This window comes from Cervus canadensis, chromosome 7 (assembly GCF_019320065.1).
Source record: "Cervus canadensis isolate Bull #8, Minnesota chromosome 7, ASM1932006v1, whole genome shotgun sequence".
NCBI lineage: Eukaryota > Metazoa > Chordata > Mammalia > Artiodactyla > Cervidae > Cervus > Cervus canadensis.
Genome location: NC_057392.1, coordinates 86,207,642 through 86,334,411, shown reverse-complemented (window position 1 = coordinate 86,334,411; position 126,770 = coordinate 86,207,642). Strand labels below are relative to the sequence as shown.

At 37.6% G+C, this 126,770-nt stretch overlaps 1 protein-coding gene across 1 annotated transcript; it reads right to left on the bottom strand.

The window, feature by feature from the left end:
• Positions 1-5,199: 5,199 nt before the first annotated feature.
• On the bottom strand, positions 5,200-87,943 carry GPR149 (G protein-coupled receptor 149). The gene is made up of 4 exons (XM_043473396.1): positions 86,924-87,943; positions 85,804-85,996; positions 79,685-80,139; positions 5,200-5,772 (listed from the first exon to the last, which is right to left on the bottom strand). The coding sequence occupies exons 1-4, from the start codon at positions 87,941-87,943 to the stop codon at positions 5,200-5,202; spliced, it is 2,241 nt and encodes a 746-aa protein (XP_043329331.1).
• Between the last annotated feature and the right edge of the window lie 38,827 nt (positions 87,944-126,770).

Genomic DNA, 126,770 nt, shown 5'->3' with positions numbered 1-126,770 from the left:
CACCAGGCTCCTATGTCCATGGGATTTTCCAGACAAGAATACTGGAGTGGATTTTCATTTCCTTCATTTGCTAATCCATCTTTTGTCAATTTAGTATGCCAAGTCCCAGAGAACTAAACATAGGAGGGTAAAGGGAAAAGTTTTCCCCCCACCCACCAATAGCCATGAGATGTTATAGCAAAAGAATATAATTTTGGAATCAAGTTAGTTCTTTCTAAAGAATGAGAGGGTAAGCAGTAAATTATTACAGGGGGATGGAATGTTGTACATGAAGAAAGATGATGAAAATGTTGGAGAGTGAGAAAATTCCACACTGAAACTTAAGAAATTGATGGTTAAGGCCAAAGTGATGGAAAGGAGCCTGGCCATAAAAGACCTTACATGTCACAGAAAGAATAATACATTTTAAGTCAGCAAAATATTTTGACTGCTTTGAGTAGAAAGGAATGGAGAAGGCAAGAATGGATGTAGAGAGACTTAGGCTGTGATTTTGGGGAGACAGAATGGGATGACAGAGCAAGATGGAAGATGGGAAGGACTGGAATTAAGAAATACTAATGGGGAAAAGATGGTCAAGATTTGGTAATTCACTGGATGTGGAGAATTAGAGGAAAGGGTCAGGTGACTCCCAAGTTGAAGATTTGAAAGATGATCCAATGGGGAGGTACTGTATCCTAAAATATAAAGAACATTGGATGAGGAAGATTTTGGTGGGGGGAAGTTAGAGGGGGAGGCTTGAGTTAATATATATAAGTAATAATAGAGTTTGAGGCACTATGAAACATATAAATTGATGTCTAGAAAGCAGTTGGTTATATGAGTTAAAAGTGAAGAGAGAGAAGACTAAGAGTATGTTTTGGGAGTTCTTAGCTAATATTAAAATTATAGGAATGAATAGTTCAAATAAATGTACCCATTGGGCACAGTTGATGTACACACCCATTGATGTACAAGTATGGGAATTTTTCAGTATAGGGCTAGATAGTCATTGGAGATGATAGGAACAAAAGAAGAAGGAAATAGTGTGGATTGTTTGAGATAGTGTTTCAAATGACACCAGAGTGCTTGCTCTCTCTTTCCTCAGAAGGAAGGCCGTGTGAGGACAGAGGCTGTCTACAGCCAAGAAGAGAGCTCTTACCAAGAACCAAATCAGTTAACACCTTGATCTTTGACTTGCGTCTCTGATGAAATGTTACCTTAATCAGTGAATGCTTTCCTCACTAAAATATTTGAAAACAACACTTCTTCTGTCATTATTCCTTTATTTTATTCTAATTTTTAAAATTACATCTGGTGCCTATTTTATGTCAAAATACTTAGCATTACCTGAGATATATCATATGCATATATACATATATATGTGAAGCGCTGTATATGACCTATATAAGAGCTGTATATGACCAGTGTACGTATATGTAGTGAAGAGCTTAATCCTATCCAAAGAGAGCCCTGACCTTTGCTCTTTTTAGAGGTAACTAAACACTTGGAATGTTATATGTGATAGAAGTGACTTTGTTTGAGTTCCTTAGATCAGCCAGGTAGTAAAAATGTGATTTAGTGTAGTAACTTTGGGTTATTCATTCCATATAAGCTTGACCTCCTGAGGAGCTGGAAGCTGAGATCAGTCTTGTGAGCAGTCACCCATATCTGCCCTACTCCTACCATGATGAAGCCCCATGAAAGTCTGCACGGCAAGATTCATTCCTTATTGGCAATATTCCAGTGTGTGGTCACACGTCGATGCTAGGGAAGTAACGCTGTTCGTGACTCCTCAGGGAAAGGAAAACAGAGGCTCCACACTTAGGCCTTTTTTCTGGATTCTGCTGTATGTGCTTCTTCTCTTGGCTGGTTGTGATCTGTACCCTTTCCTTGTAACATACCATAACTGTGACTACACAACTTTCAAGGAGGTCTGTGAGTTCTTTTAGTGAATTATTAAAATTGATAGTGGTTTTGGGAACACCAGAACTCACACATGATGTCAGATGTTAGGAAAGTCTTTACAGCCGAAACTAACACAACATTGTAAAGCAACTGTATTCCCCAAGAAAAAAAGTCAAAGAAGTCTGTGTACTCACAGTCTAGTCACAGTATATATGTGTATACACACACACATATATTTCTTTTGGTTTTGTTTGCAGTTATAATCCTATGTACCTAGAATAATTTTTAGCATGAAATAGGCATTCACTAAATATTATGATGAATACATGAATGAAAGTGGCTGAATAGTGTAAGAAATTAAGAGAAAATCTATTTATCTATTCAGTACTACAGAACTACCTTGAGAAAAAACTTCCAAATAAGGCATTACCAAGCCTTTTAAAAATTATGTTCTAACTAGTACTGTGATATTTGCTATCTTCAAAATGGTTGCCTCTGTCAGTCATAACTCTTGGAAGTCTTTGGGATTATGTAATAGGCTTTTATATTATTGGGAAATCTTAGGGATTATGTCTTTTCAGTTTATAGGAGTCACCACCAGGTGGTGATATTTTTATTAAGTAAACAGTTTTTGTCTTCAGTTATATCAATCTGTGGAGAAAAGAGATAAACTATATGAAATAGAGCATTTATTAATAATAAGAACAATATAACAATGCAAAGGTAAGATATTTAAACATAGCACAAAATATCTGTAAGGATATGTCCTATACCAGAACACATTTTTACAATCACAATCACATTAAAGAGTAAGCAGATTTTATATTGTTGTAGTCGAACTTTCCCCTCTCTTAACAGGGATTGATAGGAGCCGTTCATGCTTTGGCATAGGCACCTGTAGATTTCTCTTGAGATCCACTCCTGTTGCCTTGGAGTTTGAAGTGTTACAGGTTACCAACGTGATGCTGATTACTCTATGGCTTGAGGGTAAATAATCCTGGTATTGTATCAATACAACAGAGCTTTTAAGTGTATCCATCATATTGTTAATTCAACAACCAAAGACAATTAAATGGGAATATCCTACTGTTTTTTTGTTTTGTTTTCAGTTCCCCCAGCAGAGGCCCAAGTCCCGTGAAAAGAAAATGGCACACAGGAGAGAAAAGGACTGTTACTGTCTTACAACCAAGTCCTTATGTTCTTTAAACCGTGATTTTCATCATCTCCTTTCCACTCAAAGTGCTGCAGTTATTAAGGAGCTGCCTTTACTATTTTCTTCATTTTTATTATGATTCTGTTTGTAATTTCCTTGCTGGTAGAAATTATACTGTAAGCAGCAAAATCACTTTTCTGTTTTATAAAGTTATACATCTAAATTTAATATATCAAAACCCATCTTTTACAAAGCATTATTAGAATATTCAACTTCTGCTTTCATAACAGGCATTTAACTCTGTTGATTTATACTGTCGGATTAATCTGGCCATTTGTCATATATTAAATTAACCCTCAAGTTTGATCTTAAAAAATATTATCTTAAATTAACTATATTTGTAATGAGAATACATCTGAATTTGAATTTATATGATATGTATTATTTTAAGCTTTGTTTACAAACATTACTAGTGGCATTACATTTGCTTCCCAAGTTTAAATAAGGATATATTGAGAAGTTAATGAAAGATAGGGAAAATCCATTGAGATAATTATTTTGAAAATGATTTCTTGGTAGCAAAAAAAATAATCTAAAGATAAAACAATCTGAAGGATTATGTCAAGTAATTTAGAATTCTGATTCAACATAATGAAACGGAAGTCAAAATAAATCATTTAAAAAAATAATTCTGTAAGTAATAACAAAGATATATGAGTAAAGTGAGAGTGTACAAAGTTTAAAACTATAGAATGTCAATCTTAATAACTTTGAAAATAAACATTTAAGTAATACATTTAATATGTTTACACAAAGATCAGAATAAAGCAATTTAAAAAAAATCTCTTCTTAATTTTTGATATGTACATTACTATTATTCTAACAAGGTGATATCTGCATTTTTGTAGTGTAACACACTTAAAAATTAATCTTGAAATATATACCTCACAATCAATAAATTATATTGAATTGTTTCTTTGCTTGAGGCACACACATCTTTGGGAAGGAAATGAAAAAGCACCTAAACTTGGAATATAGGTGAACTAAATTTTCTATGCTTCAAGAGTGGCTAAGGAGGTTTGCCAAATCTGCAGCTTTAGAAACAGACCCTTTAATTTGGACTTAGAGGATTTTTTCCTCTGCTCTACCCAGAATTTTGTTACTCTGCTTGGGTGTACCTCACAGAACTTAATCTTGGAGTGTTTTTTTCCTAGTTTCTGTTCAAATAAACAAAACACTTCTAGAAATGATAAGTATATATTTACAACCTTTTCCAATATGTTTAAGAGCTACTTCCAATTCTACTTCTAACATACAATATATTTATATTAAGAGCAGTCAACATACTGAAAAGATGAAAGGAGAACACTCATATTTAAGAGAGAGATTAAAAAATCAGTAAACAATTTGTACTTTATAGAAATGAAGGGAACAGCTAGGTACAGACTAGGGACATGCATGTTTCAGAGTTGGAAGCTTATTTGCTATTTTATGCAGGAATGTAGTTCCTAGAAATCAGTATGAAGCTAAAGCAGTAACTGTAATAAGCTTGCTTTGCTAGCCACATATAGGCGAGCCTCTTCACATACAACCCACTCCAGTACTCTTGCCTGGAAAATCCCATGGACGGAGGAGCCTGGTAGGCTACAGTCTACGGGGTCACAAAGAGTCGGACACGATGGAGCGACTTCTTTTTCTTTCTTTCTTCACATACAACTCAGAGTTTTGCTACATTCCTTCCATTCCCAAAGTGTCATTTCCCCCTTGCAGTAAGGGCCAACATTATGTGTCAAAACACGCGCATGAGAACAATATTTTCAATGACTTTATACAATTTTCTGTTTACTCTGAGGTTGACAGATATAGGTGAAAACATTAGTAAACTAGACCAAGGTTTTTATTTAGAAAAGATTTTTAGAAATCGGATAAGAAACAGAACCTTTTAATTGCCACAGTGAGTGATCGATAAGGAACACACCAAAAGCACTTCAGTGTTTGCACTAGTTTCAGCTGTTTGTGCTAAAAATAATTAACTATTAAGTCTGTTAAGCTTATGTAAACCAACGAATAAAAAAGAAAATCAATAAGCCTCAGAACAAAGGTGTTAGTTTAGTCACTTGAAGTTGCAGAGCCATTCTTGCCTTTGTCAGGCGAAAAGATCACTAGTCACCCTTGCTTTCTGCTTCTCTTTTCCGGTAAGCTTTATTTAACAGCTGGATTTCCTCCTGGTAGCCAACAGTCTCGTGGCTCTGCCTTTTACTGTTCTGCCTATGCGCCTCCACAGTGTCTGGAATGGAGATGTTGATATCACCATCGGGATTGGCGGTGGGTAAAAAGAGAGAATATGAGGCTGTTTCCCCTAACTCGCAGGAAACGAACCTGTTCTCCTTCCGCGAGTAGCGTAGGGAGGGCGATCTGACCCGCGTGGAGGACTGACTGATGTTGCTGACGATTGACACCGTGTCCAGGGCCTCTTCGTTATCACAGATTTCAAGAACCTCCAAGTGTATTTTCACGCTGGTGTCCGCAAACGTGGAGGCAGAATCCTCTGAGTTTGGTTCATGGCCAACACTTTTGGATCGGTAGACTTCTATTTTCTTGGAGGCTGGGGTTATTTTTTGCCCTTCTGCGCTCACCTCATAGGTAGACAGAGATAGGGTTTTCCCGGTTGGAGCTTGGAGAGACACGGTCCCCTGGAATGCGCACAAGGGGATGGCCAGAGCACCTCCGGAACGCTGGGGACACAGACAAAAATGGTTATTATTGGAAACTAGTGTCTGAGAGGGGGCCATTTCATTTTTCCATCATTTTTTTTTTTTTTTTTCATGATAATGGTAACGTTTTTTCTGTTTCAGACTCATTTCCATAGAAACCTTTTACAGATACGGGATTGAAATTCTGTCCTCAAAGCTCTGCAGTTTAGTTTCCTCTAGGTCAAATATGACAGCTAAATGAGGGCAGTCAGAAACCTATCTTTGAGGATAAGGGATCTATTTCTACAGTTGAAAGCAAAGTGTGTATATTGTGGCCAGCAGGAGTTGGGCAGAATAGAAAGATAAAGTCAAATGTATGTATACACGTCGGAATTGCTTTTATATTTTTGTTACATGTTCAATTACATTAAAAACTTTTCATAGGTTGAGAGAAGTGCAGACTGTTATCTGAATGCACTTTCCCCCACTTTGTACACCAGAGACAGTGACAATTGTGAAACTGTGGTTCAGATTAAATATAAAAGAGTATTTCAACTGCAGATCTGAGCACACGGTCGAGGAACCAAATGTCACCAGAACAGTGTGGTACAGTGTGCTTGCTTTTCCACAGAAAAATCACAGTTGTTAAAGTAAACCCAGTAACAGAGAACTGCCCCACACCCCTACAAAACTTTACATTACATTTTAAAGTATTAACATTTTGGTTTTAAACTGTACTCACCACTGAGAACTGCATAAGAAATAAAGATTAATTCTTCCAATAATGTGTACTTTATATTGTTGATTCATGCCTTCATACTTTCAACTGACTTTTTTGATTACGAGTTCATTTCAGACAGTGACAGTGTCAATCACGCAGTCGTGTCCAACTCTTTGCAACCCTAAGGACTGTAGCCCACCAGGCTCTTCTGTCCATGGAATTCTCCTGGCAAGAATACTGAACTGGGTTGTCATTCCCTACTCCAGGGATCTTCCCAACCCAAACTTGGTCTCCTGCAGATTCTTGACCATCTGAGCCACCAGGGAAGCCCAGTTAGTTTCAGAAGAACAGTAATATGCAAACTTCTAGAGCACTGGTTCTAAAAGCTAGATCTCCAGACCAGCATTATCAGCATCAGCTCATCACTTACAAGAAATGCTATTTTTGAGTCCGACTCCAGGCCTACTGAAATAAAAACTCTAGGGGTGAGTTTCAGTAATCTGTATTTAGCAAGCCCTCCAGGCGATTCTGTCACATGGGTAAGAGTCACAACCCATGGCTGTAACTAAAAAGATGTTGTTAGTCCAGAAGAAGGTGGGGTAAGGGGATGGTTAGCAGACACTTTATACATATATATGTCTCCACCTATAGAGACTGGAATTACTCACTGGACTGGCTTAAATGTTTCTTTCACCAGGGGAATGGGCAAGAGGGCTCATAGCATTTTGTCAACTTAGGGTGATTGCCCTTCCCAGTTTGTCTGTGGCTGTCTCAGTTCCAGCACTGAAATTCCTGCATCTAGGAAGCCTCTCAGTCCCAGGGAAACCAGGACAGTTGGTCACCCTATTTGCCATAGACCTATGAGTGGCTAGGTGAAGCCTAAGACCAGGGTGCTCTATTAAGACACTGTGTAGATTCTTATGGTAAAATTTTTAAGGGAGGATGCATCATGAGCTTCATTCAGGGTGCCTTCATGTCACACCCATTGAATTTAGGGACCAAGAAAAATACAGTCTAGGACACGTGAGACACATCACTAGTCTTTCCCAGTTAAATACTAAGGAGAAGGCTTCAATTCTGTTTATCCATAAGGGAACCTGGGGACCTAAATTTAAGGCCTTGCACCCTAAAGAGCCATAAACTTTGAAAATTTACACCATAAAGTTAAGTTTGCCCTTCTACTGAGGCAAAGAAACAGCTTTACCAACTTTACTTGTATGACTGAAACAGGAGAGACAGAGAGACGATACCTAAGTTCCGTACTGCGGCAGAGCATCGTTAGAGTGGTGGCAACTTTGGGTAAACTTTACTTATTATGTGTCCATCATTCACTAAACATTTCTGAATACTGTCTGTAAGATTCTGAATTTTCACTACATGCATCCAAAGACCTCACATATGACTGAGTGAGAAAGATGTGTAAAAAATAAAAATTTCAGCTCTATCTATCCTAATAGAGCAAGGAGGCGGTGATCAAGACCATCCCCAAGAAAAAGAAATGCAAAAAGGCAAAATGGTTGTCTGAGGAGGCCTTACAAATAGCCGAGAAAAGAGAAGAAGCTAAAGGCAAAGGAGAAAAGCAAAGATATACCCATCTGATTGCAGAGTTTCAGCGAATAGCAGGAAGAGAAAAGAAAGCCTTCCTCAGTGATCAATACAAAGAAATAGAGGAAAACAATAGAATGGGAAAGACTCAAGATCTCTTCAAGAAAATTAGAGATACCAAGGGAACATTTCTTGCAAAGATGGGCACAATAATGGGCAGGAACAGTATCAACCTAACAGAAGCAGAAGATATTAAGAAAAGGTGGCAACAATACACAGAAGGACTATACAAAAAAAGATCCTAATGACCCAGATAACCACGATGGTGTGATCATGGTCACCCACCTAGTGCCAGAGATCTTGGAGTGCAAAGTCAAATGGGCCTTAGGAAGTATCACTATGAACAAAACTCCTGGAGGTAATGGAATTCGAGCTGAGCTATTTAAAAATCCCAAAAGATGATGCTGTTAAAGTGCTGCACTCAATATGCCAGCAAATTTGGAACACTCAGCAGTGACCACAGGACTGGAAATGGTCAGTTTTCATTCCAATCCCAAAAAAAGGCAATGCCAAAGAATATTCAAACCACCACACAATTGCACTCACCTCACAGGCTAGAAAAGTAATGCTAAAAATACTCCAAGCCAGGCTTCAACAGTACATGAACCGTGAACTTCCAGATGTTTAAGCTGGATTTAGAAAAGGTAAAGGAGGCAGAGATCAAGTTGCCAACATCTGTTAGATCATCGGAAAAGAAAGAGAATTCCAGATAAACATCTACTTCTGCTTCATTGACTACGCTAAAGCTTTTGACTGTGTGGATCACAACAAACGAGAAAATTCTGAAAAAGATGGGAATACCAAACCATCTTATTTGCCTCCTAAGAAATCTGCATGCACGTCAAGAAACAACAGTTAGAACTGGACATGGAACAACGGACTGATTCAAATTGGGAAAGGAATACATCAAGGCTGTATATTGTCACCCTGCTTATTTAACTTGTATGCAGAGTACATCATGTGAAATGCTGGGCTGCATGAAGCACAAGCTGGAATCAAGATTTCTGGGAGAAATATCAATAACCTCAGATAAGCAGGTGACACCACTCTAATGGCAGAAAGCAAAGAAGAACTAAAGAGCCTCTTGATGAAAGTGAAAGAGGAGAGTGAAAAAGCTGGCTTAAAACTCAACATTCAAAAAACAAAGATCATGGACCATGGGATCACTGGTCCCATCACTTCATGGCAAATAGATGCAGAAACAATGGAAACAATGACAGACTCTATTTTCTTGGGCTCCAAAATCACTGCACGTGGTGACTGCAGCAATGAAATTAAATGACGATTGCTTCTTGGAAGGAAAGTTACGACAAACCTAGACGGCATAATAAAAAGCAGAGACATTACCTTGCCAACAAAGGTCTGTCTAGTCAAAGCTATGGTTTTTCCAGTAGTCGTGTATGGATGTGAGAGTTGGATCATAAAGAAGGCTGAAGGCTGAAGAATTGATGCTTCCGAACCGTGGTGTTGAAGAAGACTCTTGAGAGTCCCTTGGACTGCAAGGAGATCAAACCAGTCAATTCTAAAGGAAATCAATCCTGAATACTCATTGGAAGGACTGATGCTGAAGCTGAAGCTCCAATACCTTGGCCACCTGATGCAAAGAGCTGACTCATTAGAAAAAGGCCGTGATGCTGGGAAAGATTGAAAGCAGGAGAAGGGGATCACAGAGGATGAGATGGTTGGATGGCATCACTGACTCGATGGACATGAGTTTGAGCAAACTCCAGGAGATGGTGAAGGACAGGGAGGCCTGGCGTACTTCATTCCATGGGGTTGCAAAGAGTCGGACATGACTGAGTGACTGAACAATAGAGCTAGGACCTCTGATAGATTTTATGTAGGGTGTCATTTGAAATTTATCTTAAGAATCAAGAAAAGATTGAAAGTTTTTAAAGCCTTGCTTTCTGAGTAGTAAGTTGTGAGTTTAAGGGCCAACCTAAAAACTTTCCATCCTGAGAAAAATCCAGAAACTTCTGTTTCTTTTCTAAATCAAAATTGACCAACACATTATTTAATCAGAAAATTTGGCTGTCATTTAATAATGTGAATTATATGTACAACCTTCTTTCTTCTGAGAGCTAGTTAACTTGGAAGCAACCCTTCTTACCTTATACTTTATCTCAAGGAAAAAAATCCCTACATCAGTACTCTAAAAATTGTTCCTAAGTTTTCTCATTAGCATGGTACATTCTATAAACAAACTCCTATGGAGTATGCTAGTTTAAAAAAGATGAGATGGGAAAACTAAGTTGTCAGTGCCCAGAAGTATTGGCATGTCTCTTAAAAAGAATTTTCACTGTGGAATCAACAGTATAACTGTATTTTTATATGTACCGATTTGCATCACTGATGAGCAGTTAATATCAAAGCAAAAGCAAATATGGTATTTTTTTGCATCTGATTTTGTACATCTAAATACTGCAGATTTCAATAGCTCCTCCATGCTAACCTTATTTTCAAATGAGAAAACAAGCTTTACTGAGTTATCAAATGACAACTCATTATCACTGGCATTTGAGAGCTGCATAGTGCCAGTTTAGCTAAGTATGAGGACTGGTTATTCTGAAATAGTTCAGAGTCCCCAGTTATCAAAATTATTTTGTGAAATATCCCAAAGACTATGATTGAGAGTCACAGAAGTAAAAACACAGAGACAGATTATAAAGTAATATATCTGAGCATACCTTATACTCATAATTCAAAATTGGAAGGTTAGTTTCAGGAAAATCATACTGTTACTTTAAGCTAATTCAGTAATTTAAATTTTACTGGTTATGAAAGTAATGTATAAGTTGTTTAGAGTTGTACATGAAGTACAAGGGTAAGGAGTTTACACTAAATTTTGTTTGCATGTCTTTAAGCAAAATCATAAAAATTTGAGTTGATAATGAGGTTTATATAATTTTTTTCTTTTGTCTCATTTAAGTTAGAGAAACATTGCTCTAAGTGAGGGAAAAATGGAACTTGAACTAATGGAGCAATAATAGAGATTCAAGGAGGGAGCTGAAATAATTTGAATACAACAGCAGGATTTTCCACCTTTTTTAGGATATGGAAAGTGAAAAGTGAAAGTGAAAGTTGCTCAGTCGTGTGGACTCTTTTTGCAACCCCATGGACTAAACAGTCCATGAAATTCTCCAGGCCAGAATACTGAAGTGGGTAGCCTTTCCCTTCTCCAGGGGATCGCCTCAACCCAGGGATTGGACCCAGGTCTCCTGCATTGCAGGCAGATTCTTTACCAGCTGAGCCACAAGGGAAGCCCAAGGAGGACTATGGAAGAAGGACTCAAATGGAGAGAGATTCAAAGTAGGAGAACAGACTGACTTGCATACTAGGACTGGACTAGCTGGCAGGTCTATAGCAATGGAATGAAGAGACTCTCTTAAGAGCCCAGAGAATGCAGAGTACTGAAGCTTATAAACAATTGCATTTCCCTGTGATTAGCTCTACAATAGACCCAGGCTGGAGTATTATGAAAATATGGGAAAAAAGCACCTAACCAGGTGAAGTGAGGGAAAAGGAGGCCTGAAAAAAAAGTTCAAAATAAATAGGAGACAAAAGAAACAGTGTTTCCATATGGGAAAACTCTGTTTAAATGTGACAATTTTCTTTTACTTTATTGATTTAATACAATTTAATAAAAATTCCAATGGAATACCAATGGACTTTTATTTTAGAGCATGAACAATTTCTTCTAAGCTCCAAAAAGCAGGAATAGAAGGAACATAGCTCAACATAATAAAAGCTATATATGACAAACCCACAGCAAGCATCACCCTCAATGGTGAAAAATTGAAGGCATTTCCCCTGAAATCAGGAACAAGACAAGGGTGCCCACTCTCACCACTACTGTTCAACATAATGTTGGAAGTTTTGGCCACAGCAATCAGAGCAGAAAAAGAAGTAAAAGGAATCCAGATAGGAAAAGAAGAAGTGAAACTCTCACTGTTTGCAGATGACATGATCCTCTACATAGAAAACCCTAAAGACTCTACCAGAAAATTACTAGAACTAATCAATGAATATAGTAAAGTTGCAGGATATAAAATTAACACACAGAAATCCCTTGCATTCCTCTATACTAACAATGAAAAAACAGAAAGAGAAATTAAGGAAACAATACCATTCACCATTGCAACAAAAAGAATAAAAGACTTAGGAGTATATCTACCTAAAGAAACAAAAGACCTATACATAGAAAACTATAAAACACTGATGAAAGAAATCAGAGGACACAAACAGATGGAGAAACATACCGTGTTCATGGATTGGAAGAATCAATATTGTCAAAATGGCTATTCTACCCAAAGCAATCTATAGATTCAATGCAATCCCTATCAAGCTACCAACGGTATTTTTCACAGAACTAGACCAAAGAATTTCACAATTTGTATGGAAATACAAAAAACCTCGAATAGCCAAAGTAATCTTGAGAAAGAAGAATGGAACTGGAGGAATCAACCTGCCTGACTTCAGACTCTACTACAAAGCCACAGTCATCAAGACAGTATGGTACTGGCACAAAGACAGAAATATAGATCAATGGAACAGAATAGAAAGCCCAGAGATAAATCCATGAACCTATGGACACCTTATCTTTGACAAAGGAGGCAAGGATATACAATGAAAAAAGACAACCTCTTTAACAAGTGGTGCTGGGAAAACTGGTCAACCACTTATAAAAGAATGAAACTAGAACACTTTCTAACACCATACACAAAAATAAACTCAAAATGGATTAAAGATCTAAATGTAAGACCAGAAACTATAAAACTCCTAGAGGAGAACATAGGCAAAACACTCTCCGACATAAATCACAGCAGATCCTCTATGACCCACCTCCCAGAATATTGGAAATAAAAGCAAAAATAAACAAATGGGACCTAATGAAACTTAAAAGCTTTTGCACTACAAAGGAAACTATAAGTAAGGTGAAAAGACAGCCCTCAGATTGGGAGAAAATAATAGCAAATGAAGAAACAGACAAAGGATTAATCTCAAAAATATACAAGCAACTCCTGCAGCTCAATTCCAGAAAAATAAATGACCCAATCAAAAAATGGGCCAAAGAACTAAACAGACATTTCTCCAAAGAAGACATACAGATGGCTAACAAACACATGAAAAGATGCTCAACATCACTCATTATCAGAGAAATGCAAATCAAAACCACAATGAGGTACCATTACACGCCAGTCAGGATGGCTGCTATCCAAAAGTCTACAAGCAATAAATGCTGGAGAGGGTGTGGAGAAAAAGGAACCCTCTTACACTGTTGGTGGGAATGCAACTAGTACAGCCCTATGGAAACAGTGTGGAGATTCCTTAAAAAACTGGAAATAGAACTGCCATATGACCCAGCAATCCCACTTCTGGGCATACACACTGAGGAAACCAGATCTGAAAGAGACACGTGCACCCCAATGTTCATCGCAGCACTGTTTATAATAGCCAGGTCATGGAAGCAACCTAGATGCCCATCAGCAGATGAATGGATAAGGAAGCTGTGGTACATATACACCATGGAATATTACTCAGCCATTAAAAAGAATTCATTTGAACCAGTCCTAATGAGATGGATGAAACTGGAGCCCCTTATACAGAGTGAAGTAAGCCAGAAAGATAAAGAACATTACAGCATACTAACACATATATATGGAATTTAGAAAGATGGTAACGATAACCCTATATGCAAAACAGAAAAAGAGACACAGAAATACAAAACAGACTTTTGAACTCTGTGGGAGAATGTGAGGGTGGGATATTTCAAAAGAACAGCATGTATACTATCTATGGTGAAAGAGATCACCAGCCCAGGTGGGATGCATGAGACAAGTGCTCGAGCCTGGTGCACTGGGAAGACCCAGAGGAATCGGATGGAGAGGGAGGTGGGAGGGGGGATCGGGATGGGGAATACGTGTAAATCTATGGCTGATTCATATCAATGTATGACAAAACCCACTGAAATGTTGTGAAGTAATTAGCCTCCAATTAATAAAAAAAAATAAAATAAAATAAAAAAAATAAGATTTATCTCAAAGAGTAAATGCTTATGGATAACCAAGAAATTTGAAAGCAGACTAATGAGGGGACTTTGCAAACATAATATGAAGCTATGTAATTAACATAAGGTGTTAATGGCAAGATTTGATCAAGCAAGTCTGAGTCAAGAAACCAGGCATAGTATGTCATGAAGATGGCATTTCAAAATAAGGATTCAAGTGGGCCTTTACATATTATTGGCTATTTACTACAAAGTGAAATCAGACTCCCTTTTCAATATGCAAAAATTATTTCTTGAATCTTAGTAATTCTTTAAAAATCTGAGTGAAGAAGATCTTTCCAAATCTGGAATGAAAATTAGAAATGACAAAGTCCAAGATGGACAGATTTGATTGCAGAATAATTAAAAATGTGTAGGGGGCCTCCCTGGTGGTCCAAGTCACTAAGACTCCAGACTCCCAATGCAGGGGGCTGAGGTTTGATCCCTGGTCAGATAACTAGATCCCACATGCTGCAACTAGAACCCAGTGCAACCAAATAAATAGTAAATATATATATATATCAAAATGTCTGTGTAGAAGTATATGCTGAAAGCAATGGTAAAGACAATTGGTAGTCTTGGAGATAATATTTTTGTAGCACACATAAGATAAAATTTGATAGTCATAAATATGACCTTATTTGGAAATAGAGTATTTGTTGTTGTTGTTTAGTTGCGAAGTCCTGTCTGACTCTTTTGTGACCCGGCAATGGCACCCCACTCCAGTACTCTTGCCTGGAAAATCCCATGGACGGAGGAGCCTGGTAGGCTGCAGTCCATCAGGTGGCTACGAGTCAGACACGACTGAGCGACTTCACTTCCACTTTTCACTTTCACACATTGGAGAAGGAAATGGCAACCCACTCCAGGGTTCTTGCCTTGAGAATCCCAGGGACGGGGGAGCCTGGTGGGCTGCCGTCTGTGGGGTCGCACAGGGTCGGACACGACTGAAGTGACTGAGCAGCAGCAGCAGACTGTAGCCAGCCAAACTCCTCTGTCTGGATTCCCCAGGCAAGAATACTGGGGTGGGTGGCCATTACCGTCTCCAGGGCATCTTCCCCACCCAGCAATTGAACCTATGTCTCCCGCATCGCAGGCGCATCCTTTACCACTGAGCCACTAGGGAAGCCTAGCATCATTGTAGATGTTCTCAAATTAGGATGAAGTCATACTGGATTAGAGCAAGCCTCAATCCTAAGATTTTGGATATAGACTCACATAGACAAGGTGAACATGTAAAGAATACAGCATTTGGAGTTATGCTGTCATAAACCAAGACAGAATCCTCCTCTAGAGCCTCAGAGGAGCATAGAAATCTGAGTCAATAGATTTCTGTTGTTTTAAGCTATCTAAGTTTGTGATAACTTGTTACAGCTGCCCTAGAAAACTAATACAATATTTTATGCAAAGAAGCACAAAAATGAATATGCATATAAACATTTTGCAAAGTTGTACAACGGCCTATTTTCCGGTGGAGACTGGAACTATAACATGTCTGTCAAATCCACATAGAATGTAATCTCCTCAAGGGAAAGGAACATTTCCTTGTTGATCTTGATTTTCTCTGCTATCTCTAACAGTGGCTAGCACATGACAACCCCTCAAAAAATATTTGTTGAGTGAATAAATGTTTCCATGAATGAATGAATCTGCAGCATTGACTTTGTAGGGTTTTTAGATTCCATATCTTTTCTTTCTTTTTATTAAATTAAGTATAGTTGATTTACAATGTTGTGTTAATTTCTGCTGTGCAGCAAAGTGGTTCAGATATATATACATAACATTCTTTTAAAAATTCTTTCCTACTATGGCTTATCACAGCATATTGAATATAGTTCCCTGTCCTATACAGTACTGCGTTGTTTATCTTGACTTTCTAAAGCACAAAACATAAGATCACCTTTTAAAAATTCAGGTTTCCTTTGCTACCTGAAAGCAGAGCATTCCTATGAACCCTTTCATAAGCTGAAGTGGTGTAAAGTGAAGAAGCAATTCCTCTAGGACACATCTTCCCAATAGCTACTGAGATAAAATAAAAAAATAAACTGAGATAAAGCACAGATGCTCACAGACACGGTTCAAAGCCATGGCAGCTCGATGCTGAGATGCTGAGTATGTTTTCCAGAGAAGGAGCTGAGTGGTGCCAATCTCGCAGCTCTGGGTGTGTGCTGCTCCTATAAAGGCTTGTTGCCAACAAACACTGAATGTTATTTTCATCTCTTGCCTTTCTTATTAAAATAAAAAATCCTCTTCGGATTTCTTTCAGTTAGTGAAAAAAGGTACTAGTGTAGGTCTCTCATAAAAGTGAAGTGGTATACACTGAATTTTCGAAAAGCAGGGGATACCTGCATTACCATTTAAAATGTATCTATTTTTATTTTAACAGTCTTATACAATAAATAATGATAGTTACAAGTGCATCAGAAGGTCGTGTTAGAACATACTCTTTTTAAAAATCAAAGAGAATATTGAGGGACTGAATTTGTATGTGAAAGTTTATTGCATGATAAAAAATGATAGATTCAGAGAACATAAACCTACTCATTTCGCAGTCTCTGCTTTCTTTTCATTTAAAAGTCTATGAATTAGCATATGCTGTCAGGATTAATGATAATCCATTATTTCTGTATTCCTGAGCGTAGGTGGCTGGGAGCTCTTTTATCTGAAAATGAAAAGCAGCCTCCTCAGAAATGCTTCAGGAGGAGTCATCATGTCATGTAAACACATTGGCATAGATAATCTGCTGTGATAATTGATTCAGACTAACTGACCTTGAGCATAATGAACTTTTTATGTCTTCACTGTAAGCCTCTAGGTGAATCCAGGGTGAAATTATAATATAAAAGAGTTGCTCTAAAACACCTCTCCTAACAGGTGAGGTTTCTGTTGATTATCTGAGTCGTTCAATTTATGAAAGCTGTATCACAACACATAGGATCACAGGGCTCCTAAGAGACCGTTTTGTAAAAGGAGAACTGCCAGCCGGAGCGGTGAGCTATCTGCCCAGCGCCACGCAGGTAACGGCAGCAGGGCCGGCAGCAGGACTCGGGCGGCTTGGCTTTGAGTTTAATGCTCTTCCCACCGCACCAGGTTGCCACTGGAAAGAAATCTGCTTTAGCCGAAGTGGCGGATCATGGATTTTCTGCCCTAGAAGCTAGAATTCTATCACAAACTCACACATAATCCAAGTGGCTGACAATTTTAATCCAAATTAAAATTATACAGATGATCCTGAGGTGATTTACGTGGATTTTAGGCATTTCAAAGTACAGACACTGAGGAATTGAGCAGTGTATCAAAGAGAGCTTGGAGGAGAAGATACAGGGGCACTTAAGTAAATAGCAGGGAGAGTGAAACTTTGTAAGAAGAATAACAAACTATACTTTTAATAATTTACATTTGTAAATTTATTTAAAACTATTTGATTGATATATTTTCATATATTCAAGTTCCCAAATATTCCTTGTGTCATCCCGTCACCTTCATTTAAGTCTTTAATAAACTGAAATGAAGAAGACACGTGAATTGCTCAAAGGAAAGAGTAAGAGTGAGAAAACAGGGCCTCTATTCTCCTACTATGTGGCACAGAAAGTGTTAGGTATTTTAGCATATTCCACCTTCAATTCTCACAGGCCTTTGAGCTATAAATTAAGTTTGTCTTTATAGTGATGAAGAGTCTCACAACTGAGTAACAGATTTGGCATTGATAATCACCATAACAAATATTTACTGATCTGCCGAGCACAGCCCATATATTAGACTTCTTATTAAAGCATTTTATATATATTTTCTTATTTAATGTTCACATCAACCTTTTAAAATAGAGACACTCATCATCCTAATTTTATAGATGACATAACTGAATCATGGGGCAATAACTCCAGTTAGGAAATGTGTGTGTGCGTGAATCACTCAGTTGTGTCTGACTCTTTGTGACCCCATAGACTGCAGCCCACCAGGCTCCTCTGTCCTGGGATTCTCCAGGCAAGAATACTGGAGCAGTTTGCCCTGTCCTTCTCCAATGGGTCTTCTCTGACCCAGGGATCGAACCTGGGTCTCCTGCATTGCAGGCAGATTCTTTACTGTCTAAACCAGCAGAGAAGCGCCTGTTAGGAAATGGCACAGTCAAATCCAGACCCAGGACTGTCTGTCTCAAACACTCTGTTTTTAGCCCTTTTGCCACTTCGAGGTGTAGAGTTAGGGAATAAAATATGAGTAACACCTTACTCTCCTGATCCAGCTGGAACCTGCGATGTCTTGTGGGAACAAGGGAGAGGGAGGGATTTACGCACTCTAGGAAGTGAAGGGAGTATTTAGAGATCTTTCAGAAAAGCGTTCCTACACTTGACTGTAAAAGTCCACAAAACTTTATAAACATTTTCTAAATAGAAGCTATGCTACAGTAAAAGAATTAGCATTTTTTAAAATGGAAATTCCCTGGTGGTCCAGTGGTTAGGACTTGGTGCTTTCACTACCATCGTCCAGGTTCAATCTCTGGTCAGGGAACTGAGATCCTGCAAGCCACACGGTGTGGCAAATAAATAATAAAACCCCACAATTATCTACATGCAATATTGACAAATTTTGGCACTTATTGAAAAGAAACATACAAAACACTTGGTTTAAAAAGAAATTTAAACCTAGAAAACTCAGACCATCACTATCATGCACTTTGAACATATCTCACAAGCACTTATGGCATAGCTAGTGAAGAGCACCAGATTCCCTGGTAATCTTTATGTAATTTTTAATGTGCTTCCATAAGTTTATTGTAAACCTACCCAAACATTGTCAAGTATAAAGTCAAATGCCATTTTCCAAACTGGGGAAGAAAAAAAAAAGAGAGAGAGAATGATTTCTAAGTAGGACAAGTTGGCAGGAAAATAGGAAAAATGTACTCCAGGATGAGGGAAGGCAAATTGGAATTTGGAGGAAATGACACAGCAGAGGGAAATAAGACTGAAAACAGAGGATGGGCTTAGGGTCAAGAGCCCTTGTCCACCAGGATAACAAGTTCTGACTGCATCCCATAACCAAGAGGGACGACTCATTTCTGTTTACCAAAAGGAAGGAAATTAAAATATATGAAGGGCCTACCATGTACAGGCCCTGCATTTTATACAGGCATTTTACATGGGAAACATAATTTAATATAATAATCCATAAGGAAGGTAAAATTATTTTCATTTTATAGATAAATGAAGTGAGAAGAAGTTAATTGACTTAGATTAGATAGAAGGTTAAGTTTTGAGTTGTGATTTAAACTCAGAGTGCATATGCTTTCTGCCAAGCTTCTTCTGGTCTAATATGATAACTGGGTAGCCTGTGAAAGACAGATTGGAGGAAGAAAAGTGTGGTTTTAGGGAAACCAATTAGGAAGTTTTTTAACTCATTGTGACTGAGCATGCAGACGTACGAAAGAAAAGGAGATCTGAACTTCAGCACAGGTAGTAGAAGATGCATATGTGGGATGGACTATAGGGGAATTGCAGAGGCAAAACTCTTGTGATTGTGGACAGTCCTGGGGAAATACAGCTGTGGAGTCAAGTATACCTGTCTTTGAAATCAGCTGTCTCATTTGCCAAGTATGAAGAATAAATGAGTTAATGAATGTAAAATGATTAGCTGAGTGCCTCACACACACTAAGTGCTCCATAACTATTAGCTGTTTTGGGAGGCAAGGAAAAGAGAGGAAACCAAGATGTTTTTGAGTGCTAGTGTTGAGTACTAGTAGTTGAGATAAGGGGCTTAGGAGGATGTTGGTAATTTAATGCTATTTTAACAATCTTTATTTCCTAATCATTTCATAAAGGCTAGTTTTGCCCTGAAACTAAAACTAAACAGAGACAATCCAAAAAAAAGAAAACTCCAGAAGATATAACATCAATATAAATGCAAACATTCTTAACAAATATTAGTAAATGGAATTAAGCAATCAATAAAAAGAATTAAACTTCATGACTAAATGAGGTTTATTCCAAATGCAAAGCTAGTTTCGCTACTCAGGAATAGGTTAATGTGACCCACCATATTAATAGGTTAAAGAAGAAAAGTCATATAATTATGTGAGTTGATGCAGAAAAACTGTTTTGTTTAGGCAGAAAATCCCAAGGAATCTACAAAAACTCCTAGAACTAATAAATGAGCTAATCAAAGTTGCCTGCAGGTTAAACATGCAAAATCATTTTATTTCTATTTACAAGCAAATGACTGTATGGACATCAAAATTGGAAATTACGATTGCTCAAAAAATGAAATACTTAACTGTTAGTCTAACAAAGCCTGTATAGAATTTATATGCTGGAAAACTATATGATGCATAAAAAAAAATCAAAGAAGCTCCAAAATAAATGGAGAGACATATCATGTACATGGGTTGAAAGACTCATTACATTAAAAATTTCAGTTTTCCACAAATATATAGATTTAATGTAATTCCTAATAAAATGTCAAGTTTTTTGCAGGTACAGACATGTTTATTCTAAAATCAATATGAAAAGACAAATGAACAGGATCATTAACTTATTTTGAAAAAAAGTTAATATAGTGAGAGCAGTCAGTCTACCTAATTTCAATATAGCTGCAAAAATCAAGACTGTGTTATTGGTGCAGGGATAAACATGCAGATCAATGGAACAGAATAGAGAACCCAGAAATGGGACCCACACAAAGATGCCCAACTGCTTTTTGACAAAGGTACAAAACCAATTCCATAGCTTTTTAAGCAAGTGATAAAGAAACAACTGACATCCATAGGTAAAAAAATTAACCTAGAACCAAGTTTCATATTTTATTCAAAAATTGAATCAAAATGGATCACAGACTTAAATGTAAAATGTAAAACTATAAACATTTGAATACAAACATAGGTGAAAATCTTTGAGACCTAAGGCTAGGCAAGGAGATCTTAGATGTGGTACCAAAAGCACAATTCATAATAGGAAAATTAAAAAAATTAGACTTCATCAAAATTAAAAACTTTTGTTCTGTGCAAATGCAGATTCTGATTCAGTAGGTCTGTGGAGGTCCAAGATTCTGTACTTAGAAAGATTTCTCAGATGATGCTGAGGCTGCTGGTCCATGGGCCACAATTTAAGTAGCAAAGGACGTATACCTGTAAGCCTTATGGTTCTAAAATTATATGATTTCACAAGTGAACAGATTTTGTTATTTTCTAGTATTAGCAGTTAAGAGAAGTAGAGGAGAGAATTCAATTTCAGTTGAAAGGATAATAGAAAGGCCCCAAGAGCCAATTTATAGCTGAATGGGATGAGAAACAAACTTTTATCTTTTCACATGCCTTTCATCTATTCTAATATTTTATTCAGATGGCATCTATTATAAGTGAGTAACCATCTGATGAAAAATGATCATGTTTTGGCATGAATCTTAATTTTACATTGATCTTATGACCAAAACATAAGCTTCTGAAATGAATCTATCTTTGCATCTAACTGCTTTATTTTTTATTTATGGTAATTGTTATTCTCATATTTTCAGTTCATACTTTGGGACTTTATCTGAACCCATGAGCACAATTACCATAGGCTATAAGAAATTCTGTGGGTATTCTGAGTTTAACTGTGTTGTAGCTCTTGGGATTGTTGGATAGGTTTTCCATTCTCTGGTCTAATAGAAACTGAATCTCTTGTTGTATCTCTAATAATGACATTTCAGTTTAGACATGGTATGTATCTAAATTTATTCCCATGTGCTACCAACTCTTTCTGTTCTTCTAACAAACAGAGAATAGATTGTAATTTGAAAGAAAACATCATGATTCTAAAAGAATCAACATGCATTGATTCTATTTAGAATATACATTTTTATTTATAAGAAATGAAATGGTTTTTCTCATCTAAATGATAAACACCATTCAATTGGGTATTGTATCACTTAAGGATATCCTACTAAAAACTGTTGTACAAATTTTTTTTCTCATACTTCATGAACCTGAATTAGGTCAAGAATGAATGTATATTTTCATTCATAAGACAGTTTCAAAGGATAAATACAATTTTTTTAGTAAGACTACTATACTTTAGAAAATGTGTTAAAATTCATGTTGATGGTATTCATAAAAATATAGTAGACAAAATATTTTTTTCAGACTGCATAATATAGGAAAAAGAACCAAGAAACACATGGTTTTCTTGATAGTAAATTAGGGGTATCCTGGGACAGGGATGGTGATAGGTTAAGCATAAATGGACACAGGGGATCTAACCAGTGCGATGAAAATGTTCTAAAACAGATGTGCTAGAAATCATTGAATTGTATACTTGAGAGAATTATATATTATATAAAATGTTCCTCAATACAAGTTATTTAATTAAACTATTTTCATTGGAGTATAATTGCTTTACAAAGTTGAGTTAGTTTCTCCTATACAACAAAGTGAATCAGCTGCATGTGTACATATATCCCTTCCCTCAAAAGCCTTCCTCTTACCACCTCCCCATCCCACCCCTCAAGGTTATCACAGAGCACCAAGCTGAGTCCCCTGTGCTATATAGTAGGTTCCCTGTGTCTATTTTACTCATATATGTCAATGCTATTCTCTCAATTCGTCCCACCCTCACGTTCCTCCCCCACTCAAGACACAGAGATGGCCAACAAACACTTGAAAAATTGGTCAACATCAATCATCATCAAAGAAATGCAAATCAGCCCTACAATGAGGTACCATTTCACACGGTCAGAATGGCCATCAACAAAAAAATCTATGAACAGTAAATGCTGGAGAGGGTGTGGAGAAAAGGGAACCCTCCTGCACTGTTGGTAGGAATGTAAATTGATACAGCCAATATGGAGAACAGTATGGAAGTTCCTTAAAAAACCAAAGTATTTTTAAAAGAGCATTTTCAGGAGACCCTGAAATAAACCACTGTTTTCCACTAAGTAATAACTATGTAACTCTAGACAAGTAGCATATTCACTCTAGGCCTTTACTTCATTATCCATATAAAGAGGGGGTCAAGCATATGACCCCCAAAGTATCTCTTGGTTCTTGGATTTCAGTATTCTTTGATTCTACTTTGGCAAAGCTAGCCTCACAGAAAGCATTTTGTTCCTTGAAAAATATCTAAGCAGGGATGTTCTTCTGAAAGGAATTGAACATAAAAATTTCCTTTAAAAATGTGCTCCCCAAACTATGGATCAAAGACCCTTCAAAGACACACCCCCCTCCTTTATCAATAGGACATTGTTGTTGATGGAACACTTTTTATGTTTTCAAAGTATATTAAACCTAGGCTGCCATGCTTTCTCTTCAATGAAAATGCCCGTGGTGGGAAAATAAATCAGCAAGGAAGAAAATGAAGCAGATTATAAGCCATTGTTTAGAAATAAACCTGTAAGGAGAGTTACATGATGCTTATATAGTTCTAATTTAAATCTTCAATCATAGGAAATATCTATTGAACACTAGATATAATTAAAAGACCATGTAGAATCCTACATATATGAGTACATATGTGTTTGTGTATGTGTGTATTATATATATATGTATAATAATTTATAGTTAACTTTTTCTGATGATAAAAATAATACACTACTGTAAATTTTTACAATTACAAAACTATCTTAAGAATATGCATAAAATAGCCCTCAGGTCATAGAAACTAAGGATGACTTCCATGTGACTATAGTTTTAAGAATTTTAATTCTTTTGAATAAAAAGATCATTCAACTCTACAGCCTATGTAGATACTATGAGTTACCTAAATTAATGGGAATTTCTCCTAATTTTTTGCAAACTTATTTTTTGTAAAACAGTGGCAAAATTCCCTGGAAAGTTTTCTATACATTTTTATCTAGAAAATCATCTGATAAATCTAATATTTATACCTTAAAAAAAGACAGTGTATGTCATCAGACGCTGCTCTATCTGTGTAGCTGACTTGAAAATGACCTTTTCTATGTCTTCCTTGTATGTTTCCAGGTTAGAACTAGCCAAGACAGGGCTTGCTCAATATTTGGAAGGCAGAGAAAAGGTAGTGGCCACAACCATCTGGAACTCCTTTCACAAGGAGGCACAGAGACGGACAGAAACAGAGATACATGGCATAGGCCACCGTGTCCTCTGACTCCCTTGCTCCACATCTAACTTTGCTTCCTGACTCCTGGCAGTGGCTTCTGACACCACCAGTGGCTCGGATACACCCTTGGATACTTGGCTGTGGACCCACAGAGGCTGCGACTTATTCATAGGAACAGGTTTCCTTAGTGAAAAGTGAAAAAGTTTAGTTGCTCAGTCATGTCTGACTCTCTGGGGAGCCATGGACTCCTGGCCCTGCCAGGCTCCTCTGTCCATGGGATTCTCCAGGCAAGAATACTGGAGTGGGTGGCCATTTCCTCCTCCAAGGAGTCTTCCTGAGACAGGGATTGAACCTGGATCTCCTGCATTGCAGGCAAATTCTTTACAGTCTGACCCAGATCTTTCACAGGCAACAGTTTTTCATAGAACTCTACACAAATTCCCCCTTCCTGTTCCTCCTTTGGGGACAAGACATACGTGGCTTATTAAACTGACTGATTGTTAACTCCAGATCTGAGCCTCCAACTTCTCTTGTAAACTCTTCTCTTCCCCAGATTTCCCACAATTCTAAATAAGTCTTTTATCCCATAACTGTTGTGCTTCTGCTCCCCTGACTAAACCTTATCTAATCAAAATCCCATTCAAAGGAAGAGAAACCCCAACCTTAATAGTTTAAAAAAATGCAATTATTTGTAATTAACTCAAAAGACAAAATATATTTATGGATGAAGGTGGTGGAATGCAGTCCAATCACAGAATCTCTCTCATCCAGTAATAAAATGAGGGAAAAAAATAACAGCCATGAGTTCAAGCAACAACCAAATAAAGGGCTTGGCCTCAGGCAGAGTAGTGACCCCCAAAAAGAAACAAAGGAGATACCCACTTCCAAAAGCAGCTGTACAGAAAGAAGATGACTTGAAAATATCCTGAGAATTCTGGCTGTAAATTTTATTTTGGCAAGAAGTGTTTCTCAAAATGAGGGAGGTCTGTATAGTCAAAACTAATTTTTATAATAATATGAAAGCTTTGTTTGCTATTTTTATTGTGCTGACATGTTCATTCCCGGTACAAAAGCAATGATCAGTAAAACTGCTTGCACTTTAACAAGTTTCATGGCAGTTGGCCCCAAATCTACTAGTAGGCATTATGCCTTCCACCACCATACATGTGTGTACATGCACACACACACATACACACACACAATCCAGTATCACTTAAGAATGTCATTGATTAATGTGAATAGTATTATTAGCCCCACTTTACAGATGAATTAACTGAGTCACAGAGATATTAAGTGTCCTTTTCAAGGCCAAACTATGTTAAGTGATAGAAGTGAGATTCTAATTTGGGCAGTATGGTTCCAGAAAAAAGCTAATTTATTTTATTCCATTATTCAATTCATTCATTTACTGTGTTTTTACTAAGTATCTACTATAAGCCAGACAGTATTCCATGGAGGGTATGAAATGATTTTCCACCCACCCATCTATCCATCCATCCATCTTTCTCTCTGTATATGTGCATAGAAAACTATGGTTCTTCCTTGGTTGCATAATTTAAGGTTAGTTGTCTTTCTCTTTTTGGTACTTTTCTGTATTGCTTGAATTTCTAAAATAGAATCATATGTTATTTTTATTAAAACAATAAGGTCATTATTCTTAAGAGAAAACCTAATGTGACTCATTTCTCTTTTGAAGAAAACACAAAGAAAATTTTCAAATCTTAAACTCAAAGGAGTATGAAAAGACTGCTTCATTCTTTCTTATCACTACATGCAAAGCAATAGAATATGACATGTGGAAATTGTTTTCTCAGACTGATTTAGAAGTCAAGGTCTCCAAAACCTTTCCATTCCACACAGAAAATGCTAAAGCAATTCTTTTTAGAAATATTATTACAAAGGATCTTTAGAAAATATTAACTAAAAAGTCTTAGCGATATTATTAGATCTCAAAGAGGAGAATGCTAATGATGCAGTTATGCATCACCCATTTGAACACTTATCAGAAATTAACCACTTGCTTTCAGAGGAAATGAGTCTTGTGAAAGTGGAAAGGGCATATCTGACATAGTTTTTATTTCTGGCAGAGAATAACATACACATATGTAACAACATCAGGAATAGATTAAAGTCTTTGCGCTAATAAAATCTACATGTTTTAGCCAGACACTATTCCAGGGAGGGTATAAAATGATGGAATTACTCAGATACTTAAGTTTAAACTTTTCCTGGATTTTTGTTTTATGTAAGTTATTTGTGTAGTGGGTGATAGGACAACCATATGCATTAATGCATGTTTTTGACTTCACAGGGTGAAAATTGGTGATGCTCCAAAGTCTTTAAAAAAAATTTTAGGCCAATTCATAGTGTTTTTTCTCTCTTCCCAATCAATTAAGGTTTCAGAATAAGTTGGCTATCCTAATGTGGCAGTCCCAGAAATTTGCATTGGAGCATCTAGGTTCTGAGAACCGATGATTCTCTGTTATTATGAAAGTGTTTGAAGAAAATTTAATTTACTGATTGGCACTATTTGTTCTTCAATGAGTCAGGCCTTCAACCTACCCTCTTCAGGTCTTTAGACCAGTTGTTTTCAACTGCCAATCTTAGATTGGTGCTGAACTGACTCCACAAGAATTGCCAGCATATTTTGTTAAAAATACAGATTTTTGGTCTCACTGTGGTAGAATCTAACTTAGTAGGTTTACAATTGGAACCAAGAATTTAATTTGTAAAGAGCTCTCCCAGCTCTCTTTAATATATAAAGAGCTCTTTATATATTCCTATATAAAGCCTGATTCGGGAACCACTGACTTAGAAGATCCAAGAAAATGAAGATAAAGCTATGATGTCACACAAAGTAAATAATTCCTGGTTAAGTTACTGAACACTTCAGAAGAGGACATTAAGAAATATCTTGCTACAAGCCCCTAGTCTCTGATTTCAAAGCTTTGGTCAGAATTACAAATTTAAAAAAAAAAACAAACGAGCATGTGCATTGGTTAGGATGTGTAAAAATCTATTAAAGATATCAAAACTTCAAGGAGGAGACAAATCTATCATAAACTTAATGTTCCAGAGCCACTCACAAGAAATAGGCTACTCTGAGAACTGATTATTGTTGGAAGCACCCTGAGTGGGGATGAGAAATGTTACAATTAGAAAGCATTTCTAGGTAAGTGTGCCTGGGAAATGGCCTAAAGAGATCTCAGGAAAAAAGATGCCTGAATCTCCAGGGTACTGATACATTTGCTGTGATTTCTTCTCTTATTCTAAATAAATGTTAATTTTCATACCTTATTTTTATTCATTATTTGTATACCTAAAAAAGGTATCTCCACAAAATATGTAATATTCAAGTCCCACATAACCTGTATACATGTCTTAAGTGACAGTAGTAAGAAATCATAGCATGAATATCAGGCTTATTTAGAGACACACTATTGGTGGGCTTCCCTGCTGGCTCAGTGGTAAAGAATTTGCCTGCAGTGCAGGAGATGCATGTTAGATCTCTGGGTCGGGAAGATCCCCTGGGGAAGGAAATGGCATCCCACTCAAGTATTCTTGCCTGGGGAAGTCCCATGGACAAAGAAGTCTGGCAGGCTAGAGCCCATGGGGTGGCAAGAGTTGCACATGACTTAGTGACTAAACCACCACCGCTGGTGAAGTATTAGACATGAGATCACATAATAGTATGCAGTACTATATCATCTTTGAAGGATCCTCTAAAAATGCTTCTTAGAGGGAACATTTGACTAGAGGGTTCAAAGGTCTGCTGGAAAGAAAAAGCATGGACACGTTCAAGAAGTAAAATTATTAATAGTCAGAAAAACTGGAGCAAGTAGTTTGAGAGAGGATTGAGGAGAGATGAAAACACAGGAACCAATCACTTGAGCCACATTAAGGACTTTCAACCCTGTCCTGAATGATAAAGGAACCACAAAGTGTTCTAAACAAAGGGTTGATACAAAGAAAATTGCATTTTCACAAATTTATTCTGGACCGTGGTCAGTAAAATATCTTGGAAGGGTTCAGACTTTGTAGGAGGACCAGCAAAGAGGCCATCGAAGGAGAGAGAATAGTGATTTAAATCAGGGGAGAAACAATGGCTATGGTAAGACATGGGAATAGCAAGATATATTTATGATGAAGGACTTAGAGACTGCTTTCATGGGAGCTGTGACAGAGAAATAGGAATCAAGAAGGTTGACCAGGTATCTGGCTTTGTCAACTAGATGGATGGTGGTTTTATTTCCAGAGAAGGAACACAGAGGAGAAGCAAGTTTGGAGGGATTGGATGGAGGGGTCAGGAGAAAATTAAGAATTCAGTGTTGGAAAGCTGGAATTGAAGTGCTTGATGAGTGTCCAACTGGGGAAATTCAGCAGGAAGTTGGATATTGGGGCTTGGGGTTCAGAAGAGATTTGACCTGAAATATACATTTGTTTGGGCTTCCCTTGTGGCTCAGCTGGTAAAGAATCTGCCTGTTCATATATTTCAGATGAGACTGAATCAGGAAAGTATGTGAAATGAGAAGAGGAACCTGAAGAACACAAACATTTAAGGAATGGGCAGAGATAAGAGAGATCATAAAGGACTCCATGAAGGAGAAAGCAAAAGAGCAAGGAGAATAATCAGAAATGTAGAAGGTAATGGGAACCAAGGAAAAAGTTCAGTTCAGTTCAGTTGATCAGTCGTGTCCAACTCTTTGTGACCCCATGGACTGCAGCATGCCAGGAATCCCTGTCCATCACCAACTCCCGGAGTCTACCCAGACTCGTGTCCATTGAGTCGGTGATGCCATCCAACCATCTCATTCTCTGTCATCCCCTTCTCCTCCTGCCTTCAATCTTTCCCAGCATCAGGGTCTTTTCCAAAGAGTCAGATTTTCACATCAGGTGGCCAAAGTATTGGAGTTTCAGCTTCAGCATCAGTCTTTCCAATGAATACTCAGAACTGCTATTCTTTAGGATGGACTTGTTGAATCTCCTTGCAGTCCAAGAGACTCTCAAAAGTCTTCTCCAACACCGCAGTTCAAAAGCATCAATTCTTCAATGCTCAGTTTTCTTTATAGTCCAACTCTCACATCCATACATGAATACTGGAAAAACCATAGCCTTGACTGGACGGACCTTTGTTGGCAAAGTAATGTCTCTGCTTTTTAATATGCTATCTAGGTTGGTCATAACTTTTCTTCCAAGGAGCAAGCGTCTCAATTTCATGGCTGCAGTCACCATCTACAGTGATTTTGGAGGCCCCAAAAATAAAGTCTGCCACTGTTTCCCCATCCATTTGCCATGAAGTGATGTGACTGGATGCCATGATCTTAGTTTTCTGAATGTTGAGCTTTAAGTCAACTTTTTCACTCTCCTCTTTCACTTTCATCAAGAGGCTCTTTAGTTCTTCTTCACTTTCTAGAATAGAGATATAATAATGCCAAATGCTATTGAGATGTCAGGTACGATAAAGACCCAAAAGTCCATTCATCCCTGGACAGGTAAGAAATGAGATGGGGAATCTGGTTAATCCAAATGGAGTCAATGCAAAGAGGCACACATATACTCTTTTCACTCAGGGCCCAAGGTAGGGACAGCAGCTTATGAAATCCATTTTGAGAAGCCCTTGAGAAATTCTGCCTCTTGAGAAATCTGTATGCAGGTCAGGAAGCAACAGTTAGAACTGGATATGGAACAACAGACTGGTTCCAAATAGGAAAAGGAGCACGTCAAGGCTGTATATTGTCACCCTGCTTATTTAACTTACATGCAGAGTACATCATGAGAAATGCTGGGCTGGAAGAAGCACAAGCTGGAATCAAGACTGCCGGGAGAAAAAATAACCTCAGATATGCAGATGACACCACCCATATGGCAGAAAGTGAAGAGGAACTAAAGAGCCTCTTGATGAAAGTGAAAGAGGAGAGTGAAAAAGTTGACTTAAAGTTCAACATTCAGAAAACAAAGATCATGGCATCTGGTCCCATCACTTCATGGCAAATAGATGGAGAAATAGTGGAAACAGTGGCAGACTTTATTTTTTGAGCTCCAAAATCACTGTAGATGGTGACTGCAGCCATGAAATTAAAAGGTGTTTGCTCCTTGGAAGAAAAGTTATGACCAACCTAGGCAGCATAATAAAAAGCAGAGACATTACTTTGCCAACAAAGGTCTGTCTAGTCAAGGCTATGGTTTTTCCAGTAGTCATGTATGGATGTGAGAGTTGGACTGTATAGAAAGCTGAGCATCGAAGAATTGATGCTTTTGAACTGTGGTGTTGGAGAAGACTCTTGAGAGTCCCTTGGACTGCAAGGAGATCCAACCAGTCAATTCTAAAGGGAATCAGTCCTGAATATTCATTGGAAAGACTGATGCTGAAGCTGAAACTCCAATACTTTGGCCACCTGATGTGAAGAACTGACTCTTTGGAAAAGACCCTGATGCTGGGAAAGATTGAAGGTGAGAGGAGAAGGGGACGTCAGAGGATGAGATGGTTAGATGGCATCACTGACTTGATGGACATAAGTTTGAACCAGCTTGGGAGTTGGTGATGGACAGGGAGTCCTGGCGTGCTGCCGTCCATGGGGTCGGGAAGAGTCAGACACAACTAAGAGAGTGAACTGAACTGAAGTAGGAAACGTTCCCTTAAAATTTTTAAGTGGTTTGAGAACACTTTGTCCTCAATAGTTGCATGCCAAAATATTACATCTGTAAATATTGTATCTTTTCAAGTAACTTTCATCTCTTTGAAAAGTTTTTTTCTCCCCAGTGAAGTCTCTTCAATACTATCATCAAAGCTTACCACAGGGCATCTTTGTCGGTATTAAACATGTATAAATTTCTGTCCAAAACACCTTTAGACTATTTTGTCAACTTGAAACTAGGACATTATTTTCACCAGAGGACAAGATGTGCCAGAATGTTAATTTTTTAACATGCTGAACAGATCCTAGTAGTGAAAATTATCATGAACCAAATTATATTTTGTCATAGCTCATAACCCATAGTGGCAGTCAATCTTAAAAAAGTTGTAAAAGATGAAGTATGCTGGAACTGGGTGTATGTACACATCTCTGATTAACAGTATAAAACAATTCCCTTGTTTTCATCATTATTTCCTTAATTATTCAAATTTTAGTTGCTAGAAGAGGCTTTTTTTTTTTTTTAACAATACCCATCTCATTGTGTAAAAAGACTTAGAGTTAGGGCTTTGATTTTCTTAAAGATACTCATTTCTTCTGCTACAACTAAAGTTTCTAAAACTGCATCTATAGTAGCCTTGCTCTTTCATAAGCCAATTCTCTCTGTTCAAGTTATTCCTTGTTATATACATTATACATGTCAGAATGAAGCAATGTGCATAAAGAGATTAGTTAACTGGGATTAAATTCAAAGTTCTACCAGAGAGTCAAATAACATGTGTATATTCACAACATACATATGCATATGTATACTTTTTCGCAGTTACTAACACGAGATAAATGCTATTTTGGCGGTGTGTGTGCGTGCTAGCTGCTCAGTCATGTCCAACTCTTTGCAACCCCGCGGACTATAGCCTTTGCAACTCCTCTATACATGGAATTCTCCAGGCAAGAACACTGGAGTGGGTTGCCATTTCCTTCTCCAGTGCATGAAAGCGAAAACTGAAAGTGAAGTCGCTCAGTCGTGTCTGACTCATAGCAACCCCAAGGAGTGCAGCCTACCAGGCTCCTCCATCCATGGGATTTTCCAGGCGAGAGTACTGGAGTGGGGTGCCATTGCCTTCTCCACATTTTGGAGGAGTGGATAACAAATTCATATAATATACTCACACACTGTTTGTCTTAGGGAAACAGGAAGAAAGAAGCAGTATACACTTAGGGCATTCCTGTCTTAGAGAGTTTTATATAAAAATATTCAAGTCAACAAGGTCATTGTAACAGAGATGCATGCGTGAGCTGCTGCTCAGTCATGGCCCACTCTTTGTGATCCCATGAACTATGGTCTGCCAGGCTCCTCCGTCCATGAAGTCTTTCAGATGAGAACACTGAGTAGGCTGCCGTTTCCTGCTCCAGGGTATCTTCCTGACCCAGGGATCAACCTTGTGCCTCTTGTGTCTCCTGCACTGGTAGGGGGATTCTTTACCACTGTGCTATCTGGGAAGTCCATTGCAGCAGAAATGGAGATAACTGTAAAACATTCCCTACCTGGCAACGCTCTTGAGAGACATTCAGCTCAGTAGTTAACAGGCTGGACTCTGGAGTCATATCTGGCTCTATCACTTTAGACAGGGGTAACACTGGGTGATTTCCCTGTGCTTCCCTCTCCTTTAACAAATTAAAAAGGGATTACAATAATTCCTGTTTCATAGGAATACTTTGAGAATTAAATGAAGTAAGGTGAGACGTCCGACTCTTTGTGACCCCATGGACTATTCAGTCCATGGAATTCTCCAGGCCAGAATGCTGGAGTGGGTAGTGGAATACTGGATAGTGGGTTTATGGGTAGGCCAGAATGCTGGAGTGGATCCCTTCTCCAGGGGATCTTCCCAACCCAGAGATTGAACCCAGGTCTCCCACATTGCAGGCAGATTCTTTACCAGCTAAGCCACAAGGGGAGCCCAAGAATACTGGAGTGGGTAGCCTATTGCTTCTCCAGGGGATCTTCCCAACCCAGGAATCGAACTAGGGTCTCCTGCATTGCAGGTGGATTCTTTACCAACTGAGCTATCAGGGAAGCCATAAAGTATGTAGAAGAGGCTATGTTTCTAAAAATGTTAATTATTATTGTAAGCACCAGATGTACAAGCTAGATTTAGAAAAGGCAGAGGAACCCAAATATCAAATTGCCAACATCTGTTGGATCATGAAAAAGTGACACAATTCCAGAAAAACATTTACTTCTGCTTCATTGACTACACTAAAGCCGGCCAGGTTCCTCTGTCCATGGGACTTCCTAGGCAAGAATACTGGAATAGGCTGCTATATGTTTCTCCAATGTTGTATCATTACTTAGTGAATATTTGATAGTATGGTCCTTAAGCGATAATAAACACTCCAGTGTTCTTAGTCTTCCCTTTCGGAACACATGGTTGTCTATTTACTTTCTTTTATAAATTTCAGTTCAGTTCAGTCATTTAGACATGTCTGACTCTTTGCGACACCATGGACTGCAGCATGCCAGGCTTCCCTGTCCATCACCAATTCCTGGGCTGATTCAAACTCATGTCCATTGAGTTGGTGATGCCATCCAACCATCTCATCCTCTGTCATCCCCTTCTCCTCCCGCCTTCAATCTTTCCCAGCATCAGGGTCTTTTCAAATGTGTCAGTTCTTCACATCAGGTGGCCAACATATTGGAGTTTCAGCTTCAGCATCAGTACTTCCGATGAGTATTTCGGACTGATCTCCTTTAGGATCGACTGGTTAGATCTCCTTGTAGTCCAAGGGACTCTCAAGAGTCTTCTCCAACACCACAGTTCAAAAGCATCAATTCTTCGACACTCAGCTTTCTATATAGTCCAACTCTCACATCCATACATGACTACTGGAAAAACCATAGCTTTGACTAGATGGAAAAGTACTTTGTTGGCAAAGTAATGTCTCTGCTTTTTAATATGCTGCCTAGGTTGGTCATGGCTTTTCTTCCAAGGAGCAAGTGTATTCTAATTTCAAACCTATTTAATTATTTATTTTCATATTCAACTTGATCAATTTTTTCTTCTATGAATTATGCTTTTGATGTCATATCTAAGAATTCATTGTCTAATCCAAGGTTATAAAGATTTTTTTCCTATGTTTTCCTTTACAAGTTTTGTAGTTTAAGTTCATTTATATCTTTGACCTGTTTTGAGTTAACTTGTGTATATGGTTTAAGTAAGGGTGTAAGTTTTTTTTTTTTTTTTTTTTTTTAACATATTGATAGCCAACTCTCAGCACCATTTGGTGAAAAGTCTACCTTTTCCCTATTGAATTGTTTGGTTTCTTTGTCAAGAATCAATTGTCCATTAATGTAAAGATTTTTTTCCTGGATTCAACTCTGCTTCATTTATCTATATTTTTATCCTTATCTAGCACCACGCTGTATTGACTACTGTGCCTTTATAGTAAGTTTTGAAATCAGGGAGTGTATGACTTACGACTCTGTTGTTCATCATTTCATACTATCATAGCATTCTTTACATTTAAAAACCCAAGATGTAAATGTTGGGGTGTGTGTTTTCTATTCATCTTTTTGGTTGAAACACTCAAACAAAAAAAACCCAACAAAATACTCTCAACCCTCACATATATTCTATAAAATCAAAGGTTTAGGATTGTAAGGTAACTGAACACAAATATTTTTGTTGTGGCACACAGTTTTTACATTAGCTAGCCCTTGTTCATTAACTCCTCTGATAAAGTAGGAGTGTGTTTTCCTATTGGTTAAACTTGTAAGCATCAATGATATACCATTCCTTCTGGGGCTGAACTTTTATTCTGAAAGCCTACTGCCAGGGAGTTAATTGCATGCGTTATTTTGTACCAGAAAAACCCAAATAATTATTGCTTGGCAGAAAGATTTTTTCCCTACTATTTGAACTGATGCTCATTTCCCAAACCCCCACTGTTGTCACTGAACACAAATATGGCACAGTACAAAATGAAGTAAGCTGGAAAACTCTCCTTCTGCAAGAGAATTGTTTCTACACTATTTATTCCTACATTTATGTAACTACATTACATTATTATTCACATAATTTATAGGAATGAATCAGCATTATTCCATGTAATGCCCCGTTTAAATTTCCTTTTACATGAAGAATAACTGAGATTATCATGACACATTCCTTGACTTAGCCGTTGTCCTCTCCTCCACCCCTCACCCCAGAGCTCCATCTGCATACAAGATGCCAGGCTCAGTTTACAGTTACAGGATCACACCAGCCTGGTGCTGACTGCTCTCACAGAATGGAAATATTATAAAGATAACTCACAGAGGTAGTGATTTTTATTATCTAGATGTCTGATTTCATTAATATCAAGTGTGTTCAAGGAACCATGACAAATCTGTTTGCTGAATCTTCTTAAAGCATTTCGTGATTCTCTTTGTACCTAATCTCACTAAATGTAGAGACAATTGCTCATTAATGATTAACCTTTATACTGATGAGAATTATGTGAGTCTTACTAGGACTAAGAAAAATGGAGATCATTCCTTCATCAGGTGCTTCATCAAATAGGCTCTTTTACTCTGCAAATAGCCCTTTAATACAGATTAATCTCTCTCTTTCTCATCTTTCTTTTAGAAATTACAATGCTTCAAATTTAATATTTAACTTAATAATTAACACTAAATTTTAACTATTTCACGGTCAAAACTGTTGTGCCTAAGTAAATTAAATCCAAACTGTCAATATCCAATTCTGTAAAAGCACTTAAGGCTAAGATTATTCATATAGAGTAAAAAAGAAAAAAACACTTGTTAGCTTAACTGCATGCTATTAGGCCATGTGTCCAAATAAATTCTGAGCAAACCGAAGCACCCCACCTATTGAGCTACTCTAATGTCATATGCAAGATTTTAAAAGTAGGACCTTGAAAGCTAACAATGAAGCTCAAGGGCTGAAAAAGCAGGTGGAAAAATCCTGTAACTATTTTACTTTTTGCATTTATCAGATATTATACTCTAAACCAGTGGTTCCCAAATCTAGATAGGCACCAGTAGTTCTTAAGGAAAATTTTAAAAAATATAAATGCCAGGATATCACACTCAGAAAATTTTAATTAATTAGTCTAGGTGGGGACCGAGCATTATTAGGTAATTCTAATGGTCAGTCAGGCTTAACAATCACTGTTCTAGGCAAAACCTCAAAGAGGCAGTTAAGTGCAACAACATAATAGATGCAAGAGAGATTTTTTCCTCCTGGTTAAAATATATTGAAAACAACATGGATGCCCTTGGGTAAAGGTCACTGCAGACTATCAAGGTGCATTCACTAGACCTCAAGGCCTGTTGCTATTCACGTGAGTTTGTCTCTTCCATTCATGTGCCACAGTCTGACAGATAATACTCCAAAGAACTGGTGTTCTTGTTGCTCAATGTATACTTGCTTTTCAGATAACTGTACATTATAAATGTTACAGATCAACAATCACTACACAATTTTGATTTGTTTTAAAAGATGTGATTACTTCCTAGCACAAGTTTCTTAGAAATACACATTTGTCTGTAGAAGAGAGTAAGGAGTAATTCTCAACCTAAATGAGTCCATTTGATGTTACAATTACCTATTTTCCTGCCCAACTACTTCCATCATACTCCAAACAATAAGACATCTTCCAACAGAGTTTATTCTGCTAAAAGCCGGAAATTTTTTTTCAACGCAGGAAGCTGATATTTCCCTGTGGGTTTCAAGATTTCTTAGAACTCTGGCATTACTATGAGAGACAAGGAAACATCTAAAAACTGCATTTGAAAGAAAAAGAGGACAGGCCTTTGGCTCTGTTATATCTTGAAATTTGCCAGTGAGGCTGAGCAGGAGGGAGTGAGGTGAGGGGCAGCTGAGTACGTTGATGATATAAGATAGCCAGCAAAGGCATTTCAGTCACATGAGTACATCTCAGCTATTCAGGAAGTGGCATCCATTCTCCCATCAACACCTGGGACCAGATGTAGCTGAGTTCAGCCACAGGTGGGTGGTGAAGGAAATAGAAATCCAGGAAGGTTAGCCATCAGTATGTCCATGGAAACACAGACATAGCACCGTGGTGAATCTAGATTCTTTCACCAAAATTTATTTTGCAGAAAGTCGGTTTACTAAAAGATCAATTTGTCAAATTTAACCATTTAATCAAGCTACTGATTATCAAAAGCGCAGACAGATCAACAGTTTTCTTAAATTTATTAATGTTTCACTCTAGCTTTATTTTAAATAATGCTCAATTTATTAAATGCTGGGGGTCATAAGGGTCATTCATTTTTCTTATGAATATTTTTATGAAGAATAAATTTATAAGAAATATATTCCATGGGGTCACAAAAAATGTCGGACATGACTTAGCAACTAAACAACAACATATGCTTGATCATATTCAACTAAAATATATTTTCAAATATATACTCAAAAAGAATATATCCAAATTCATTTAATATACTCAAAAAGAAATTTCTCTAAAAAAAACTGTTGGTATGTTGATAAATGTATTAAATTTAGTGAATTAGTCATTCAGAAAATTGCTTCTTCAGAGAACTGATTTTTGATAAATTGCTGTTAGCTGGAATTGGGGGTAGGATTAAGGCTGAGATAAGGAAGTCAAGATCTGGAAAGAGTAGAAAATGGCTCTGGTTTAGACTGTAGCAAGGGTAGTCCAGGACACACTGCCTATGCCCCATATCTGAAAAGGGCTGTTATGATAATCCTGGATGAATGGAGGCATTGGGCCAGAGGCCACTTATTTATAGCCTCTAAAACTCAAATTGCTCTGAAAATAAATAGACTGGATCTGCAGAAGATGAAATTAGTTGACCCAGCTGTGGGAGAACTGGGGGAAGAGGAAACTCAGAAAAGAGGCTTGGGGCTGAGAATCTTTACTGAGCAGGCCACAGTTAAACCATCTCAGAGCACACACTCATCTCTTCTTCCTTTAAGTCATGGGTGGTCCCAAGATAGGAGATAATTTAAATAGGGTTGGCTGAGGCTGTAGGCACCTACTTCTATGTGGATTTCTCTCCTTAAAAAGAAGCAATATTTGGAAAAAAAAAAATTTGTTGTTGAATGATGATGTTGAGACTTTAAAAAATAATAATTTATTTATTTATTTTATTATTGGCTATGCTGGGTCTTCTTTGTTGTTCAGGGGCTTTCTCTAGTTGTGGTGAGTGGGGGCTGTTCTCTTTTGGAGCGTGGGCTCTAGAGTACAGGCTTCTGTAGTTGTGGTGCATAGGCCAAGTTGTCCCACAGAGTGTGGACTCCTCCCCGACAAGGAACCAAACCTATGTCCCCTGCACTGGCAAGTGATTCTCAATCACCGGGTCACCAGGGAAGTCCAGGAATCAGTATTTTCAGTTCTTATTTTGTTTCTGTCCCCAGCAGTGAACAGGAAACACAGTATTGGGAGCACTGAAATGGGTTAAAAAAAAAAAGGCTTGTTGACTTGATATAGTTATATGTAGACTCTCGAAAACTTGAGTCAAATCATTCATAGGTTTTCTCCCGACAAAGTTCTAATTTATGCTTTGTTTGGCAAATTTCCCAGTAGTAAGAGTCCCATATTTCACAGGCATATGCTTGAGACACAGAGATGCTACAGTTTTACCTTGACCTTTGAGGAAGAAAGTTACATTCAGATGCTGAATTGAAACCAAGCCCTCTGCACTTGAAAGTTCAGAGGAGATTTAGAAAACTGTGAAGATTTTAAAGCTCCAGGCATTTTCCTGAAGCCTCAGGTGAGACTTTATTTCCAGTAAATTAAACTCAAAAGAATAAAAGTTATAAATAGCTATCCTAGTAAAGCAAAGGTCTAGTCATTTTCCCATGTAGAAACATTTCCATAATTCACATAAAGTAATTAGGAGCCGCTCAAACATGTAAAGATTTATTCAAAACGGAAGTCTGTGTGCTTCACCAATCACTGCCTTACGGTACACAGCTCAGTAGTATTAATAGATATAAACATCTTCAATAAGAAATATCAAGGCAATAATTCAGTTGCCATGTGTGTGTGTACTATGTTGTGTCCAACTCTTTGTGACCTCATGAACTTGTAGCCTGCCAGGCTCCTTTGTCCACAGGATTCTCTAGGCAAGTATACTGGAGTGGGTTGCCATTTCCTTCTTCAGGGGATCTTCCTGACCCAGGGATTGAACCTGTGTCTCTTATGTCTCCTGCATTGGTAGGTGGGTTCTTTACCATTACTGCCACCTAGCCTAGTGGTACCTTCCATAGTAAGCTGGGAGAGCTTAAAGTAAGAGAGCCTAAAATTCGAGCTTAAATAGCTGGGATACAGAAGCCCTACTACCTTGGGGAGAAGCTTTTTGAAGTGAAATCTGGGGACAGTGCAATGTGTGAAGGAATTATATACCATAGCATTCTAGGGCTGGGAGAGACCTGAGTTTACCTAGTTCCAGTCTTTTCATTTTCTCAAATATCTCCTTTTTCAGGTGTGATAAAAAGGCAAAGAGTCTGCCCCATGTCCCACAGTCATCCCCAAGCCAGAGACAGAATCCAAATTCTGCCTAGCAACAAGAAAGCCAACCAAGATTCTGGAGCTTATGTGACTTTATGTGTAATTACTTGGTGTCAGGGTGTCACCGACTCAATGGACATGAGTTTAGTCACATTCTGGGAGATAGTAGTGAAGGACAGGGAAGCCTGGAGTGCTGCAGTCCATGGGGTAGCAAAGAGTCAGACATGAGTCAGCGACCAAACAACAGCAACAGGGCTAACCGGGGGATCATGGTTGAAATTCCATCATTAGGATGACTACTCCTTTTTGGTCATTGAATAACTATAGAATATCTATTAGTACTTCTCCTATGCAAAAGAGGATGATGTATGAGTCACTGCTGATTCTTCTTCACCTTCTCTTCTACCACTTATCTGATGGACTTCCCTCAAAGGGATATGTAAGTAAGCTACAGAGGTCAATGTGTATTATTTGCTTTGTGAGTATGGTTGCGTGTATGCCTGTGTTTTAAGAAATACTATTTCTTTAATTATATGAGTTTATAGTGCATCTCGGAGCTTATGGATTGTATATGAATCAGTGTTTGAGGTCTTGACTTTTAGATGTTAGGCGAAGAACTTGTTCACTGCAAAGACACTTGAAGTATGCCTGCTATAGGGCAGGCAAGGACAATGAGTTTGGAGGTTATTTGACCTGGTTATCATCCCCAAACCCTGTGTACCCTTTGGAGTTGGAAAATCCAGAGTAGACACTCAGGTATTTTTTTGGACTGGTGGTAAGTGCAATGTGTGAAAGAATTATATACCATAGCATTTTAGGGCTGGAAGACACCTGAGTTTACCTAGTTAAACTTAAGAAGCTTAAACTCAGAAGAGGAACTCTTACCATAGGCATGACAGCCCTGGGTACAAATTTCTTGTAAAATTCCAATAAACCAATCACTGTCCTCATTTTGAGCAACTGTCTAGTCTTCTCATAGTTACTTATGGAGCAGAGTAGGACAAGAAGAGAGACAAAAGAGAACCCTGGAGTCTGACACTATGATTACAATCTTGTCCAGGTACTTACCAGCTATGTGACTTTAAGGGACCTCCTTTTGGTCTGTTTACCATCAAGTCCACAGATGGACTATATACCCTTAAGAACTGGTTGAGAGGCAGGCATAAATCCAAAGATCTCCAATGTGATAACTTGCAAATTTCTGTAACCTTCTGAATCTTTGGTGTACAGATAAGGGGAATGGCTAACGGCTCAAAACAAATATTAGTTAGGTGAATACATGAATAAATAGATAGTTAATTAACAATAAACACCTAGTATTTGAAAGATGCATCACACCTTTAGCTTATTTCACATCAATACCCTGTGAGGTGAATGTCTTTATCTCCCTTCACAGTTAGAGGAATTGAGTGTCAAGTCAAGTTGAAAAATGGTCATAAATCAGAACTAGAAAGTGTCAGCTTTTGTGCTTCTGAGACCACAATTACAACTTACACAACTGCAAAGAGGTAGACATTGTTCCTTAAGACTAAGAGTTCCTCTCTACCTTTGTCTGCACCAGTATAGAATCAGCCTCACAGGTGACTTTCCCACCCCCAAATTTAAGTGAGTGAAAGTTGCTCAGTCAGGTCTGACTCTTTACGACCCCATGGACAATACAGTCCATGCAGTTCTCTAGTCCAGAATACTGGAGTAGGTAGCCTTTCCCTTCTTCAGAGGATCTTCCCAACCCAGGGATCGAACCCAGGTCTCTGGCATTGCAGGCAGATTCTTTATCAGCTGAGCCACAAGGGAAGCCCAAATTCAAACCTGACCTCAACAGAATAATCTATTGAGGTAGAAGGATGACGGTGTCTCATGGTGTGACTCTGTGATCATAGGAAAGGGCTGTTTGTGCAGATGTTTTAAAAGAGATCATATTTCTGCAGTGGAGCCTGTATCCATCTCCCTGACTGAATAGGAAGTCCTTTGTAGTATAAACCAGTTCCTTAAAGCCACATTCATCATATCTTCAGAAAAGACCACCTCTCACTATTTGAGTCCACCTGGGCATTTGCCTTAGAGAGACTGTTCGTTCTCTGTAGGCAAGATGCTGCTGTGAAAGATGCTGCTGAAAAAAACACAGGACTGGGGCAAAAAAGAAACATAGCCACTGCAGATTTAATCCTTGCAGAGCTGACACTAAGATTTGGTCATCTGAAAACATCTTTTTCTTGTAAAGACATACTAATTAATAAAGTTCAGTCAGTTCAGTTCAGTCGCTCAGTCGTGTCCAACTCTTTCCGACCCCATGAATCACAGCATGCCAGGCCTCCCTGTCCATCACCAACTCCCAGAGTTTACTCAAACTCATGCCCATCGAGTCGGTGATGCCATCCAGCCATCTCATCCTCTGTCGTCCCCTTCTCCTCCTGCCCCCAATTAGGAATGTCTAAATAGGAGAGTCAATATTCTTAAAATATTTAAATATTTTAAAATATTGCATTATTTAATATGTTAAATAATATATTAAACATCTATTTCCTTTCTATTCATCTGTGGTAAATTCAACTTTTCTCTTCTGGAAGAAGGGTTGAAGTGTATTTTTCTTCTCTTTTCCCCTTTAAAAGAAATATACAAGAAAATCTCAGAATTATGCTCACCACATGCTCAATTTTAAAATGCATAATTGAATATATATAAACAATACCTATCAGTGCAATTTTTTAATAGAAATTTTGTACTAAAACAAAAATGTGGAAAGTTCCTGGACTTTTCATGCCTCTATGTGCTCTCTTCCTCCCACTCTTTCTTCAGGATGAACTATTATTCCTTTCAAAGCTGACAGAGAAAGCTGTCAGTAGAATTAAGTTCTCTCTTCAGTAGAATTAAGTGTGCCTGTAGTATTTTTGCCCAAACCATAGTAATCAATTATCTTGAGATATTGTCATTATCTGTGCCCTCCTCCCTTCCTGATCCCTTTTGAGAGCAACGGCTCTATTTTATTGCCTTTGAATAATAATACCTAAGTCCTGGACTCAATGAATTCTTTTTGAGTGAGTAATATAGTCCCAGCCAAATGTATCTTGATATTCTCCCCATAAAGTCAAGATGCGGTGACCTGAGATAAACTCAAACCTGACTGGACCCAGGCACACACCAGGGTTCATTGTCTTCTTTAATTTTGGTAGAGCAGCAGTCAGTGAGCCTAAACGATTTCCCTGGTTCAATTATATTCTATATCTGGATGTCTTGCTAAACTTCAGAAAGCTGTACCTTCTCCTGCCTCACAGGAATGGTGGGAAATGAATAAAACCACATTTAGAGAACCAGGATTTCTTATTACAGAGTCTATTATTGTCACATCAAGCAAGCTCCTGGCACTCTCCAGAGTGCTGAAAACTTTACCCTGAGAAGAGAAAAGAACCTGGAAACGTTTTCAGTATACTTGTTCTTTCTATAATTAAACAGTACGCATCCTGGGAACCCCTACGGTACGACTCTAGAAATGTGAAGCAAAAAATAAAACAGTGAGAAAAATAAGCCTGAGCATTATTTTCGTGGAGGACCAGTGATTATTGATAATTTGCCTCAAGAGGCGGAGGCTTTTAAAAGAAAGAAATAATATTCTTTTGCCTACTTTGATTGGAGGAAAGCACACTGATGTGTGAACCATACACAGTTTCTAATAACATGTACTTTGAAAAAATACCACTGTTTTGGAAAATTTAATTAATAACTTATTTGGAACATCCCAATGATTCCGTTACCTTACATTTTAAGTACATTTACACTTAGCTTTTCTCATCTATAAAGTGAACGTGGAAAATAGCAGCATTTCAAAATCTATGGACTGTTATGAACCGTAATTTGTAGGAAAAGTACCAATTTGGAATTTAATTTTCCTTTTGTTTTTCCTGTGTGTGTTAGGAGAATTTCAAACGTCTGTCTGTCTTTGTCCCTGTATCTCTTCCCTCCCCCTCCCCCATTATTCCAGGCATCTAATCTTGAGAGTCCCCTGGACTGCAAGGAGATCCAACCAGTCCATCCTAAAGGAGATAACTCCTGGGTGTTCATTGGAAGGACTGATGCTGAAGCTGAAACTCCAATACTTTGGCCACCTCATGTGAAGAGTTGACTCATTGGAAAAGACCCTAATGCTGGGAGGAATTGGGGGCAGGAGGAGAAGGGGACGACAGAGGATGAGATGGCTGGCTGGCATCACCGACTCGATGGGCATGAGTTTGAGTAAACCCCGGGAGTTTGTGATGGACAGGGAGGCCTGGCGTGCTGCGATTCATGGGGTCACAGAGAGTCAGGCACGACCGAGTGACTGAACTGAACTGAACTGAACTGAATCTCTTATTTCTGAGTCTATAAATACTTGAAAGTGAAACTGAAAGTCGCTGAGTCATGTCCAACTTTTTGCGACCCCAAGAATTCTCCAGGCCAGAATACTGGAGTAGGTAGTCTTTCCCTTCTCCAGGGGATATTCCCAACCCAGGGTTCAAACCAAGGTCCCCTGCATTGCAGGTGGATTTTTAACCAGCTAAGCCACAAGGGAAACCCAATACTTCTGCTTTTAACTATATACTCTTGCCTGAGGACTGCCTAAGCAATGACTTTTTCGTCCCTTGAAAGCAGTGTTCAGAAAATATATGGGACTCCCCTCATGGTCCAGTGGTTAGGACTCTGTGCTTCCAAAGAAAACACGACTATAGCAAGGTCTGTAGAGCTGAAACGCAGGAAGAGGGGCAGGCAGGCTATAATTACTTAACCATCCTCTGACTCTATTTCATTCAACTCTATTGCTCTGAAGACTCCAATCCACAAGATCTGCAGGTGGACTACAGGGCCCCAGAATCATATGAGGTACCATTACTCGCCAGTCAGGATGGCTGCTATCCAAAAGTCTACAAGCAATAAATGCTGGAGAGGGTGTGGAGAAAAGGGAACCCTCTTACACTGTTGGTGGGAATGCAAACTAGTACAGCCACTATGGAAAACAGTGTGGAGATTTCTTAAAAAACTGGAAATAGAACTGCCATATGACCCAGCAATCCCACTTCTGGGCATACACACTGAGGAAACCAGATCTGAAAGAGACACGTGCACCCCAATGTTCATCGCAGCACTGTTTATAATAGCCAGGACATGGAAGCAACCTAGATGCCCATTAGCAGACGAATGGATAAGGAAGCTGTGGTACATATACACCATGGAATATTACTCAGCCATTAAAAAGAATTCATTTGAATCAGTTCTAATGAGATGGATGAAACTGGAGCCCATTATACAGAGTGAAGTAAGCCAGAAAGATAAAGACCAATACAGCATACTAACACATATATATGGAATTTAGAAAGATGGTAATGATAACCCTATATGAAAAACAGAAAAAGAGACACAGATGTACAGAACAGACTTTTGGACTCTGTGGGAGAAGGTGAGGGTGGGATGTTTCGAGAGAACAGCATGTATATTATCTATAGTGAAACAGATCACCAGCCCAGGTTGGATGCAGGAGACAAGTGCTCAGGGCTGGTGCACTGGGAAGACCCAGAGGGATGGGATGGGGAGGGAGGTGGGAAGGGGATTGGGATGGGGAACACATGTAAATCCATGGCTGATTCATGTCAATGTATGGCAAAAACCACTACAATTGTAAAGTAATTAGCCTCCAACTAATAAAAATAAATGAAAAAAAAAGAACAGGAAAAAAAAAAAAAACAAATAAAGTGTCCATACCTCACACTTTGTGTGAGGACACTTCCTAGTGACTGTGAGTGGGAACTAACATAGGAGAGGAGAAGGAACGAATGGATTACCTCAGGGTTTTGAGAAAAGGTAACCACTTGTAGAAAATCTGGGAGTGGTTGAGTCCCAGATAATTTATTCTTCATATTTTTCATCATTATGGAATTCATGCCAGGCTTGTGCCAGGTACCATATAAAGACTCTAGGAGGCACAGATTCAATCACAATCTGGTGGAGGTGGCAGACACACAAATACATAATTACAAAAGCACATGTTTAAAGACAGGTTAGATGCACCTGGGCTTTATAATTGGCGCTGGTGGTAAAGAACGTGCCTGCCAATGCAGGAGACAGAGATGCGGGTTTGATCCTTGGCTCAGGAAGATCCCCTGGAGTAGGAAATGGCAACCAACTCCAGTATTCTTGCCTGGAAAATCCCATGGACAGAGGAGCCTGGTGGGCTGCAGTTCATGGGATCGAAAAAGAGTCGGACCCAACTTAGCCACTGAACACAAGCACAAGATGCATTTACAAAGCCACAGAGCAAAGAACCATCGCTTAGGCTGGGGCAGAGTCCATCCAAATTCCTGAAGCCACCGGGAGATAGGTCCAAATCATCGCTGGAAATGACCTTATCTCCTATACTTCCAGACCAGAGATGAGCAAGAGAAACATGTGTCTCCCGGGACTAGTATTGTTGTTGTTCAGTTGGTAAGTTGTGTTCGACTGTTTGCGATTAGTATATACAAGATCAAATGTCCTGTAGGTGTTTTAGCACAGGCTGAAGCCTCCCGAGTTTGGGCTGGCACTGTTGGGTTGGGAATGGGTAGGATGAAATTTGAGTTCTGAGTCTCCCTGATTTCTTCCTTTTAATAACCTGATTTGGGCAGTAACAGATTAGGAAAAAAATGCACTTCAGCTATTTAAATAAGGTTTAAAACATGGAAGTTATAGAGGAGTTCCATCCAGTAGAACTTTCTGCAATAATAGAAATGTTCTGACTTCACTCTCCTCCAATGAAGTAGCCATAGACACATGAAGTACTGAGCACTTGGAATGTGACTAGTGATACTGAGAAAATGACTTTTTAAATTTTATCTAATTTTAATTAATGTAAGCTAAGCTACATTTGGTTAGTGCCTAAATTATTAGACAGTGCATCTTTAGAGCATAAAAGATCTGGTCCCAGATGAAAAGTCCCATTTAGATTAACAGCTATGTTAACAAGAATAGTTACACTAGAATACATCCGGAAGAAAGTTTTAGATACTATAGGCTTCTACCCATATCTAAATGTTTTAACCATTCCAGTTATATAGATATGCAGATGTTCATTGATTAGCACTAACCAGTCAGGTGCCAGAGGCCTTATGATAATTATCTTCTAAGGAGCTTGCATTCCAGCTCTCCAGTAAGTAGTTTCTGTCTCCTCGTATCATTCAAGCTGACCCTCCCTTTTGGCTTTGTAAAAAGAGTAAATACTTTCTTACATATTGCATGTCTGAATTATATTGTCTTAGATCAGCAAGGCTATAATTCATATACGTGAAAAGCTGTCATGGGGAAGAAATTTTAAAAGTTGGCATATTTTAGAGGAAATGTGAGTGTTGGGATACTAACCTTCTGGGAAGTAAAATCAGACTTGAAGATACTGCCCTAAAAAAGCAAATAAGTAATACTCTTAAAGAACTTATTTATTCTTAGGATGTGAATAGAAAAGTCAGAAGGTAGATTTGGGGAAATCTACTATATTTAAAATCAGGTTGTTCAGTAATTTCTAGAGCAAGACTAAAACCATGGATACCTAATAAGTCATACACTCTGTCAAGTAATGTTTTCCTAACCTTGATGAATATAGCCAATGCTGCTGCTGCTGCTGAGTCGCTTCAGTCGTGTCCGACTCTGTGCGACCCCATAGACGGCAGCCCGCCAGCCTCCCCCGTCCCTGGGATTCTCCAGGCAAGAACACTGGAGTAGGCTGCCATTTCCTTCTCCAAGGCATGAAAGTGAAAAGTGAAAGTGAAGTTGTTCAGTCATGTTCAACTCTTAGCGACCCCATGGACTGCAGCCCACCAGGCTCCTCCATCCATGGGATTTTCCAGGCAAGAGTACTGGAGTGGGATGCCATTGCCTTCTCCGGAATATAGCCAATAGCAACAACAAAACCAAACCATACGTGGGAAAGCAGGAAATCATGTAAAAGTAATTTAAATTTATTGATATGAAAACACAATCAGAGCCTTCAAAATATTTATGTAATATCTGAAAGTTGTGTGCGTCTTGACTATTGACTATTAATAGTTTTCCTGATCCTTTAGACTCATATAGTCCAGCTCAGTTGCTAAGTCGCATACGGCTCTTTTGCAACCCCAAGGACCGTAGCCCACCAGGCTCTTCTGTCCTTGGGATTTCCCAGGCAAGAATACTGGAGTGGGTAGCCATTTCCTTCTCCAGGGAGTCTTATATATAGGAACAACAGCAGCTATTAAGAATTATAAATGCACTAGTGTGTGTCCAGTTTTGAATCTAAATCTAGAGTACTGAGGTGGTTGGAGACATGTAAGATTCTCACTGGATCATTTACTTCCAAGCAGATAGATTTTTTAAAATGTTGCTTAGACAAGCTTGAACTTATAAATTATATTTAAATTGCTTATACAGATCGACTTCCATTTCTTATTAAGGAACCTTTGTTTAGTGTGAGACCAATGTAGCTACTGCCATTTTTATGTCAGGTAAATTAAACACTAAGAAATAAAGCCAAGAAATAAAGTTGTCAAGACAGGGGAGGTCACAGGTTGAAAGTGTTAGTCACTCAGTTGTGTCTGACTCTTTGTGACCCCACGGACTGAGGCCTGCCAGGATCCTCTATCCAAGGAATTCTCCAGGCAAGAATACTGGAGTGGGTTGCCATTCCCTTCTCCAAGGGCTCTTTCTGACCAAGGATCGAACCTGGGTCTCCCGCATTGGCAGGCAAATTTTTTACAGTCTGAGCCACCGGGGAAGCCAACTTTAGGTAGGGTAGTCATATGAAATCTTGTTTTAATCATCATAAAAGTCTGTTTTATTTATTCCATTTTAAATAACCACCCAAAGAATTTTTAAAAATTCATTTGTGGTAACTCCTTTTTTTAAAAAGAAAAAAATTTTTTACCTCATTGAAATAATAGCTAGATTTTTTTTTTCCCCAAGTTTTTTTGCTGATATTCTTAATTGCTCTTATTAGTATCTGTAACACCCACTGAGAAGGCCTCAATGAAGGCTCCTAAACTGGTTTTTCTCATTCAGAAAAGTTCTTAAGTTAATTTGACTTTTGTTTTACAGGTTACCAACAAAGTATCTGTTTACAATAAGAGCACTCTAGATTTAATAATTTGTTAGTTTCTCTAATTTTAAAAGGGTCATCGTTTGGCCACCAATTAAGAATGCAAAAAGACCTCTTATAGCCTAATATAAACGAACAAAAAAAAACACACAATAGAACAACCTAGGAAGATCAGATAGGATATTTACATCTCAAAGACACAGAAATCTGAGCTTCTCTCTATAAGGCCTTGCTTAAGATTTTACCAGGCCAGCTTTTAATTTTTAACTGCCCATGCATTAAAGAGCACCCCCCCTCAATATTTAAGGTGAGAATTAATTTCTCCAGTTAACTAGGTATTTTCAAGTATGAGCTCCATTTCTTAGATTTTTCTATAACAGAGCCACCTCGGTTTCTTTCAACCGAGCCCCAGGTTTTTCTCAGTAAAAACCAAACCTGCCCCAACCCATGCCTTTCCACAGGTAGGTGTTTTCTTGGTATGTTTCAACCAAGCCCTGGGTGTCCTTAACTGACTTCCTCCCACTTTCAGCATCTTACAACTGGGTGGGAATTCTCTTGGTATCTTCCAACCAGGCCTGGGTGGGTATTTCCCTGTGTCTTCCCACCGGCCACCCCCTAGTACCTCACTGAGAGGGGCCAGGTAGCTGCTATACCCCCACCAAATAAAAAATCAGGATCTCAACCAGAGATCTGAGGACCAGGAGAGACTTATTCAAATCCCGAACTCCCCAGGAAGTGGATGAGCATCAGGGGCCTCTGCTGGTACCACGGCTCTGGTTTCTCACAGAGTTCAGGTGGAGAAGAGAATTCTGCTCTGGGTCCCTTCGTGTTGGTCACCAAAACTGTCAACTAAAAAATATAATCAACCTGAAAGTAGAGAGTTATTTTATTTGGTGGGAATGTTTAGGACTCTGAGCCTGGGAGACAGCATCTCAGTATCTCTTAGAAAACTGCTCACAGGTCACAGGTTATTTCTATTAAGGAATTTATATTTTATGATATAACTAAAGAAACAGTATTCTTAACTATAAATATATATGCTTGAATATATATACATATTTCTTTTCTTTTGTGACTTTTAACTTACTATAATGAGAGTCTTAAAAACTTTTTGCTTTGTTATGAGTTGATATTACTACTCTTCTTTTGCGTCAAAGTTTCCCTAAATCTAAAACTTCTTGTGATTGAATATAGGGGCTATCCATCTAAGTTAAATGTTACATAATTTGAAAGGGTATCAACTCAGTTCAGTTCAGTCTCTCAGTCATGTGCGACTCTTTGTGACCCCATGGACGGCAGCTCCCGAAGCTTGCTCAAACTCATGTTCATCACATTGGTGATGCCATCCAACCATCTCATCCTCTGTTGTCCCCTTCTCCTCCTGACTTCAATCTTTCCCAGCATCACAATATTTTCTAGTGAGTCAGCTCTTTGCATCAGGTGGCCGAAGTATTGGAGCTTCCGCTCAGCATCAGTCATTCCAATGAACATTCAGGACTGATTCCCTTTAGGATGGACTGGTTGGATCTCCTTATAGTACAAGCAACTCTCAAGAGTCTTCTCCAACACCACAGTTCAAAAGCACAAGTTCTTCGGCGCTCAGCTTTCTTTATGGTTCAACTCTCACATCCAGACATAACTACTGAGTCATACTCAAAGGGTTTAAAAATATAAATTATATCTCAAGGTGAACAAAATATCATGATTCTGAAACTAGAATTTCAAATAAAACTTGACATCAATGAAATATTTTTAGGAATATATGATAATACTATATATAAAATATATTACCAGATTTATATTATGCATAACAATGTAGACTATGTATATAAAGACTTAGTAGGAGATAGAGATCTTTTCTCTCTTTATCTCTTGTTAATCGTTAATCCTTTTACAATCATTTCCACTAGCCTGGGATAGGGAGAGTGACAGGTTAAAAAGTGAGAATTGTTTCTTCTGTCAATTAGTTTCTTCTTATTTTAAAAAATGGTGCGTAAACACTGTACTAGGAGATATGGCCTTAACTTTAAAGTTTCTAATGTTAACTACGTAAATTGGGTGCTTGAATCCTTCCCACTGTTCTGTATATCCACTGGGAGTGGTGGGGGCAGGGAGGGAAGTAAGGGTTTATGAGTTAGAGAGCACGTTTGAAATGGAAGCAAATCCAATTCCTATTATTTAGGAAAAGTTGAGAGTCATGCTAGGAAGACCAAATGCCTAAATCAGTTCTGGGTGAGGTGCCTGGTCAAAGACAGACTCATGGGAAAACAGAGAAAGAATCAGAGTCTAAGAAGAGACAGAGTCAAATGTTTATGCCAAGAGAAGGCAGGCAGGGAAGACGGGGTTTGAGACAGTCAGCCTGGAGGGACTATGACTCATGTGATCAGACACTGGGTGTTATTAACGTGTTTTATGTTGAGTCTTCTTAATGGAGTATGCCAACTGTGTGCTGCAGCTGGTTTCATACCAACACATGAAATTTTCAGCAATCCTGAATGCCAGTTGTTAAAAATTAAATTATATAAATTATATATTATATATTAAATTATTGTGTATTATATACTATATTATATAACAAATATTATTTATATACTAAATGTAACAGTAAGCTAAAATTATGTTAAACACAAAGATAATGAATGCTCAAGATTTATCATTTCCTATTTATCTTATTACATTTTGTTATTCATGTGCTCTTGATGTTATTCACATCTATTGTATCTGTACATTGGAAATACTATATAAATTGCTACTTTACATTTCTTCCTAACTCTGCATTCAATGATACTACTTTGATAACTTGAAATCAGTCAGGGAGGGAGTATTTGTACCATGGAACTTAGCAAATGCTATAAATTGGTGCTTGATTTTGATTTTTTTTTTTTATTAGTTGCCTAAACTTAAGAAAGTAATGGAGAAAATATTAATAATACTATTAAATTAAAGTTTGTCTTGTCTATAGCCAATTACATTATGAAAAGCACAGAAAATGAAAAAGTGTTATCTGATTCAATGAAGCTTTTCTTATATCATTGACAAAGGAAAACACACCTTTGTTGTTTTACTTTAATCTTACTCATTAACATATGAGAATGCTAACCAACATTCCTATTAAAAATACATCTGTTTGACAATTACGACTTAAGTATGAATTCAAAATTTTGGCAGAAATCAATGAAAGTATTCTGTGAGAATCAAGTGGCTATATGGAATTTACAATTAAGAGTAACATCTGTTTTATTTGTAAAAGAATTGTTTGTCATATATCCTTTATAACAACAAAATTCATAATCTCATGTACTTATAGCGGAATCTTTACCATCTGAGTCACAAGGGAAGCCCACTTATATCCCTAGGTATATATTTATACCACTGAAATATTAATCTCACTCCAATTTATTTATCCCTCAAACAGATGAAAACATCTTCTGTAACTATCTAGGGGAAAGATAAAATTAGGTAACATATTTGAAAGTTCTTTATATACCTGAAGTGCTATACAAATTCCCCTTAAGATTATGATTAAGGAAGTTAAAGCACCCTTTTTCCTTTTCATCCAGATTTTCTCAGCTTTAAAAGGAAAGAACCTTTATGAAATAAAGAGTCACTGGGGAAGAAAATTGCTTTAAGGGATTAGGTAAAGTATCAATTTCATCCATCTCTGATATTTCTCTTGCTTATTTTTATAGCCTTTTATCCTAACTTAAAAATTAGACCATTTAGAATGATTATTTCTAGCTGAATTGAAACCATTATAGAATCTCAATATATACAACTGAAAATAGGAAGCTTTGGGTGTAATTTTAAAAAGAAAAGACAGGAAGAAAGAAGAAAGAAAGAAACAATAGCCTTGAAAAATCATGGGGAAATGAGGTAGGCAGAATATAGTTACTATAATTGAAATTTGGTTGAAATGACAAGTTCAAAGACCCAACTATTTCCATGTATGCTCTTGGATCTTAAAATAATTCAAAGTGGCCATGATTCACCTCATCAATGTAGGAACTGACTCAGAGGAAGCAATGTCATTTGTTCAGTGACATAGTTATTAACACCTGATGGACTTGGTCGACTGAAGAATGACTGGATCAAGTCAACCTTGTTTAGTTTTCACCACTGAAGTATGATGTCTCATCCCACTCATAGAACTGAACATGATTCCAGTAAGAGTAAGAAGCAGAGGAAAGGGTTAATTACAACTGAGGCAGTTTTTCTCATGACTTTGTAACTTTGGTTTATAAAGTACAGACTAATAGTACTAAACCTAAGCTGTTCATTGAAATCAACAGCCTAAAAACCATTGAACACTAGAGCTAACCAGTTGATATCCTCACTTGGTTGGTTTGAAGTGGGGACTGAGTATTGGTATTTCTTGAAGACACCTCATATAATTTATCAGCTCAGACAGAGTTGAGAACCACTGGATGGATTTAGGGTGCTTTTCTTTATTAAATATTTCTCCAGAGATTAGGCTCATTAAACATAAATCAAAGCTTGTATTCACAACATGAATATCTTGTCAAATATTCAGACTGCAATGATTTTTTCTCACTTTTGTATAAAACTATAATTTTCATGTAAAAGTTGAGCTTAAACAACATTAAAAAGTGAATAAATGCTACTAAAAAGTTAATATTTTGAAGAAAAGCAAGTTGTAACCTATATTTTTCCATAAATGTTTAAAAATTGTCAATTATTATTTTGTGTAATAAATATCACCTTTATCCTTTGACTGGTTTTGGACTCCTCCCTTCTATTCACTCCTATCTTTAAAACCCAAATCCATCTCAGAACTTGAAACAAAAATTCCCATAGAGTGTTTCCAGAGTTGTTTGCAGCTTTCCTCTGGCCCAAAGACAGATGGTCCGTTTACCTGGACAGGACTATTAGAAGTATCTGAAGACATTACCTGAGGTATATTTGTGGTGCTATTATTAAAAAGTCTTTGTCATTTGACATCCTGAGTTCTCCTTATCAGAGAGCAGGAAAATAACTCTTTAACAAACACCTAAGTCATCTCCACCATCCAGCTTGAAATACATAATTACTTTCACTGACATTTATCCATTAATTCAATATCATAATATACTATTATTATCATATCTATATTATATCTATGAAATTATAAATATAATTGTCTATATTATCATATAGCGTCCCTATATGACATACATATATATCCAAAAGTTTCTCTGATTGATATGTTTATGTTATCACAACCATTGTTGTTATTGTGCAGTTGTTAAGTCCTGTTCATCTGTTTGTGATCCCAAGGATTGCAGCATACCAGGCTTCCCTGTCCTTCACTGTCTCCCAGAGTTTGCTCAAATTCACATCCACTGACTTGGTGATGCTATCTAATCATCTCATCTTCTGCTGCCTCCTTCTCCTCTTACCTTCCATCTTTCCCAACATCAGGGTCAGGATGTCAAATGACAAAGACTTCTTAATAATAGCATCACAAATATACCTCAGGTAATGTCTTCAGATACTTCTAACAGTCCTGTCCAGGTAAATGGACCATCTGTCTTTGGGCTCTTTAGTTCCTCTTTGCTTTCTGCCATTTGAGTGGTATCATCTGCATATCTGAGGCTGTTGATATTTCCCTCAGCAATCTTGATTCCAGCTTGTGCTTCATCCAGCCAGCATTTTGCATGGCGTCCTCTGCATAGAAGTTAAACACAATACACAGCCTTGTCACACTCCTTTCCCAGTTTTGAACCAGTCAGATGTTCCATGTCCAGTTCTAACTGTTCCTTGTTGCTGTGCATACAGGTTTCTCAGGAGACAAGTAAGGTGGTCTGGTGTTCCCATCCTTTTAAGAATTTTCCACAGTTTGTTGGGATCCACACAGTCAAAGACTCTAGTATAGTCAAAGAACCACAAGTAGATATTTTGCTGGAATTCCCTTGCTTTCTCCATGATCCAGTGAATGTTGGCAATTTGATCTCTGATTACTCTGCCTCTTCGAAACCCAGCTTGTACATTTGGAAGTTCTCGGTTCACGTACTGCTGAAGCCTAGCTTGAAGGATTTTGAAGCATAACTTTGCTAGCGTGTGAAATAAGCGCGATTGTATGGTAGTTTGAACATTGTCTGGCATTGCCCTTCTTTGGGAAGGCATATATATGTCATATCATAATCATATACATGTGTAAAAGGTTTCATGTATTTGAAATCATTTTATAATACAATAGTAAATCCTCATAGCGGGAACTTCCTTGGTGGTCCAGTGGCTAAAAGTCCATGCTCCCAATGCAGGGGGCGAGGGTTTGATCACTGGTAGAACTGAGATCCCACATGCTGTGGAGCAACTAAGACCATGTGTACGCACGCACGCTGCTAGTAAAGCCTGCAGACCACAATTACCACAGTCCACACGCTGCAACAACTAAGACCCAATGCAACTAACTAACTAAATAAATGTTTTAAAAAAATCTTTGTAGTAGTCCTATGAGCTTACTAATGGCCAGAGATTACATTACTTGTCTTATACAATACTTCTTATAGCATATAGTAGTTGTGCCAATGGACAATCTGGAAGTTCTTCCTATCCTTCTCAATATTCTTCAATGATGCTCCCAAAGTTACTTCAATATATTTGCTCTCCAATGGAAAACAGTGAGCTTACTACCACTTAACATAATCAGTGAGTTAAATACCACTTTAACATAAGTCCCTTCTACAAAGAGATTGTCATTTTGATGCTCTGCTTATATGAAAACCCCAAAGCCTCCCCTCGTGATACAATAATATATTCTATTGAATTAGGTGACATCATTTCTGGAGTGATTCCTGCTTCATTTTTACTGCAATGAAACAGAAGTTGTAAAACTACCTTCCTCAGTTCTTGGAATTAAGTTGATAAGCATTTTATACGTAACCTTGAATATCTTCATAGGAAATTTAAAACTACTCAGTAGATCTGGGGAAATGGATCTAGAATGTATATCTTCCATCCATTTGTTATGAAGTGAAGTTGCTTTGTCATGTCCAACTCTTTGCGACCCCATGGACTGTAGCCTACCAGGCTTCTCTGTCCATGATATTTTCCAGGCAAGAATACTGGAGTGGGTTGCCATTTCCTTCTCCAGGAGATCTTCCCGTCCCAGGGATTGAACCCGGGTCTCCAGCATTGTAGGCAGATGCTTTACTATTTGAGCCACTAGGGAAGTCTTTCATTTGTTAGAGGATTGTAGAAATGAGGGAATTCTACAAAGAAGATAAGCTTTCATACACAAAAATTAACTCAAAATGGATTAAAGATGTAAATGTAAGACCAGAAACTATAAAACTCCTAGAGGAGAACATAGGCAAAACACTCTCCGACATAAATCACAGCAAGATCCTCTGTGACCCACCTCCCAGAATATTGGAAATAAAAGCAAAACTAAACAAATGGGACCTAATGAAACTTAAAAGCTTTTGCACTACAAAGGAAACTATAAGCAAGGTGAAAAGACAGCCCTCAGATTGGGAGAAAATAATAGCAAATGAAGAAACAGACAAAGGATTAATCTCAAAAATATACAAGCAACTCCTGCAGCTCAATTCCAGAAAAATAATGACCCAATCAAAAAATGGGCCAAAGAACTAAACAGACATTTCTCCAAAGAAGACATACAGATGGCTAACAAACACATGAAAAGATGCTCAACATCACTCATTATTAGAGAAATGCAAATCAAAACCACAATGAGGTACCATTACACGCCAGTCAGGATGGCTGCTATCCAAAAGTCTACAAGCAATAAATGCTGGAGAGGGTGTGGAGAAAAGGGAACCCTCTTACACTGTTGGTGGGAATGCAAACTAGTACAGCCGCTATGGAAAACAGTGTGGAGATTTCTTAAAAAACTGGAAATAGAACTGCCATATGACCCAGCAATCCCACTTCTGGGCATACACACTGAGGAAACCAGATCTGAAAGAGACACGTGCACCCCAATGTTCATCGCAGCACTGTTTATAATAGCCAGGACATGGAAGCAACCTAGATGCCCATCAGCAGATGAATGGATAAGGAAGCTGTGGTACATATACACCATGGAATATTACTCAGCCATTAAAAAGAATTCATTTGAACCAGTCCTAATGAGATGGATGAAGCTGGAGCCCATTATACAGAGTGAAGTAAGCCAGAAAGATAAAGAACATTACAGCATACTAACACATATATATGGAATTTAGAAAGGTGATAACGATAACCCTATATGCAAAACAGAAAAAGAGACACAGAAATACAGAACAGACTTTTGAACTCTGTGGGAGAATGTGAGGGTGGGATATTTCAAAAGAACAGCATGTATACTATCTATGGTGAAACAGATCACCAGCCCAGGTGGGATGCATGAGACAAGTGCTCCGGCCTGGTGCACTGGGAAGACCCAGAGGAATCGGGTGGAGAGGGAGGTGGGAGGGGGGATCGGGATTGGGAATACATGTAAATCCATGGCTGATTCATATCAATGTATGACAAAACCCACTGGAAAAAAAAATTAAAAAAAAAAAAAAAAAAAGAAGATAAGCTTTCAATTCTGACAGATCTTATTCTGGATGTGTTCTTTCCCATTTTGTATGGCTAAATCCTACTTGTCATTGGGTTTCTGTTTAAATAAGAGCCTTATATTTTGGCAAGTCTTTCCTAGGTTTTCAGTTAGACACTCTTATTATGCCCTCTACTTATTAAATACTCATTAATTTAATTTTTCTCTTGTCTATTAAGAATTAACCCCACAGTGAAAGAGAGGATGTCTGTTTTGTTAATTATTCTACCGTCAGCACCAAGCATAGTGCCTGGCACCTAGTCTGCATTCATTGACCAGCTGCTGAATGAAAGAATGGATAATATAATAGCATCAAACATTCTTATTATATTATTATGCATTAAGCACTGAAATAAATATTTGATATGATTATCTTATCTAACTTTTTCATCATCTGTTTTATTATTTGCCTGTATTATCTATGAAGATACAGGAGAACAGGGAGGTGGAGGCAAGACAACTCAGGCCTGCCTATTTTCAAAGCTCATGCTCTATCTGCAATATTCCATCAAAGACAAGTCATTACTAGAGTGAAAATATATTACAATCCATGATTACAACCTAGTATTAAATTTCATTTTGCTTAAGAGTAATGTTTGCTCCAAAATGAATGGATGTTGATAAGATACTTGCTGGATTTTTACACTAAAATATGATTGAATTGTTGTTTCACAGGATGACCCATGTGTATGAGCCTTTGTTTTACCACTTCTCGCTATAGGATTCATGGAAGGAGGGGATTGGTTCAGAAGTTATCTTTCTTTGAAAGATGAAAGGCAAAACACAATTAGCTATTTTCTTAAATTCTTAAAAGTCTTTCCCCCCTTTTATTCCTGTAGCTGCTTAAAATCACTTACTATCATGAGTTGGTCATAAGTGGAATTAGTTTAGTGGTTGTTTCAAAACTGTTCTGGCTTTGCAGATAGTGTCCGTGAACTGAATTTAGATTTCTAGATCATAGCTAAAGATACAGGAAAGATGGCTCTTGAACAGAGATATGTTCATGAAGGCAGAGTGTATATGTTTGCCTGGAGGCAAGGCAATGTTTTCCAAAGATTTGGCTTGAAGGTATTTTTAAACATAAAGCAGGTCATCTAGCTTGCTTTTGCCTTGATTTGCTCATAGTTTCACCTCAAAGAGAGTACAGGCAGTAATAGGGTACAGTATCTTTGACTCTAATTCTGACCAATAAGGGAAATGATTGGCAAATTGGAAGAGTTGGACATATAAGGAGAAAAATGTTTATTTCTAGAATACATGATAACTGGGAGGGAAAGCTTGGATGTAGCTTGTACGTTGGATGTAGCTTTAAACTTTCATAAGCCAACTTTGCAAAAAAAACTGAGACACAAACATAGATATGAGCATCAAGATTACAATTCTGGCTATGTAGTCATAAGTGAGCCAGTTGAGGAAGAATAGAAGATTGTATATTAAAAATTCAGCGCAGCTCAGGTCAGGCTTAAGGGGACATCTAGAAAAAATGATTCATCACCAAAGATGGGAAGATTGGTCTTTGGAAGGATAAATGAAGAAAATTATCTGTGGCTTGTGAAAATACTGAGGGCGACAAACTATGGAAATACGGTCAGATCAGAGGATCAAAGAAAGGGGTAGGCCACTGCTTGCAGTCAATGTCATCAAGTGAAGGATGATACAAGAAAAGCAGATATCCTCAGATCCTAATTTGCTTATGTGTCCTTTGAAAAGGAATTTGAAAACATAAAGAAAACACCTGTGAGAATAAAGTAAGTACAACTTGAAACAAGAAATAATAGGGGAGAATCTTGCAACTGCAAGGGTGTAAGATATATCCCTCAAAATAATCATATTCAAAGTTACCAGGAAAAGTTGCTGTATAAACATGGTTGATGACCTTTAAGCAAATGGGAATTTGAACACTGGAAATGTGCAAATGTTTCTCCTTTGTTAAATGGAAAAAAGTGAAATTAACAAACTAGACCAGTGATATTCAATTAACTCCATGGAAATTTCAAAGATTTACTTGATGAAAAGGTACAGTTTGAAAGTCAAGAAAAAAGATTTAAGATGAGTATGAATTTACCAACACTATGTCTTACTAGACCAATTCATTTCTTCTTCAGCATTACTGGACCTAATCATGTCATCCTCTATGGTTTAAAAATGCATTGCCTGTGTTCTGTCCATTCTTATCTCACTGAGGTGCAGTTATTTGCTTGAAAGTCTATTTCTTAACTTGAAGGCAAGTTTACATGTTTATATCCATGTTTGTGTGCGTGCTCAGTCGTTTCCAACTCTTTGTGACCCCTTGCACTGACTGTATGGACTGTAGCCCACCAGGCGCCTCTGTCCATGGAATTTTCCAGGCAAGAATATTGGAGTGGGTTGCCATTTCCTACTCCAGAGGATCTTCCCAACCCAGGGATTGAACCCATGTCTCCTGAGTCTCCTGCATTGGCAGGCAAATTCGTTATCACTGCACAACCTGGGAAGCTCTTTTATATCCATAGTGTTTCTCTTAATAATATTTATTGAATAAACAAACTAACTAATGGCAGATAAAAGAGATGCGATAGAAAATTTTATATTAGTATTTCATTAAAGCATCATACAATATCCTAATGACACTCATGTGAAAAAGAGGGAGTAAAAATATGTTGATTGCAAGGGTAACGAAGGAGATACATAACTATTAGAACCCCAGTACCAAAGGTGTTTTTAAACAAACCAGACCAAAGGAGGGACTTGTTTCTGGTAGTACTCATTAGGTCTCTTTCTTTAGCCCTGCCTTGCTCCACATTTTTAATCAACAGTTTAATGAAAAATATGAAGGGTGATTTATTAAATTCATGGGTGGTACAAATTGTGTAGTTATAGTACAGAAGGAAGTTCCTAGAATCAAAAGCATTTTGATAGCATTAGAAAAGATTGCTGAAAAAGTGGAAGAGTGAACTAACTGGAACTAGATGAACTTGAACAGATAAGATATGAGTCTAAATAATAGACTACAAAGGTACAAGATGGCTAAGCAGCAGCACGGGGGCTTAATGGTGTCAGCTGACGTTAAACATACCAGCGGTGTGATGTGGCTGCCGAGTAACCAAATGTGACCTTAAGATGCATTAAGAGAGGTATAGCTCATGGAGTGAAGAAGACCGCCTGAACATTCTGTTTGATTCTATATGCTTAGTCACCTAGTTGGCTATGGGCTAATTTAAGTGAATTTGTCACAAAAAAGGATTGAGCAAAGTAATGATATTTAGATGAGAAAGGACAGCAATGTGAAGAATTAGGTAACCATAATTCGTTAACATAACAGCAAGGCAGAGAGGTAGCAGAGTGGTTCTGGGTGGCCCAAGCAGCAGAAGCAAAGGCCTAGGGCAACGGGTGCTCATCAGAATCATTTAGACAATCGGTATTTATTTTTAACTTTAAAATTGTGAAAGGTAACACATGGTCTAGAGAGCATTAGCGGTAAATGCACAGAATAAAATAGTATAATCACTCTCCAAGATTAGAAATAGAGCCTTTTCAGCACCCATGGGGACCCCACGTGTACTGTCCAGCTGATTTTCTTTCTCATGAAAAACAGTGCTCAGATTTCTGTGATAACTGCTTCCAAACTCTTCTCTATGGTTTTACCATTATGTAAATATCGCTACATCACTTCATTTAGATGTGTCTGCTTTCAATATTATTAAATACAATCATAAATTACATGCTCCTGAAATTGAAACTATGATCAAAAATCTCCCCCCAACTCCTAAAAAAGCCCAGGGCCAGATGGATTCACAGGTGAATTCTATCAAACATTTAGAGACGAGCTAATGCCTATCCTTCTAAAACTCTTTCAAAAAATTGCAGAGGAAAGAACACTTCCAAACTCATTCTAGGAGGCCACCATCACCCTGATACGAAAACCAGACAAAGACAACACAAAAAAAGAAAATTACTGGCCAATATCACTAATGAACATAGATGCAAAAATCCTTAACAAAATTCTAGGAAACAGAATTCAACAACACTTTAAGAAGATCATAAATCATGATCAAGTCAGGTTTATACCAGGGATGCAAAGATTTTTCAATATATGCAAATTAATTAATGTGATATACCATATTAACAGACTGAAAGATAAAAGCTATATGAAAATCTCAATAGATGCAGAAAAAGCCTTTGATAAAATTCAGCACCCATTTATGATAAAAATTCTTCAAAAAATGGGCATAGAAGGAATCTAACTCAACATGATAAAGGCCACATATTATAAACCCACAGCAAACATTATTCTCAATGGTGTAAAACTGAAAGCATTCCCTCTAAGATCAGGAATAAGACAAGGGTGCCCACTCTCACCACTATTATTCAACATAGTTTTGGAAGTCCTAACTATGGCAATCAGAGAAGAAAAAGAAATAAAAGGAATCCAGATCAGAAAAGAAGTAGTAAAACTCACTGTTCACAGATGACATGATATTATACATAGAAAACCTCAAAGATACTATCAGAAAACCAGTAGAGCTAATCACTGAATTTAGCAAAGTCACAGGACACAAAATCAATACACAGAAATCACTTACATTCCTATATATTAACCATGAAAATTCAGAAAAAGTAATTAAGGAATCAATCCCATTCACCATTGCAACAAAAAGAATAAAATATCTAGGAATAAACCTACCTAAGGAGACAAAAGAGCTGTATACAGAAAACTATAAGACACGATGAAATAAATCAGAGACGGCATAATCAGATGGAGAGATATTCCATGTTTCTGTGTTGGAAGAATCAATATTGTGAAAATGACTAAACTACCAAATGCAATGTACAGATTCAATGCAATCCCTATCAAATTACCAATGGCATTTTTCACAGAACTAGAACAAAAATGTTCACAATTCATATGGAAACACAAAAGACCCTGAATAGCCAAAGCAATCTTGAGAAAGAAGAATGGAGCTGGAGGAATCACCCTTCCTGACTTCAGATTATCCTACAAAGCTACAGTCCTGAAGACAGTGTGGTGCTGGCACAAAAACAGAAATATAGACCAAAGAAACAAGACTGAAAGCCCAGAAATAAACCCAGGCACCTATGGGTACCTTATCTTTGACAAAGGAGGCAAGAATACACAATGAGGCAAAGACAGCCTCTTCAATAAGTGGTGTGGCAAAACTGGACAGCTACATGTAAAAGAACAAAATTAGAACACTTCGTAACATCATACACAAAGATAAACTCAAAATGGATTGAAGACCTAAATGTAATACCGGAAACCATAAAACTCTTAGAGGAAAACACAGGCATACTACCCATTGACAAAAATCAAGTGAGATCCTCTACAACTCACCTCCTAGAGTAATGGCAATAAAAACAGAAATAAATAAGTGGTACCAAATTCAACTTAGAAGTTTTTGCACAGCAAAGGAAACTGTAAAGAAGGTGAAAAGACAACTCTCAGAATGGGAGAAAATAATAGCAAGTGAAACAACTGACAAACGATTAATTTCCAAAACATACAAGCAACTCATATAAGTCAATATCAGAAAAACAAATAACCCAATCAGAAAGTGGGAGAGACCTAAACTGGCATTTGTCCAAAGAAGACATACAGATGGCTAATAAACACATGAAAAGATGCTCAACAACTCTCATTATCAGAGAAATGCAAATCAAAACTACAATGAGATATCACCTCACACCAGTCAGAAAGGCTATCATCAAAACATCTACAAACAATAAGTGCTGGAGGGGGTGTGGAGAAAAGGGAACCCTCTTCACTGTTGGTGGGAATGTAGATTGATACAGACGCTATGGAAGACAGTATGGAGATTCCTTAAAAAACTAGGAATAAAACCACCATATGACCCTGCAATCCCACTCCTCAGCATATACCTTGAGGAAACCAAAGCTGAAAAAGACACATGTACCCCAATGTTCACTGCAGCACTATTTACAACAGCTAGAACATGGAAGCAACCTAGATATCCATTGACAGATGAATGGATAAAGAAGCTGTGGTACATATATACAATGGAATATTACTCAGCCACAAGAAGGAATGCATTTGAGTCAGTTCTCATGAGGTGGATGAACCTACAGCTTATCATACAGGGTAAGTCAGAAAGAGAAAAACAAATATTGTATACTAACACATATATATGGAATGTAGAAAGATGGTACTGATGAAACTATTTGCAGGGCAACCATGGAGACTCAGACATAGAGAACAGACTTATGAAGATGGAGGAGGAGGAGAAGGAGAGGGTAGGATATACAGAGAGAGTAACATGGAAACATTCATTATTACCATATGTAAAATAGATAGCCAATGGGAGTTTGTTGTATGACTCAGGGAACTCAAACCAGGGCTCTGAAACAACCTAGAGAGGTGGGATGTGAGGGAGGTGGGAGGGAGGTTCAACAGGGAAGGGACATATGTATAGCTATGGCTGATTCATGATGATGCTTTGAAGAAACCAACACAATACTGTAAAACAATTATCTTTCAATCAAAAATAAATAAATACAAATAAATTGCATGCTCCTTTTCTGTTATGTTTCTTTCATTATATCTGCAAAATTCACTCATATTATGTGTTAGTTCAGTTCAGTACAGTTGCTCAGTTGTGTCCGACTCTTTGCGACCTCATGGACTGCAACATGCCAGGTTTCGCTGTCCATCACCAACTCCTGTAGCTTACTCAAATTCAAGTCCATTAGGTCAGTGATGCCATCCAACCATCTCATTCTCTCTCATCCCCTTCTCCTCCTGCCTTCAATCATTCCCAGCATAAGGGTCTTTTTAAATGAGTTGGTTCTTCACATCAGGTGGCCAAATCATCGGAGTTGCAGCTTCAGCATCAGTACTGCCAGCGAATATTCAGGACTCATTTCCTTTAGGATGGACTGGTTGGATCTCCTTGCAGTCCAAGGGATTCTCAAGAGTCTTCTCCAATACCACAGTTTAAAAGTACCAATTCTTTGGGACTCAGCTTTCTTTATAGTCAAACTCTCACATCCATACATGACTAAGGGAAAAACCATAGCTTTGATTAGATGGACCTTTGTTAGCATAGTAATGTCTCTGCTTTTTAATATGCTATCTAGGTTGGTCATAACTTTTCTTACAAGAAGTAAGTGTCTCAACTTCATGGCTGCAGTCACCATCTGCAGTGATTTTGGAGCCCCCCAAAATAAAGTCTCTCACTGTTTCCATTGTTTCCCCATCTATTTGCCATGAAGTGATGTGACTGGATGCCATGATCTTAGTTTTCTGAATGTTGAGCTTTAAGCCAACTTTTTCACTCTCCTCTTTCACTTTCATCAAGAGGCTCTCTAGTTCTTCTTCGCTTTCTGCCATAAGGGTGGTGTCATCTGCATATCTGAGGTTATTGATATTTCTCCCAGAAATCCTGATTCCAGCTTGTGCTTCATCCAGCCCAGCATTTCACATGATGTACTCTGCATATAAGTTAAATAAGCAGGGTGACAATATACAGCCTTGACGTACTCCTTTCCTGACTTGGAACCAGTCTCTTGTTCCATGTCCAGTTCTAACTGTTGCTTCTTGACCTGCATACTGATTTCTCAGGAGGCAGGTCAGGTGGTCTGGTATTCCCATCTCTTGAAGAATTCTCCACAGTTTATTTTGATCAAGACAGTCAAAGGCTTTGGCATGGTCAATAAAGCAGAAATAGATGTTTTTCTGGAACTCTCTTGTTTTTTTGATGATCCAACAGATGTTGGCAATTTGATCTCTTGTTCCTTTGAATTTTCTAAACCCAGCTTGAACATCTGGAAGTTCATGGTTCATATACTGTTGAAGCCCGGCTTGGAGAATTTTGAGCATTACTTTGCTAGCATGTGACATGAGTACAGTCGTGCGGTAGTTTGAGCATTCTTTGGCATTGCCTTTCTTTGGGAGACATTATGTGGAACTCTAGCTTATTAAACTGCATGCTTTTTTGGTTAGGGGTTGAAACAGATTTTGAGGGACTTGAAGCTAGTATTGGTGTTCATACAACAATATGGTGTTCATACCAAGAGAAAAGATAAGAAAAGTTGTTTTTCTTAATTTAATAAAAATGTATGTCCATATATGAACACATTGCTATGCCTACTGCCAGCCTAGGAAGAGATCAGGGCAAGCCAAGGACTTAAAGTTTAGCTACTTTGGCTTTATGAAAAATACACTCTGGTTGTGGTATTTTATTGTAAAGATATTCAACAATTTATTTACCTATTCTGATGTTGATGGACTTTTGGTCTATCCCTAAATGCTGTGGTTATTATGAACTGATCTTCCAAAAACATAAATGTGTTCTAAGGTAGCATTTGAATGCAGAGTTCCAAAGAATAGCAAAGAGAGATAAGAAAGTCTTCCTCCATGACCAGTGCAAAGTAATAGAGGGAAACAATAGAATGGGAAAGACGAGAGATCTCGTCAAGAAAATTACAGATACCAAGGGAACATTTCATGCAAAGATGGGCTCAATAAAGGACAGAAATGGTATGGACCTAAAGGAAGCAGAATATATTAAAAGAGGTGGCAAAAATACACAGAAGAACTGTACAAAAAAAAATCTTCATGACCCAGATAATCACGATGGTGTGATCACTCACCTACAGCCAGACATCCTGGAAGGTGAAGTCAAGTGGGCCTTAGGAAGCATCACTACGAACAAAGCTAGTGGAGGTGATGGAATTCCAGTTGAGCTATTTCAAATCCTAAAAGATGATGCTGTGAAAGCGCTGCACTCAATATGCCAGCAAATTTGGAAAACTCAGCAATGGCCACATGACTAGAATAGGTCAGTTTTCATTCCAATCCCAAAGAAAGGCAGTGCCAAAGAATGCTCAAACTACTGCACAATTGCACTCATTTCACACAGGAAAGGAAATGGCAACCCACTCCAGTATTCTTGTCAAGAGAGTCCCGTGGACAGGGGAGCCTGGTTGGCTGCCATCTATGGGGTAGCACAGAGTCGGACACCACTGAAGTGACTGAGCAGCAGCAGGAGCACATGCTAGCAAAGTAATGCTCAAAATTCTCCAAGCTAGGCTTCAGCAATACGTGAACCTTGAACTTCCAGACTTCAAGCTGGATTTAGAAAAGGCAGAGGAACCAGAGAACAAATGCCAACATCCATTGTATCATTGAAAAAGTAAAAGAGTTCCAGAAAAACATCTACTTCTGCTTTATTGACTATGCCAAAGCCTTTGTCTGTCTGGATCACAACAAACTGTGGAAAATTCTTCAAGAGATGGGAATACCAGACCACCTGACCTGCCTCCTGAGAAATCAGTATGCAGGTCAAGAAGCAACAGTTAGAAAAAAAAAAAAAAGAAGCAACAGTTAGAACTGGACACGGAACAATGGACTGGTTCTAAATTGGGAAAGGAGTGTGTCAAGGCTGTATATTGTCACCCTGCTTATTTAACTTATATGCAGAGTACATCATGTGAAATGCTGGGCTGGATGAAGCACAAGCTGGAATCAAGATTTCTGGGAGAAATATCAATAACCTCAGATATGCAGATGACACCACCCTTATGGCAGAAAGCGAAGAAGAACTAGAGAGCCTCTTGATGAAAGTGAAAGAGGAGAGTGAAAAAGTTGGCTTAAAGCTCAACATTCAGAAAACTAAGATCATGGCATCTGGTCCCATCACTTCATGGCAAATAGATGGGGAAATAGTAGAAACAGTGACAGATTTATTTTTTTGGTCTCCAAAATCACTACAGATGGTGACTGCAGCAATGAAATTAAAAGACACTTACTCCTTGAAAGAAAAGTTATGACCAACCTAGGCAACATATTAAAAAGCAGAGACATTACTTTGCCAACAAAGGTCCATCTAATCAAAGCTATGGTTTTTCCCTTAGTCATGTATGGATGTGAGAGTTTGGAGTATTAAAAAAGCTGAGCACCGAAGAATTGATGCTTTTGAACTGTGGTGTTGGAGAAGACTCTTGAGAATCCCTTGGACTGCAAGGAGATCCAACCATTCCATCCTAAAGGAGATCAGTCCTAAATATTCATTGGAAGGACTGAGGTTGAAGCTGAAGCTCCAATACTTTTGCCACCTGATGTGAAGAACTGACTCATTTGAAAAGACCCCGATGCTGAGACAGATTGAAGGGTGGAGAAGAAGGGGATGACAGAGAATGAGATGGTTGGATGGCATCACTCACTCAGTGGACATGAGTTTGAGAAAACTCCGGGAGTTGGTGATGGACATTGAGGCCTGGTGTGCTGCCATCCATGTGGTCTCAAAGAGTTGGACACAACTGATTGTCTGAACTAAGCTGAAGCTAGAATTGTCCAATATAACTGCAGTCAAGGAAATGTTTTATATTTGTGCTGTTTAATACAGTAGCCACTAGTCACGTTTAGACACTGAGCACTTTGAATGATGGTTAGTACAAATGGGCAACTGAATTTTAAATAAAAAAAAAAATTATATCAATTTAGATTTAAATGGTTACATGTGGCTAGTGACCACTGTATGGGACAGTGCAATTCTAGAGTGTATATCCAAGTGTGGAATTGCTGGGGCATAAGGCCTGTACATACTTAACTTTTGTAGCTATCATCTGTTTTCTAAAGTGATTTTAACAATTTACTCTGCAGGCAGTTTATATGATTTACTGTTTTTCTACATTCCCAAATTCTTGGCATTGTCAGATTGTTTAATTTCAGCTATTCTTATGGGTGTGCAGTGGTCTCTCATTGCTTTTTTAAATGAGATTTCCATATTATTCATGATGTGGTATACCTTTGTATATGCATATGGCTATTTGAATTTCCTCTTATGAGAAGTAACAGTTTAAATCTTTGGCTTATGTGCTACTGTGTTATCTATCATGTTCTTATTGATTTATTGGTGTTCTTTGTGAATTATATAATCTAAATACAAGTTCTTTGTTGATTATATATTTTTCAAATATCCAACCACAGAAAGGTTTACACAATACTGATATCCAAATCTTTTTCCAGGTCAGTTAAAGCAAAATTTCTGTGGGTAGGGTCAAGACACTTTTAAAAGTTTCCCAGGTGATATTAATCTGACTATGTGAGAGGAACAGATTAGAATTTAGTGTAAAAAATGATGTGTTAAATATCAAATCGATCTCTCTGGAGCAGTTATGTTAGTGGATATGTGGACCATCTCTGGAGTCACATGGCCTGAGTTTGTACCCAGGCTCTGATAGACTTTAGACTTAACTTACTTCAGTTTTTTTCATTTATAAAATTGGGTAATGATATCTACCAGATACCACCCTTATGACACCACCCTTATGGCAGAAGGTGAAGAAGAACTAAAGAACCTCTTGATGAAAGTGAAAGAGAAGAGTGAAGAAGTTGGCTTAAAGCTCAACATTCAGAAAACTAAGATCAAGGCATCTTGTCCCATCACTTAATGGCAAATAGATGGGGAAACAGTGACAGACTTTATTTTTCTGGGCTCCAAAATCACTGCAGATGGTGATTGCAGCCATGAAATTAAAAGACACTTACTCCTTGGAAGGAAAGCTATTATCAACCTAGACAGCATATTAAAAAGTAGAGACATCGCTTTGCCAAACAAAGTCTGTCTAGTCAAGGCTATTGCTTTTCCAGTAGTCATGTATGGATATGAGAGTTGGACTATAAAGAAAGCTGAGCACTGAAGAATTGATGCTTTTGAACTGTGGTGTTGGAGAAGACTCTTGAGAGTCGCTTGGACTGCAAGGAGATCCAACCAGTCCATCCTAAAGGAAATCAGTCCTAAATATTCATTGGAAGGACTGATGGTGAAGCTGAAACTCTAATACTTTGGCCACCTCATGCAAAGAGTTGACTCATTTGAAAAGACCCTCATGCTGGGAAAGATTGAAGGTCAGAGAAGAAGGGAACAACACAGGATGAGATGGTTGGATGGCATCACCAACTCAATGGACATGAGTTTGAGAAAACTCTAGGAGCTGGTGATGGAGGTCTGGTGTGCTGCGATTCATGGGGTTACAAAGAATCAGACAAGACTGAGTGACTGAACTGAATTGAACTGATGTACCAGATCCCTTATGAATTCCAAGTAATTATATGTACTGTGTACGACACATAGCAAGTGCTCCATAAGTATTAATCATAGTCATCGTCATCATCACCATAGATTAAATTAACTGCCTTAGAAAGTATCAAGAGGCAGTATTTTCCTCAATGGGACAACATCAGTAACCTTTCACTAAGATCAGGAACAAGGCAAGATTGATTTCCCTGTCTCTTTCCCTATTTGATATTATTCTAGAGGGATCAATGAATACAACTAGAGAGAAGAAATTAAACAGAAGCATAAGTATTGATAAAGAAGAAGTAAAACTACTCTATATGTTGATGGTATGATGATACACTGAGAAAATCCTAGGTAATTAATGGTAACCAATGATTTTATTTAAAAAATAAAATAATGTAGTAGTATAACAGATATATTACTAAGAGGCAGAAATCTATATCTTTAATACACACAAACAGTAACCATTTAGAGTACCTGACATTAGAGAAAAACCTCATTTACAATTAAAAAAAAAGAAGATCAAATATTCAGGAATAAACCTAACTAAAATGTGTAAAGCTTATAGGAAGAACATTTTTAAATCTTTTATAAGAAAGATACAAGTGTGCACTAGAACAAATGAAAAGGATAGGACAACTTAACGTGATAACATTGTCTTTGGACCAACTTATAAACTTAACAATATCCTGATAAAGCTTTTTTAAAGGAAGTAAACAAGTTGAAAAAAAGTTGTTATGGAAAAGCAAGCATGAGAGTAGCAAGAAAAATACTGAGAAAGAAAAAAATAAGGGGGATGGGGAGGTCAGGACTACTAAACATTAAAATTTATTGTACTCTAAGAGTCTCTCTAATTGAAACAGTGAGATACCAGTGCATGAATAGACAAATAGTGGACTAGAATAGAAAGACCATAGGTGGAGCCAACTAAATGTGGAAATTAAGTATTAGATAAAGATAATGTCTCAAAACACTGTGGATAATATTTAAGTTTTAAATAAATGACTTCTTTTAGTAAATAGTGGGTAAACCTTTGGAAAAAAGATAAAATTATATTCATATGTTATACCAAACACAAAAATAAATTCCAAACGGATTGGAGATATAAGTGTAAAAACTGAAACCATACAAGTAAGAAAACTCGAGTGAACTCCATTTAAAATTGGCTTTCTACTCTGGTCATCATGGTCATCATCAAAAAGTCTACAAACAACAAATGCTGAAGAGGGTGTAGAGAAAAAGGAACCCTCCTACACTGTTGGTGGGAAGGTATATTGAAGCCACTGTATACAGCCATTATGGAGGATAGTATGGAGATCACCTAAAAACTAAAAATCTACTGTACAGTCCTGCAATCCCACTCCTAGGCATATGTCCAGAGATAACTGTAATTTGAAAATATGCACCCCAATGTTCACTGCAGCACTATTCTCAATAGTCAAGACAAGGAAGCAACTTAAATGTCCATTGACAGATGAAATGAATAAAGATGTGAGATATACATGTATACACACACACACACACATATACATACACACAATGGAACATTACTTAGCTATAAAAAGAATGAAATTATGCTATTTATAGCAACATGGATGGACCTGGAGATTATCATACTAAATGAAGTAAGGCAGACAGAGAAAGACAAATATCACATGACATTACCAATATGTGGAATCTAACAAAATGACACAAATCAACTTATTTATAAAGCAGAAATAGACACACAGACATAGAAATCACATTTATGTTACCAAAGTGGAAAGTCAGGGAGGGATAAATTAGGAGGTTGGGATTCACATATTTATATTATATAAAACAGATAACCAACAAGCACCTACTGTATAGCACAGGGAATTAAACTCAACATACGCTAATAACATAAAGAAAAGAATCTGAAAAAGAACGTATAACTGAACCACTGAGCTGTGCGTCTGAAACTGACACAACATCGTAAAATAACTGTACTTCAATAAATAAAATTAAATTAAAAAATCTGACTTCTAAATCCAGAGACAAGTAAATAAAAAATTGATATTTTTACTATAAAAATATTTAAAATTGTACATACTAAACACAGCATAAGTAAAGTTAAAAGACAAATGGAAAACTTGGGGAAATATTTACAATATATGTCACAGAGAACTAATATCCCCAATATGTAAGGAACTTTTAAAAATTAAAGGCTAAAGGGACAAAAATCCAATAGAAAAATGGGAAAAGATAAAAACAGACAGTTTACAAAAAACAAAAAAGATAAAAAAGGCTCTTAAATGAAAACAATTTAAACTCATTTATATTTATGTAACTATAATTTGAAACAACCCTGAGATAGCATTTCTCTACTATCAAACTGGCAAGAACTAAAAAGCATGATAATACATTCTATTGTTGAGGAGGTGGTGGAAAGGGTCTTCTGTTACACACTGCTGGTGGCAGTGCAAACTTGTATGACCATTTCTAACAAAATGACACTTAATTTCTGACCTAGAAATTCTAATTCTCGGCATTTATCCTAAAGGTACGCTTCCAACAATATGAAAATGCATTTGCAGAAGGTTACTCACTGCAATATTATTTTTAATTGCAAAGTATCAGAAATAATCTAAGGCCCATATTAGAGAGTAGTGGAATTAACTATAGTGTATCTACACTATAGATTATTATGCAGCTATATAAAGAATGAGGAATATCTCTATGACTGATATACAGAAACTTCTAGGACATAATGAAAAAAGCAAAGTACAAAAGAATATATGTAAAGAAGAACAAGATAAAAGAAGATATGCATGTGTCTGCTCTTTGTGCAAAAAGAAATACAGGATGATTAAACTAGAAAGTATGATATTGATTATTTACGGGGGATAGGTGGGAACAGGTGCTAAGAATGGGAAAACAAGAATGGGAAAGAGGAGTGAGGGCGGATGGTCTCCCTTTTCAACAGTTCTGACTCTTGGAAACAGTAATTATTTCACATGCTGCTGCTGTTTAGTTGCTGAGACATATCGAACTCTTCGCGACCCCATGGACCATAGTCTGCCAGGCTCCTTTCTCTGTGGGATTTCCCAGGCAAGAATACTGGAGTGGGTTGCCATTTCCTCTTTCATGGGATCATCCTGATCCAGGGACTGAACCTTCATCTCTTATGTCTCCTGCATTGGCAGGCAGGTTCTTTACTACTGAGTGACCTGGGAAACCCAGTAATTTCACATACTTAAGCATAAATAATCAAAATCAAAAAGAATGTGAGAGAAACTCGACATGTAATACAAAATGAAGGGAATGGAAATGAAAATAACCTAACTAAAAGTGGACAACTGTGTCAACTCTAAGGTTAAAAATAAAAAGAAATATACACAACTATTATATTCTAGTTAATGTTCTTTCCCACACTAGTATGGGTTAGTAGTTCTTTCTTAAATATTTGTTTATTTAGTTTGTTTGCCGTACTGATCTTAGTTGCAGCACATAGGATCTTCGGTCTTCACTGCAGCATGGGTTTTCTTTTAGTTGCAACAGGGGGTTCTTCAGTTGAGGCATGTGAACCCTCAGTTGCAGCACGTGGGAGTCTAGTTCCCTGACCAGGGATCAAACATGGACCCCCTGCATTGGGAGCCCTGGATCTCAGTCACTGGGCCACTAGGGTTAGCATTTCTAAAACTACTTTATGTGTATATCAGGATTGAGCAGATAAGTAAATAAATTTGTGGAGAATGAAAACCAGTGGATGGGGAATACGTGTAAATCTATTGCTGATTCATGTCAATGTATGACAAAACCCACTGAAAAAATAAAAAAATAAAATTAAAAAAAAAAAAAGAAAAGAAAAAGAAAAAGGAAGGGTTTGAATGAATGCTGTGGTATTCGATTGGACTTGGAGCTATCAGTTTAAACTTATGGCTTTAAATGATTTTTAAAGAGAAATTGATATGGAAATATATATATATATATACACACACACACACATAAGCATACATACATATATTCCTAGATCTGTCCAATGATAGGGTCTAGAAGCAAGACATCTCAGTAACAATAACAATAACTAGTAACAATAACTAGAACCCAGAAGTTGGTTTCTAAATCCCATTCTTTAAAAAAAGGAACTAGAACTCCTTAGGAAAATGATCGATTCTAGGGATGGGTCAGGAAAAATACAAGATGATACTAATACCTTGTACTGCTAGAAAGTAAGGAAGTGCTAAAAAGAGATGAGAATGGCATGTTGAATGGATAAAGGCATCAACCTGAATAAGTCAAAATAGCCCAATGGCCAAATGTAGGCTAACTAGAGTAATAAAATAAATAATAGTATTGCTAATAACATGTAGATTAAAATAAGTATCTATGATCTCATACTAACACAAATAACAGAAGAAGAGATCTTTTTTTTTTTTGCAGGATAATTCCAATAATAAATATAGAAGAAATTATAGAAATAGAAAATCACTTCCACATAATAATTGTTAAAACATTCATGTTGCAACATTCATCAACAAAATTAGTGGGCAAAAGTATGATAGGAAACAGAATATTTGCATAGCATGGCCTCAAAAATATCTCCCTACAAAATAGTTATAATTTACAAAGGGAAAAATAGTAACTTTACATAAAGAAATCTGGCAGGCACCACTAAGTGATCAAAGTTTATATCATTGTCATAAGACATATCAACATCATGAACCTCTTGATATGGTGTACTGGGGAGGGAAAACATCACTTCTGTGTTATTCTTGTCAAAAATTTGTAACTTCAATTTGATTAATAGAAAACATGTGTTAATTACAAACTCAAGGATATCCGAGAAACAAAGCAAAGTGAAACAAACTGGCTGGTTGTCTTTGGAAGTGTCAAAGTCGTCTGTAATAAGACACAGAAAGACTGGGATTGTTAGAGACTGAAGAATCTGAGGAGGCATGACCGCAACTGCAGTAATGAATTGAGGAACAGGTTCTGGACTGGAAAAGAGGACATCAGCAGGATGCTAGTAAAACTGAAATAAGGTCTATAAATTAGTTATTAATTCCCTAATAATTAATTATCATCATGTAACATGCTAACATTAATAGAACTGGATGAAGGATATATTAGAACTCTCATAATATTTTTAAAACTGTTTTGTAACTCTAAAGTGAATTCATAATAAAAAAGGTTTAAAAATGTAGTGTTTCCAGCTACTTGAGTTCAAATAAGGGATAACAATTGGAGCTGTAGAAGAGATTTAAGCCATAACTGGGCGGTTCCAACACAAAGCCTTTAAGGTTTAAACCATGAGGATTTTTTGAGGATATTAACACAATCCTTAGCTTAAAAAGTGAATAAGATTCTACATAAGCTTTGACCCAATGCTAATCCTCTTGAATCCATAGAAATTGAACAGTTAGCTCAATTTTACTTCATTTCAGCAAATGGTACATGCTGTGAGGATCACAAAATGTGTCATGAAATATTCAAATTAGTTTACAATGAAATTTCCTTAGTTTCAACTTTCAAGACTTTAAATACTTAAGAACAAATTTACATTTGTCAACAGATTTTAAACCACACTCTAAACAGCCATTCTAAACTATACCAGATAATCACACAAATGGCTCAAACAATTTAAATCAGGTGAAAATTATACTCTTAAGTAGAAAAAAGCAGATTTCAAAACAGTACACTACAATCCCATTTCTGTCAAAAGTGAAAAAATACATTCTTAGGCAAGAGCCTAAAGCTTTATATGATAAAATGTAAATAGTGATTAACCCTGAGTGGTTAAAAGTGGGTGTTTTTCTTCACTTAGCAGCAATCTCTAAACTTTTTCTACAATAATTATATTACCTTGTAATCATAAAACAAAAAAGATTATAAATGTTTTGAAAAAAGAAAGCAGTGTAACAATTTTGAGATCTCTGACCAGTGAGTGGAATTAACCACTCCAAACTAACAGATGTAGCTAAATATAAAGAATCTATATTCCAAACACTCATTTTGTGTTAAGATGAGGCTACATCTTTGCCTTGAGGCTACAAACAGGAGTTGATATGTGAGTTTTCCCCTTATGTCACTTCAGTTTAAAATGTCAAAAATTACTCAGAGAACAGGTTTAAGCATTTGCAATTATCAAGGTGACAGTGTCAGAGGAAACACTAACATCTTACGCTTGATTTAAATTTTTAATAGTTTATTTTTTAAAATGAAAAGAGAAGATGCACTTTTTTAGGGAGAGGAAAGAGATATGTATACTGGGGTATTCAAGTCTTATTTCACTTTGGGGGCATATATTAGGTGAAAAGGATTGATTTTGCCCCATTCTTTTTTTTTTTAGTGTGTTTCTTTATTAGAGTTTCGATGTTACAGTAACTCAAATGTCTTATCCCCACATTCTCTTTTTACTTTTAAAAAATTAATTTATTTATTTTAACTGGAGGCTAATTACTTTACAACATTGTGATAGCTCTTAACATACACTGATATGAATGACTTTGCCCCATTCTTTAATATCCATCTCTTGGTGATTAGATGTTAAAACTGTACTTAAATATTAGAAAGAAGTACTTAACTTTGATTTGTAAAACTATTTTTAGATAGTTAAAACATTTTCCTTAAAATTAAAATTTCTTTGATTTCCCCAGTGACTTTAAGTTAGTTCTTGCTGGTTTATGTATGGCTAATTAAAAAACCAGTCACTTCCAGCACTTGACTCTCATTTGAGGATTGTTTCAGAATCTACTTTTCTATATTCTACTGGTGTAGTAGAGGACCTTTCATCTTTTAAATGCTATGATGATATAGAATTATAAGTGGGACTAAGTGCATGATAACAGCATATCTTTGTTGCTAATTCATAATAATAAATGAATTTCTAGGGCTCTAAGACAACAAGTTAAAAGAAAAGAAAATGAAATCCACGGATAACCTGATGAGATTAGTATTAAAAGAGAAAAAGTGATCTCCAATAAGTTACCAAGTTATTTTATAAGTACAATTTTCTTTATTCAGAGATGACAAAACTTTGTGGTTCTAGAAAATCATTATTTCATTTGAGGGACAGTCATACCATGGCAACTGCGTTAAAACTTTGTAACTGAAGACCTCTGACATTTCCATTTTTTTCCTGAACTTTAAAACAATAAACTGCTTAGGATTCAACCTACTAGGGGTCCAAAAACAAGCAATTGTGTGGCTAAGTATAACACTGAATTTTAGTCTTACAAACACTCTCACCTCTGATACATTTTATCAGACAGCATTTAAACCTACTCAAGTCATTCTACTACCCATTTTCTTTATAACTTAGCCTTGATCTAACACTCTCACGCCTACCAGAATTTCCAACACAATATACTGAGAATTTGTTTACTTGCATAAACACTAAAAAAAAAAAAAATAAATAAGCAACGTTTATTGTATTCTTAAAAAAAAAAAAAGACTTCCCAGGTGGCGGAGTGGTAAAGAATCTGCCTGCCAGTGCAGAGATGCAGGAGACATGGGTTTGATCCCTGGGTCGAGAAGACCCCTGGAGTAGGAAATGGCAACCCATTCCAGTATTCTTGCCTGGAGAAGCCCACGGACAGAGGAGCCTTGTGGGCAATAGTTCATTGGATTGCAAAGAGTCAGCCACAACTGAATGACTGAGCACATTGTAAAAATATGGTGAAAGCGAAGTCGCTCAGTCGCTCAGTCGTGTCCGACTCTTTGCGACCCCGTGGACCCACCAGGCTCCTCCGTCCATGGGATTCTCCAGGCAATAATACTGGAGTGGGTTGCCATTTCCTTCTCCAGGGGATCTTCCCAACCCAGGGATCGAACCCAGGTCTCCCACATTGCAGGCAGATGCTTTAACCTCTGAGTCACCAGGGAAGCCCAAAAATATGGTAGGGATAGTTAAATACATTTTAAATCAAACCTGTGTTTTTTATAGCCCCAAAACAAAGAACATGGATAATTCAATGAACTGATAAATTGAGCCTAAATATTTGTAAATACAACCATAGAAGATAAAAAGATAGCATTTTCATAATTACTACAATATCTACCAAAGTTTAATGTATCACTGTAAGATATATAAGTTAAGTTGATTTCAGAGCAAAGAAAGAACTTGGAAGGAGAGAATGAAAGGAAAGTACTTTCTAAGTCATTACCTTTTCCCAAGAAATATCTGCTGGTGAAGAACAGGTTAAGTGTTAAAACCAATCTTTGGTCAGAGGAAAAGCTTTTCAACCCTAAAACACATTTTGGTTATAATGTTAACCTGAAAGTCCATAGGTGATTTGCTAAGGAAAAGTCATACCAAAAACATCAGCCTGTAACTTAAGGATTTCTTGCTGTCGTTTTTAAATTTATGATAGTATTTCATTTAATTTTAATTAGTCTATTAAAATATAAATTTAACTTTCATTGTATTATCTATTTTACCACTAAATATTTTTAAAGGATCATTAAAAATCAGCTTCCTGAACTATTTGCTCTTCACAAATGTTACAATATTAATACTTAATAAGCAATCTTTGTAGTTGAAAGATACTTGGGTTGATCAGCATTTTGTGCTTTCCATGTATCATTTTGGTTTTTGATTTACAGAGGTTTGTAAGTTGTACTTCACTATTCTCACAAGACAATATACTTAGATGTAAGCAGTGTCTGATCCTTTTACATATTCCCCCAATTCTAGGAGAGTGGATTATATTCTCCAAAAATATAACTAAGGCTTTTAAATAAGAGCTGTAAATTGTGATAGTTGAGGCAGCATTTCCCACTGTTTTGACAAAATAAGTTAGAAAATGAAGTCATTTAAAGGAAGGTAGTATGGAAAAAAACACAGGTCCCACCCAGAAATGATGCTATCTTTAGGAAACTCAAAACAAGCAAAACTAAAGAATATATTATGCTATAAATACACTCATTTGTGATAAAATAGTAAAACCAAAAAGCATGAGCAAGGGTCAAGATAGCTGTAACTGATGAGAGGTAAGCATGAGGGCGGAAAGGGGAGTGGCACAGGGCACTGGAGCCCCAAGTCACTGGGGCGAAAGTGGGTGCACACTGGCGCATATGCACACTCACTTCACCATGAATATTACTCAGTTTTTCAGTGCAAGAGAACCAGGAGGTTTAGATTATTTAGGAGCAAATTGAGGATAATATTGTAGGGAATCCCCTTTTAGCTGGGATACCACATTGTTTTAAAAATGTGTGTGTCCATATATACAGAATTTAGAAAGATGGTAATGATAACCCTATATGCAAAACAGAAAAAGAGACACAGGTGTACAGAACTGACTTTTGGACTCTGTGGGAGAAGGCGAGGGTGGGATGTTTCGAGAAAACAGCATCGAAACATGTATATTATCTATGGTGAAACAGATCACCAGCCCAGGTGGGATGCATGAGACAAGTGCTCGGGCCTGGTGCACTGGGAAGACCCAGAGGGATCGGGTAGAGAGGGAGGCGGGAGGGGGGATCGGGATGGGGAATACATGTAAATCCATGGCTGATTCATGTCAATATATGACAAAACCCACTGCAATGTTGTAAAGTAATTAGCCTCCAACGAATAAAAATAAATGAAAAAAATAAAAAATAAAAATGTGTGTGTCCTGTCAGTGCGTCCACACTGACAGAACAATGTGTCCTGTTAGTAATATACTTTTTATGATATTTTTCAATTTACAGTAAATATGTGATTTTTTTGATATCCAATCATTGAAAACTATGTGTAATTATTTTTAATCATATGCTTTTTTATGCTTTGTTTTATTATCCAACTTTTAAAACTGATGATATCAAAGTAAAACTAGTAGTTTTAATTAATTAAGAAGAATAAAGGAAGTCTCAGATTATTCTGTTCATATTCATAATTGGTGCTTTGTGGTCATGTTTTTGATCAATGATTGCATTATTACTAGTGGATATTTGAAGAATTATATTTTTAATTTCAGAGACTATGGGCAAGTGGATTTTGATTTACACTGTCAGGCAGAAAAAGGTATCTTTTCCTAGTAAATCAATTGTATGGAAAGCAAGGGCAACTTTAATTATCAGATATGAGCATTTAGAGGAAAGAACAATCTTATATCAATGTCACACTATGATTTTAATAAAATAAGTACTCCTCACCATTCTAGGCAGGTTGAAATCTAGGAAAGAATGAGATGAGCTCAAGGTACAAATTCTTTCATTGAAAAACACTATATAAATATTCTTCAATCCTTAAAAAGATGGAACATTAAGCAGGGTTTTTGTAAAGGTTCACTTGGGGGTATTCTGAAATAGATCTTTTTTTTTTTCCTTGCTGAGTATTAGAGGGACTAATTTCAGCAAGATTAATATGTAAACTATCTAGTACAGTTGCAACAGGACTATTTCTTCATCACTAGTTGTATAAACATTTGCCCCCGAACCTCTTTCAGGGACTTGTGTAAAGTTTTCAGGTGAAGAAAAATAAAACCTGTAAGTTAATTAACTTGAGATAAGTTTAAAGGGTCTAGTCTGAATTTATATGGACTACATGACGTTAGAATAGAATGCTTTACCCTTCTCAAAAAGCATATTTAACTCTGCCACTCCCCAAATATATAGAACTTGAATGAAAACATAGAACTAATTAAAAACATTTAGAAGTCCTTCAAAAGACACGTTGAAATAAATCTAATATTATGGAAATTAATTGAGGCAAGTGAATACAATCTTGAATGAAATAAACAACTGATAATTTTTCTGCATGCTGTCATGCTTGGTCTCATTTTTACTTTCCAATAATAGCAATCTTTACTGTACCTGACGAGGGGTTCTTTCTGATTTACTCCTACACCATTCCCAGTCCGAAAGGTCGGGTTTCTGACTCTCTTCCTGAGAAAGTCTTCTTTCTGGCCCTTCCAAAAAGGCGGTTTCACCATGTTTAACACCACCTTCTGCTTTTTCAGAGAGCAGTGGATCAGCACCTCTTTCCCCGTGGGACTCCTGCTCAGCTTCTGCCATGTCAGTGTTTGTGCATCTGTTGACGCCCGACAGTGTGGAGCTGTCCAGAGAGGCTGTGGTGCTGATCTCCACTTTGATGGCACTGAAGATTCGCGTGTCTCTCTGAGGGTCTTTAGTAGCTGTGCACTCATAGTTCATGAGATTGTGACAGGCTGCAGAATTTTCATCATCATCATAGTAATCTTCATGTGCTATTTTATAAATTCCATAACTTTGCTGAAAGGATAGATTGAATTCAAAGCATCTCCTCTTGGCTATGTAAAAACAAAAACAAAATCCCATGATTAGGAAGGTAGATGTAAACAGCAGTTGAATATACAAAGGGGATAAAAATAAGAAGGTGAGTTAAACCTGATTAGTATGAACTCTTAAAATGATCTCGTCAATTATGCAAAGAAATAGTGCCTCACAAATTCAAGCTATCATATCATTCTGGGCCTAATTGTTGTCACTTATATAATGAAAGGCTTGACATACAGACAGCTCCAGAACCCTGCAGTCTTTAAACAAGTTTTATTTAAAATTTTAACTATAAGTTTTAAAAGTCTCACATATTTTCAGTTTTAGGTTTAGCTATATCGGTCTACCAATTGCACATTTCTTTATTTGAGGGTAAAATACATAGTTTATAAATTTTATTTTATTTATTTTATTAATTAGGAAGCTCTTAATAGAGACTTCTTGGTGGTCCAGTGGTTAAGAACCTGCCTTTCAGTGCAGGGAACGTGAGTTCTATCCCTGGTCTGGGAACTAAGACCCCACATGCATCAGGGTAACTAAACCTGCACGCCACAAGTAGATTGCTCACACTGCCACAACTACTACTGGACCCATGTGCCACAACTAGAGAAAGCCTGTGTGTCCAATGAAAGATCTGCATGATGCAACGAGGTTCCCACATGCCACAACTATAACCAATCACAGCCAAATAAATAAATAAACACAACAAAAGCAATTTATCCTTAAAAAAAAACTCAAAAGCGAAACTTTCAATATTCTTTGAGCTATTCAGCTGGCAATACCAACAATAAATATAACTGCTTTCAATATTTTGATGTATATCATTCCTGACATTTATGTTTATAAATGAATACATTAAAAAATTAGATAATGCTGAAATAGTTTTTAAACATTTAAAAATAGCATGAATAATTTGAAATGAATTGTAAAAATGTGCATATATTTATATTTCTATGAAATGAAGCATTTTACAACATGTCTATATCTTATTAATTACAAGATGAATTTAGCAGGAATGCATAAAACTTTCTATGGTTTAAGTCAGATGAAATATGATAATATCCTATATACACTACTACTATTTGGTGAATACAGTATAAAGTTTTAGTAAAATAACAAGAGAGAATGTGACAGAAGTGATATAATTGTTTCGTGTGAATGTCATTAAATACTAGATAATTTCTGAGTATTAAGAATGAAGCTATATCAAGATGGTAGACAAAATACAATGTAATATTTTGATTTTCATCTTCCAAACATGGCTCATTTCAAAACTTTTTTCTACTTGGATAGCTCTGTGTTTTATAGCACACACTTAGCACACATTGAGAGATCCTTTGGGGAAAAGTTTATTACAAACTATAAACTTTCTATGAAAACAACAGGTAAAGTTAGATTTATTTCATAGTACATCCTTGTGTCATTCATATGCTGATTCTATTACTGAAACTGTCTCAGAACTGAAGATTTACAAACCAATTCCATGGACTGAAAGAGAATTTATAGCTATCATTCATTATTTGAGCCAAAAACACTATTTGTTTGAGCCAGGACACAAACAAAAATTTCTATTCAAAGAAAATGGAAAAGTAGAAACATGTTAACACTATCCACTGTCTCACTTAGAGTGCTACTTAAGTTTTTCTAATAATATAGTTCAGTAAAATTAAATTAGAATTCTTAGTTTGTTTTAATAGTGTGAAAGCTGAATAAAGGAATGTTTCAATTATTGATAGGTTTTCTTTTGCTCTAAAATAAGATACAGAGTGACAAGTGGTCAATTTAAGGATATTAAGCAAACAAAAACTGTCATAAAACCCCAATTTTATCATATAAATTGATATCTTATTAGCTACACATCACCACTATGAAGCATATAAAGCAAAAATGAGCAGGATTTTTAAAGAACGAGTTCAATGGACAATCCACCTCCATGTTATGAGGTGCAAGAGGGAGTCTGAGGTAGGCTTCAAGAAGGAAGTCTGATCGCGAAAGATGGGGAACTAGAGCATTCCAGGGCCAGTTAGGCACAATGGTCATGTCATTTAACAAAACAACAACCCTACATAATAATAGGCAAATGGGTTCTATTTTGCGTTTGAGAAAACTGAGGCTGATAAAGGAAACCTAAGGTTACTTACTTAAAGAGATTTGAATTTAAAGCTGACTCCAGAATTGGAGTTATTAGCCTCTATGGGAAATTGCTGTACTGCTAATCAGACCCTTGAGAGAAATATGTTAATAAAAGCAGAAAGTCCCCAATATGCTATCTTTAAGTTAAGGGACTCGATGGACGTGAGTTTGAGTAAGCTCCAGGAGTTGGTGATGGACAGGGAGGCCTGGCGTGCTGCGATTCATGGGGTCTCAAAGAGTCGGACACGACTGAGCGACTGAACTGAACTGAAGTTAAGGGAAGTATGTTAATTATAAGATGTAACCAATAGAAATATTTCTTGTTAGTTACTTTTCCTTAACACTAGAGGTAAATTCTACTAACTAATGAAGGTAATAGGCTGTAACAATATAACAGGGTAGACAATAACTGACTAGTAACTTACAAGAAGCTTAACGACCATCAGGATAGACTCAGGATCTTTTGGAAATCAATACTACACTTATGAGAAATAAGTACACTGTTACATTTGTTCTGGGGCTTCCCAGGTGGCACAATGGTCAAGAATCCGCCTGCCAGTGCAGAGAATGAGTTCAATCCCTGGGTGGGGAAGATCCCCTGGGGGAGGAAATGGCAACCTACTCCTACTTCTTGCCTGGAAAATTCTACAGACAGAGGAGCCTGGTGGGCTTATAGTCCATGGGGTCACAAAGAATTGGACACAACCGAGCACACACGCTCATTTGTTCTGAAAAGCAAAGCCCTATTTAGGACAAGAAATAGCTCTAGTCTTCTGATTTTAATCACATCTTGCTAACGACAATTTTAGACATAATATGTCACCAGATACTTTGACTTCAACAAAAAAAAAGGAAGCTGAAAATCTGATTTTTATACTCAGAAAATATTTTACTTGAACTGTTTAATTTTAAAGCAAAATGGGTGTGAAAGCCACATCCAATCCATATGTCTGCCACCTGAGATCTCTGTTTTAAAACCATCTAGCTTTAAAACCACTTTTGTCGAGACATTAGTAATACAACAATTAGATTATTGTTGAAAACAGGAGAGAACTATTATCCCTGGAAACTTCATTTTCTGGTTGCATGTCTCTCAGTTTCCATATAGTGAAGCTGAGATGTAGAATCATGTTTATATCATATTTATGGTAAATATGAGTTAGGAAAAAATATGTTCCTTTTCTTGTTCCTGGAGTTTTCAGAAAAAAAATAAAACAACAACAACAACAAAAGTTAAAGGGGGGACATTAATTTGTTAGGAGAAAAAGCTTAAGTGTGAAACTGGAGCCATCAAAGTACTCTAACTATATAGAATCAAAGTACTATATCAGGTAACTGATCAAGCTCCTGCCCTCCTGAGGATGAGCCATCTTTGGAGTTTCAAAATTGTGTGTCATCCTAGCAATAGAAAAATTTACGGTGGGTCAGACAGTGAAAATACACCATTCTTATTCTTATAATTTCCCTGTGGCAGAGACTGGGATCAAAAGAGAATGAAGCCATTTTTAAATGAATGTTTCTCATGTTTTATTTTTGAAGCCATGGTTCTCTAGGCTTACATTTCAATGTCTTCCCAGAATTTTTACATCTTTCCCTGTATTGCCCATACAAATAAAGGCAATGGGAATTTTAGAGGAAAAATATTATTTTGGTCTTGAAAGGTGTGGTTCTAATCTCAAACATGAGATATTAACTGGCCTGCTGTCGGTTCTTCTTTCTTGTGCAGTACCAGAGAGACTGCTTCCCAGCCGTTTTATAGAGAGATATGTTGTGCTGCTTTGTTTTTGGCATTGACAGAGGTGTCCTTCAGTTCTTAAAAGAAAGTGAAAGTGAAGTCGCTCAGTCATGTCCGGCTCTTTGCGACCCCATGGACTGCAGCCCACCAGGCTCCTCCGTCCCTGGGATTCTCCAGGCAAGAATACTGGAGTGGGTTGCCATTCCCTTCTCCAGGGGATCTTCCCAACCCAGGGATCTAACCCGGGTCTCCCGCATTGCAGGCAGAGGCTTTTTAACCTCTGAGCCACCAGGGAAGCCCCTTAGTTCTTAAAAAGACTGCTCTAAATTCTTCTTGTCTCTCTCACAATTTTAAATATATAAGGTGGGATTGGTTCATTAATTTAGTAACAAAATATTAATATTTGATAGAATGGTAGAACTTTCAGGTCTGTAAGTAATTTTTATATATTCTATGTTCTGTGTTTTCTATCAAAAAGATTTATTATTAATTTTCTGTGTCACTGTTGCTCTGGATATTAATCTCCAGAAGCACATACCTATTACAAGTTCTGTGGTTACTGTATTTTAAAGGCATAGATGAATTTGGCATCTATTGACAATAAAACTTTATGGCATCCTTAACACTAAAAAAATCTTCAGGTCATTTGAAAATTATCTAGACATTGAATGTCATGAACACATGGAAAATGAGCAGTTCATGACTACTGAATGTTATAAAATAACCCTGTTGAAGAACTGATTGCAGAATATTCTTTAATAGTCTTCAGTTTTTATAGCCCTAATATAGTCTGAGATGGACTGTTTTCATTCACTCTTTCTTCTCTGTTAAGCAAAAATATACTTGCTTATTCTGAGCTAAGGACAATTAATGGAAGAGTTAATTCAGCATACACTAATGCATTTATTAGTGTATTAGATTTATTAAATGGTAGAACATCCTATCTTTTTTCTGGAATGACAAAAAAGATATCCTTTTCCTTCCTGACAGAGTAAAAACATACAGATCATTCCTCAACTTTTCCTGTCTTGGTATAGGAACAATTACACTCTAGTGAGCTTTATAATTGACTCCATTCCTGTTAGAGATGTAGTTTTTAAAACAGATTTTTTTAAAAGTAACTAATGATGAGATTTATACATAAACATATATTGACAACTCTGCCAACCTTTGTCCTTTCTTGAAATTATAGGTATTGGGGGGGGGTTGTCATTTGTGTATATATGTGAATGTTTTTTAAAAGCAGAGGCATACACTTAAAATTTGTTTTGGACATGTTTTTAGGTGCTCCTACTGCTTACTCTGAAAACTTTCCAATACCCTGGAAGAATACAATCTGCAAAATAATGGAAATGCTTTTCTTTACCGTTCCACTCAATAATAATAAACTTTAATATAATGAATTATAACTTTTCAAAGATGAAGGCTTCTCCTACGTAGACTTGGGAGGGGGATTTATTTTCTACTCAGAGCTAAGTGTTGTGGTGGATATAACATCTAAAGTCCTTTGTTGATTTCATTATGGGTTGAGTGAATTCTCTGAGCCACCAGGGAAGACCCCCTCTTTTTTTAAAAACACCTAAAATAATCATTCAATGTACATGTAGTTCACAGAGTTGTTTTAAACCTGCCTCATTTAAATTTACTCCAACACTGTGCCGATAATTGTTTAACATTTCTTCCTTTTATGTATCATTTCACTTGTCCTTGGACTATTCATCACCTACTAAGGCAACTTTCTCAATAGACCACCTTTCTGTATTTGACCCTCTGCATATTGTTCTCAACCTCCGCACTATCCAGGACTTACGTTTTTTCCCATCCGATGTTACTGCATATGTGTTCTGCTTGCAGTTGATGATGCAGCCACAGGGCAAGTGTGTCCAATGTTTAGACAAAACAAACACTGGAGTTACAGTGGCGGCCAGGAGGGTTAGCATAAAGCTGAGCATCTCAAAGGGAAGGCTCTGAAACCCCAAGATGTGCTGGACCACCATGTGGATCTGTAAAAGCAGAGAGCTTCAGACCTATCCCAGGAAAACGTTTTCCACTTTGCCAAGCCTTTTCCCCCAAGCATGCTGCCTCAGCTCCCTTCTCCAGGCCCCTTTGCTATCTGAGAGCTAGAAGCTCTGCTCCTGAGCTGGCATCATTGATTTTGGGCTACCAGGATCCTTTGGGAAGAAGCCAGCTGCCCCAGACTGCACAGGCTTTTGAGGGTTTCCACTCTTGAGCGCCTGGTCTGTGCTGGCTGCCAGCTCAAGTCTCCACCAGGAAAGCACAGTTCACAACATGAAAAAACGCTATCCCAGAAAACAGGCAAGCATCTGTGAATCCTGGACCTGGTACTCCAGATGTCCTTTGTCATATCCCTAGCCCCTCACCCCTGCCAGGCCATGCCCGTCACACCAGGGCACCACCTGCCACCTCTCTCCTCTGGCTGTCTCTTGGAGGTGTGAACAAAAGCCTGTTTTGTCTGCTCTCTGCTCTCTCTACTAGGGGTTATGCCTCTCCTCTCTTCCTGATGGGGACAGGCTGCGACTTATCTAGGGAGGAATGGGGCAAAGATAAGGGCAGGACAGAAGACTGGGGGAATAATAGAGGCATACACTGTTATCCTTCACTGACTCCCTCCTTTTCTGAATACTCCCAGACGTTGCTCGGAGAGAGAACACCCTTGACCATGACAGACCTGGGAAAACTAAGTCTGCCGCGCCTGAGAGCGGTCCCCGCTTACAAAGGCTTCGCGGCTGCTAGTCCTACCCGTGAACTGCTTTCCTCCAAGTGCTTCCTTAAAACCAACCGAGATACCTTTGTAAGCGGACTAAACTGCACATCTCTGGGTGACCCTCCAAACCAGGGGCGCTGGTCTCAACACGCACTCACACTGTCTGGCACACACATCCGCACCCCGTGAGCAACCGCGCTTTTACCATCATGGGCAGCCAAAGGGTGACCTTTGTCAGCGCTAAGATCAAAGAAAAGCGCTTCTGCGCTACGCTCACGGTGAAGCTCCTGGTGCCAAAGAGAGTCCCCCGGTTCTCGCGCCTGCAGTCCCCAGCCACAGCGGCAGCTCCGTGCCCCGGCTCCTGCCCTGGCCCTGCGCTCCTCGCGGGTGGACCCGGTCCAAACGCGGTGTCCGAGCTCGGGGAGCATCCTCCAGAGCACCGCGGGGCCGGACCTGGAGCATCATCCGGGGACAGGGAAAGCACCCTCCCTCCAGTTGCAGGGGTCCCTGGAGTGGAAGCGCCTCGGGAAATTTCCTGGTAGTTGGCGTGAAGTCTCGGCGGCTGCTCGGAGCACAGCAACTGGTGAGTGAGCGGGACCGAGAGGCCGGCTAGTAGTCCGAAAGCCGAAGTGTACACGGCGAAGAGGAGCAGCACGTAGGAGCTGGAGCAGTCGGCCAGGCAGCCCCAAGGCGTGCGCACGAAGGCGCCCCAGCCGCACAGGGGGAGCGCCGAGAGCAGCAGACTGGCTGCCCACACGGTCAGCGCCACGCCGAGCACCTGGCCGGATCTTCTGGAGGTTGCCTGGCTCCCCACAGCCCTGTGCATCGTGTAAAAGTTGTAGGAGACCAAGAGAGTCGCCTTCAAGTTGCTCGAGAGGCCCTGGCATAAATAAAGTAAGGCAGAGATGGTGCACAGAGACTGGAAGTAGTCAGAGACCCCATTTGGCCACTGCAAAAACATGAAGATGGTCACCGACAAGACGCTCATGAGATCATCCCCAGACCAGGAAGCCACAAGCATGGACACAACAGTTCTGTTCCGCATTTTCAGCAGAGAAACTAGTGAATAAATGCTGCCTGCCAGGGCTGCCAGAGTCATTAGGCATGTCAGGCAAAAAAGATAGATATTCACGGTTCCTGGCGGATTTAAAGGGTCTGTCGAATTATGGTTTCCTTTCCACAGGTTAGAGTCATTTGTTGATAAGTTACTGAGAAACACAGACATTATCCTTGGTCAATATTCAATTTCTTTTTCAATAGGTCTGTAAATAGTCTCACAATTAGTAAGCATGGCTCTTAGCTGCAAATCAAATCTCATTTTCTCCCACCAAGTTTCCCTCAAGATGTTCCACGGTCATTCCTGCAGAAAATGGCCAGACAAGTCTCCGTTAGACCTGACTCAACTCATATTTGAAAAATGGGTTCCACTTAAAGCAGCAATAAGAAACTTTTCAACATTTCAATTAAAAAAAAAAAAAGCCAAAAACTCCCTCCTGAAACCAGCAAGTTTCAGGCACGAATGCAAAAGCTCCTCAAGCAGACTGGAAAACAATGATGTTTGGGTTCTTTTGGGTCCTTCTTGTGGAGCAAAGCAGCTTTGGCTTGAGGTAATCAAACTCTATTCACTTTTTAAGAGCAGTAAAATGATGCATGTGGTTCCAGAGCTGGATTCAAAGGCAGAGAGATTATCGGGTAGTTTTCAGCTTGGCCGGTTCAGAGACTGGGAGACAGAGAGAAAATGAGAGAGAGACAGAGGGTCTCAGAGCACAGCTCTCCATAGGAACCGCGGTGTTCTTCAATCAGCCTGCGATCCTCGGAGCTGCAGGGAGGAGGAGTCAGTCAGCTGAAAGCAGGAGAGGAGCAGGAACAAAAGGGAGGGGAGTTCCGTGTGTGAGCGAAATGATGTACATCTCCTCAGCCTGCCTTATTTGAAGCAAGAGACAATGTCTTTGCTAAGCCTAGCCTTTTGGTTTTGGCATATAAAACTAACCCAAATACTTGCTCAGGCTTGATGTGAATGAAAAACAGCATCTTGTTTTCATTTCAGAAGTCCAAGCTACTCTGCTAAGGGGCTGCTTTTATTCTTATCTAGACCTCTCTCTGATCTATAATCCACCGGAGGAAGAATATCATCAATGCTAAAGAAAATAGGAGGTACCAGCTTTGTTTTTAAAATATCTATTGTACTTAAGAATGTCATTATGGTCCTCACTACACTAAACAAGATTTTGGAGACTCTTCGGGTGGAGCCATTCTAACTTTAGGCATGTAACTATTTTATGCCAATGTCATAAAGTAAGCAAGCTGCAATTTGCATAAATAACAATTTCTGGTTGTTAAAGTTAGATAACACTATATAGGGCATAAAAGGGAGGTTGCCTCACAAAAACATTTTTAACCAGAGTATTTGGGGTGTTTTGTACAATAATTGAATTTCTGAACTCATTTTAAGAATCATCAGTTTTGAAAGATGTGAGGCTTAACAAAGAAGTAACAGCAATAGCTCTGGTCCAGTATTTCGCAGGATGCTCTAGGGTAGTCTTCCTTCACAGCTCAGCCCGTGACATGAAGGCTGCCTTTTCACACAGAGCTGGAGTCTGAAGCAAAGCAGGAAAAGGGAGAGGACGAGGTTCATGTGGTAATGATCTAAGTACATGGATGTGGTAATAGAACTCTGATCATTCCCTTATATTAAAGATAAGGTAAAGATACATTTTGAACCTGACTTTGTGCAATCGAAAAGTGACTGTATTAGTCATTGCCAGCCATACCCTTCAATAGACACAGTAGACCCTTCACTAATCTTGACATGCTGTTCAATTTCTCTCTCACTCAGCAAATGGAAACAAAAGCCACCTGTGACAGCTAGCTCAGCACTGACTCTTCCTACTGATAGCAATGGACCTTGCAGAGTAGTGTGAATAAGAAGGTTCTCGGTTAATTTTCAATATGGTGTTTAACCTTGGCTTTGTAGTTGGGCTGGATAATATGTATCACATTGGTAAAATGCTATGAGTAGGAATAAATAATAACTGTCACAATAACATTTGAGGCCTGCAGACATTCCCCCTATCATTACCATAATTTCTGGGTTTTCTATTCAACGTAATTTTGGAAAAGGGATAGGATACCCAAGCATCATGGTGCCCTGGTCACTACCATATAACAGAGGGGCAAGAGTGTTACTACATTTCCAAAGATTAGTGGTGGAATTTTCAGCCAGTAGGGAGCTAGGAGAGAAATCTGGATTTCATCCCAGACTGTGCTATTGCTGGTTGTATAACCTTGGGGAAACGTTCTTATATTTTCTCTGGTGTCTGTTTCCATGTCTGTAAAATGTAGGGCCTGACTGGATCATTTTTAGACCCTTTCAAATTCTGAAAGTCGATGATATGGTTTTTAAATAGTTCAGGTTAACTTTGTCTTCATTTTCTTTTCTGCCTACTTCACAGTAATCAATACTGAACTGATGCTTGGGTTCTCAATGCTTTCTCTCTCCCTGTTATGATGACATGGAGGCCCTTGCCAACATGAAGAATGTATCAGATTCAAGCAGTCTGGAACGTTAGGCCAACTGAAGGATCATAGCTGCCCTGGAGGGCTGTGAGAACCTATAGTAAGCTTTGTATGAGTAAGAAGTAAAATTTGCTGTGTAAGTCACTATGTTTTAGGGGGGCTGTTATTGGACGGTAACCTAGCTCATCCTACTGCCATTAAATACATGGTTGTCCCCCCCCACTTAGAAAGTGATGGAGTCAATTTTTAAAATTGTAGCCTGGCTTTGCATTCTTAATTACAACACATACAAACATTGTCTAATTGCCCACTTTTAGCACTGCATGATTGGGAATATTTCCAATGACTGTTGACAATTATAAAGTTTTGTGTGTTTTTCTTTCTCAGAAAGGATGTTTGATATATCTCATTTTTCAAAGTTTTAATTTATAAACAACCATTGACCAAGATTTACATTTTATATATATATATGTATAAATACACACACACACACACACACACACATATTCCAAGTGTGTTCAGTCGCTTAGTTGTGTCTGATTCTTTGTGACCCCATGGACTGTAGCCTGCCACCTCCTGTATTATATATATATACACACACACACACACACATATATATATAAAACATAAAGCTTGGGTTTGAAACCTGGGTTGGGAAGATCCCTTGGGAGATCTATCTATCTATCTATATATATATAATATGAGTTTCTTGAAAGTTGTAAGCCTTCCACTTACCATAATCTCCATCTCTCTGCAATATCCTCCTGTGCTTAAAAAAAAAAATCACTCTAAATGCCTTTCAGCTAATCAGGATAACATTTAGGAGGCTGAGGAGAAAGATTTCTCAGTTCTTGTGAGTGAGCCTTGTTCTTCTGTCTCACTTATAGTAAATCTTATATCTCAATTATTTAAAATCCTGTCTTCAAATTACTTAATAATGCAAATTTATATTGATTTAAATTAGAATTATGGTTATGGCAGAATATCTTAGGTGAAGATGCATTTATTGTCCCAGTGTTGTTTTGGTTACTTTAAAAATGTAGCATTACAGACTATAAAACAACCTAGAGAGAATTACATGGAAAACATTTCATTAGGCTTTTAGTTTATGAAGTCCTATATATGTTAATATAGAACATTTATAGAGAGAAATAGATTTATTGTTAATGCTTGCTCTTTTTTACTCAATCTGGGCAATGCTCTTGACCATGGTAGTTCTGAAGGTCCACCTTGCCATATAATAAAGATAATATCTGGAGGAGAATTTTAATATAGAGCTCCGTGAAGCACTGAGTGAATTGAGAATGACCGAATTTATCCAATAGAATAAAAACATAAGTAATATATAGTTATTCTAAACATAATTGTATGGGCTTCCCAGGTGGCACAGTTGGTAAAGAATCTGCCTGCCAATGAAGGAGACACAAGCGAAGTGGCTTTGATCCCTGGATTGGGAAGATCCCCTGGAGGAGAAAGTGGCAACTCACTCTAATATCCTTGCCTGGAAAATTCCATGGACAGAGAAGCCTGGTGGGCTATACAGTCCATAGGTTCACCAAGAGTAGGATACAAGTGAGTGCACACACAGACATTCCAAATATAACTATACAGTGTAAACTATCATTCATTCATTCATTCAACATCTGTTTGGGTGTCTAAAGTTCAGACAATGTACATTAATGGTAAACAGAACATTAGAGTTCCTGCCTTTAAGAAGATTATGGTCCAGTCATTTTTCAAATTATCTTCTTCCTTAAATTCCTCTCAAAAACCTCTCATCCCAAGGGATTCCATACAGTAAATATTTAATGCTTAGGATGAGAATGTCCTTATGCACAACAAATTGACCAAGTCTTAAATTAGTAATGAGGTAATGCAGGAGGAGCCCTGTATCTTATTTTCCCTAGGTCCATTTGGGCTGTGCATGCCTGCTCAGTTGTGTCTGACTTTTTGTGACCCCATGGACTGTAGACTGCCAGGCTCCTCTGTCCATGGGATTCTCCAGGCAGGAATACTGGAGCAAGTTGTCATTTCCTTCTCCAAGGGATCTTCCCAACCCAGGTTTCAAACCCACAACTCTTGCGTCTCCTGCATTGGCAGGCAGATTTTTTTTACCAGCTGATCTACCAGGTCAACAAGGTTTCAAAGAAATTATTCCAATATCTCAGTATCTTGAAGATACAATCCTTTACCGTCTGAGCCAGTAAAGAATCTGCCTGCAATGTAGGAGACCTGGGTTCGATCCCTGGGTTGGGAAGATCCCCTGGAGTAAGAAATAGCAAACCACTCCAGTATTCTTTCCTGGAGAATTCCATGGACAGAGGAGCCTGGCAGACTACCGTCCATGGGGTCACAAAGAGTCAGACACAACTCAGCGGGCATGGCTACTGTCCATGGGGTCTCAAAGAGGTGAATACAACTGAGCAACTCATACCCTGAGGACAGAATCATATCCTCAGCTAAGTACTAAAACTGTAAGTGACATGAAGCATTTGCGATATTATTGTTTAGTTTCATTTCACGACAGACCTGGTAAAAACTCTTAAGTAGTTATGAGAATAGTTCTTGGTTCTGGTCTGATCCAGATTTCTCTTCATCCTGCCTGGCTCGGGTTATGCTGGATCCTTAATTTTTCTGTGATGCCCCCTCACCCCTGCCACCTCCACATTGTTCCTGACCCACACCAATGTGTCCTGGGATCTGTTTGTTGTTTAGTTGCTCACTTGTGTCTGACTCTTTTGCTTCCCCATAGTCTGTAGCCCACCAGGCTCCTCTGTCCATGGGATTTCCCAGGCAAGAATACTGGAGTGGGTTGCCATTTCCTTTTCCAGGGGATCTTCCCAACCCAGGGATCAAACCCATGTCTCTTGTCTCCTGCATCAGCAGGTATGTTCTTTACCACTGAGCCACAAGGGAAGCCTTTTCAGTAAAGCCTTTCTTAGTATTTCAGAAACTTCTCAGTCTCTGCCTTTATTAAGGCACAAGATTCATGTTAAGCACCAAAACTTCATCAGCCATGTTCTCAGAGATGACTGTTTTTTCTGATTCTTCACTAAACGAATTCTACTCATTGCCCTAGAAGGAGCTTCTCTCTCAGTCCTGTGGTTTTGCTTTCTAATCTGAGCGCTCTGTCCTGCAGGAGTACCATTGTTTTGCCTCGAGGTGATATCTGGGGCATAATAATGGGAAATATGTTTTATCTCATGTCTTTTGGGAGGAAGGGTAATTTCCTTCTTGAGGTCCCAGTTTTCTTCACTAAGTAAAAACAATGACTATGAAAGTTTTCTCGGTTCATTTTAGGGGCTGGCAAGCCATGATTTGTTTTTATAAGTGAATTTTTACTGGAACATAGCCACAGCCATTTGTTTAAGTCTTTTTATGGTTGTTTTCAAGGTACAATAACAGTTGAACCCTAAGTAGTTGTGACAGAGACTGTGCCAAAAATATTTACTACCTAGCACTTCACAGAAAAAAATTTGTTGATCCTTGGCTTATCTAAAACAGGAAAATTTCAGTGCAAAGTAATTCCAATTAATAGAATGACTGGGTCATTTGTGAGATTTAGACAAATCCACATCTCATGTATTCTAACATATGTAACAATAGTATAATATATATACTATATTATATAATAAATTATATATATGTACATAAATATATAATTAATATCAATAACAACAATAGCAATGGCTAACACATTTTTAGTTCATATAATGTGCTGGACATTCTTCTAAGTTATCTATACATATTAACTAATTTAATTTCACAATACTAGGATGTTGATAACAGTTTTAGACCCCTTTCTCTAAACAAAGGAACTGAGGCACAGAGAGTAAATAACCCACCTAAAATTACACTGCCTGTAAATGGATTTGACCCAGGTTATTCAGAGACATAATCCCGGCTTACAGAGGCAAAGCTGTATGTGGTTTATTTTTCTGCCCTATTCTCTAGATTTCTTGCCTTTGCAAGCACCCTGTGAGCTTTAATAAATCAGAGGGATTGCTGGGGAAGACAGCTTCCTGAAGCAATACAGATTTCTGAGGTCCTAACTCAGTAATAAAATGATACAGATGGCCTCCTGTTCTTCCTTTTCATTTAGTATCATTGAGCTCCAAGGGTTTTAAACAGATTATCTCAGTAGCTTTTAGTTAGGGAGAAGTAAAGTTTTATCCAAACTCTGTAGCTAAGGAATCAGAGCATACAGGCAAAATCACTTGTTGAAGATGCTATAATTCACTGACTGAGGTGGGAATTAAATGTACTTTCTTCCTTTTCTCATTTGTCTCTACACCCAGGGGCAGCAGTGTCTCTGGGCTGTGTAGTGAGAAATACCCCAGGGTTTGGGGCATTTTTGAAATGAAAAGGCTATGTGTTTATGAAGCATTTTTAAAATTTTGCATGAAAGAGAGACACAGTAAAGGCTTAGAAATTGTAGTCCTGCAGAGGTGAAAAGTGATATTGATCCTCTGATCACTGTGGTGGAGAATCTGGGCTCAACAACCAAAATGATTTCTAACTCTTATCAGGCTTGCTTTGAACTCTTACAACAAGCCACTTAATCTCACCTATGGCTCAGTTCTTCTATCTTCATAGACAGGAAAATGATACCTATCCAGCAGAATTTTAAAAGCTCAGAAGAAAAGCATCATAAAAGTTTAGAATATATAATGATGAGTTTCCGTGTACTTCTTTCTGTAACTGGCAGTTTTCGCAGTGAAACGCGACGCCAGCACCAGCTCTGGGTTCTCTAGTAGACGACAATAAAGGAGAAGCTGTTGTGATGGAGCATTTGTCCTTCCCATTCCATTCTACTTCCACATCTGATGCATATCATAACCATAAAAGTCACTGAACACATCATGTTATTTCTACTTTGATGATCAAATTAATGAAGTGTGCAATGGAGAGAAGATAGAGAAAAAGGAGAAATGATGGGGAGAGGAAGGCAGAGAGAGAGAATGAGGATAAATGAATGCCTAGTAGATTGAAAGTACCTGGACTAATACACTGGGGTCCTGCTGGAGACAGGCATTGGAGTTGGAAGGAATATGGCTGACCTAGCAAGGTCAGGATAGGAGATAAAGAGAAACTGATAGACACAGATTCTATATTCTAAAATTGACTTGTTCCAGAAAGGACTGGAGCTGAGAACCAGTAAGTCAGACATGAAAATGGGTTAAATGTAACTGTAAAGATATGTCAAAGGAAAAAAAGAGGTACAAAACTACAAAAGAAAACCTTGCTCTCAATGTGCAGAAGTGATGACTATGAGCAGTTTCATGTGTACACACAATGGAATAGATACATAAATGGAATCACACTTACATCTTGTTTTTTTTTGTTGTTGTTGTTAAATGCATGAAAGCATCTTGTGAATCACTTCATGTAAGCACTTATTTCATATTATATGTCGTTGTTGTTGTTCAGTTGCTCAGTTGTGTCCGACTCTATGCGACTCCATGGACTGTAGTCAGAGGCTCCTCTGTCCATGGAATTTCCCAGGCAAGAATACTGGAGTGGGTTGCCATTTCCTTCTCCAGAAGCTCTTCCTGACCCAGGGATTGAACCCATGACTCCTGCGTCTTCACACTGGCAGGCAAATTCTTTACCACTGAGCCGTGGGGGTGGGGGGAAGCTATTTTATGTTTGGCTACATTGGCTACATTGTTGTTGTTGTTTAGTAAGTAAGTCCTGTCAGATTGCAAGAATACTGGAGAGGGTTGCCATTTCCTTCTCCAGGGGATCTTCCCAACCCAGGGATCAAACCCAAATCTCCTGCATTGGCAGGCAGATTCTTTACCACTGAGCCACCAGGGAAGACATTTGGCTGCATAGATGAACTAGAATTTATTTAGTTGATTCCTTATTGAAGAGCATGTAAGGATTTTTTCCCCTATTTTTTTTGCTCTAAAACATTAATGTTTAGTGAACATGCTTGTACACATGTCATGGCACCTTTTTGCAAGTACATATACAAGGTAAATTCCTAAAGTTGAAATTGCTGGGCCATTTTTTTTTTTTTTTTTTAGTTTTGACATATTTAGCTATGTGCCTACCAAAAAATTGTACCAACAATGGTCATATACACTCAAATATATTAAGACTGCTTGTTTCTCCCACATTCTCACCAATGTTGAACATTATGAAAGTTTAAAAGTTTCTTTTGGTCAATCTGCTAGGTTAAAAAATATTGATTTACAAAACTACAATGATATATTATTTCACACTGGTCAAAATGACCATCATCAAAAAGTCTACAAATGATAAATGCTGGAGAGGGTGTGGAGGAAAGGGAACACTCTTGCACTGTTGGTAGGAATGTAAACTGATACTGCCATGATGAAAGACGGTATGGAGATTCCTTAAAAAACTAGGAATAAAACCACCATTGACCCAGCAATCTCACTCCTTGGCATATATCCTGAGGAAACCAAAATTGAAAAAGACACATGTATCCCATTGTTCATTGCAGCGCTATATACAATAGCTAGAACATGGAAGCAACCTAGATGTCCATTCACAGATCAATGGATAAAGAAGTTGCGGTACATATACACAATATGAATATTACTAAACCATAAAAAGGAACACACTTGAGTCAGTTCTAATGAGGTGGATGAAACCTAGAGCCTATTATACAGAGTGAAGTAAGTCAGAAAGAGAAAGACAAATATTGTATACAAATACATATATACAGAATCTAGAAAAATGGTACTGAAGAATTTATTTACAGGGCAGCAGTGGAGAAACGGACATAGAGAATAGACTTATGGACATGGGGAGAGGGGAGGAGAGGGTGAGATGTATGGAAAGAGTAACATGGAAACTTACATTCCCATGTGTAAAATAGATAGCCAACAGGAATTTGCTGTATGCCTCAGGAAACTCAAACAGGGGCTCTGTACCAACCTAGAGGGGTGAGATGGGGAGGGAAACGGGAGGGAGGTTCAAAAGGGAGGGGATATATGTGTTCCTATGGCTGATTCATGTTGAGGATTGACAGAAAACAACAAAATTCTGTAAAGCAACTATCCTTCAATTAAAAAAAATAAATTAATTAAAAAATATTGATTTATAAGTGTTGGTATTAAGGAAATAAGAACATTATATGTTCAGATATTTGTTATGAATTTGTCAATTCTATTACAATTTTGTTAATTAATATTTTAGGAAATTATTTTATTCAGACTATAGCAATTGGGAAAGTGTTCATTAATGAGAAATTATTCAAAGAAAGGCTTCCCTGGTGACTCTGATGGTAAAGAATCTGCTGCAATGCAGGAGACCTGGGTTTGATCCCTGGGTTGGGAAGGTCCTCTGAAGGAGGTCATGTCAACCCACTTCAGTATTCTTGCCTGGAGACTCCTCATGGACAGAAGAGACTGGTGAGCTACAGTCCACGGGGTTGCAAAGAGTTGGACATGACTGAGCGACCAAGCACACTCAAAGAAATGGAAGGGGCCTTGTTTGTACAGAGGGAAGTAAACAAAGGAATTACTGATAAGGATGGAGGTGGGTTTTATCTTGGGAAATGCCAGAATATGGTGGGTCATTGGATTTAGCCATTTCCCAGAGAATAAAGAGCAGCAATCTCTCAACCATTACTGCTTTCTGGGAGCAAAAGGGTTCAGCTAAAGTTCAAAATTGTCATTCTCTCCTTTTGTTCAAAATAAATTTTGTTGCTGAACAATATAGAGGTAATCAAATACTTGGTGAGTTGGAAGAAGCAGGGTCTAAGAAATAGTCTCTCAAGGGTACTTGTTAATCTTATTATGTTTTATTTTAAAAGGAGTTTTTACTTTTTAGGCAAATTGATTGACATTTTCCTTTGTATCCCATAAAATATTTCACATCCAAAGTGTAAAGTAAGTTATGTCATTTTTTATACTACTATGGAATCACGTATTGCATTTGAAATTTTTCTGCTAAATGTATTTTGGTACAAGGATTTAGAAAAGGATTTTGCTTGATTTTTATTTCCTAAGTCATTATCCAGTTGCTTCAACATAATTTTATATAGCCTATCTTTTCTTAACTGATTTGATATGATACCTTTAAGGTATAATCATTTCCCCTATGGATTGTGTCTATTTTTGATACAAATTATTTTCTGTTGATTCCTTTCTAATGAAATAATATATATAATTTTAAATTTTGTTAGACTATAACGTGCATACAGAAAAGTGTGCAAGTGATAAATACATAAATTAAACTTTCACAAAGTGAGCTCTCTGTGTTATAGCACCTAAATGAAGAAACGCATGACCAGAATGTTAGAAGCCCCCATGTGTCTCTTCTAGCTATAACTTACCACCTCTGCAACAGTGCATGACAAGGATAACTAGTGTTCTGACTTATAATCTGTAGTCAGATACTAGTTTTACTTGAAAAGAAAGTATGTTCTCCTTTGAGTGTAGCTTCCTTTGGTCAGCATCATATTTGCAAGATTCTTCCATATTTTTTAATAAAGTGGTTCTTTTTTTTTTTGATATATCATACTCCAAATTTATGAACAGCCTACAGTTTATGTATCAGTTCCATCATAGATGAACATTTGTGTCATCAGTTTGGGGTGATTACAAACAAATGCTTGTAGATTTTATCCTTGCAAGCTTATAAGTTAATTTGCTGCAGTTTCATAGCAGAATACGGGGATTGCTGGTTTAGAAATATAGGACTTTATTATTTACAACAGCAGAAATCAGTATTTTCCTGTGCCAGTTTCGTTACATGCAGAGGACTCAGTGACACCTGCATACACAATGAAGGCTGTGTTATTGGAGAAAAACCATGAACTAATTGAGGAACACAAATGGTGTATCATGAGAAGTATGCCTGTCCTTCTCTCTGGAGAGAGACACTAGCCCTGACACCCAAGGCTGTAGCCAAATCTGCCTTTTACTTTGGATACAAGGATCTCTAAAAAGAGAATATAGAAGCAGTCAACATTTCTGCTTGTAAGACATGCAGAAATGCAAGATATGCATGGATAATTATCTCTCAGGAGAAACAGGACAAATAAGTCCACAATTACTGTTTATCATAATGCCAGGGGTCCTAGCCAATGCTATGAAGAAAAAAATAGAAAGAAGAGATTGGACAGGGTGGAAGTTCAAAAAGAAAATTATCATTATGTGCAGATGCTATAATCATATACCTGGGTAGCAAAAGAACTCACAGACAAATGATTACAACTAAAAAGAGAATTCAATTGCTGGGCAAAGGATCAATTTTTAAAATCAATAGCAGTAAAGACTAACTATAAAGTGTAATAATATATACATTTTTTCATAATTTAAATCCTTGAAGTGATAAAAATCATGAAATATCTAAGGAACTATTTTAATCATAAACACTCAAACCCTATTTAGAGAAAACTTGAAAGCATTATAAAAGATCATGGAAGATGATCTAAATAAATGGAGAGGTATTCCATGACTCTGGATAAGATATTTAGCATTAAAATGATGTAAATTTGTTCTAAATTTATATATTCAATATTTTGTTGATATTTAGTCACTAAGTGGTGTCCAACTCTTTGCAACTCCATGGACTGTAGCCCATCAGGCTCCTCTGCCCATGACATTTCCCAGGCAAGAATACTGGAGTGAGTTGACATTTCCTTCTCCAGTATATTCAACATAATCCCAATTAAATTTCTAGCTGAATTTCTTGAAAAACTCAATAAACTTAAATTTGTTTGGAAGGATAGATGTCCATGAAGAGATAAGTCAGTCGTATAAAAAGCAGTAATTCATGCAATGAAGCCATTGTTCTAAAAACAGTTTAATATTAGTACAAAAACATATAAACTACCAGTGCAACCAAATAGAATGTTTGAAGATAGGCCTATACATTTATATAACAACATATTACAAGCATTTCCCCATGAAACATTATCACCTAACTTTATGGATAAAAATAAAAGTTGATCTTGATCCTGTATATACAGATAATCGTAGGTGGATCAAACACTTCAATATAAAAGGCAAACTATTATGTTCTTTTTAAGCCAGGGTAGTGAAGGTCTTATTAATTAAAACTGAAAACTTACAAATCATAAGGAAAAAATATTGATGAAACTTTTTACCTTAAAATTAAGAATGAAAAATTTCTGCTAAAAAATGAATACCATGGACATTGTTTCTGGAGAGACAATGAAAGGAAATTTTTGCAATTGCTAAAACCTGAGAAAAACAAAAGATGATTAAAATCAACTAATGGGAAGAGCTCCATCTCTAACTGGTTTATTTCATTTAACATAGTATCCTTAAGGTTCATCCATATTGGCCCATATTACACAATTTCCTTCTTTTTAAAGGCTGAACAATATTCCTAAGTGGCGTTAGTAGTAAATAACTCACCTGCCAATGTGGGAGACATAAGAGATGTAGGTTCAATTCTTGGGAAGATCCCCTTGAGGAGGTACTGGCAACCCACTCTAGTATTCTTGCCTGGAGAATCCCAAAGACAGGAGCCTGGGAGGCTGCAGTCCATAGGGTTGCAAAGAGTCAGACACGACTGAATCAACTTAGCATGCACGCATATACTGTATCTTCTTTATCTATTCATCTATCAGCAGGCATTTGGTTGTTTCTACATCTTGGCTATTGTGAATAGTGTGTCAATGAGCATGAAAGTGCTAATATTTCTCTGAAATAGCTAACGATGCTGAATTGCACATTTGAAAAAATTTAAGAGGGTAGATAGACCTCATGATGTGTTCTTGCTACAATAGTTTTAAGTCAACATTCAGAAGACAACCATCCCCAAAGAAAAATGGGCACGGGGTAGGAGCTGGCAATTTATCAAAGATGAAGAGATGCAAAAAATAGAGAAATTCAATTTTAAAAAGTGATGAGATGCCATTTTGCACGTTGTGAACTGACAAAAATAAGAAAGCTGGATGATGCCCAAGTTTAGCAGAGCTATGAAAACAGAGACACATTTCGCATTGCTGGTGGGAGGGTAGAGTGGTGCAGCCATTCTGAGAAAGCATTCTTCAGGGAGATTAAGGAAATTCATCCTATCATCTGGTCTTTGCATGAAGTGTTCATCCACACTCATGTGGACATGTCACAGTGAGTTCGCTGCAGTCTCAGCAGTGTGGTGAGTTGGTGGTAACCTGGGTGCCCGTAGCTGGAAGAGAAGACAGGCAAAATGTGGTGGGAGAAGTACTGGTGTTGCACACAGGGCTACATGGACGGATCCTAGAAACTTGTGTTTTTAAAACAGCACTAAGTAAAAGAAGGGAAATGTATGGTACAGTACTATTTACATGTGTTAGAAAGAAATGCACATAAAACATCGACTCACATCTTGTAAAGATATTTTACAAATAAAAGTGTCAATATTAAAGACAATAGATCCCTAAGGGGTAAGGGAAATGGGAATGGGGTATAAAAATAAAGAGAAAAAAAATTAATAATCTATTTCATGGGAGTTTTCAAGTATATCTGCATAGAGTTGAGCAAATAATTCTTAAAATCTACCTGTGTCTTGGCTGCCTCCATCTAAGTTCTATTTGGACCATTTGTGTTTTGGCATTTTTCTTCCTTGGTTTGATTATAGTTAGTAATATATTTTGTTGCTTTATTCAAAGTACCAGTTTCTAGGTATATTTACCAGCTCACTGTTTCTCTTCTTTTTAATTCATTGAATTTAAAAAAATCAACTTATTTTTATTTTTTTAACTTCTTTGATTGCATAAAAGTGTTAGTCGCTCAATCATGTCTGACTCTTTAGGACCACATGGACTGTAGCCTGCCAGGCTCCTTTTTCCATGGAATTCTCCAGGCAAGAATACTGGAGTGGGTTGCCATTCCTTTCTCCAAGGGATCTTACTGACCCAGGGATCGAACCCAGATCTCCCGCATTACAGACAGATATTTTTTACTATCTGAGCCACCAGGGAAGTCCCACTGCATAATTATAGTTAATACTATTTGTTCTTATTTGGTAATATGAATGCTTGAGGATATACATATAGGTAAACATATATATTATTTTTTAAAAATCTATTTTCTATTATAGCTAAACCCCATAAATCCTAATTTGGAGTAAGAACCGAAGTATTTGTCTAGAACCAGAAAGTGTTTTCTAGCTGTGACTATATTGTTGCCAACGGGAGAATAATTCAGGAGTAAAGTAGCGTTTTTCTTGAGCTCAAGAGAATCTTGCTTCTCCATTTCCAACTGTGATGATGTGTTTATTTCACTGAATGACTGACCATCAAATTAGAATCCTGCTCTAATCTCAGTGGCAAATCCTGCCAATCACAATAGGATTTGCCTGCTGCTTGACATAATTTTCTGTTTGGGGTTTTGATTTTTCCCTTAGGCTTTTCTCTGGTATGGTGAACGCTGAGGTCTTCTTAGAGGCATTATTACAAAACAGAAGATTTACATGGAATAAGCAACAGAGGAGAGGTAGATGAAGGAGAATACAGGGGTTCATATTACTTTCATTATCATTATTTTTTAAATCATATGTAATTTGGACTGTCTTTCACTTTGATCCAGAATTGTTTGAAAGAGTTTTCATTTAATTTCCAGGTAGGTGAATTAAAAATTATTTTTACATCTTTCTAGCTTTTATTACGTTGGATGTGAGAAAATGGCCTGTGTTATTTCTAAATTTTGGAATGCTTAGGTTTCCTTAGTGGCATAATGTTTGGTTCACTTCAATGAAAGATCTTGAATACATAAAGAGAAGACATATTCTGTTTCAAAATACAGAATTTAACAGACTTTTGTATAACTCTGTACTGGACTACAGTATTGAAAGATAAACTAAAGTATATTAAAATTTTTTTAAGAATTCATTTGAGTGAGAAATGATTGGAATTTGGCAGCCTCAAACCAGAAGTGTCTAGGAGTGCTTCACCAACAGGAGCTGGGAGAATTACTAACATAGAAAAGGTGCAGAAGCAAAGAAAGAAAATTATTGGTTGTCTATAGCATAAAGCCTGGTTGGCTGTTTGTGACTAGTTGTCCTTAGGTTTCAATTTTGTAAGCTTGAGGCATTTACAGGCTTAATTTTGGTTTGCTTATGTATGCTGCTATAGCATGGAACCTCCTATATCTAATGGGCTCCTTGTTTGATTTAACAATAGAGGCATGAAGAAACTAGGTATGGGGAGTCTGTGAAAGAAATATTTTTATGAATTTGAGGATAGAAATTATAATAGTTTGCATTTATTTGAATACAAGCTGCAGTGTCTTTCAGGTGCTTTACTTATGATAGTTACCTCTGAACATTTGTGGAGCTTTCATATAGAAGTGAGATTATTCTTTGATTCTTATGGAGAACTGGAACTAAGCTGTGAAATTAGCTGTAGGAAGGGCAGATTTAAAGTGAATATATTAATTTTTAAAAGAATCCATGGGAACTCTTTGAAATTTAAGTGAAGATCTCCTGAAGTATTGAGATTCCTCATTATGGGGAGTCTCCAAAGAGAATTTGGGTTTCCAGTGGCTTGAGATATTTTAGAGATAATTCAGAATTTAAGTTTCAAGTTACATAGGTGACATAGAAAGACTCTTCCAATTCTGAAAAACACTGTTCTAGAATTCATTTCCTGGATCTCATTAAAGGCAGCAAGGCATCTTTCAGTTCAGTTCAGTCGCTCAGTTGTGTCCAACGCTTTGCGACTCCATGGACTGCATCATGCCAGGCTTCCAATCACCAACTCCCAGAGCTTACTCAAATTCATGTCCATCGAGTTGGTGATGCCATACAACCATCTCATCCTCTGTTGTCCCCTTTTCCTCCCACCTTCAATTTTTCCCAGGATCAGGGTCTTTTCCAATGAGTCAGCTCTTCGCATCAGCTGGCCAAAGTACTGGAGTTTCACCTTCAGCATCAGTCCTTCCAATGGATATTCAGGACTGACATCCTTTAGGATGGGCTGGTTGGATCTCCTCACAGTCAAAGGGACTCAAGAGTCTTCTCCAACACCACAGTTCAACAGCATCAATTTTTAGGCGCTTAACTTTCTTTATGGTGCAACTCTCACATCCATATATGACTGCTGAAAGAAAATGACTAGACAGACCTTTGTTGGCAAAGTAATGTCTCTGCTTTTTAATATGCTGTCTAAGTTGGTCATAGTTTCTCTTCCAAGGAGCAAGAATCTTTTAATTTCACATCTGCAGTCACCATCTGCAATGATTTTGAAGACCAAAAAAATAAAGTCTCTCACTCTTTCCACTGCTTCCCCATCTATTTGTCATGAAGTGATGGGACCGGATGCTATGATCTTAGTTTTCTGAATGCTGAGCTTTAAGCCAACTTTTTCCACTCTCCTCTTTCACTTTCATCAAGAGGCTCTTTAGTTCTTCTTCACTTTCTGCCATAAGGATGGTGTCATCTGCATATCTGAGGCTATTGATATTTCTCCTGGCAATCTTGATTCCACCGTGTGCTTCCTTCAGCCCAGCATTTCACATAATGTACTCTGCCTATAAGTTAAATAAGCGGGATGACAATATACAGCCTTGACGTACCCCTTTCCAGATTTGTAATCAGTCTATTGTTCCATGTCCAGCACTAACTGATGCTTCTTGACCTACATACAGATTTCTCAGGAGGCAGGTCAGGTGATCTGGTACTCCCACCTCTTTAAGAATTTTCCAGTTTGTTGTGATCCACACAGTCAAAGACTTTGGCATAGTCAATAAAGCAGAAGTAGATGTTTTTCTGGCACTCTCTTGCTTTTCTGATGATCCAACAGATATTGGCAATTTGATCTCTGGTTCCTCTGTCTTTCCTAAATCCAGCTTGAACATCTGGAAGTTCATGGTTCATGTACTGTTGAAGTCTGGCTTGGAGGATTTTGAGCATTACTTTGCTAGCGTGTGAGATGGATGCAATTATGTGGTAGTTTGAACATTCTTGGGCATTGCCTTTCTTTGGGATTGGAATGAAAACTGACCTTTTCCAATCCTGTGACCACTGCTGAGTTTTCCAAATTTGCTGGCATACTGAGTGCAGCACTTTCACGGCATCATCTTTTAGGATTTGAAATAGCCTAACTATAATTCCATCTTTAGAAATAAAATATAGGCTTTTACCATAAACAAAATGAAAAGACAGCCTATGGACTAGGAGAAAATATTTGCAAGTGATGTGACACACAAGGGCTTTTGCCAAAATATATGAACTGTTCATAGAGCTCAATAACAGAAAAACAATCTAATTGAAAAGTGCCCAGAAGACCTGAATAAGCATTTCCCCAAAGAAGAAATACAGATTGCCAATAGACACATGATGCTCATCACTGCTAATTAATAGAATTCTCTGTTAATTTAACAAATAGACAAATCAAAACTACAAAGAGCTATACCAACCTCACACCAGTTAGAATGGCCACCAGTAAAAAGTCTACAAATAACAAATGCTGGAGGGTATGTGGAGAAAAGGGATCCCTTTTACACTGTTGGTGGGAGTGTAAATTGGTGCAGATACTATGAAGAACAGTATGGATGTTCCTCAGAAAACTAAAAATAGAATTGTTAGATGATCCAGCAATCCCATTCCTGGGCATATATCCAGACAAAACTATAATTCAAAATGATCCATGCTCCTCTATGTTCTTAGCAGCACTCTTTATTAATATAATCGCCAAGACATGGAAGCAATCTAAATGTCCATTGACAGATGAATGGGTAAAAAAGATGTGGTGTGTATATATATAATCAAATATTACTCAGCCAGGAAAAAGAATGATGATATTTGCAGCAACATATAAATTATCATACAAAGTGAAGTAAGTCAGAAAGACAAAGACAAATACCATGTGATATCACTTGTATGTGTAACCTAAACTACAACACAGATGAACATATCTACAAAAACAGAAACAGACTCACAGATAAAGAGAACAAACTCGTGGTTGCCAAGGAGAGGTGGGGGGAGTTGGAGGGAGGAAAGACTGGGAATTTGGGATTAACAGATGTAAACTATTATATATAGGACGGATAAATAACAAGGTCCTACTGAACAGCACAGGGAACTATATTCAATATCTTGTGATAAACCACAGTGGAAAAGAATATGAAAAAGAATATATATGTATAAGTGAATCGCTTTGTACAGCAGAAATTAACATAATATAGTATATCAACTATACTTACATAAAATTTAAATATATATATATATGGGCTCTCAATTGAAATGTTGTTGCTATCAGTAGATTTAAACTTATTTAAGATTTAGGGACACAAAGTAATACATTTTCAGGTTCGTTAATGTTTGACTAATATAAACCAATAAAACACATTTGTCTCTCTTAAATACGTTCTCAGAAGGGAGTTTTACCACACTGTTAACATAGCCAATAGCAAACATACAACTCACATTAGTTTAGTGAGAAGACAACACACATTAAACTATAAGATGTTATTTTTATAGTTCCACTTGCCCATCATTAAATACACGCAATATATAAAACTTCTAACTCTAGATTCTCTCTCTCTCTGAAACTCTCTTTGTTTTTCGTGTAGCTCTTCCAAACACAGGATTCCTTTTCAGGAACTTCTGTAAGTGTGAAAGATACAGAGGCAAAATACAACTAGGAGTTTTTGTTCTCTCAGAAAGATTACAGAAATGGTCTCATCTTTTATTGCACTCCAGCACTTTAAATGATCATGCATCTCAGTATTTTTGTCTGTGTAACTCTTAATTTTTTTCTCTTTCTAAAGTGATTTACAGGTTACTAAGCAATTTCACCTACATTGTGATCTTGTTTACTCTTAATACTGTATAGTCGATTTAACAAAGAGTTACCAGTGTTCACTATCATTTGCCTTTTGCATAGGAAAGCAGACATTTAACACTTGGAATTGCTGCATTTCAAAAATTTTAGCATGTACATGACAATAATTTATCACAGCATATAATTTCCTCCACAGAATTTCTTTCTGGTTAGGAACTATGGGGAGCTTTGGTTCTCTGCATTTTAATCACCATTATGAGCATTTGACTGTCCTTCACAGGAGATTTTTAATAAAGAACAATGTTTTTAAGATTGCAAGTAGATAGCAATAAAACTGTTGTAGAGTTTGAGGTGCTGTGTGTTCAGCTAGATTTACTCACTAGCTTAATGTCTCACTCTTATGTGAGAGACTTGTCATGTACAACTTGGCAAAAGTATTGATAAATTGATATGTGGCATGAGCCTTCTGGCTTGCTTAGACATACCCAATGTGATAAATGTTGCATTGAGAATGACAAGCTCCACTTATATGTCAAAGCAAGAACTGAATTACAGTTGCTGGGAACTACTTTCATGCTTGGACTATTTATCTGAAGTTGATGTTGATGAGAACATGGTATTTTGTGGGGCTTTAGAGATCCCAATAACAAAAAAGATTCCTTATAGAGTTAGCAGAGCAAAGACCTGGTTTCTACCTTAACTCTGTGGTTCTGAGGCTTTGCCTTTTATGAGCCGTGAGTAATTTTTGAAGGAGACTCTGGAGGTTTGCCTGTATTTTGGAGGTATTGCTTGAGTGCTTTAGAATTTAATAAAGTATTTCTCTGAAGCTATCAAGAGCCCTAGTATGGTGAACTCTTCTGCCAACTGAGACTTCATTTAACAATAATCAGAGATAGCACTTTGGGGGCATAATAGATTTTGAGGTAGAAATCTCAAATAACTTATGTCTTGCTGCAAAGAGTTAGATTGATTGCCTAGAGGCACTGAGCCTTTCTGAACCAAATAAATAGATAAAACGGTTTCCACTGTTTAAGCCTGGGGTTTGACATAAATCCTGAGGTATGCTACACACAACTTGCATTGAAACATAAAAGTCATAGAATTTTGACTCATTCTTATCTACATGCTTCAGAGTTAGTGGTTCTATTTTGTCTTATTTTTGTAAGCCTAAAAGAGCAACTGTAACTCAGATAAAGGGTACAGCCTTTTAAGTTTTATTAATACATTGTTCAAGAACTAAATAGATATTATAATATTTTCAAAGACTCTTTAGAGACTGTTATGAATTTCACAGCATATTGCTACTACACACATGATGGGTGACTCAAAGTTAAAAATAAATTTGGTCTAGTATGTTAAGCTCTGTATTTTGGTAATTATTCTAAGCTGGGTGACAGTCCATATCATTACAAATGGAAGTCTAAAACACAGAATGAATTTTAGGAGGAAATTGTATCATTACACATAGAAAAGAGATATAGAGTCTCCGCAATAGCTCCATGAATTAAAAGAAAGCATTTTATTTTTCCTTGAAAAGCTTAAATTTTCAGTCATCTGTTAGAATCAAAGAACTACAGAAGTATAAAGAACCTTTTAAATCATTAATCAATGCCTGATTTTGGAGAGGAGGAAACTGAGGCTTAGAGAGGCTAGGTGACTCATCCGAGGTCAGGAGCTTGCTAATGGCAAAGTTGGCCCTGATTTCAAGTCCATCAAGTCTTAAATAATGCTTTAATTTCTTTGGCAGGATTTCTGAGTTCATAAAACTGTGCTATTCTTCTGCTATGCTAATGAAAACTGCTTCAAAATGATTTTCTGATTGTCTAAATCTTTTTTCCCCGTCTACTCCAAATGTTAGTCCTAGGCCCATTTCCCTGCTTCTGCCCCTCCCAGAATCTCTGACAGATTCTTCTGCAGGCCCAGACCCACCTGATTTTCTGGCTAGAGCTGAATGAAGTAAGGTATGTAGAGTGGTTCTCTTTATCTTCTACCTTCATCTTGGGACACTTTGGCTTCAATCACCATCCCCAAATGGTTATATCTTCTTGGAAGATACCATATGAGGTCTTATTTTCTACATAGAGTAAAAATTAATGACTGAAGTGAATAATCAATTTTTAGTTCCTTTATTTAATGAATATTTATTAATTACCATGGGTTAGGCTTTGTGATAGAAAGTGGGAATACAAGGTGAGTAAGCCATGACACTGTCTTCAAGGATTTGGCAGTCTAGTTACAGGAGTTATAATGTTGTATGTGTTTCCTGGAGACACAAGTGAGGCTCACCTGATGCAAATTACCTCTCTTGTACTAGGAAGCCCTTGAATTGCCTCTTGGTTTATACACCAAATGTTCCAAGCTAATTTTTAAAAAATTATTTAATAGTATTTACATGGCACTTACCATGTGCCAGGCACTGTTCCAAAAACTTTATGATTATTAATGCTTTATTTTTTAATTTAATTTTACTTTTAATTGGAGGATAATAACTTTATAATATTTTGTTGGTTTTTACCATATATCAACATGAAACAGCCATAGGTATATATGTGCTCCTTTCCTCTTGAACTTCCCTCCCACCTCCCACTCCATCGCACCCCTCTAGGTTGTCACGGAGCACCCAGGTTTGAGCTCCCCGTGTCAAGCAGCAAATTTCCACTGGGCTATCTATTCTACATATGGTAATGTATATATTTCAGTGCCACTCTCTCAAATCGTTCCACCCTCTCCTTCCCCCACTATGTCCAAAAGACTGTTCTTTACATCTGAGTCTCTTTTGCTGCCCTGCAAATAGGTTCATCCATACCATCTTTCTAGAGTCCATATATATGCACTAATATATGATACTGGTTTTTCTCTTTCTGACTTACTTCATTCTGTATAATAGGCTCCAGGTTCATCCCCCTCACTAGAACTGACTCAAGTGCACTCCTTGTTATGGCTGAGTAACATTCCATTGTATATATACACCACATCTTCTTTATCCATTCATCTGTTGATGGACATCTAGGTTGTTTCACGTCTGGGGTGTTGTAAATAGTGCTATGATGAACACGAGGTCCACATGAAGCATGTGTACTTACCCACTACATTAAGGACCAAATGTTGACTAAATGAAGAGGGAGCACTGATGAGTTCCATATTTAGCAATAAAAGGAAAAGGAGAAGAGAAGGACATTAAAGCTTTTGGAGATTAGTTGGCAAAAGATTCAGAGAATGAAAAGGGTTTTTTTGAGAACTTTTGAAGTTTTGATACCCTTGTAATGTGCCCATGTTTTGATACTGCTGTTTCTTTTTCATCTGTTGGCCTAGAGTAAGGGCTTCCCTCACAACTCAGTTGGTAAAGAATCCCCCTGCAATGCAGGAGACTCCAGTTTGATTCCTAGGTTGGGAAGATTCACTGGAGAAGGGATAGGCTACCCACTACAGTATTCTTGGGCTTCCCTTGTGGCTCAGCTGGTAAAGAATCTGCCTGTAATGTGGGAGACTTGGGTTTGATCCCTGGGTTGGGAAGATACCCTGGAGAAGGGAAAGGCTACCCACTCCATTATTCTGGCCTGGAGAATTCCATGGACTGTATAGTACATGTGGTCACAAAGAATTGGTCATGACTAAAATTAAAGAAAGTCAGTTAAATAAGGTCTTATGTGCTTATTTCGAGATTCAATATCAGATTTTCTCTTAAACCTTCCCTCTTTCCTTGGCATTAACACTATCTACCCAGCCCCTCAGCCAGAACAGCAGTCTACCACAAGTGGACATACACTGAAATCACCTGGAAGAACTTTAAAAAATCCTGATGTCTAAGAATAGATGCTCATCATTGCTAATTATTGTAAATCAAATGCAATGAAAATGCAAATCAAAACTACAATGAGGTGCCACCTCACACCAGTCAGAATGGCCACTGTTAAAAAGTCTACAAATAACAAATGCCAGAGAGAGTGTGGAGAAAAGGCAACCCTCCCATACTGTTGGTAGGAATGCAAATTTGTGAAGCAACTATAGAAAACAGTATGTAGATTCCTCAAAAAACTAAAAATAGAATCATCATATGATCCAGCAACCAAATTCAAAAAGGTACATGCACCAGTATGTTCATAGCACCACTATTACAATAGCCAAGATATAGAAGCAACTTAAGTGTCCATTGACAGATGAATGGGTAAACAAGAATTCCTACATATATACAATGCAATACTACTCAGTTATAAAAAGAATGAAATAATACCATTTGCAGCAACAAGGATGCAACTAGAAATTATCATACTAAGTAAAGAAAGTCAGAAAGAGAAAGACAAATACAAGATCTCTTACATGTGGAATCTAAAATAGGTTCACAAATGAACCTATTGACGAAACAGAAACAGAATCATGGACATAGAGAACAGACTGTTTCCAAGAGGAGGGATGAGGAAGGGATGGGGTAGGATGTTGGGGTTAGCAGATGTAAATTTTTATATATATAGAATGGATAAACAAGAAGGTCCCACTGTACAGCACAGAGAACAACATTCAATATCCTATGATAAACCATAATAGAAAAGAATACAAAAAGAATGTATATATATATATGTATAACTGACAACTTCCTATTCCATTCCTCTCTAGGTCTTATTGTTTAAGCTACCTTTACTCTTTAACTTTTTGTGCCCCAAAGGAAATAGCAGGAGGACAACGAACAGCTCTCAGTGTCAATCTGGCCTACTCATATTGCTTCCTGAGGCTTCCTAGGAAAGTCTGAAGGGCCCCTGCACCAGGATCTCATGCCCTAGATGTGAAGATTATTTGTGGATCCATCCATAGTCATTTGGGGTAGACGGTTTGCAAACAGCAGTATTTGGCCATAGCCTGAGTTGGGGCCCTTGAATTTAGTGGATGTCCCATGGCAAAATTGAGAAATAACTGTCTTCTGAGACCCACCATAGGAGCTGTGTGTCCTGAAGGAAAAAATCATGTAGGTGTATGTCCATGGACTTGAGATCTAAGAAGGCCTAGGGTGGGAACCATATTGTGTACAGAAACAGTGACTGGGTTAATAGGGACTGGGGGAGACCACAGCAATGTAGAATGGACAAGCCCCTTCCAAACAGGCATGTGTTCCAGTAACTGGCTAAGTGGGAAGACAGTGTATGGCATTAAGGACCTACAGTCCAGTCCATGAAAATCTGGCTTTAAGAAACCTGAAAGCCACAAGCCTTCTCTTGCAGCTCAGTTGGTAAAGAATCTACCTGCAATGCAGGAGAACCAGGTCTGATTACTGGGTTGGGAAGGCCCCCTGGAGAAGGAAATGGCAACCCACTTCAGTATTCTTGCCTGGAGAATCCCCATGGACAGAGGAGCCTGGCGGGCTACAATCCATAGGGTTGCAAGAGTCAGACACGACTTAGTGACTAAACCACCACCAGTAATATATAAATCCTGACGTCTAGGTTACAGTCTGGCCCAGTGAAACAAGAATTTCTGGGATGGGAATTTTCTTTTTCTAAGATCCCTGTGCAATTTGTAGCTGATTTGAGAACCAACTGTAGCCGAAAGTGCTTTTCAAACCGTAGCATGCATCAGAATTACCCAGAAAGCTTGTTAAACATGGATTGTCGGGCCCCGATCCCAGAGTTTATTATTCAGAAGGTCTGGAGTGAGGCTAAAGAATATATATTTCTTAAAAAGTTCCCAGGGGCTGCTACTGCTGCTGTTCTAGGTATCCTGCTTTAAGAACCATTGATTTAACTGCTTTTCTTCTTCCATTTCCCTCTTTTTGCTCACTCACAAAGTCTTCGGAGTCCTTACCTTCTGAATATCCTCATATATAATTTTCTTGTCCATTTACCCATCTCTCTCCTAATCCTTCCCTCTTGAAATATCTTTCTTCTTGTGTTCTTTTTTCAGCCTCACTCACTCTGATCTATTTCCACATCGTTGCCAGAGTAATATTTCTAAAGATATGTGTACTATGTGACCATGACTCTACAAGTTTGAATTATTAATTTGGAGTATGTAATCTAATGACTCTTTCTACAGTCAACAGTGCTTCTGTTATCTGTTCTACAGCTTTCCTTATCCCCAGCCCTCAAGAAAACCTTAGCACTTCTTTTCCATCCTACACACATTTGAGTTTTTGCCTCTGCCATGGCATTCATTTGATCATACCATCATTCTTTAGACAGAGGCCTTCTCTTTACTGTGCACTAAAGGAGGGGATGGCATTTTATTCATCACTGTATGCCAAAGATATAGAACAGTTCTTGGAGAAAGGAAGAATCTGATATACGCTGCATTACTGTGTTGTATCTTTCAAATAATTTGCACCCCCCCCAAGTTCCTCCTATATCTTTTGAACAATTTTTTTGGTGAAGCCTTCAGTAAACAAGTTTAATTTCACCATTACTAGTGTAATGATTGCGGTAGTGATGTTTTCTGATACAGACTGACTTCTGTAAGAAATTAAGCACTTATCTTAACCATGTAAAAAAGTCAACATTTTTTTCCAAATCAGATTATAAGCCGTCATATGAACAAAATTTCAAATATTGAGGGTTTTTTTTCATTGTAGTCAGATGCTTTTTATTTTTTTATTTTATTTATTTTTTTCAGATGCTTTTTAAATGTGCATGGCAGAGTAAATTGTAGTCTTTAAATAATGGATTTATAATCTTAGGCATTTTGTTCAAAAACTTGTCCTATAATTTTGACAGTGAAATTTTACTCAGTTGATATAAACTGTGAGAAACTGACACATTCTCAAATTGACATTATAAAGCAGATAATGCTGTATATTTTTAGGAACTCAAAACTTTAAATTGTTGTGTGATCTGACTAAAAATTAATCACCATTACATATACTCTAAATCTTTATATAAAAATGTTGTTTGGATTTAGGATGTAACTTACATGTTACCAGTGTTACCCTATTAGTACTGAATCCTTAGTTTATATGAAGTCAAGTAGTAAGTAAAACAGAAGTTTCCTGTTTTCTCCAAAGGGTGGATATTTGTTTCTTTGCTACCCAGGCTCTGTTCTTTCACCTGTGTTGGAAGATACCAATTTTCCTGTTTCTTTTGGGGAACAGCTTCTCCTCTATTTTGTGCAGAGATGGTGCTTCTGGCATAATCTCAATTTACCACATTTCCAGGAAGATTCTACTTTGTCTTTTCAGCAGCACTCACTTTGGATACCTCAATGATCAAACATATAATAACCATTATTTATTGGTTTCCCTGGTGGCTTAGACAATAAAGAATCTGCCTGGAATGCAGGAGACGTGGGTTTGATCCCTGGGTTAGGAAGATCCCCTGGAGAAGGGAACGGCAACCCACTCCAATATTCTTGCCTCGAAATTCCATGGACAGAGGAGCCTTGTGGACTACAGCCCATGGGGTTACAGAGTTGGACACGACTGAGTGACAAACACTTTTACCTTTTCACTTTCATTATTTATTGAACAAATTTGAGGCACTTTTTATGTGTTATTTGTGATTTTTTTATGCGTTATTTGTGATTTCACATCAAAATTGTAAGGAGGCATTATAGCAACATTCATCCCTTTTGATAACTTTTAACATATTTAGAATTGTGATTCTAAGAACAAAATTCATCCAAAAAGAGTCCCATCAAGTTCAATAATTAAAAAAAATTATAGAAATTTTTATGTTTAAAGTAGAGAAAATATAATAACACGTCCCCATCATCTACCTTTAACAAAGATCAACTCACGGTCAAACTTCTTTGATCTATGTTCCTCCAGTTCTTTCCAGATTATTTTGAAAGAAATTCCAAATATCATGTCTTTCCACCTGTAAATACTTTGGTATATATCCCTCAAAGATAAATAGTGCTCTTTAAAACATAAACTTAATATTATTTTCACACGTAAAAATACCAGCAGCAAGTCCTATTTCATCTAGTTTATTGACTGTATTTATGTTTTTCCAATTGCCCAAGTCTCTCTCTCTCCCCCAAATCTGTCTCTCTCTCCCCTTTCCTTTCTTTTTAGCACATTGTTTAATCAGGATTCAATAAGATTAGGTTAGAATTTAGATTAGATTAGTCTCTTAAGTATCTCTTAATGTATAGATTCTCCTTCAATCTTTTCTTTTTTTTTGAAATTTATTTGTTGAAAAAATGCATTTTTGTCCTGTATACCTTTTCCACAGGTTGGATTTTGCAGATCAGATTGCTTCCTATGCTGTCAATTTTAAGTTCCTCTGTCCTCTGATATGGAAGTTAGATTGATAGGTGTGATAAGATTTTTACTGCATAGTTGATACATACTTCCATTCTGAGACATATAATGTCTGGTTGTGATGCTATAAGCCATGTATGATCACTCCCCAGATCCATTAATTCATCAGGAGTTGAGGAATTCCATCAACTCATTCTCATTTATGAGCTCCCTCATCAACTATAGAGTTATCTTGAGGTACAGTATGATTTAACAGAACAAAAGATTTTTAATTCTATTCCTTTATTACCAGTTTCCAAAATAATGAGTTGAAACCCTAAGATCCTCCTAGGGAGGAGGAGGAGGATCTTAGGGTTTTATTAGTATTTAAAAATATTAAATATTTTATTTAATATTATTATTTAAAACAATAAACAATAATTATAATTTATTTAAAATAATAAACATTATTTATTTTAATAATATTAAATATCCTAATATTCTAACTAGTTATTATTATTTAAAAATATTATTGTGAATTTTTATGTATAAAGTTTATTTTTTTTTCTATTAGTTGCAGTTTTCTTTATTTATACTCAAATATTCTCATCTTTGGCCAGTGAGAGCTTATTAAAGTTGACCCTTGAGTTCTTTTGACACAACTCCAGTAGCCCCATAGTTTTCTAGCATATTGGTATGACAAGAAATAATATTCTAGACTCTTCTTGTATGTTTTTGCCCTGGGTCTGGCAATGACTTGTTTTTTAATAAAGGTAAGTTTTACTGTCAGCTTGAAGTGACTACAGAAAGTCATTTAGTAGATCATCCTGCATGGACAAGTGCTCAGAGAACATTTGTTGAAGGCAGGACTGAAAGCTCTCTTTTAAACTAATATTTGCCAAAGTCAGCTATTGAGGGGATGATGATGTCTCCTGTTTGTATCTTTGGGTTAATTTGACACCTTTAAGGGCTTCATATTCATGTCCATGAATAAAACCACATACAACTGAAAAACTAGTCTGTGGCTGTACTTACAGGGTCTTTATCAGACTCATCTTCTTATCTGTTGTCTTCATATATTTACCTCTATTTACAGACCTAGTGCCTTGGAACCATTTTCATCTCTGTGCTTGGCCCCTTTGGGACTGACTGTCTCTGAGGGCAGTCAGCTGTCTCCTCCACGGAAGCTTGCGTCTACCTCTGCCTAGGCTTCTTACTGCACATGGTAGGTTTGGGCGCATCTTACTTGCCATTTAAGCTGCTCTCCCAAAATCCTAGCCTAGGAAGACCTCTGTTCTCTTTTATTCTTTTTTTTTTCTTTTATTCTTATAGAGGAGTTTGAACTTTTGTCAACACTATGAAATAATAGTGAAGTTGACTGAAAAGGTGACTATCACATGATTTTGCTAGTTTGTGTGTGTGTGTGTGTGTGTGTGTGAGAGAGAGAGAGAGAGAGAGAGAGAAAGGAAACATGTCACTTGGACTAAAAATCTGTAATTGGGTATTTTTAAAGAGTAATTTTAACACAGAAAAAAAGAAGGAACCCACCATCCCCCGCAATTAAAAAACCTCTGATTTATCTACCAGTTTTAAAGAAGAGGTACTATATCTGACCAAATATACTGTTGAGATTTTATACTGTATTCCACTGTTTGCTTACTTTACTGTACACAAGGATGGAAACAATTTATCATTGCTTCGCCTTAGATGAAAGGAAAGCATCTGTGGAATCATTTCCTAAGTATGATTGAGACTTGAAAAACATGGGTTTGAATTGTGTGGGTCTACTTATATGTGGATTTTATTTCAATAAATATAATGGAAAAAATTTTGGAGACCTTTGAGAATTTGAGAATAGTTGCCAATAAACTGTATAGCCTTGAAATGTTGAAAAAAATTAAGAAAAAGCTATGATAGGAATGCATAAAATCTAAGTAGATGCTATTCTATCATTTACTGCCATAAAATAATACAAATCTATTACAGAGTATTAAACTTTATAAAAACTTATGCACACACATTATACATGGTAGCATTCACAGTTGAAGGAAATGTAAACAAACATAAGGATGAAGTACTGATTCTTTTGGAGAAGGAAATGGCAACCCACTCCAGTACTCTTGCCTGGAAAATCCCATGGACCGAGGAGCCTAGTAGGCTACAGTCCATGGGGTCCCAAAGAGTCGGACATGACTGAGCGACTTCACTTCACTGATTCTTTACCATCTGAGCCACTAGGGAAGTCCAAATAATGGAGTGGGGAACCTATCCCTTCTCCAGGGGATCGTCCTGACACAGGAATTGAACCAGGGTCTCCTGCATTGCAGGCAGATTTTTTTTTATGAGCTGAACTACCAGGGAAGCCCAAATCTTAACTATATAAAGTTAAATAGTACACACTGTTCTACTGTAATAATTCTGTAGCCACTTCCTGTTGCTATTGCAGAGAACTCAAGTGTTGTGAGTATTTTCTTGAGACACTTTGTAGCTCTAATCATCTCCACATGAACAGCTCATCTCTCCAGGAAATTGTGTATTGCAAGAAAAACTGTACTCTTGAGATTCATGATTATTTTTCATAGTGTTTAGTGCAGTACCATATCCTTGAATAACACCATGGTGCCCTAGTGATGCTAGAAGTGCTCCCAAGAAACAGAAAAGTCATGACATGACAAGAAAAAGTTCACTTGTTTAATATGTACTGTAGATTGAGGTCTGCAATGATGGTTGCCCACCATTCAAAGATAGATGAATCCAGCAAAAGGACACCCCCCCAAAAAAAAATTCCCCCATGAAACTGCCACTCTGTCACTGCAGCCAGGACAGAAGGTATGAAAACCTTGTACTTTTCATGAAATACCTTTTTATCTCTTATTGAAAATACAGCTCTTATGTGGATTCAGGATTGCTCTAAGAAAGTCACATCTGTGGACTCTAATATGATTCAAGAAAAAGCAAAGTCATTGCATGACAACTTAAAACAAAAAGAAGGTGAAGGATCTAAAACTGGAGAATTTAATGCAAGTGTGGAATGGTCTGATCATTTTGTAAAGTGGTTTGGCTTTAAAAATGTCAAGATAGTAGAAGAAGTAGCTTCTGCTGACCAAGAGGCAGCAGATGAGTTCCCAGACAACGTTAAGAAAATTACTAAGCTTATGATCAGGACTACCTTTATCTATAAAGCTGCAAACTCCTGGGTCTTGAAAGAAAAAGATAAATACCAGATGCCAGTCTTCTGGTTGTACAATAGGAAGGCCTGAACAATGAGATCCAATTTTCTGGATTTATTCCACTGATGCTTTGTCCCTGAACTTAGAAAGTGTCTTACCAGTATAGGGCTGCCTTTTAATGTTCTTTCACCATTGTACAATGTTTCTGGCCACCCCGAACCCCATGAGTTCAACACCAAAGGCATCCAAGTGGTCTCCTTGCCCCCAAACACAATGTTTCTAATTCAGCCTGTAAATCAAGGACTTTTAAGGCTCATTACACATGGCACTCTATGGAAAAGACTGTCAGTGCAATGGAAGAGAACTTCAACAGACAGAACACCATGAAAGCCTGGGAAAATCACACCATTGAGGATATCATTTTTGTAATAGAAAATGTCATGAAAGTCACCCAGGCTAAAACAATAAATTCCTGCTGGAAAAAAATGTGTCCAGCTGATGTACATGACTTCACAAGATTTATTACAGAGCCAAATGAGGGAATCATGAAAAAGATTATGGATATGGGGAAAAAAGATGAGGGTGAAAGGTTTCAAGATATGGCTCTTGAAGTTAATAGACACCACACCAGAGAAATGAACAGAAGCCCATTTGATGGCGATGAGTGCTTCTGAACCAGTGCCGCATGATAAGAAAGAAGGCATAGAAGAAGCAGTGCCAGAAAACAAACTGACATTAGGCAATCTGGCGGAAGGGTTTTGATTATTCAAGACTACTTTTGACTTCTTTTATGACACAGAGCCTTCTATGACAGTGATATGGGCACTGAAACCAAAGGAAATGGTGAGAAAAGAATTGGTTCCATACAGAAACAATTCCAGAGAAATGGAAAAGCAAAATATCCAGATGGAAATTACTAAGTACACTGAGTGTATCTGTCTCTCCTGCCTTCCCTTCCACTTCCTCTCTCTCCTCTGCTTCTGCCACCTTGGAGACAGCAAGACCAACCCCTCCTTGTCCTCTTCCTCCTCAGCCTACTCCATGTGAGGACAACAAGGACGAAGGCCTTTACGATGATCCAGTTCCCCTTGATGAATAGAAAGTAGTCGTCATGCAGTATAGTTAGTAAACTTACCTTTTGTGCACGTCTGTGAGTGTGAGAATGTCACACCACACGGCAAGAACTGTATGAGATGTTTATGTGTCACTATCGTCATCGCCTAAGTATTCATGTAGAACACTGTGTGCAAGGCTTGTATTGAAGTGGACAGCCTATCCTTACATAGGTGTAAGGGGAGTGATATTTAATATAACCCTAGTAATGTGTTAGTTCTTTTACTGTTTTATTATTTTGCTTCAAAGAATTACATTACTGTAGAGTATGCCCCTCTCTCACAATGAGAGAAACTGTGTATTAACCTATCATCACAACTAAGTGGTTTTTAAAAAATATAACAATGTTTCCAATGTTGTGTTATGAATATATGAATATATATTATGAATATATGAATATATATGAATCCAATATTGTATACCATAACATTTTTATAACAATTTATCCATTAGTGTATAAGGTAGGCTACTGTGAAGCAATCCTATCGATTATACCAGGCTACCACACAGCCTTCATATTGCTGTTTCTTCATTATCAACGCATGAACTGTTGCATCTGTAAATAAATGATTTTATCACACCACATTTTCATTTTTAATATTTTAATATTAGAAATATTTCTAATATTTTAGTGTTAATTACTAACACTAGTGTTAGTAATACATATAACATCTACAGTGTTTTAATGTTTCAACATTCAATACATTTGATGTTGATGTAAGTACTGACAGATGATATAAACAGATGACATAAACATGATTTCCATAAATACAGTATGGTGTTGTAAATGTATTTTTTTTTTCTTATGATTTTCTTAACATTTTTTCTAGCTTACTTTATTGTAAGAAAATATAGTATAGAGTACATATAACACACAAAGTATGTGTTAACTTATTGTTTATATTATTGGCAGGGCTTTCAGTCAATAGTAGGTTATTAGTAGCTAAGTTTCTGGGGAGTCAAAAGTCATGTGCAAATTTTCAACTGTGCAGGAGTCAGCACCCCTCACCCCTGCATTATTCAAGGGTCAGTTATGTCTTATTCTTCATTTATTGTGGACTCTATATCTCTTAAGTGAGCTTGGTTGCCTAAAAATATTAAGAAGTCACATGATAATGATACAGTCAGTTGTGTAAGACATCTCAAATTTATGATTAATTCTCAGTAATAGAATCTATAAGCAATAAGGTAAATATACAAAGAAATGGTAATAGAGCCTGAGGAGAGACATTGAGAAAAGAAATGATAAGAAGACTCACAAATCATGCAATTGTTCTGTCAGTGCTTCAGATTCTAAAGGTAGATTCAAAAACAACAACACTGTCAATCATGTAATGATTACTTACTATCTGTCAATCATTATTAACTTCCTTTCTCACTTACTGCATTCAATTTTCCCAGAAGTTAGTAGATACTCTCCCATTATACAGGTAAGAATAAAGTTTCAGAGAGATTAATTACTATATGCTGAATTGCTCAGTGACTTAGTAGTGAGGCAAAATTTAAAACCATATCTATTTGATTAAAGGCTCATGATCACACCACAGTAGCTTGAAATTACTGTAAGAGTGTAAAAATGTCCTTATTTTTAATGAACAAACCGCATCTCCTGTTCCTTTTTTCTTTACGATGCATTAAAATAAAATGTAATGTCTGCTATTTATCTCACTATTTGTTAGATACTAGTATAACATGACTAATCCTCAAAATAAATGATTTCTTTTTTGCTCTAATGTGTGTTGCTAGCAGTCAAAGAAAACATTCATTTTAATATTATCTGCACTTGCTTGAAGCATTAACTAAATTAACACAGTCACACTTATCTTATGAATGTTTTCAAATCACAGTGAATAATGTACTTTTCAAATATAATGCAGCAAGCTATAAAATAGGGCATAATTACATTGAGTGAATTATGGTGTTTAAAATCAGGATCTGCCATAGTGGTAAATAGTAAAAGGGAATGAAGCCATGTATCAAAGCCATTTATCCTTTATAATCTGATGAAAGAGTAATGTGAAGTCTCTAAATAACCTTTGGAGAAGAGTATGTATTATCTCTGGTGATCCATCAACGAGAACACATTAACATAGAGAAAGAAGTAATAAATTGAAAATTTTAAAATAGAGATTTCCCCCTTTATATGCTAGAAATCTTAAATTTGACTCATTGAGAAAATATTGGTTAGGGATCACCAACATATATTCTAATAGTAAAGCTAAAGACAGTTTTACATGATGCTACAGTATCTCACTATTGTTGAATAAATGATTTTTCTGGGAAAAAATTAGTTAAATATGATTTTAAAAGACAGTTGATTACTGCTATGAAGTGCTAAAATATTAAAAGAAAATATTCTATTTTTTAAAACAATTGTTTTTAATAGTAATCAAAAGCTTTAGTTGAAAACCATTGTTTTGATGTTATTTTATAATATTATGAGGTTTTGCTCCACCAATGATACTAAGTTCAAATGACAAAACATCTCTGATTCTCTAAAAAGTGTACTGACACACAGTAATGGTCCTTTAAGTAGTAATAATAAAAAAGCTTTTAATTTAAAAATCATTTGATTGATTCCTTGGAATTATTCTTTCTTCTAAAATGTGGCCATACAGAAGCACCCCAAATTAAAAAAAAAAAAACCCACCTTTACCAATTATTATAGATTGAATGTTTATGTCTTCCCGAGATAGTATAGGAAAATCCTACCCCAAGTGTGATGGTATTAGAAGGTGGGGTCTTTGGAAAGTGATAAGGTTATGAGGGTGGAACCCTCATGAATGAGATTAGTGCCCTTATAGACCCTGGAAGAGGGCTCTCACCAGAACCTGATCCTGCTGACATCATGACTTTAGACTTCCATCCTCCAGAATTATGAAAAAATAAGTTCCTGTTGCTGATGATGCACTCAGTTTATGCAATTATGTTCTGGCAGCCTAAGCTAAGAAACCACCTGTATTACAGGTGACTCTTGAACAAAATGGGTTTGAACTGTACAGATCCACTTATACATAGATTTTTTTTTTTTTTTCAGTATAAATACTATAGCACTACACGATCTGTAGTTGGTTGATTCTGGGGATGCAGGATTGCAGGTATGGAGGGCAGACTGTAAAGTGACACTTGGATTTTCAGCTGAGCAAGGTGTTAACTTGTTAACCCCTTGTTAATCTCCTAACCCCTGCATTGTTTAAAGGTCAACTGTATTTTCCTGAAGCTGCCATAACAAATTACCACAATCCTAGTGGTTTAAAGCAACAGAACTTTATTCACATAGTTTTGGAGGCTAGAAATATAAACTCAAAATGTAGACTGGCCTGTGTTCCTCTTGCATGCTCTAGGGGAGAATCTTTCCTTGCCTCTTCCAGACTCTGGTGGCTCCAGGCATCCCTACAGTATGGCTGCATCGCTTCAGTCTCAGCCTCTGTCTTTACACAGATGTCTCTTCTTCTCCTTGTGAGTCTCTCTTTTATTTCCTATAAAAATGGCTTTAAATGGATTTAAGGCTCCCCTGGATAACATGGGATGATCTCATCTCCAGATTCTTAATTACATCCACAAAGGTCCTTTTTCCAAATTAGATCACATTCACAGATTCCAAGGGTTAGGATGCAGATATATTATTTGGGAAGGTGCCATTTAGCCCACCGTACCAACATTACTCAAACCATGTGGGTCGCCATCTGTGTGGTAGCTAAATGCAAAGGCTTGGATTGTCTCTGTGTGAATCTGCCTCTTGGAGCCTCAGCTTTCTCATCCACAAAGTGGGAAATACATTGGCACTTAAAGAATTTTGTGAGGAAACAATGAGAACATGTAGAGAATACTGAGGCCTGGTATATTGTAAATAATCAAAGTTAATTTTATTCTATTATTATAATTTATGGTAGCATTTTGCATAGACAATTTCTGAAATGCTAACCCATTGCTTTTCTAATGCCTCCCTAATGGGATTTCTTTGAAGAAAAACTGATAATACTAGCCAGGCATCCTGGAAAGTAAAGTCAAATGGGCCTTAGGAAGCATCACTATGAACAAAGCTAGTGGAGGTGATGGAATTCCAGTTGAGTTATTTCAAATCCTGGAAGATGATGCTGTTAAAGTGCTGTACTCAATATGCCAGCAAATTTGGAAAATTCAGGAGTGGCCACAGGACTGGAAAAGGTCAGTTTTCATTCCAATCACAAACTAAGGCAATGCCAAAGAATGTTCAAACTACCACACAATTGCACTCATCTCACACGCTAGTAAAGTAATGCTCAAAATTCTCCAAGCCAGGCTTCAGCAATACGTGAACTGTGAACTTCCAGATGTTCAAGCTGGTTTTAGAAAAGGCAGAGGAACCAAAGATCAAAGTGCCAACATCCCCTGGATCATCGAAAAAGCAAGAGAGTTCCAGAAAAACATCTCTTTCTGCTTTATTGACTATGCCAAAGCCTTTGACTGTGTGGATCACAATAAGCTGTGGAAAATTCTGAAAGAGATGGGAGTACCAGACCACCTGACCTGCCTCTTGAGAAACCTGTATGCAGGTCAGGAAGCAACAGTTAGAACTGGACATGGAACAACAGACTGGTTCCAAATAGGAAAAGGAGTACATCAAGGCTGTATATTGTCAGACTGCTTATTTAACTTATATGCAGAGTACATCATAAGAAACGCTGGGTTGGAGGAAGCACAGGCTGGAATCAAGATTTCCGGGAGAAATATCAATAACCTCAGATATGCAGATGACACCACCCTTATGGCAGAAAGTGAAGAACTAAAGAGCCTCTTGATGAAGGTGAAAGAGGAGAGTGAAAAAGTTGGCTTAAAGCTCAACATTCAGAAAACTAAGATCATAGCATCCGGTCCCGTCACTTCATGGGAAATAGATGGGGAAACAGTGGCTGACTTTATTTTTCTGGGCTCCAAAATCACTGTAGATGGTGATTGCAGCCATGAAATTAAAAGACGCTTACTCCTTGGAAGAAAAGTTATGACCAACCTAGGCAGCATATTGAAAAGCAGAGACATTACTTTGTCAATAAAGGTCCATCTAGTCAAGGCTATGGTTTTTCCGGTGGTCATGTATGGATGAAACAGTTGGATTACAAAGAAAGTTGAGCGCTGGAGAATTGATGCTTTTGAACTGTGGTATTGGGAAAGACTCTTGAGAGTCCCTTGGACTGCAAGGAGATCCAACCTGTCCATCCTAAATGAAGTCAGTCCTGAATATTCATTGGAAGGACTGATGCTGAAGCTGAAACTCCGATACTTTGGCCACCTGATGGGAAGAGCTGACTCATTTGAAAAGACCCTGATGCTGGGAGGGATTGGGGGCAGGAGGAGAAGGGGATGACAGAGGATGAGATGGTTGGATGGCATCACTGAGTGAATGGACATGGGTTTAGGTGGACTCCAGGAGTTGGTGATGGGCAGGGAGGCCTGGCGTGCTGCGGTTCATGGGGGTGGCAAAGAGTCAAACATGACTGAGCGACTGAACTGAACTGAACTGTGGCTGCCAGGCCTCAATTCTGATGGGATTTCTCTGTGTTTTAGTGCCAGTCCTCATTCTTGATGAGAATGGGCAAGGGCTTAGTTGGCCTGGGAAGGAAACTTAAATGTCTCATTTTAAAAGTTAATGAATCTAAATTTCCCTGAAACCATTCATGAAAAAGTTTTCAAAACCATTATGATGTCCATTATGTTGAGGAAACTACAGGGCATATAGACAGATGTTATCCTTTCCACCTTTTCCCCTATAAAACCAGATGACATATAGGCAACTTAGACCAAAATCTTATTGTTCCAATATGTGAAGTGTTTGTAACAACTTCTTCTCCCATGGGTAAGATCTCTGACACCCCATAGAGTCCTGTAGTCACCTCCCATATCCCAGGGTATCACGCCTGGCTCTGCCTCCCACTTTCCACTAGTCGTATGCTTGCTCTGCTTTATGGTTCCAGCTTCTCCTCTGACCATCACCATTATTTGTACTTGCCAGTCTTTCTGATCCTTGTTTTGTCCTTAGACAGTCTCTCTTCCAGTTTTCCCTCCTTGGTTCTATGCTTTACAGCCCATGGACCAGCACTGTTCTACTCCATCCTGAGCCCTGTCTCCTAGAACCTTGGCTCTGTTAAATTATACCAGACCCTTGCCTGTCTAGAGACAGGGAGTCAATAAGTGCCCCAAATCTTGAGCATTCCAGTCTAGATTTTCCCAGAGAATTTGGAACTCATGTCTGTTTTTATGCAGAGAGACCCAAGGTTCTGTGAACAGAGCCTTCAAGATTTATGTAGTCTCCCACCCTAGGAGAAAATGAGGTGACCCTGGAATGTCAGATACCTTCAACTGATGGCAGCAAGACTATAACAAAATTCATAAATGTCTCAAGTTAACCCAGAGACACTTTTGAGAGTTGGTTTAGAACTACATAAGCCTCTTGATTTGGTAAAAGAAAGTATTGATGGATATTTTTGAAGATCAGGCTTTCAAGAACTGAGGAATTATCCAAAGACAATGCCCTTGCCTAGAGTTGTTTTTCTCCCAAAACTTTAGATGACTTTTTTTTTTCGATCCATGCAATTCCTCTGACCCAGCCCTCTTGCATCCAAAGGTACTCATGACTTAGAGGTACACTTTAGAGAATTTTCCAGTCAAATGGAAGCTAGCTTCTGTGGGATATGAAACAAAGCCACCTAAGGTAACACCAGTGTCACAGTTAGGAACTCTGTAGACCCAGTCTAAATTACCAATGACAATTTCTAAACTGGAAGATTCTTTTGGAATACATTTCTTCCTTCATATGTTTCTTTGTTAGTGTGTTAAGTGGGAAATACTAAAGATGTATGGATAGTTCTTATTCTACTCCAGGGAATCTTCCTGACCCAGGGATTGAACCAGAGTCTCCTGTATTGCAGATTCTTTACCACCTGAGCCATGAAGATAGCCCATGAAAATTCACAGAAACAGTTAAATGATAAAACATCATTTTGTGTTCTAAGATATCAGAGAAGAAGTGATCACTTCAGGTTGGTGGCAAATGGTTCCATGGGTGAGGTAGATTCAAGCTAGAGCGTGAACAATGTTGAGGGTTTACACGTATGGAAAATATTGGATGTGGGGTATTCAGAAAGAATCACATTGTAACTGGAATAAGGCTCAGCATGCTGATAAGTGGAAAGGGGATGATGTAATGATGTAGGGACAATAGATGTGGGTGAAAAACAGTTGGAAATTTTCAATAGTTTATTTTAATGGCAAGCTTTGAACTATGCTCACATGGATTTGAACACTTATGCTGAATATATCTGAATATACCTAGATACTGGTAAAACAAAACAAAACTAAGTGTTGAGTTTCCCAAAGTGTGTTCCTCTAGGATTTA

Coding starts and splice junctions, on each gene's coding strand:
- GPR149 (XM_043473396.1), bottom strand. CDS start 87,943: ATGTCTGTGTTTCTCAGTAACTTATCAACAAATGACTCTAACCTGTGG. Junction 85,997..86,923: donor CCCTTTGGCTGCCCATGATG/GTAAAAGCGCGG, acceptor CTGCTTTTACAG/ATCCACATGGTGGTCCAGCA. Junction 5,773..79,684: donor CAGAAAGAACCCCTCGTCAG/GTACAGTAAAGA, acceptor CTGTGTCCCCAG/CGTTCCGGAGGTGCTCTGGC.